This window comes from Candoia aspera, chromosome 1 (genome assembly GCF_035149785.1).
Source record: "Candoia aspera isolate rCanAsp1 chromosome 1, rCanAsp1.hap2, whole genome shotgun sequence".
Taxonomy (NCBI): domain Eukaryota; kingdom Metazoa; phylum Chordata; class Lepidosauria; order Squamata; family Boidae; genus Candoia; species Candoia aspera.
The window spans coordinates 24070274-24210807 of record NC_086153.1 but is presented as its reverse complement, the minus strand read 5'-3'; the positions used below and the strand labels follow the sequence as shown (position 1 = coordinate 24210807).

At 42.2% G+C, this 140534-nt stretch overlaps 2 protein-coding genes across 7 annotated transcripts; one reads left to right on the top strand and one right to left on the bottom strand.

Moving 5' to 3' along the window:
* Nucleotides 1-37345: 37345 nt before the first annotated feature.
* Nucleotides 37346-81559, top strand: ZNF395 (zinc finger protein 395). 4 transcript variants are annotated; one of them, XR_010067802.1, is made up of 11 exons: nucleotides 37346-37454; nucleotides 52553-52799; nucleotides 58402-58703; nucleotides 60952-61064; nucleotides 66589-66815; nucleotides 67486-67586; nucleotides 69552-69822; nucleotides 70778-70870; nucleotides 72009-72112; nucleotides 73388-79094; nucleotides 79213-81559. XR_010067802.1 is itself a non-coding variant. In XM_063300679.1 (10 exons), the coding sequence occupies exons 2-10, from the start codon at nucleotides 52563-52565 to the stop codon at nucleotides 73497-73499; spliced, it is 1467 nt and encodes a 488-aa protein (XP_063156749.1). In that variant the 5' UTR covers nucleotides 37346-37454; nucleotides 52553-52562; the 3' UTR covers nucleotides 73500-81559. The 4 variants fall into 4 exon arrangements, 3 of the variants coding, with proteins under 3 accessions (XP_063156749.1, XP_063156728.1, XP_063156737.1); XM_063300679.1 differs by having other exon boundaries at nucleotides 58495-58703; nucleotides 73388-81559; XM_063300658.1 differs by having other exon boundaries at nucleotides 73388-81559.
* A 6301-nt stretch (nucleotides 81560-87860) lies between these two features.
* Nucleotides 87861-101636, bottom strand: LOC134495251 (zinc finger protein 883-like). Of its 3 annotated transcripts, none has more exons than XM_063300538.1 (4): nucleotides 101551-101636; nucleotides 91574-91707; nucleotides 90501-90752; nucleotides 87861-89548 (listed from the first exon to the last, which is right to left on the bottom strand). In XM_063300538.1, the coding sequence occupies exons 2-4, from the start codon at nucleotides 91638-91640 to the stop codon at nucleotides 88197-88199; spliced, it is 1671 nt and encodes a 556-aa protein (XP_063156608.1). In that variant the 5' UTR covers nucleotides 91641-91707; nucleotides 101551-101636; the 3' UTR covers nucleotides 87861-88196. The 3 variants fall into 3 exon arrangements, with proteins under 3 accessions (XP_063156608.1, XP_063156625.1, XP_063156616.1); XM_063300555.1 differs by having other exon boundaries at nucleotides 90501-90749; nucleotides 101551-101635; XM_063300546.1 differs by lacking the exon at nucleotides 101551-101636 and having other exon boundaries at nucleotides 91574-91891.
* Nucleotides 101637-140534: the final 38898 nt, after the last annotated feature.

Sequence of the window (140534 nt, the reverse complement as noted above, 5' to 3'; positions counted from 1 at the left end):
GAGGCAGAAAGCTTGAGTCCTTCTAAGAACAAAGGCAGGACCACAGGATGCAATAGAGGAAGAAACTGGGAATGAAGGTTGGGAAAAACATGGAGCTAAGATTTCCTCACATCCTCAGATTAAAGTCTGGAATCTCCAGGAAAAGGGAAATCCTGGAAGGGAAGCAGATTATTCTTTTGTTCAGAAAGTGTGCTATTTTTGGAAGAAATAGATAATTGTTCTAGCCAGAAGTTGCATTAGATCTTTAATTTCTGTTTTATTGTGCTTGTCAAGATTCATTGTCTTTATTTCTATACAAATTAGGAAATTCTGTTTTATGTGACCCTTGAATCATACTTCAAAGAATCATAAATTTGGAAAGGATCATACGGGACATCTGGTCCAAACTCCTGCTGAGGATGTATTAGAACATTTCTGAGAGTTGATTTTGTAGCCTCTGTCTGAGGACCTCTTGCAAGGGAGAACTCATCACTTAATGTTGCAGCCTGTTTCATTGCCTGACAGCTTATACAATCAGGAAGTTCCTCCTCTTGTCTAGTCTGAACTCCCTTCTTCGTAATTTTTACCCATTAGTTCTGGTCTTGCCCTTCCAATACTGTTGGGAGAATTATCAGTCCTTCCTCTCTGTGACAGACCTTCATATATTTGAAGACTATCATATTTTTCTGCAGTCTTTTTTGTAGGTTAAACATACCCAGATCCTTTAACTATTCCTCATACTGCTTGGTTTCCAGATCTTTCACTATCTTAGTATCCCTCCTCTGAACTTGATTCAAATTCTCCCTGACCTTTTTGAATTGTTAGCATGATATTCCAAGTTGTGTCTAACCAGGGCAGAGTACAGCAGCATACTCCTGAAAATCTAGTATTTTTTTCTCTTTGAAAATCATCTTGTGGTAAAGATGGTAGTGGTGGCGATGATGATGATGATGATGATAAAACTCCTCTCTCTTTACTTGGACTATGGGTTAGAGAAATCCTCTTTGTAGTAGGCCAGTGGTAGCCTCTTTTATAAATTTTCTCCAACTGATCCTCATGGTACTGAATGTTTGCATTTTGGATATTTAAAATTAAAAGCAGGGGGTACTGTACCTTCTTTTTTTCTGTGGTAAATTTTGAATTTGTTATCTTCTGTGATATAGCTTGATCTTCCAAGAAAAGGCTAAAATCTTCTAGCCACATGCCTCTATGCTAAAAGGATAGAAGGTTGTATTATAGAAATTATTATTTCTATCTATTAATCATCAGAAAGGCTGATCATGAAGCTTATGTCCCCCATCCATCCAGACCATTAACCATCTTTCTACTTTGTATTTCTCTGGAGATAGTGGGGAAGACATTTGTCTGAACAGCTTGCTACAGCTGTTGGATGCAAATTTGTGCAGCTCCATTTGACACTGGTGTACAATTTCATATTATGGGCAAGAATAATAAAAAAAAATTCCTGTTTACAAGATTGTTATGCCATGTTGGATATTATCCTAATTTGTATGCCAAGAGGAGGTGGGGTCTATTCACTTTAATGTTGGTCCCATCAACATTTCAAGTCCTTTTCTGAACCTGGGCTGTAAAAGGCTGTTTTCCTTTAGTGTATGTACTGTACATATAATTAAATAATTATAAAGAAATAGTTATCTGAATGTCATGTTTGACTGGATCTATTGTAAGACTAGGACGAGAGACCATATATCCAAGGCTGGGAGGAAAGCAGATAATTATCCCTGCAGTGCTATATTGTGCTACACTGAAATAACCTTGACCCTGGTTCTAATTCTGAATTGTTGGCAGCTATGCATATGCATATTTATGAACTTTATCTGCATATATTGCCAGGATTTTTTAAAAATTTGGAAACTCTGAAAAAACAATTTAAAGCAAAACGTTAAATGAAATCATTACAAATTCCTGCCTTCATGTTTTCCTTTTGATTTTGGTTAGGCACCACTACTGCCAAATCACAGCTTACCAGAATCCTAGATTACTTAATTGCTTTTTTCATGGGACAGCAGTTCTGCTCCATTAAGGAAAATAAATGAACAACAAATATACAACTAAGTTTTCTTTTCAGTGAAAAGTGTACTAAGAACTTCAGATAGTATATATTTCAGTTATTGCAATGGCCATTAATTAGGTAAGAGCACTTAAAAACAGGAACAGACTTTTTCACAAAAACAGTGGATAGAATAGGAGCTACACTTTTTGAATCATACCTGTTTCTAGAAAGACTGAAGAAGGTACTTATGATACAAAATTAAAATTGGGAATGCGATACATGGGATGGATCAACTGACCTTCACTACACTCTTTCTGGATTCCGTTTTTTCTCTTATAGGATCTATTGCTCCATTTCCACAACAAAATCTGTCACATCAAGAGATGGTAGCAAATGATTCATTCAAAATCTTGATGGCAGTTACAAAAAGCAAGATTGCAAAATCTAAAGAAACAGTTTTAGGTCACTTTCACCGCCCCATAATTGGGATGGTTGTACACTATTGTTTTAAAAGGCTTTCCATTCCAGTGATATTTGGTGTTCATTAAAGTATGTCTTATCTCTTATTCAGTAACTCAAAAGTGTACACTCTATGTTAGAGATAAGTTGCTTTTTCAGGCCAGGAATGTGTAGATACTCTGACTAAATGGTTGCGTAGCATAGAGAGCATGACTGATCAGAAACACCTATTTATCAGAAAGCAAACATGGAAGATCCTCCCCCATCACCCCTCTAGCCCTTCTTTCTATCACCCCTGTTCACCTTTTTCTTTTTTTCCTGAAGAGTAAGGGACTTTTCTAAACAAAGTACTTGGGTGCAACCACCCTTCATTTTTATTTTCCAAAAGGTTCTATACAACCTATGTTGGGCCCAGAGACAGCAGATCTGGGCTGCAAAAATCTGGATGACCACTAGACTGGCAGCAAATTAGGTCCAGAAAACTAACCAGGTTGGTAGTTCTTTATTAGAAATAAAGATAATGCTGATGACTGGTAGTTTACAGTATCCCAGTTTTCCTAAAAGAATAACCAAAGATGCATTTTTATGAACTCAGAATCCATTTCACAACCCTTTATTGTTTTATCACATGTAAGTTTATACAAAAAAGACTACAGTTCAGCATACCTACTTGGACACAAACTTCAGTTCAACTGGGCTTTGTTCAGAGTGTATGCATGTTTGTGTATATGTATGTATGTATGGGTGTGTGTGTATATGGGTGTGTGTGTGTGTGTGTATACCCCACACACATATGCACACAATGTGATGTTTGTGCAGCTCATGGATTGTAATCAGTTAATCAATTGAATTTCCTAAAGATTAATCAACTATAATTCCTTTCATCCCATGACAGCTTCTAAACAATGTATCATAGCATTTCCTTAATTATCATTCTCTATTTCACAAACAGAATCCTACCATTTTTTAAATATAATTTTGGATAATGATAGATTAAAAAAGAAAAAGGTATATACAGTGTACCTTTACCATGATTTTATTTAATAGCAATTTAAATGTGTATTTTATTTACAATTTCAAAGCAGAAGTGATATTACTTCCTTCATTTTTAGAAGTAAATAAGACACAGCGCTTTGAAAATAGCATGGTGAAAAGACCATTTTTCTGAACTTTCTGCACCTGCTGATTTTTCCTCTAGCAAGGGATGTTGCTACTTGCGTTCTGGGTCTCAGAAACATGCACTGTGGGGAGTGAGGACGTTTGGCAGCAGGGAAAAGGGCCTTAGCTGCATTGGCCCTGGAATAGGTTTATCCTCTGGAGCAGGGTTTCTCAACCAGGGTTCTGCGAGAAGTCACTAGGGCTTCCCTGGAAGATCATGATTTAAAAAATTATTTCAAATTTGGGCAACTTCACATTAAAGAGGTAAGTTTCATTCTTTATTTTTAGTTTAAGAACTGTTAACGCATATATACAGGCCTATCCATGAAACAAATGTAATAATTTTGTAACTTCTGGCCAATTTAATCCCTGAATGTGCAGAGGTTCCCCAAAGCCTGAAAAATATTTCAAGAGTTCCTCCAGGGTCAAAAAGTTGAGAAAGGCTGCTGGAATGTACAGAAATGTTCTCTTTTAATCTTCTGAAAGAGATATAAAATTCACCCCGTTTCAATTATGTTTCCTTCCTTCTACTGAAAAAAATCTTGTAGTTCTTCTGTTTTTATTAGGAGATCTGCATTTGCATTTTAATAGTTTTTAAAAGATAGAATTATCAATGGTATTTTAAATGAAAATGCTTCAGATATTTATGCAAAACAATCAGCCAAATTCAAAGCTCTTTTTTGAACCATACAACCAACCTTCTCTTTTTAAAATTATGTTTGACTGCAGCCCCTTTCAGCTTAACCGAAGTGGCAACTCTTCTATGTGAAAATTCCACCTCTACCATACAAAGGTGAAGAGATAATCCCCCACCCACTTCCCCATATTTAATGAATCTGATGAATGCTGGCCTAAATCCTGAGTGCTGATCAGTCAAAATGCACGTCCCTGACTTGTAAAAGTGACATAACAAGACAGTGAGCAAGCCAGCAATAAATTTCTCGGATTTATCCTTTACGCTGCTATGAATCAGTTCTGTTGCCCTTGCTAACCCTGATGGGATGTCCCAACATCTGCAAGTTACAGCAATTCTCCCTCCCTTGCATTCTCTGCTTGGCACTTACACACACGTACGCGCTTATAATCAGTTGTGTTTCTTCCTCTTAGTCACAAGGGGATGTTTTTACTCTGAATCAGCAGAAAGTGCTTTGGATGCCATCACCACTGCCAGCTTCATGACACTTTTCAGTTGGTTTAATTGACCTGTTTATGTACGAGCTTATGCGATAAGTGGCAAGTGAAGGCCGTTGACAGTGATGTAATATGAGCCTTCTGCCCTGTTCTTCCATACACATTACCAGACAACTTCTGAAATCTGCTCTGACTCAGATGCATAGACACAGACAGTCTGAAACATCTGAGCAAGGCAACTGACTATGAGATCCTCTCTCCTCTTCTTCCTTAACACTGGCATTTCTGAGATGGAGATATTGTCTGTGCTTCAAAACAGGAAGGGCATCCTGCAGGATTAAAAGGGTGGCATTGGTGGTGGAGCCACAAGTTCTGTTTAAATCTAAGCATTTTAAGAATTACAACATGCAGTTACATGAACTAGCTTTTGGGAGCTTCAGTTCCTGGCTAGAGATGGGATGGGTTTTTGAATAATTCTGTATCTATATTTTTAATAAACCTGCATTAAATCATCAATCCATAAAATAGCTATGTTTCTACTTGTGTAAAATTCTAAATCAACTCACAGTACTATAAAACAACCGAAAATATACATTTTTGCACATGTGCATAGTTGTACACAGATTATTTTAAATTGGGAATGGGGAATGTCCCCTGCCTCTCCCATTTTGCAGTACTCAGATCCAAAGCTGTCAACTGTCAGTGATGTGATTTTTTTTTTTGCCTCTTTAAAATTCAACATAGTAAAATGCCAATGTTTTGGGTAAAATATTTTGGGGCCTACTCCCCAGTGAGATCATTGGGCACAGTTACTACAGCCTTGGAGACCAAAAAAAGAAAAGAAGAGTGCAGCCTCTGCCAGAAAAGAAAGTAGTCCTCCCCGATTTAAAGTTAGTAAGAAATATCCAGAGCCCTGTATATGTCTGCAAAGGAATCCTCATATGGCAATACAGTACTGAACAATTTCATGCTCAGCAGCCAAAGTTTGGGGCGGGGCACATTCCCAACACACAATTGGTCCCTCTGTAAACCACATTTTAAAGGCACACACCATGCACAATTCATAAATGTAAAATAACAAATGTCCTGCCCTTGCATATCTGCACCAGAGTACCCCTTCTATCTTAAGCTGGCTCTTTATTCTGTAGTGGTATTCTGTAGTGTAAACTTTTAAATATTATTTCAGTCTTCCCTTGCAGCCAGTGAGGTTCTTTCCTTTCACAACTGTTGTGCAGAGACTGTTCCAGGACAGGCTAGAAGCAGAAGGAGATAGCTAGACTGGTAGTGTAGCATTCCAGGAAGAGAGCCAGAGGGAATGCTCTGCTTCCAGAGCCTTTGGGAGGCTTCGCTAATTGCTTTTCCTTCAGAACCAATGAGGAATCGAGAAGCAGAACCTTTCCATTCTGTTGCTAGTGTTGGAAAGAAAGGAATGCATGAGGTTCCTGGGCCGTAGGGAAGGGACGTCATCCAACAGCCTAGGCTGTTGTGTTTTTGAAATCTAAGACATATTGCCCCCCCTCTGTGTGTGTGTGTGTATGCATGCATGCATTTGCAAAATTGTGTCAGTGGCTGTGGGTTAATTTTGCCTCTGGAGAGAGATCAAGTTAGCATGTGGCAAACAAATGTCCCCAAGCAAGAACCGCAAGGGAAGATTTGGGAAGGAGCCAGGAAACTGGAAGGGAGGGGAAATCTGACCAAGGTTGCTCAAGCTGGGAGAGCTGCAGGAGACGAAAATGAGGGGGGTGGGGTGGCAGGAGGAGTTAACCCGTCCACCCTTGCATTGCCAGCTTTGAACTAAAACTGGACCATATTTTAGCATTCAATCTGCACAATGTTGCTCAACTTGAAGGTGTGGGGAGGAAGGCAGGCTAGAGTTGTCCTCTGCAGTCTCCACATATCACAAAGCATCTGCAGACTACACTCACATTCTCTGGCATCCACAAATTGAAGAAAACCAAGGCCAAGAGGTCACATGAAAGAAGGGTATTTTTAAAAAAAGATAATATACACAGACATGTTTTGCAAGTCCTGTTTTATACAGCCTGGTTTTCCTTTAAAGCACCAAACAAGGCACTTTTTAAACCAGAACAGTTTTTAGAAAACTAAAGTACCTAGGAAATAATAGGGTAACTATGATGGGGAAAGTAGGTCCCATCAAACCTGACCACTGGTATAATATTAAAAAAGGGCATGGTTGATTCTGTCCTGCAAGCTTTCCCAGATGACTATATTGTTTGAAGATCTTTAGATTATCAGCAGGGCAATCCTTTTGCTCTTCTTGAAGCACCCCAATATTGGGGACATTGAGATGTTGTTTTTATTGATTTGTGACTTTTTCTAAATTGCTTTGAAAATCTCCAGAGGAATGATGATGGGTAAGGAATCTTTAAATAAAGAAAAGGAGCTGTCTAATATTTATTTTCGTTCCATTCTGGGGCTAAAAGTGGTATACATGGGTTTCCCCACCCAGACCTAAACCAGTTTAGCTTCTGCACTGTGGTTGTACTGTGTGTCCTTAGATCCTGGGATATTTAAAGTTAAAAAATATAGTTGATTTTAGTGTGGAGTATCTTAGGTATCCTAAGATTGTGGATGATAAAAGAAGCCAGATATCACCTTTTTTGAGATTCAGTGAGGACACAGAATGTCAGAGTGGAACAGATTGGAGTTAAAGGTAGGTCCAAAACTTAAAAATATGTTGATATCCCTGAACGTAAGTATATACAATTACAAAACTACTGGAAAATTAAATTGGAAGTCTTTTCCAACGCAGGAAGTTAAAATATTGCATAAATGTTCTAGGAATGTTTAGCAGTTTGAGTAAAGACATTGTTATACTTGAGTAGGTACCAGAATGAACTTTTGTTCAAAAGCACAAAACATATCTTACATATCCAAGATTTAAATCCTGGGGATCTCACCAAAATCTGGACATTAAATATTTAATAATATCTGTGGAAGATAGATAGAATATATTGGATATTAAGTAGTAAAGCTCAAAATTTAGATTTGTTTGAAACCTGTTATTTTAATTAAAGCATCATCTCTGTTTATAAAAGAAAAAAAGTCTGACAGAGTTTGGTATGAGTACTGGAATATTCTTACATAATAGTACAGGTTATTTTAATCAGAATATGACTGCACACTTGCTTTTCTTTCTTTATATTATTGTGCTGTATATTTTAGTAAAGTTTTATGCTTATTTAGGTGTATCATTATTGTCAATAAAATTAACACTTTAGGTTTTTTTCCACAACATTTTTTATAATTTAAAGATTTTTTTCCCCTTCTTCAGCTATTCTGCATGGAAAATCTTACTAACTGGACCTCAAATCCAACACCTCCACCAACACAAGCTGGGCAAACCATGGTATATAAACAGAGAGCAAAGCCCACTTCCTTTTCACACTGAAGATGTTGCCTAGTCTGGCAATAAAACGTCTGCAAGAAAAAAACAAGGCTCAGAGAGCACCAAGGACTCCACATGGATCGCAAATGTCTGCTCCTGCTGAATTTCAAATTTCTTAAAAGTGGTAGGAGTTCAAAAGTTGTGTGATATGTGAAATATACATATAGGATATTCATAAATGTGATTGTGGGTCATGCATAACGCTAAAATCGGCCAGCAGATCTGTGTTGCAAACATCCAGACAGCCACTCGATGGCAGCAGGAAGTTGGAGTTGACTGTTCACAGCTAGTGCTCGCAGGTTTGTCACCCAGATCTGGTAGGTTTACGATAGATAGATAGATAGATAGATGATAGATAGATAGATAGATAGATAGATAGATAGATAGATAGATAGATAGATAGATAAAGATTGGCACTGCCAATCTTATCATTTCCTCTCCAAAGAAATTCAAAAGCTCTAGCTCAGCCTTTCTCAACCTTTTGACCTTGGAGAAACCCTTGAAATATTTTCAGGCCTCGGGAACCCTTGCACATTCAAGCTCAAATATATTTATTATTATATTTGTTCCATGGGTAGGCCTGTATGTATGCATTAACAGTGTTCTTAAATAAAAATAAAGAATGAAACTTACTTAATGTGAAGTTGCCCGAATTTGAAATAATTTTTTTAATAAATCATGATCTTCCAGGGAAGCCCTAGTGACTTCTCGCGGAACCCCAGGGTGCCACAGAACCCTGGTTGAGAAACCTTGCTCTAGTTAATTGCTTTAATTGCAAGAAATTTAGCTTTCTCAGTTAAAGATTTAGCACTGGCTTTCACACACCATGCTAAACTTGCCTAGTGTTATCCTTGGTTAGTTTTTTGTGACTAAGTGTGTTGTGCATACCCAGCCTCTTTGGTTAGTTTATGGTTCATGTATTGTACAATCCAGCTTCCCTGATGTTGTCTCTTTAAGGAAAGAAAAAGTTCAGCCCTCTTTTGGCTCACATGTGGGTGTCTTTACAGCAGAGAGAGCCAAGGCAAACAACACAGATCCCCTCCCTCATCACATTTATATATCCAGCCTGCTGAGACTGGATCTTTCTGGCTCAGAAAATATTTGGCAGCTGCAGAAAAAAAAAGCATGTGTGGGTTTGATTGCTGTTCCTTTCCTTAACCACTGTGGTAGTGGTGGTGAAAGTTCTCAGGACTATGATAAAAAAAAGAATTTTTTTTAAAGAAATGACTCTCAGTGAATAGAAAAGGCAATTCAAACTCCACGTAGAAGATTATTCAGTGAGCAAGTGACTTAGTGGGATACTCATTCAAGCATTTATATTTCACTCACTTCTAAAGGCTGATGTGTATCCCAAAATTTGATCTGTTTTCTTTAGATGAAATTTGTTTCACTATAGGAACTGCATAAGCAGTGAAACGATCATGCAAATATTGATAATGTTTGAGAAGACCTATGAGAACTTGTTTAAGTGTCAAGATGCACATCAAGAGCAAAAAGAGTGTGCAGTGAAAAGCACAAAGCAGATACCATTACTTTGGTAGGGTGCCCAGTTGCCTTGAAAAACAACACAACTAAGCTGGGGTGGTAGATAAGACCTTGGGAGACTAAGGATGGTGGGAGCAGTCTCACCAGTTCACCTTTTGATAAAAGTAGCATTTGTTTTGTCAGTATCCATGCTTGCTATGGAAGCCTTTTGAGAAGCACCTACAACATATATCCCCCAATGTCTTAACATGCCTACGTCTGTTCTATTCAATAAAACAGTATATTCTGGCTGAACTGCAGCTTCTAATTTGTCTCCTGCATTTCATGCAACTGATATAAGTAGGGTTCCCAGATCTGGATTGTATTGTTTTATTTTTTGCACATAGTCTGTAACTTGCTTTACAGAAGCACCTTGGACTTAAACCCTTCTCAGCTAGTGGATATGTAGAGATCTATATAAGTTATCAGCTGAGTTGCTGATAGAACGTGCTTGTTAGGTTTGCGCAATGCATTTGTTGATGCCTTAACAGAGCTGGGTAGGTGGTGGTACATTGTATTCTGAGAACCCAGCCCTTATTTTAGTATGCTGTGTGAACTGGTCTATCACATTAGGCCATAATATGGTTTGTTTGGGTACATCATATGAACATAGCAATTGTATGTTCTTAACTTCAGTTTAGCGTATTGTGAGAACCCTAAAGCTACCAGATCTGGAATGCAAAATTGCGACAACCACTAGATAGCAGAGATACAGAAAACTTTAATTTTTGCCATCAAGTAGTCATACAGATTCTTGCAGCCCAGATTTAGTAGCCCTACTGTAATGATCTTACTGTGGAAAGTACCTTAATTATGACTTTGGTACAGCCTTGTCAGGATTAGCTGTTATTGTGGTATCCAGAGTTTCTTTTGATCCAACTCTGTACTTCATAGGGTTAAAGTTTCCCAAGGGAGGGCTATGTTAGCCTTTTGGATAAATTTTAAGGTGCCACAAAACTCTGTTGAAACTGAATTAAGCCTAATTATGTCTCACTTATTTCTGAGTCCAGCAGCTTCCTGTAGATTCAGTTCTAGAACTAAAGCACAAAGAACTCTTCTGAGAAGCAGCCATCCTTTTATTTAGAAGGAGACAGAAATGTACCATTTGAGTCTGCTTTTATGGAAGGATAGTTTTGTACACTTATTACCGAGGCATTCCAACAAAGAGGGTTTTTTCCTTTACTACAACTATTTTGTATTTAATTTCTTAAGAAAAATAGTACAATATGGAAAACATGGAATGCAGGGAGTTACACACAACAGACATCATTTCAGCTCCCTTTTTAAAAAAATTTGTGTTAGAGACAGAGCAGTTTAACCAGAAAAATGTTGTTGGGAAGCACCACTGGTGCTATTCCAGAGAAGGACAGTGTTTCAGCAATGGGCAACTGACAAATGTAGTATTTGGACTGATATGACTAAGTGAACATTTATGGGGAATAGAACTACTTTTCAAATTTGGTTTTTGAAACACCAATAAAAACAATTTTGAACTTAACATTCCTGATTTAAAACTCATTCACATCTTGTAGCTGGAAATTAAGAGAATAGCTACTAAAATTTCACACTTAAAGACATCTGCTTTGCAGAACGCGAAACATACTGGCCAAATAGTTAAAAACCAAATACCAGAAAATTTCATTTGTCCAATAGGCACTCATCCCGTATGAAGTTCTGCCTTGGGTTTTTTGAATGAAATATGGAGGGCTTTCCATCTGTAATGTGGAATGGAATGATGCCTTAGGGTGTTCTGCAGAGCACTGTTAATGGTGGTTATATAACTAGTAGTAGCCACATCCTCTCAAAATTGCTCATTGAACTTTATATAGAAGAATGTAGATTAGGCAAATATGACAACATACCCAAGACCAGTTAACATGGATTAAATATTTTAATCTTAAGTATTTTGATGGTTGCAGTTATCAAATAATTTTTTCCACCTATTCAGTGTATGCTTCTAACTAAGAATTCTAATCTATTATTAGGGATAACAGTCTTCTGGATTAGTTAATAAAGAGTACACAATTGAGACTTCCAGCATGTCAAGTACCTCCAATTGATCAATTGTTTCTGCTATTTTTTAAATCTAGTTTTAATCTGGTGCTTTATTGCCCTGCTGAGTTGGATTTGCAGATCCAGCAAATATTAATTAGATGGAATATTCATTATAGTCTTTAGCCCATGCTGCTACAAATGGCTACAAAGATAGCTTACTGTATTATCCATTGGAACCCCCAAATCACTGGCAACTCAAACAGGGGCCACTGAACAACCCTGAACACAGACAATGAAGTTGGAATGAGGGGGAGAACAATGGTTGGAATTAAAAATAAAGATCTTTCCTTTGTCCATGTTTAGTCTGAGACTGTGTGAAATCACCCATGTGGAGATATTAGATAACGGAGACAGATTTCTAAATACTGTGATCAAGTTCAGCTTAATAGTGGTATACCAGAATGTTATCTGCAAAAATGTGATGCTGAAAAGCAAAGGAAAAAATCAACTGACTTGAGAAGGACATATGGAAAGAATAACATGAGGCCCAGAACTGATCTCTGGGAAAGACCTATTGTGAGGGGGAAATGTGATAAAGAGTCACCAACCAATACAGAAAAAAAATTACTCAGAAAGAAAACTGAGTAATTACTGTCCAGAGAGCTCAACTGAGACAGGAGTATCTGAAGCTTCAAAATATCAGATGCTGTGGACAAGCCCAGCAGTACCAGCATAGAAAATCAGCACTGGACCTTGGCCATCCTTTCAACACATGAAATGATGCTGTCTCAGAGGAATATCCTGCTCAAGACCCTGACTGAAAGGATAATCAAAGCTGGAAATGGACTGCCAAGTTGGAAAGAGCAACAGTCTCCAGGATTTTTGAAAGGAAGGGAAGAAATGACAATAATTTTAACACAGTAAGGAATTAAGGGAAGGTTTCTCTAATGGAGGACATGTTTAAGAGAACATGGGATACTGCCAATGGAGCAGTCTATCATATGGGTCAAAAAAGGAAGAATTTCAAGTAGCATGGATGTATAGAGGAGAAAAAGGAAAGGATCAGAGGAACAGGTTGTCAAGGGAGAGGAAGAAAACCTTAGGGACCTCTTCTTGCACAATAGTGGAATTTGAATTCAGCAGGGTAAATGTAGTGGAAGACAAGTGCTAAAAAGACTGACACTGCAAATTAAATGTTTATCTAAAATGTTATAGCATGTAAGCAATAACATAGATTGTGTAGCTTCATATATTATGCATGCTTACAGTTAGAATTTGGTTCCGTGTGATTAATCACACTTATACTGATATTTTTGCCATATTTAATTACAGGTGTGTGTGTGAGGGGCTTATCAGGGCAACAAGGTGCAAGAAGTGAAGGTTTACCCCTGCCTTCTCTGCCATGATAAAAGCAGAAATTGGCATCAGTCAATTTTTTCCCCCTAGCTATAGTGTGCAGAGGAGTGATTTTTATTATAATTGTTTTCTATTTTTATTTAAATTACTCAGGGAATTTCTACTGGTACAAATTTCTCTAGTAAACAAACTAAATTCCAAAATATTGGGAGGACAGGAATTCAGTTAAACTATACAGTTCTTGGTGCTGTCTGAGCTCGGTTGTTTGCTTGCAGATATTTCAACACCCAACAAGGAACATCATAAGTGCCTAGAACTCCACAGTTCAACCCTGAGCTACATATATTCTCTTCTACTGGATTCAGTTAAACTCCTTCAAGGACTGAATTCAACAAAGGTTTGATCCCCTCTTAAGTAATGATAGGTAGTCCTCGGGTTACAACTGTTCGTTCAGTGACTGTTCAAAGTTACAACAGCGCTGAACGAGGCGGACTTATGACCGGTCCTTGAAGTTGCAGCTGTCACAGCGTCCCTGTAGTCACGTGATTGTGATTTGGGTGGCAACTGGCTTGCACTTTCAACAGTTGCAGTGTCCTGTGGTCATATGATCGCCATTTGCAACCTTCCCTCCAGCTTCCCACAAGCAAAGCCAATGGGGAAGCTGGCAGAAGGTCACAAGCTGCTCCCGCTCCTTTTTTGCCTGCCTGCACTCTGTAGCACCCATCTGTGGCCCTTGCCCACCTACCCATAGCTCTTGCCCACTGACCTGCTTGCCTGGGACTCCTGTCTCTCCACAGTCACATCAGGTCCTTGCTTAACGACCTCTGCGGTGCTGGAATTACAATGGCAACTGAGACTGTCGGGATTGCCATTGCTAAGCGATGTGGTTACATGACATCGTGTTTTACAATCACATCGCTTAGCGACAGAAAATCTGGTCCTGATTGCCATCGTGACCTTAGGACTACCTGTATTGAGAAACAATTCATGAGGTTTAAAGCAGAAACAGCTTCTAATAGCCAGGGTAAGAACTGCAGTCTTCAGTGTCCCTAGAATGTTAACATGTGAACAAAAGCCAACATGCAGGGTCTTTTTGAGTGTAATCTGGATCCTTATAAGGCAATTAGGCAGTTTTCAAAATTCTGTAAGCTTCCTATGTCCAGGGCAGCATAACTCCAGTTTGATCTCTTTTCAGAGAAAAGATTTTTGAAACATTTAAAATACACAAGTAGACATTATATGGCCAAGGCAACACAAATAGTACTAGAAGGCAGTAGATCCCCTGCCCCTCATGAGTTTTCTGGAGAGGTACCCATATAATGTTTTTCAATCATCACCCCTCTGCCCCATGTTTCTCTTTTAAACAGCAGTTCATCATCATAGTCTTCAGTTCAGCTCTTCATTCCATGGTAGAGTGTTGAAAGATATGGACAATTATTTTTCTGGGATGGAATGAGGATTCCTGCACTGGGCAGGGAGTTGCACTAAATGACCTCCAATGTCAAACTCTATGATATGCCACTTATATTGGTGTCTGGATTAGTTGCCCTCTCCAAGTGATTGAGCCTTTCCTTACGAGTGTTCCTTAGTGGAACTCACTCAGCCCTTGCTGTGAGGATAGACAAATGTGTTGGTGTAATGATGCATCGTCTGTATTTTGCAGTTGGAGGGTGTTCGGCAGTGCAAAAAGAGTGGAAAGGGGTTGTGCAAATCATGGCCTGGAGACCATTTTTCCCCATTGCTGACTTAAAATACTACCCATCTCTCTTGCAAACCAAGATGGCGAAAAACAATACAATACTAGCATAACATTTGCTCTGTCCCTATTGCTATACTTCTCTTGCTTGTTCCCAGTCACATGATTTCCCACCAATGTAGGGGGCCATGGGCAAGCCTAACAGCTTTTAGTATTTTGAGGCTGCCCTTGCACACTGTCAGAATAAGAGGAAAAATACTATTCTAACACCAGTACAGCTAATAAGGGCTTAAGCTTGTCTTACAGTATTCATTGGCTGGGAATGAGGTGAAGGCAGTGTGGGGAGCAAGCTGAAAAAAAATGTTGCAAGAGCATATGTACGTGGCCAAAGATAGCAACGTGAGGAAGGAAGAAGATTGGTGTTGCCAGGGATGCTGGAAATACCGAAAGAAAAAAGATGGATGCATTATTATAAACAGCAATCTCCCTAGTGGGGGCAAAAATGGCTTGTAACTGTGGCTTCCAGTGACAGAGACTTTGGGGCAGGAAAAAGAACAGCCTCGTGGATCCTGTTACGGTTTTCTGCTCATTCCTTACACAGAGGTAGCCAACTCCTGGGACTTCCCACAGCAAGCAAGCCATTGAATAGGGAGTGGGGAATGGGAAAGAAAAGTAAGGGTGTGTAGGAGGAGACCCCACTCGCCACTGGCTTCAGTTCCTCCCACCATGGGTCTGCTTTACCTCTGCCCCACCATCAACATGCAGAGCCTGCCAAATTATACCCGGGGAAAGTCAGTCCTCCAGATGCCGAGGAATTCCAGTATTCCAGACAGCATGAAGAAGGCTGCTCGGAGTGGTAATTCGGGAAGGCTACAATTGCCCTCAGAAATTCATTGCTCGGAACGGAAAAGTGTCCTACTCCTGTTCTTCGAGAGTTGTGGGCCTTGGGGCTCTCTCGGGCACAGTTACTCTTTTAACAAAGCACCATCTTAAGATCTGCCCTAACTTTTAAACTTGCATTTTCTTTTCTGTCCCGCTGGCGACGACCCTACGTGACGGAACGCCCCTCCGTCCCAGATACTGAAGGACTCGTCAGAAGGTTTCTAGTCTGGCCTTCTCTGGGACAAGCTTTACCCGTGCAAGAGGCCGGGGGTGGAAATGGAAGATTAGGCCGCCAGATCGCTTCGACTCGGAGTAAACATGCTTACAGCTCGCCTGTCAAACATGATAAATGTGTACCCAAAGGCGGTAGAAGCGCCTCCCGGCTGGAGCTTTTACAACTGGGCGTGTGCGAGGAGGAGGAGAAGCGGAATCCCCGACGGCCCGCCTCTCAAGCGGGGGAAGGGACGCTCCCCCACCCCGCGGCGAAAATAACAAACCCCGCCCCTTCACGGCGGGAGGGGGAGGGAGGCGCCTTTCCTGCTGCCTTAGCAGCTCCGAACGCGCGCTTTTGCAGCCGGATGCTATTTTAGCCGCGGAACGTGCTCCCGCCCTTGGTGATAAGGTTGGTTCCTCTTAGCTTCTTCGCCAGCGGCTCTTCTTTCGTGATTGGCTCTCTCTTCCCCCCGCCCTCTCTGGGTCTCCTCCTTCACATCCTCGTCGCTTGGCCTCCAGCGCCAACACTTCCCGGCTTGGTTTCGGATTGGTTAAGCTAGCATCCCAACTCCTCGTTTAGCGTTACGATTGGGTAGACGCTCCGGCCGCTGGGATCTCTGATTGGACGCCGCCCTTCCCTCGTTGGGCCGCCGCCCTTGTCTGAAGCGCCAACCTGCAGCTCTGGCTGCTCTTTGTGGAGGGGGGTTGTTTCCACGTGGGGAGTGGCACGTAGTCACTTTCCGCCCTGCCTGTAAGCAGAGGCTAAGAAGGGGTAGCTTGAGCGCTTGCCCAAGTCACGTGGGACGAGTGGAAGCGGAATGGAACGATCCTCAGGTTTCTCAATTGGAAGCACTTTTGTGCGTGGCCGCAACGGCGCTTTTTCAAACGGGGGGGGGGGAGCTCGAACGCAGAGGCTCTCCTGCTCGCCGCGCGGTCGCTGTCAGCTGCCTCTTGAATGCATGCAGAACAAACAAGTCTTAATCTTGTGGCTGCTGCGCGTGCTTCCTCTTGTTCCCATTAGTTGATTAAAACATAGAAGCTGTCATATATGTTGTTTGCATTTTTTCTCCCAGAACTTGATTTTACAATGTGGTAAATAATCTAGCATCTGATCTTCCAGCCAGTAATGCGTCTCAAGTCTAGGAAAATTTAGGCCGCACCCAGGAAAATCAATCGAGCTTTAGCAGCAGAATTACTGTGCTGCAGTAATTGTGCATGTTTACTCAAGTGAACTTCGTTGTTTTTAATAGGAGCTCTTAAATAAGGAGAGCTTAGGATTTCATCCTGATTGAATTCTCTTTTTGAAGTTAGGCAGATTTGTGCAAGTTTACATTCCTTCCTTTTTTCCTTGTTCAGAAGTACTTTCCTGAAGAAACCTTTGTTATCTAATAGTTCCTTTGACACTGTTTTTTAACTGCTGGTGACTTTTTGGGTTTGTGGGGATGTTACTTGCAGTATATATATTGTGAGCGAGCTGTTCCTATTCTAGTTCTGAATAACCTCAAACAATAGACATTTGATTCCTCAAGTTTCTGTTTCAACTTCCGTTTTATCAAGCTCTTTATTTTTTAGAAGTTTCCTCTTCTGAAGTGCACAGTTGACCCTGTTGAACTTTCTTGGCAGTTTTCTGGTTACATATAAATTAAATGTGAAGCCATTGTGTTCACTGTTTCCAATTGATTCAACAAGAAATCTTGCACTTAGGATTAAGTTTGAGATAATCTCTGGTCGGTTCTATGATTCTTGGGTAATGTCATAACATAGTATAGATTGTCCAGAATTTTTTTCTTACTGTTATGACCAGAATACACACACACACACAGAGTTAATAATGCATCCATTACTTTAATACTTTCTCCTGTGATTGTCTCCCTGATTTCATTTTGCATCTCAAGATCATCTCGCAGAGAGAAATAGTATGTCCTCAGGGCTAAATTAATTTTGCATCCATGCATTTTCATCCACAACAGTTCTGGTGAAGAACTTGGCCCTTCTTGAGGTTCGTGGTTTCTTTGAAATTATGTTTTCTGTAACAGGCACACCATTTCCCTGCTTATTCCTTCCTCTGTTCTATTTAATGAATTTGCATTAAAAATGACTGTATCCTAGTAGTTCTATTTCACAAGGTATCTGTTATTTCTTCTCTTTTTTACACTTTTGAAACTCAGCTTGCACAAAGGTTTATACTTAACAAAGAAACATAAGCACAGTGTTTCTCTTTGATATCTCTGGATTTAATTTTCTCCTATGTCTGTTTAGTTTCTTTATCATGTTCTATTTTCTTGTGATCTATTTCTCCTTCATCCTCATTTGGGGGATCAGCAACATTTTGACCCTCATCCCCTACTGATGATTCATCACAAAATGGAAGGTCAGCTTTTTTTCAAGAGCCCAGTTTGTTTGCTTTTGTTATCCCACTTAGCTGAAACTCCAGAATGATGCAAGCTTGGCAGGCCTTTACCAAGTTTTGTGCCAATAAATTGGATTTGGATGTTGCTGCATGGCCACCTTCCTGCCTCCCAACCTTCCTGGCTAAGGTGGTTTCTAGGGTGGTATTGAAGAATGTCAGGATGATTGCTCTTGGGGAATTTTAATATTGGGCTGTTGAGGCTATTATGGGTGGGCAAGCTTTGAATGTCTGGGACTCCATGATGATTATAAAACTGTCACAACAATTTGACATCATCCAACATTTAGAGTAGGACATGCCCTTGATTTAGTCTTTTTCTTGAGACATGAAAGGGATAGTCTGGCTACCATGGAGGTGAGAGTAACGTTTGCCCACTGTCATGGCCAGGTCTATTAATTTCTATAGCTACCCATCTCAACAAGTGACTCTGGGCAGCATACAATCATAAAAACCATAAAACAAAAACCTTAAAACAGTTAAAATAATTAAAAACAAACAATGGTGAAGTTTGATCCCACATAATCAAACTGTTATTGTGGGATAGGGATCGTTCTTTGATGTTTACAGATTCTGAAGGATTCCTGAATACTCTGGGGAGGTTTTCATATCAGTGCCCTAAATCAGTGTTTCTCAACCTTGGCCGTTTTAAGATGTGTGGACTTCAATCCCAGAATGCTGGCTGGGGAATTCTGGGAGTTGAAATCCACACATCTTAAAATGGCTAAGGTTGTGAAACATTGTCCTAAATGGGTGGCGAAACACAAGGGATATTTACATGATTGCTCCCAATCACTACTTTGTTGTTTATTCATTTAGTTGCTTCCGACTCTTCGTGACTTCACGGACCAGCCCACGCCAGAGCTTCCTGTCGGTCGTCACCACCCCCAGCTCCCCCAGGGACGAGTCCGTCACCTCTAGAATATCATCCATCCACCTTGCCCTTGGTCGGCCCCTCTTCCTTTTGCCCTCCACTCTCTCTAGCATCAGCACCTTCTCCAGGGTGTCCTGTCTTCTCATTATGTGGCCAAAGTATTTCAGTTTTGCCTTTAATATCATTCCCTCAAGTGAGCAGTCTGGCTTTATTTCCTGGAGGATGGACTGGTTTGATCTTCTGGCAGTCCAAGGCACTCTCAGAATTTTCCTCCAACACCCCAGTTCAAAACCATCGATCTTCCTTCGCTCAGCCTTCCTTATGGTCCAGCTCTCACAGCCGTATGTTACTACGGGGAACACCGTTGCTTTAACTATGCGGACCTTTGTTGTCAGTGTGATGTCTCTGCTCTGAACTATTTTATCGAGATTTGTCATTGCTCTTCTCCCAAGGATTAAGCGTCTTCTGATTTCCTGACTGCAGTCAGCATCTGCAGTAATCTTCGCACCTAGAAATACACTGCCTCTAAGTTTTCTCCCTCTATTTGCCAGTTATCGATCAAGCTGGTTGCCATAATCTTGGTTTTTTTCAGGTTTAGCTGCAAGCCAGCTTTTGCACTTTTTTCTTTCACCTTCATCATAAGGCTCCTCAGTTCCTCTTCGCTTTCAGCCATCAAAGTGGTATCATCTGCATATCTGAGATTGTTAATGTTTCTTCCAGCGATTTTAACTCCAGCCTTGGATTCCTCAAGCCCAGCATGTCGCATGATGTGTTCTGCGTACAAGTTGAATAGGTAGGGTGAGAGTATACAGCCCTGCCGTACTCCTTTCCCAATCTTAAACCAGTCCGTTGTTCCGTGGTCTGTTCTTACTGTTGCTACTTGGTCGTTATACAGATTCTTCAGGAGGCATACAAGATGACTTGGTATCCCCATACCGCTAAGAACTTGCCACAATTTGTTATGGTCCACACAGTCAAAGGCTTTAGAATAGTCAATAAAACAGAAATAGATGTTTTTCTGAAACTCCCTGGCTTTTTCCATTATCCATCGGATATCGGCAATTTGGTCCCTAGTTCCTCTGCCTTTTCTAAACTCAGCTTGTACATCTGGCAATTCTCGCTCCATGAATTGCTGAAGTCTACCTTGCAGGATCTTGAGCATTACCTTACTGGCATATGAGATGAGTGCCACTGTTTGATAGTTTGAACATTCTTTAGTGTTTCCCTTTTTCGGTATGGGGATATAAGTTGATTTTTTCCAATCTGATGGCCATTCTTGTGTTTTCCAAATTTGCTGGCATATAGCATGCATTACCTTGACAGCATCATCTTGCAGGATTTTGAACAGTTCAGCTGGGATGCCGTCGTCTCCTGCTGCCTTGTTATGAGCAATGCTTCTTAAGGGCCACTCAACCTCACTCTTCAGGATGTCTGGCTCTAGCTCACTGACCACACCGTCAAAGCTATCCCCGATATTGTTATCCTTCCTATACTGGTCTTCTGTATATTCTTGCCACCTTTTCTTGATCTCTTCTTCTTCTGTTAGGTCCTTGCCATCTTTGTTTTTGATCATACCCATTTTTGCCTGGAATTTACCTCCGATGTGCGTCAGCACCATGGCATGTGAAACGTTACGATGTACAGTGCACATTGAAACAGTGAACATGACACGATGTTTCTAATTTTCTGGAAGAGGTCTCTTGTCCTTTCTATTCTATTGTCTTCTTCCACTTCCACGCGTTGCTTGTTTAAAAATAATTCCTTATCTCTTCTGGCTGACCTCTGGAATTTTGCATTTAATTGGGCATATCTCCCCCTATCACTGTTGCCTTTTGCTTTCCTTCTTTCTTGGGCTACTTCTAGTGTCTCAGCAGACAGCCATTTTGCCTTCTTGGTTTTCTCTTTCTTTGGGATGTATTTTGTTGCCGCCTCCTGAACAATGTTGCGAACTTCTGTCCAGAGTTCTTCCGGGACCCTATCTACTAAGTCCAGTCCCTTAAATTGATTCTTCACCTCCACTGCATATTCTGCATATCTAGCTGATCTGTGGGTCTTCCCTAATCTCTTTAGTCTGATCCTAAATTGTGCAAGAAGAAGTTCGTGATCGGAACTACAGTCAGCTCCAGGTCTTGTTTTTACCGACTGTATAGATGTCCGCCACCTTTGGCTGCAAAGGATGGAGTCAGTCTGGTTTTGGTGTTGTCCATCTGGTGAAGTCCATGTATAAAGCCATCTCTGAGCTTGTTGGAAGAGAGTGTTTGTTATGCAGAGTGAGTTGTCTTGGCAAAATTCTATCAGCCTATGTCCTGCTTCGTTTTGTTTTCCCAGGCCATGCTTACCTGTAATTCCAGGTGTCATTTGACTGCCCACCTTAGCATTCCAGTCTCCTGTGATGAAAATAACGTCTCTTTTAGGCGTGTTATCCAGTAGGTGCTGCAGATCCTCATAGAACTGCTCTACTTCAGCTTCTTCAGCATCTGTGGTTGGGGCGTATATTTGGATCACTGTGATGTTAGCTGGGTTGCCCTGAATTCGAATTGAGATCATTCTATCGTTTTTTGGATTGTATCCAAGCACTGCTTTAGCCACTTTACTATTAATTATGAAGGCTACTCCATTTCTTCTTTGGTCCTCTTGTCCACAGTAGTAGATCTGGTGGTCATTTGATGTGAAGTGGCCCATTCCAGTCCATTTCAGTTCACTGACACCCAAAATGTCTACCTTTAATCTTGAAATCTCACCAATAACCACATCCAATTTGCCCTGGCTCATAGATCTTACATTCCAGGTTCCAATGGCGTGTTGATCCTTAGAACATCGGATTCTCCGTTCACCACCAGCACTGTTGGCCGCTAGCCGTCCTTTCGGCTTTGAGCTAGCTGCGTCATCACGTCTGGGGCTAGTTGAACTCATCCTCTGTTCCTCCCCGGTAGCATTTTGACCATCTTCCGACCTGGGGGTCTCATCTTCCGATGGTATACTGACATATCTCTGGTTGTACTGATCCATGTAGTTTTCACGGCAAGAATACTATTACCTTCCCCAGGGATCGCATTTAGTCTGACCTCTCTGTCATGACCTTCCCATCTTGGGTGGCCCTTCACGGTTTAGCTCATGGCATCATTGAGGTGCTCAAGCTCCGGCACCACGACAAGGTAACAATCCTTTGCTGAAGCAATCACTACTTACAATGCTGTAAATTGCTCTGTTTCCTGGGAAGTTTTGAGACATTAAGAAGATCAGTGAGATAGACATTAGAACACATAATCAAGCCAGATTGTATGCTGATGGAAGCTGCATAGCTGGCAACTTCATATGGGGTCTCTGCACCATTCCCAAGTATTCTTAAACTATCACCTGTGTCCAGTTACTTTTTTAGCACCGCTGTAGTGTATACCATCTTTGAAATGTTATCTTGGAGTGGAGAACCTCTGTAGAGATTGTATGCGGTCTGTTTCCCCATGGGCAGGAATTCGTCTCTCAGCAAATGCAAGCCTTGGGTGCATCAGATCTTGAAGGAAGAGAGGGCTTGATGGCTTCACAGATCTCCCTTCAATTTTTTTTTTGTTATTGTTTTGTTACAGGCAAGTAAATACTCTATACCCAATCCTGTTCACTCTACTGTACTTTAAAACACAGCCAGGATTGACATGAGTTTTTCTGACTGTTTGCAGATCCTTCCAATATTTTGTAAGTGCAGCAGTCAGCTGATCAAAAGGAGCAGAGAAAAATTGACAAGCATTGTGTTCCTTTTTTTCTGCAGAGGATTTCTAGGCTGCTGCTTGGCTGTTGGGTTTTTTAAAACTGTCTTGTGCTGCATGAGTGCACATGCACACACTAGCAATTTATTTTTCCTCCTCCTGTGTGGAGGGCTTTTTGCTCAGCCACAACTCTCCCTCCTCATCCCCTCAGTTACCTCCAGTGTCCTGTTCCTGGTATCTTTTGGAAGGTACTGTTTAAAAAATATCTCCCACTCTCCAGCCTTTGCAACACCATGCAACTATGGTTACTATTCTATCACTGTCACAATAGCAGTGGACTTTTAAGTGCAAGAGGAGTGGTAGCTTGGTGGCTTTGCATCTCTCCCTTTATAGCAATTGTTCTGGTTTTAGGGTTTGGGTTTTTTTTTTCTTTTTGCAAATGGCCAGATAAATGTACCCAGTATAGTACATTTGGTGTTAGGAGCCAGCCATTTTATTTCTTTTGTGTAGGAAGTGAGAAAATGTTTGTTGTTCCAGGATCAACACAGCTTGGGATGGGATACCAGTTGATTTGGTGGGGAGGTCCACTCTCCTATTGGTCAGCTATTTACAGCAGTATTAGCACTTAGCCAACCTCAGCTGATCTCAAAAATCTAAGCAAGGTCCAATTTGGATGAGAAACCACCAGGAATTCCAAACATCCAGGGAGAAGATAGTGGCACACCACTTCTGCATTGTTGTCATGAAAACTACATGGATATGTCAAGCTTGACTCAAGAAAGTTACTAACTTTACTGATCAGTGGAAGGAAAGCTTCACTTCAGTGTTCTAAAGGCTGCAGCACTGAAGATGATAGCACAGCAAGCAACATAAAATTTGGAGGGACTAGAGGATGGAAGTGGTGGAAGTGCTCCAAAACTTGCTTTCTTGCCTGCCGTGTATCTTCAAGTAGCCATATAGCAGAATTTATTTAGTTAGCTAAGGATTTGCCAGAATCTACACTGGTTTGCAGCTGTTCAACCTACCACATGCTCTCTGGATCATTCATACTAGCCAAGAGGTTTGACTGCATGAAGAATGGTACATAGGGCCTTAAAGGAAGCCATCTACTCTTAAATGGATCAAGAAGTTCACATAAATTAGTACCCTCTTACAATCTTCCTATAATTTCCAACGTTCTAAAATCAAAGAGCACTGTTTTGCAAATATTGATACTTTTTAAAAAGTATTTTAATGTACATATACTGGGATTTCAATAGTACAAAGTAGCAGTACATTGCTGACCACGAAATCACCAGCTTACGAACCATAGAAAAATAATGCTGGGATTTGAAATTACAAAAGTGCCACTATATTGCTGTTGATAAAGCAGAAGCACTTACTGAATGAGCAGCCTCCAATGTTGCATGAGATAAGCTCTGCACAGTGGGATTTTCAGCTCACTCCCCATTGCCTCCTCCATGTGCATCTTTAAAACATGCTACAAAGGCTGGAGAGGCTTTCCAAACCATAGGCTATTGCACTGGGGGGAGGCTGGCACCCTCCACCCCACCCCCCATTATGCAGCAGTGGGGCAAAGTTATTGCTCCTCTCCTAGTGAAATTATTTTGCTTTTGTCAGGAGTTCACAGCTTCCTTTAGACTGAGGGTTGTATTTGGCCTTTGACTGATGTGTGCTAAAAAGTAATTGTATTTGGGAGGAAGAAGTGGGCAGGACCAGGATGAAAAGGAAATATGATTTAATTTAAATGTCCTCCATGTGGCAGCGCCTGTCCAACTTTGCCTGGCCTTGGAAGCTAAACAGGGTTGAATCTGGATACACGTGTGACAAAATAAACACATTTTGATGAGAGGCCACCACCAAGACATCCTATGGCTGGAGGCTAGACTGGGGAGTGGAAATCTTGGAAAACAGCAGTAGAAAACCCCTTGTCCTTTTGCCCCCAAAACTGGTAGGAATGTATCCCCGTAGTATCAAAGAAGAATCAAGCTTTTCTGCAGAGTTTCTATATTTTAAATTAATCACAACTAAATTAAAATAATTACTGTCATTACTCTGATGGATTTAATAACTTTGTCACATTACAGGTCAGGTTACAATTTGGCAGCTTTTTTTGGAGCAGCTCCTAGGACCATACCCATATCCTAGGTTTTTGAGGGCCACACACATCCTGGGTTAGGTTGATAATTAAAGGGTTTTTTTCCCTTCTACCATTTATTTTTCATACAGGAACTCCCAAGAATAAACAAAGCTCCAATTCCTCATGGATTATGCTAGGGACAAATGATTTTGAAAAAATAGTGTCCTATCAGAAGATCTCCATGTTTGCACTGGTAAGAAAAATACATTTTGTTCTCTGGTAATCAGAGTTGAGGTGTAGTGCGAGTTCCAAAACTGCAGCTGTAGTATTTTGAAAATATGGAATTCCAATGTGAAAAGAAGTAAAAAGTGCATATGCAGGTGGAAGAAACTGCATGCATAGTTATAGTAACTCTATGTATAGGAGAGAGAAGTGAGCAGGGGGGAGTAAATGTAAGAGATGATTTCAAAGCTTCTCTTTCCCAACTACCTAGCAGACTGCAATGGATGTGTAGTTTCAGTTCAGGTTTTGCTGTCTAATTGATTACCCCCGGAGAGAAAAAAAGATGAAAAGGAGGTAAACCACGAGCTGGTGTCTGCAGAATGGTAATGTCATCTAGATCAGTGTTTTTCAAATTTGGGAACTTTTAAGATGGGTGGAATGCAACTCCCAGAATTCCCCAACCAGGGGAATTTTATATTATAATTTAATATTGCATAATAAAAAGTCTACCTGGAAGCAACTGTTAATATAATAAATCTTGTGTGCAATTCTGGTCACTTTGTTTCAAAAGTGATAGTAAAAATTACAACATTTACAGTTTTAGGATAGAGAAAAAAGAGCAGGAGAAGATAGATAGATGCAATTATTAAAAGTGTGAAGAAAGGTTTATTTGCCTATCATATTAAGTGGATTTGTACAACTGTTTAGAAAATAAACTAAGTCTATTAAGTTGGGATTTTGGGGGAAAAAGTAATGTAGATTGAAACACCACTTGTAGGTTGGCCTTTCATCTTGTGTGCTGAATTGGGAATGTAAAGGTGTACAATAAATAAACAAAATAGCCTTGTAATGGGGGAAATTGGCAATGTATTGCTAAACATCTGTTTACTTGCATTTATTGTGCTCCATGCAGATTTCAAATTTAGCTCTTCAGTTATTGCTTCCATGTGCTTGCCTTTTTCTGTGTGCAATATCTATGTTAGCCAATATTCTATGTTAGCCACCAACAAAAGTCCCAGTTTATCTCTTCTTTGCAATTGAACTTGTAGTGAGCTCCCTTGATGCTATTCCAGTTTATCTAACTGAGTTGCTCCAAAAACTAATCCAGTTCATCTCCTAATTGACACCTACAAACATTCAGAAGAAAAAAAGGATTGGATATGGGCTAAATATTACTTCTGTCACCTGGGTCACGTTCCCTATAGAAGAAAAGTATTTTTGGGGGAGTGGTATTTTTAGGCCCACAACTAGGGTCTGTGTCACCTGGGGCAAACATGGATTCCGCGCCCATTTTGGGCCCCCCCCAGTGCTCATTTTGGTGCCCCCAGCACTCATTTTGGCGCCCCCTCCAGCTCAGTGCCCAGGGCACATGCCCTGCTTGCCCCCCCTAGCTGTGGCCCTGGGTATTTTGAGAGAAAAACAGTGGAATTAAAAGGGATAATTAATAGTATAACAGGGATAACTAAGAAAATCCCACATTTGGTTCCTTGCGTTTACCCAAAAAGACAATAGGAAGATATATTTTACTAGTGAAACATCCGTGGCAGCATAGTTATAACAAATAACTTTCTTAAAAACAAACAAAACCCATCTTACATACAGATGTACCCCAGGGCTGAAAACTCTTTAACAGAGCAGCCAATGCAAGACAGAATACAAAATCATTAAAACTATATCAGGTTGGTGAGGATTGTTGGCTCTGCAATTAAGGCATCATTAAGTTCTATAACCCAGTAATAAATACTATTTTGGACTGCTATTTGCTATGAATATGTGCATTTTTGTTTAAATAGTCTGTAGTGTGAGTTTAATCTTGCGATTCATTTGTTGGGAGTTTCTCTTATGCAGACTCCATAGAAATCGGTGGGAATTGTCCTATGGTCCAGAAGTTTTTATCACACAAGCTACTCATGGGAGTTTACTGGTGTCTATGTGTGTTTAGGTAATGCTGTCTTCTACTGTTTCTTCTATTGTTGCATTTTCATGAAGAAGTTAAAGAAAAGCTGCACTATATCTTTGATGGCACTCATAGTCATCCTTCTCGAATCATTTAAAAGCATAGTGACATGGAATACTGCATTTATGTCCAAATCAGAGGCACCAAGGATGGCACTTTTTCTTCCTAGAATGCACTTTCATTGCAGTGAAACACACGGGCCTAAGTTCTTTTTCATCGTTTGGGACTCTTTGTGCTTGTTTGGGTACATGTGGTGTCCTCTCATTCACATAATTTTATACGGAGTCCAGGTAATCTGTAACAATCTGTAAATGCTTTATGTTTTTCTGACTTTTCCCCCCTTACCAGAAAAATCAGTGAATTAAAAAAAATTGTTATAGTTTGTGTCTTTTGATTGATAGTACTAGGGGCCTCTATCTGGAAATGGAGTTGTCATACGCGAGATGGGTGGCAAAGAAATTTTATAAATAAATAAATAAATAAATACCTCCCCTCCCCTCCCCTAATTACAACTAAAGCTAGAATTTAATTCTAATAGGAAATCATTCTTGGATTATAATGTTATATACAGTTTTGTGCCATATCTGAGATTTGGCTTTTCTTTTCCATAGAATTGTATTTCTACTTGATCTATAATTTTCATTATTGATTTAATGCATTGTTTCTGCTTATAATTCTGTTAGTGATTTGTATTTTGTTAGCCAAGTATGTTCAATTTAAAGCTCGATAGGGATAACTATCTGTACCTTACCTTTTGTTTTCTTTTTTTAAAATATCTTTCTTTTATACCTGTTTTACAGTAGTTTATATTCTTTTAAATCATTTTTTAAAAGGAGCAGGGCTTGCATTGCCACAGCGAAACCAGAACAAAACACCCTAAAAGCTATGTTAATCTCAAAGTCTTAACAAAGAGGGATGGAGAGATACATTTCAATGACTTCTAGTATAAGATTATGCAAGTTTTGGCCTACACCTTGGCACCCTCCAAAATACTCCACTTTGTACTTTGACTAATTGGACAGCTGTATAAATTGAATAAATAGATAGATCTGAGTCTGCAATTCCACAGGTATCCCAGCTTGTCCCTGACCATGATATAATCCTGACCTGGCAATGTCTTTTTTTTCTTCCATGGTGCCTTAAATGGAAAACAATGGAAAAATCTGAAGTCAAAAAGAAGGCGTGGAGAAAGAAACAAGAATCAGCCCTCTGAGATGCTTGGCCCTTTAGAACAGTCTCCCACCTAAGATCTGGAGGACCCTCACCCTTTTGGCTTTCTGGAAGGTAGTGAAGAACCTGGCTCTTCTCCCTAAGCATCAGCCTAGGATGGAGATGGGACAGTCTATGTAGAGTTGATGGGATGTTAAGGCACCATGGTGGGAATTGTGATGTTCCTCTGTAAGAGTGATACGATTGTTTTATTGTGTTTTATTGGTTTTGTTGTGAGCTGCCTAGGATTACAATGTATAAGATAGGCAGCCATATAATTTCTATAAGTAAGTAAGTAAGTATGGGATGACGGCATGACGAGAGTTCCAGACACAGCACATTAGGAGGCCTCCTGGTTTCTAGGCAGGTTTTTGCTAAATATTGGCATAACTATAAAACGGTTTGTTGTTGTTTATTCGTTTAGTCGCTTCCGACTCTTCGTGACTTCATGGACCAGCCCACGCCAGGGCTTCCTGTCCGTCGTCAACACCCCCAGCTCCCCCAGGGACGAGTCTGTCACCTCTAGAATATCATCCATCCATCTTGCCCTTGGTCGGCCCCTCTTCCTTTTGCCTTCCACTCTCCCTAGCATCAGCATCTTCTCCAGGGTGTCCTGTCTTCTCATTATGTGGCCAAAGTATTTCAGTTTTGCCTTTAATATCATTCCCTCAAGTGAGCAGTCTGGCTTGATTTCCTGGAGGATGGACTGGTTTGATCTTCTTGCAGTCCAAGGCACTCTCAGAATTTTCCTCCAACACCAGAGTTCAAAAGCATCGATCTTCCTTCTCTCCGCCTTCCTTATGGTCCAGCTCTCGCAGCCATATGTTACTACAGGGAACACCATTGCTTTAACTATGCGGGCCTTTGTTGTCAGTGTGATGTCTCTGCTCTTAACTATTTTATCGAGATTGGTCATTGCTCTTCTCCCAAGGATTAAGCGTCTTCTGATTTCCTGACTGCAGTCAGCATCTGCAGTAATCTTTGCACCTAGGAATACAAAGTCTTTCACTGCTTCTACATTTTCTCCCTCTATTTGCCAGTTATCAATCAAGCTGGTTGCCATAATCTTGGTTTTTTTGAGGTTTAGCTGCAAGCCAGCTTTTGCACTTTCTTCTTTCACCTTCATCATCAGGCTCCTCAGTTCCTCTTCATTTTCAGCCATCAAAGTGGTATCATCTGCATATCTGAGATTGTTAATGTTTCTTCCAGAGATTTTAACTCCAGCCTTGGATTCCTCAAGGCCAGCTTGTCGCATGATGTGTTCTGCATACAAGTTGAATAGGTAGGGTGAGAGGATACAGCCCTGCCGTACTCCTTTCCCAATCTTAAACCAGTCCGTTGTTCCGTGGTCTGTTCTTACTGTTGCTACTTGGTCGTTATACAGATTCTTCAGGAGGCATACAAGATGACTTGGTATCCCCATACCGCTAAGAACTTGCCACAATTTGTTATGGTCCACACAGTCAAAGGCTTTAGAATAGTCAATAAAACAGAAATAGATGTTTTTCTGAAACTCCCTGGCTTTTTCCATTATCCAGCGGATATTGGCAATTTGGTCCCTAGTTCCTCTGCCTTTTCTAAACCCAGCTTGCACATCTGGCAATTCTCGCTCCATGAATTGCTGAAGTCTACCTTGCAGGATCTTGAGCATTACCTTACTGGCATGTGAAATGAGTGCCACTGTTCGATAGTTTGAACATTCTTTAGTGTTTCCCTTTTTTGGTATGGGGATATAAGTTGATTTTTTCCAATCTGATGGCCATTCTTGTGTTTTCCAAATTTGCTGGCATATAGCATGCATTACCTTGACAGCATCATCTTGCAAGATTTTGAACAGTTCAGCTGGGATGCCGTCGTCTCCTGCTGCCTTGTTATTAGCAATGCTTCTTAAGGCCCACTCAACCTCACTCTTTAGGATGTCTGGCTCTAGCTCACTGACCACACCGTCAAAGCTATCCCCGATATTGTTATCCTTCCTATACAGGTCTTCTGTATATTCTTGCCACCTTTTCTTGATCTCTTCTTCTTCTGTTAGGTCCTTGCCATCTTTGTTTTTGATCATACCCATTTTGGCCTGGAATTTACCTCCAATGTTTCTAATTTTCTGGAAGAGGTCTCTTGTCCTTCCTATTCTATTGTCTTCTTCCACTTCCGCGCATTGCTTGTTTAAAAATAATTCCTTATCTCTTCTGGCTAACCTCTGGAATTTTGCATTTAATTGGGCATATCTCCCCCTATCACTGTTGCCTTTTGCTTTCCTTCTTTCTTGGGCTACTTCTAGTGTCTCAGCAGACAGCCATTTTGCCTTCTTGGTTTTCTCTTTCTTTGGGATGTATTTTGTTGCCGCCTCCTGAACAATGCTGCCAACTTCTGTCCATAATTCTTCCGGGACCCTATCTACTAAGTCCAGTCCCTTAAATCGATTCTTCACCTCCACTGCATATTCCTTAGGAATATTAGTGAGCTCATATCTAGCTGATCTGTGGGTCTTCCCTAATCTCTTTAGTCTGATCCTAAATTGTGCAAGAAGAAGTTCGTGATCTGAACTACAGTCAGCTCCAGGCCTTGTTTTTACCGACTGTACAGATGTCCGCCACCTTTGGCTGCAAAGGATGTAATCAATCTGATTTCGGTGTTGTCCATCTGGTGAAGTCCATGTATAAAGCCGTCTCTTAGGTTGTTGGAAGAGAGTGTTTGTTATGCAGAGTGAGTTGTCTTGGCAAAATTCTATCAGCCTATGTCCTGCTTCATTTTGTTCTCCCAGACCATACTTACCTGTAATTCGAGGTGTCATTTGACTGCCCACCTTAGCATTCCAGTCTCCTGTGATGAAAATAACATCTCTTTTAGGCGTGTTGTCCAGTAGGTGCTGCAGATCCTCATAGAACTGCTCTACTTCAGCTTCTTCAGCATTTGTGGTTGGGGCGTATATTTGGATCACTGTGATGTTAGATGGCTTGCCCTGAATTCGAATTGAGATCATTCTGTCGTTTTTTGGGTTGTATCCAAGCACTGCTTTAGCCACTTTACTATTAATTATGAAGGCTACTCCATTTCTTCTGTGGTCCTCTTGTCCACAGTAGTAGATCTGGTGGTCATTTGATGTGAAGTGGCCCATTCCAGTCCATTTCAGTTCACTGACGCCCAGGATGTCTATCTTTAATCTTGACATCTCACCAATAACCACATCCAATTTGCCCTGGCTCATAGATCTTACATTCCAGGTTCCAATGGTGTGTTGATCCTTAGAACATCGGATTCGCCATTCACCACCAGCACCGTCGGCCGCTAGCCGTCCTTTCGGCTTTGAGCTAGCTGCGTCATCACGTCTGGGGCTAGTTGAACTCATCCTCTGTTCCTCCCCAGTAGCATTTTGACCATCTTCCGACCTGGGGGTCTCATCTTCCGATGGTATACCGACATATCTCTGGTTGTACTGATCCATTGAGTTTTCACGGCAAGAATACTGGGGTGGGTTGCCATTACCTTCCCCAGGGATCGCATTTAGTCTGACCTCTCTGTCATGACCTTCCCGTCTTGGGTGGCCCTTCACGGTTTAGCTCATGGCATCATTGAGGTGCTCAAGCTCCAGCACCACGACAAGGTAACGATCCTTTGCTGAAGATAAAACGGTACATCTTTGAATAAACAAGGCAGTCTTCTGAGCAACCTGCTAAATAAACATGCTGCAAGACATTCAGATGCAGTTATTAAGTCTTCAGACCAATTTGAATTTCTAATAATTAAAGAAAATGGGTCCTCCGAACACACAAAGAAATGTGGTCTGTGCTATTTACGTGCAAATATGGGTTGGCAGAAACAATATAGAGGAAACTACTGAAGTGCTCCACACACAGAGTATTCCAAATGAAGTCACTACAGTCAGCCTTGGAGGTGTCGCTTCTCATTTAGCCTTTTTTTGACTTTTCTCTACAGTGAGAGCAATGCACAGACATGTGAAGGTACAGAAAGGGAGTCTGCATGCCTTGAAGTGGCAGAGGGCTGAGACAGAGATATGGAAGATCACTTTACACTACCCATGCCCATCTGAGTTCTTCCACTTTCCCCTTCCCCCCAGATTCATATTCCTAAGGTATTGTCACAGTTTAATATTTTGCAATAATTTAAGCAAATGGGGTTATGTGGAAAGAAAGCAGCATGTCCTCTCATTCACTTGTACTACTTCTTCCAGTCTTGACCAGCTCAGCAGGAGTTCACCTGTCCTCACCAGTCAACATATAATCAATAAAATGTGCCCAGTGCCATCTGGCCACATTTACAGTTGTGATTTGTTCCACCACCAACTCTTACTCCTGTTTTGCTGCTACAGCGTCAAGTATTTTTCAGTACAATCCCTAACAGAATGCCAGCCCAGCCATGCATTTCTTGAGACAAGACACTTTGGCATTGGTGTAAGAGCCACTTCAGTTATGTTTAAATATTCAGAGGGGCAAAACAAAAGACCATACTTAACCAGGGTTTTGGTACAGAAATGGAAGGACTGTGTACTTGTTTCCCTTACAGGAGTTTTGCCTTGAACACAGGGATATTCAAGGTTGCCATGAGGGCTGGTAAGGAAACAAACCATGAGAATGCTTCCATGCATTAGTGGCACAGCCATACAAGGTCAGCAATTTACCCATGCTCTGCTTTGCCCTCTACCAGATATTGCTGACTGGGAGGGCTACAGCGGGTTTCCCTGTACTCTTCCAAGGGCTCCATACACTCTGCACTCAGAGTCACACCATTATTTATCTCAATTTCTATGGCTGCCTGCTCACACACAACTGTAAGTGGCTTATAAAGGTTGAAACCAATCAATACAATCAAAACAGAACACATGCAGAACAGAACACACAGGCAAAGAGCGAAGCCATGGCATGCTATGAACCATGTGAAAGTAGGGTCAGGAAGCATGCAGAGCCACGCAGTCGCTTCTTTGCTCGGCCTCATGTGTCTTCGCTTGGATCCTGCTCTCCAGTACTCACCCTAGTTCACTTTCTATCTCTGGTTCCTCACCGTCTGTCCTTGTACAAATGAGGATCAGTCAACAGAGTGAGTGAGAATGGCTGATGTACTTAGACTACTCTGCAATCCTGCCCTGGGCTGGTTTGGGTATTATAGAGTAAGAATTTCTCTCAACCACTGCTCAGTGGCACCTGCTGCACATGGTCAAAATCTTTGCCTTATAGTGTCACCCATCCTCATTTCTTCCTCTTCCTTGCTCTCAGGCACGTTCCTCAGTGTTTCCTCTGGACGGAAACCACATTCCAGCTCTGTGTGAGTTGTGGTGAGAAGGGTGTTGCATTATGTGTCATGCTTTCATGCATTATGTATTGGGAGCCTCACAAACTTTCTCCCCTCCCACAGCCACCAGCAGAGTTGTCAAAGTAGAGTGGTGTATGGATATTATTATACCTGTAAGGTGAGTCATTAATCAGCAGATGCCTGTTAGACAACTGCCCTTAATAAATTCAATTTGTTATATTTTGTTAGTACTCCTCTCAGGGATTGTCTCATTGTTTTATGTGTACTGGTTACTGTGTGGGCTTGGATGTCTTCCTGTGAATCAAAGGACTTGTTGTCAATTGAGGTGACTTGATTGTGGACCCTGGATTCAAGATAGAACTCTGGGGATGATGCTGGGCTAGCAAGTATTACATGTTGTGTGAACCCATCCAGAGTCTTAGGAAAATAACCTTGTTTTATACTAACTTTCCAGTGAGCAAGTTTAAGCTTGTTATATAATATTAGGATGGATCAGAGCAACCTCTTGGTGCTTATTCTGAGAATCATCACAGCCAACACTTGGCAGTTAATCAAACCAACAATAAGAGAAACTCAGAATAAATACTTCACACTGGAAAAGATAACATCAAGTTAATATGCAGAGTCAAACTATTAGAGGCAAGAAAACTTCCTTCTGAACATGAAAGTCTTAAACTAAATGAGGACAATGAAAGGAACTCAGCCAAACAAAATGTATGCAGGCTACAACTGATGTTTTAAAAAATGTAGATTTGAGTAAATAAACCAATAGGAACACAATCATGACAATATTATTTATGATTTTATTGAATTCTAAACTGTTTTATTGTGAACCGCCTAGAGTCCCCCGTATGGGGGAGATGGGTGGTGATAAAAATATGATAAATAAATAAATAATAAAATTGACACCCGTTATATATCAGCAGCACATAGCAGCCTGGGAGGCAATTGAAGCAGGGGGGCGGGGGGAGGTGAGAGAATTAAAGGCTTTCTGCAGGAGGATACAGAGATTAAGGGGATGTTGTGTTAGAATTCCAAATTCATAGCAGAAAATTTATTTAATTTTGCGTGGCCACAGACCTAAAAATAATGTTAACATATAAAGCATCCAGCCTAAAAGCCCAGTTCAACACAGAAACTAAACATAATTGGATTTTTTTCAAAGCCATAGACTACTAAAACAACAACTATAGCACAGTTGTTTTATAGCCAGTTTTCTGGAGACTTTGGATGCTGTTCATTCTGTGGGAACTACACAGTTGGGGCCAACCCAAGAGGTTTATGGTTAGAGGGGAGATTAGCTCTAACCTCCAAGAACATGTATATGTACTTGTGCCTTGTCCCATACTGAACAGTATATCATTCTTGGAGGTTCCAGCAAGAGATGGGTGTCCAGATTCCTGGGTTTGAAGTGGTATTTTCACAGACATCTTTTGATAGGTTTAATTTTATCTGGTTTTTAACTTGTAAACTTCCTTTGAGCCATAAGGCCAAGCCTTAAGGCATGTGATTATTTCTATGTCCAAAGGACTTCATTAAAGTGTGGCAAAATCAGGTACGTGCCATGACTCAGTGCAAAGAAAAGACCTTCTCTGCAATTTAGGAAGCATTTCAGAGAAGTATCATGCACGGACAGCTGGCGTGTGCTTCTGCCTCCCTCCTGTTTTCTTTCTGTGTCCACCCCCCCTCCTGTGCAGCCAGAGGCAATGGGAGAAACACAGTACTTCCTCCTCCTGCACGTTTAAAACCGCATGGCACTTGGGATCAGGCAGGCCAAAGCAAAGCAAAGCAAAAGACGTTGTGTGTGTGCTCGCACTGGCACAGTGCACAGACAACTTGGCTGGGGCCCAAGCTGACAGAGAAGCCACTGGGTTGGGAGGATAGTAGGGATCATTTGTGTATGTATGTGTACACATGTGCACGCCTGTGTGTAAATCAAGCTAAGCTGGAGCTTGTACAACCAATCCAGGAGATCATATGCCACCTTCAAAATCTAGGTTGTTGCTATTGCTACGTGAGGAATTGGGAAAAGGCTCCCTCCAGTATTTGTATAATATAGCCCTGGCTTATTCCTGGCCTGGTAAATGCACCCAGCACTAATGAACTAGAGTTTGAGTTCTGCAGAATAGGGGCTGCATGTCAGTGCAATGTTACACGTGCAGTTAAGCACATATTCCTAATTTTAATAAATGCAAATAGCATTCTCTGTGGGGAAGAGGACCCTGCTTGGGGTGGGCGGGTAATTTAACTCTTTCCTTCCATGCTCCGGTGCAGAGGACATTCCCTTCTCTGAAGCCAGTTTCTGACCTGGGAAGAAATGCCTGTTAGCACCAACAGGTAATCCATGAATGGGAGGAGACTGTTAACTCTTTTCTGGATTGACCCATTCTCGTCTGTTTCTTCCCAGTCATGTTTCTTTCTTCCCATATTTAGCCTCCAAAATCTGAAATTAGCCTAAGGAGAAATGGCATGGAGGTAAAAGTAGTAGGTCCATTGCTACAGGCATGATAAATCATCCAGTAGTATTCATTGAACCTCTCCAGCAAATAATTGCATGACTTGTTTCTATTATTGTTTACATGAGTCCCATTGAGATCTGTTTCTGAAAAATACAGACCTACCATCCATCTTGCCCTGTTTTAATGATGAAATACTTTATTAGTTTAAATGCACCAGTTCTCTGGGGCTAATGCGCTCTCCTTATGCGCCAGCACCACGCCCTACTGCTACCCTTAACTTGTAAAATAGGCATTGATTCTCTCTTGTACTACAGTTAGCACAGAAATTGGCACTGATATTATTCAGTATTTAAATGAAACAATCCACCACTGTGCACATGCTTTATTATTCCTGAAGAATTTATGCCATAATCCAGAGACAGAACCATTGGTTAAGGCCAGTGGTTTAGCATGCTTACAGCAGTGCTGGATTCTGGCCCAGCTCTTTTTAGTTTCTTGTATTAGTATCAGGAAGCACACTTAGGTTTATGTTTTACATGAGGATTAGTAGTTAACCTGATATACTAAACTCTAGCTGATGAAGCCTGAGGCTAGAACAGTGCTTAATAATACTTCACAATTATACAGTATATCTTTGTTGAACAGCCGTAGTACCTGGGAACGATGAGCCTTATAGTTGCAAGGCACCTGGTTGGTAAGGCTGCCATAGGGCATCTTCACTTTGATCAGAGTCATCTTAACAAACAGTCCTGAAATAAAGGTTGCTGGTCTCCCTTCCGTTGCAAGTAAGATTGGACAAAAGCAGGTGCCTATGGATGCTTAGTAATGGTAGGCTCAAGATAAAAAGGAGACGCTGGTGTATCATTTCCTTGTTTAACTGCTACATTACAGCCATAAGGTGCTAATGCTGCTACAGGTCAGTTTTATGAAAAATTATTTCACGTTCACGACGGCGTTTCCCCAATCACAGGTTCATGGCTTTACACGAGGATAGTGAATAACGACCTGTCTCACCAGGGACAAGAATCCCCTTGCCGGCTGGAGAGGGAAAATTTGGGGACGTTACAAAATCCTGCTCTTTTCTACCAAGCTTTGCAGCCGCAACAAAGAGTTTAAAGGAGCTTAAAACCAGCGCTGGACGAAAAGAAGGAGTGGGCGAAAGCGGGGGAGGCCAGCGAGGCGCTTGCAGGAGAGCCGAAGCTGTTTGGCTTCGATGTTTATTTTTTGCAGGGCTCCGGCTGGGGGCGTGTATTTAAATAGAGCCGCGCAGCCAATGCGCGCCGAGGGGTTGGGCCATGAGGGCAGCTTGTTTACAACAGATCTTTCCGAGCTGTTCTAACCCGGCCGGCAAGGAGGAAGCAGGCGAGAAGCAAAGCCTGGCGACGGGAGCACGTGGAGTCGCGCGCGCGGGAGACGGCCAGGCCTCCCCGCTCGCCCGCCCCGGGAGGAGCCGTCCGCAAGGTGAGATGATGAGTGCAGCGAGGGACCTGGACGCCCTGCCAAAGTCCACCGTGCACTGGCGGGACGGGTAAATAAGGCAAGATCGTGGGTGTATGCTGGAAAGGTGGCAGGTCTTGCGAAAGGAGAGCCGAAGAGGTGACTGGCTCAGAGCAAAGGTCCGTGTAATTCCAAATGGCGCGTGCAAAGGTGGTTCTCGGGGGGAGCTTAGAAGCGGCTGGAAGGCGGCGACTTACATTTTGGGTTTAATCGACAAAAGCGAGTATATGCAGATATACTGCTTCTGCAGATGTAGGATCCATTATTCCATTTAGTTCTTTCACCTGCCTAGAAATTATCCAGTCCTTTCGGACTCCTTTTATAAGCCAGTGGCCATTGCTTCGTCTGACCCCGGAGAGCTCCCCAAACTGATTAGGCGTTAGGTAAAGAAGCGTTAATTTGGTTCTGACTGTCTCACCGTTCTGCCTCGATACACATTCCGGCTTCTAATATTTTAAGAGAAAGCTTCCCCCAATTTACTTTCTTCACATCTTAATTCATTTTTACAATTGGCTGTCATGTCCCACCGCCCTTTCTTCCCTCCACCTTGCAGCTTGCCTAAGTTGCGCTCTTCCCACGTGAAGAAAAACAGAATCTCAGCCTCTTCCCACGGGGCAGCTGCAGGTGCGTTTGACCACCAACCTCTGCAGGCAGCCTGTGTATTGGCCGCGCTGGTGGGGGATGATGATTGCAGCCTAACATTGAACAGGCACAGGGTTGGCAGGGGCAGTTTTAGCTGTTTCTCAGAGGAAGCAAACTCCAGCTCCATAATCACTTGTATATTACTTTTCTGGATGTTTCTACATTGATTTCTGCATTAATTGAGATTGGCTAATGATGTCTTGATTTCTGTTATTTTGCATAACTATATATTTAGTCTCTGAGACGTTTATCCCACTCTGTAGCTCATCTCCTCAAAGGGGATCATCGTATGTTACTTTTGTTCTTCCACAAAATTGGGAAAAATTCCTCTGCATGCACTTGTATGAATTTGTATTTGTTGACAGTAGCCTCAATTGTGTAAACAGAAAGCCCCATAGCAGCCTTTCTGGGGGCTGCAATTCCTAGAGCAGTTTTTCTCAATCTTGGCAACTTTCAGATGTGAAGCTGGCTGGGGAATTCTGGAAGCTGACATCCACACATCTGAAAGTTGCCAAGGTGGAGAAACACTGTCCTAGAGCTTCCAGCTCCTATGAACTTTAGGATTTGTAATCCCAACCCATCTGGAAGGTGTGAGGTTGGGGAAGGCGGCTCTAGACAGCAAATGGACGGTGGAGATGGGTTGCTTCAAGTCAGAAGAGGGCAACCAGTGGCCCACAGAACACACTCAACCCCAGAACCACATTTTTGCAGGTTTCAAAGCTGCTTCTGCCTGTATCTGTGGATTTCAACAGCATAATGGCCAAAAAACAGCACCATTTGTGGTGGGAAACACACAGGACTGTAATCTAAATCTTAAAATAGGCTTAGTGTACTTTGGAAGAGAAACCAAAAAGAAAATCACCCACCCTTTCCTCCTCAACAGGGAAAAATGGAGAATCTCTGCCCAACCAAAGTTGTGGATCAGCCTCTACTCCATTGTTTCTCAGCCTTGACAACTTGAAGATGTATTGTCTGGGGAATTCTGGGAGTTGAAGTCTGCACATCTTCAAGTTGCCAAGGTTGAGAAACACTGCTCTACTCACTTTATGACCTGCCCACTGCAGCTTTCCAACAGTTCATCTTCTACTCTTCAATTTAAAGGAATGGATACCCGCCCCAGATCTCTCCTGTATTTGTGAAATACTTTGCTTCTCGCAGATTGTGCTGGATAATGCTATCTTACGGTATTAGGTAGGCTATATAGCTGCCAGAGACTTTGACTTACAATTTGCACATCCTTCATGCTTATGGAAAAGATTGGGAGGGTCCCTAGCTCAGAGGTAAGCCCTTTTTGGCATATAGAAGGCCCCCCATTCAAACCCTGGCATCTCCAGTGGAAAGAAGGATCAGATAGTGAGAGAGATGAAAGGCTTTTCTCTGGAACCCTGGAAAATGGTTGCCAGTCCAAGTTGATACTTAATAGTCTGTCCTGGCATAAGACAGCTACATCCCTCTAGAAAAAACTAAGATGTCCCAATGGTGAGATTAGCATTATTAGCATTAGCAGCACAGAATGCCTCAGACCAGCCCATATATGGCCTGTGTATGTTTCATCCACACTTTGAGATGTGGGCTGCTAATATTCAGTGGGAAAATGGCTGCACTTTGGCAGCTCAAATTTGATAGCACATCTGCACTGGGAGGGCCAAATCAACGGAATTGAACTTTCAGAAAACCATGACACAGGAAAGACTATATTCCTGGGAGCATAGGCTTCAGCCCTAACTTCAATGGGCCATGACACATCTTCACAAAACTGTGGAATTGTGAGAACTGTCCTATAATGGTTCTTAAAACCAACTGTTTTTGGATCTTAGAAGGATTGCAAAGCTGAGGATCATCTTAACTGGAAGCTAGTATCTGCAAAACGTGTATTTTGTCATTATTGTCTTCAGCATTAGTGCTGATTTCCCCCAAATAATTTCACTAATTAATCCAAGCTAGTGGACAAACTTTTTTTTTTTAAATATCCTTTTCAAGGAGCCTAAGTTTAAAAGCCCTTTCTAGGTGAAACTGAGTTGATAAACACAACTATGATATACAAAAACAGCCCTTGCAATGATTATGTGGTTGTCTGGTCCAGTTCAATCTTCAAAAAAATACAAATGAGCTTATATTTAAAATGCAAATGGAAATTTGTTCTGTTTTTGCCCTGCAGTCAGGAATACTGAATGTTTCTTAAAAGTGCAGGGAAGATGCTCTCCCACATTAAGCTGATAAATACGATAAGGTGTCACGTTCTAGCTTGGCAGCCCCTTTTCCTCTTTCAAAGTTTTCTAGGCTCCTTTGCTGCTTCCTCAAGTCTTGAGCTACACTCCATCTTCTGTTTGCAGTGTAGGTGTGTCTCTCCAAACAAATGATTGCAAACCCCTGGGGCAAACAACTTGTTAAAACCAAGCCAGGTCCCATTGTGATTATCTGGTCCTGCAGTGTGTTAAGAAGGATAATTGCAGTGGTGGTATATTCAATGGTGAAAAATGGCAAACTTCTTTGAATAAAACTAACTTCCTCTGCAATGAACATGCCTCCAAATCAATGCGTAAGAAAAGGATTTTAAAAATCCACAATGGCCTGATTTGCTGTAATGCAGCAATTCTATATATGCTAGTAATTTTTGAGTCATTCATTTGACAAGTGATGTGGCTTTCTGTGTGTCCCCTTTGTATGTGCAGTGGTAGCCTCTATGCAACATACTTTGCTCTGCCTCTGCATACTCTGGCCAACTCTCCATGGTTTGTGTCAAATTTCTGTGTTGCATGTCCTACAGAGCTTGTGTGTGTTAACTTTTTGGTGTTGAAAACGTACCTTTTCACCCTGTACAAATCGTTCACGAAGTAGTCTTTGCTTTTGTTTTCCTTTCCTCCCACCCTTTCAATGAATACAGTTTATATTGTTTTTATGAATTGTATTTATTAAAGTATTTTATATTTTGTAAGCCACTTAAAATGCATTTGCATAGAAAGCAGGGTAAAACGTGTCAAATATCCATCATGCTTAGCTCTTTCTGAACAAGAATATTTCTGCTGGATCGTGCCAGCCAGGGATGATGGGACTTGGTCTGACATATGTAGGGATTTCTGGCCTCCCGAGATGTTCTCAAGCAAGGCTCAGTGATAGTGTCCTACAGCTGTCCCCAGTGCAGTATCATCTGATCGTCGGAGCTACAGTAATAAAACCTCCCTCGAGTGTGCGAGGAAACAGAATTACCTGAGCTAGCATTTTGTCTACAGCGGCAGTCCGCCACATGCCTCGGGATTTTCATGCCCGGCTGGTGGCACTTGTCCCGTGAATCCTGTCTGCCCAGGAAGCTGGCGCCTGCTATTTTGCGGCCACGCGGGTTGGCGGATGTGTGTAGAATTGCCAAGGCGCTCTCCCAGCCGGCTTCCCGGTGCCGCTCGCGTTGTTTGCGTACTGGTTTTGCGCGCTTCCTCGACGTGCTGTTATGCCGCCGCCACCGCAGAACGAGCGCCTCCCTTCCTAGCCGGGACTCCAGGCCGGGGGCTGCCTGCAGCCGCGTACGTGAGGCAGCCTGTGCCGGGGACAGAGGAGGGGAGGGGACTGGAGGGGAGGAGAAAGGGAGGAGGGAGCTGGAAGGGGAAGGTGAATTTCAAAACAAGCTTCGGAAAGGAAGGAGGGAGCGGAGCTGGCAAGCGGCGTCTGGAGGTAAGCGGAGGAGCGCCGCGGGTGGCGGCGGGGAGGGCGCACCCCCCTTTCGCGGGCGGGAGAATCGGGGGCGCTGCAGCCGCTTGGAAAGAGGCCCGAAAAGCCCAGGCAGCGGGGATTGCCAGTGCGAGCGGAGTGGGTGTGTGCGCGCGCAACCTGCCGCGGGCCGTGCATTCTCGGTGCCGCGCGTTGTGCGTGCAGTTCCTATCCCACCCCCTTCCTCTGCAAAGCGGAGCCGAACTTCGCGGATCGCATCTGGTTCCCCCCACTCTCCCGGTTTAGGGAGCTTGCTAGGTGAAAAAGGGTGAGCTCTTTTGCGCGCAGCTCCCTGACCCGGTCCTCGGCGCCCTAATAGTTAGCCTGCCAGCCTGACATCTAAATTGCTCTGTCTTTTGCAGAACTGAACTCTTTTATGCTTGTTCTTGCACCACACTATTTTCGCTGTGCGTTTTATTCGGCGTGATTAGTGAAGTCCCCTTGCATTTCTTCCGCCCTCGACAAGCCCTCCAGAGGCGAGCGGCGGGGAGATCGACTTTTGGTAGCCTTCCCTTCCTCCAGTGCAACGCACTTTCCTAATCTCCCCGCCACGCCCCTTTATTTAAAACCCGCAGTCGGTTCGCTCCTGTTCCTAATTGTCCGCGGTTACTTAGTCCCGGGATCCTGCGGTAGCCCGCTCGTCCTTGTGCGAGCTGGCGTGTGTTTTGATCAACGCGTGTTTGCCACGCCTCCTTTTAGTGGGAGCTTTTCCTTCGGTCTTGTCAGTTTTTGGCACCGGGAACAGTGCCGAGCCAGGCAACACCCGCTTCTTGCTTCGTTTCTGCAGGACCCGTGCCGTCCCACCCTTCTTCCTCGCTCCTGGGTCCCACTTCAGCCCTCTCCCCAAAGCCAGCCAAACCGCCCCCATCTGCCTTCTAGCTGCGCCTGCCCCGCCTCTTTTTGCATATGACACGCCCCCTCTGAGCGCAGAGGGGCTCTGCCCCGGGAGGAAAAGTGCCACTCCCCCTCTTCTTGCGGCCATGTCACGTTTGCACTTAGGCCACGCCTGGAGGTCCAGCCCCAGATTCTGCATTTTAGTCTTGCCGATCAAAGTTCAGGGCGCTTCCCGGCTTTGCACAAGCGGGGCGTCCTGGAACGCAAGACTCGGACGCTTGCTTGGTCTTTCACTTTGTGATTTCTCCAGGGTTTGGAGTCCTGCTCAGGCCTTCAGCGGCTCGAAACACCTTGGCTCTTTGCAGGCACCAAGGATGTGGGGAATCTTTGGAAAACCAGTAAGATGAGAAGACGGTGCAGTCTCTGAGAAGCCAAAACAGTTTAGCACAAGGCAACTTCTGTAGGTTTCTGCAGCTGTCTCCCTTCACTGTCGTTTTTTTTTTTTCTTGCAGTCTCCTAGCATCAGTGGACTTGTGCAGCTGTTAGCTTTTGCATAGCTACGCAAGGCTTCAGCTTCTGGGCAGTGCCTTCCACTGCTTGTGCCCCATTTGTCATGCACCCTCTCTTCCATTATGCTGTGCAGGTTTGAATGTGCTCACTCAGAAGTGAATCTCCCTGAGATTGCAGCTCAGGGCTCACTGCTACTAATGGTGTGGGGTTTTAATGTGCAGTTAAAATGCATCGGTAAGCAATCAGATAAATGGCTCTTTGTGAACCAGCCTTCTCGTTCCCCAGACGGAGTCCCTATGCCTTGTTTTAGGAGTGATTTGGGTATTCACCTGAGGATATTTTAGGACTTTTTAGGAGAATGGACCTTAGTTTGGTGAATTTTAGACTAAAAGGTCACGAACGTTCCCTGCCCAGCATTTGATAATCTTGGAGCTCAGCTATTGAGAGCGGGGAGGACTTCGACATCTTTCCTAACTTACATTGGTTAGTGAAAGGCCTAGTGTCTGCATTTGCACGACGTAAGAGGTGAGCTTGGTGGCTTTGCATGTTGTGTGAATCTAGCCTGCTTGGTTAGTTTATGGCTCAGGGCACTGTGCAAATCCTCCAGAAGTTTAGTAGAGCAACCACGGTAAGGATGTCTTGTGAACACAGCCAGTGTGCTGCACTTCAGCAGATGCTGCTTTCCCTGAATCTCTTTTATTGCCAGGTGGAAAAGGGAGAGAGAAGCAACACCTCTTAATGGGGAAGTTTGGGCACGAGCAAGCTTGTCTGGGCCCTGCTCTGGCCTTGGAATACAACAGGGTGGGATGGGAGGCTGCCCCAAATGTAGGGAGCAGCATGCCATTGGCCCTTCTTATTCCACACTTAGTTACCACATAGGTTTTCACTCCTCTTGTGGCCCTATTGGTACTTGTGTTTTTCTCCTCATCTGTGCCACACTCCTTCTTTATGCTGCTTCCTTGTAACTTGGAGCGTATCTCAGATCTTCTGCTTGGGAGCCATGGGCTTCTCCAAGTCACACCATTTACAATATTTATTTTATTTATTTATCAAAATTTTTATCACCACCCATCTCCCCCCACAAGGGGAGTATCCCTGTGCAGTCTGGGAGATGTGATCCTGAACCTCTTTGGCATGTTGTAGAAGGTTGGTCCTCTGAGTTAACTAACACCTGTTTGATGGCTGGTGGTACACCTGGCTACCTTTTCCTGTGCAGTGGTGTGGTGACTCCTGGGCCCTGCCATTTCTCCCTAGTCTCTGTTGGTGTACATATTGCTGACTAAGCTTGTGATTAGCCAGGGATCAGAGAAGTTACTGCCTCTTAGGAGGCCAGGCAGAAGCCCCTTTCCAAGAAATGGCTTGCTGCTTTTTCTTCCAAGTCATGTAATCATGCATGCTGCATGCTGGAGTTAACAAATTCTTTATGGACTAGAAACTTTTGCAGACAGAAAAAGTCTTTTTGAATGTTTGGTGGTAGAATCTGCTTTTCCCAGATATTCAGAGGTTCCCTTAAAAAGGGGGGGGAACCCACTCTGAATCTTTTTTTTTTTTTTTTTTGGTGCCTGTGAGTCTTTTTTTTTTTTTTTACTCCTGGCGACTGCCTGGACAAGTCTCTGCAGTTTTCTTGGCAAGATTTCAGAAGTGGTTTGCCCTTGCCTGCTTGCTCAGGCTGAGAAAGAGTGACTGACCAAAGTCACCCAGCTGGCTTTGGGCCTAAGGCAGGACTGGAACTTACAGTCTCCCGGATTCTAGCCTGATACCTTAACCGCTACCCCAAACTGGCTTCCCACTTTGATCATTGGTTGATTTAATGTGCTGATGGAAGAACATTCTAGAAAGCAAAACCCCTCACTATCACTCCAAAGGATGGAGGACACTCCTGAGATGGGTAGGTTGTGGCACAAGAGGTTGAAACAAACATAAAGCCACCTTTGAGTTGACTTTGACTCCTGGTGACCTTTGAGTTGACTTTGACTCCTGGTGACTGCTTGTCCTTTTCTTGGCAACCTCATAGTAGTGCTTTGCTACTGCCTACTTTTGTGATGTTTTTTCCACTTTCTTGTCTAGCCATAGCCTTGGGATTTCCTGGTGGCCTTCTATCCAGGTGCCAAGGAGGTCTGATCCTGCTTAGCTTTTTGGCGGGCAGCCAGCATTAGCTTGGTACTGCCTCCTACTGCTGAGGCAGAGAGCTCTTTCAAATTCAATGAGAGACACCTTCCCAGTTGATGAATCTCTCTCCTTTTTAGTCCTTCCACTTCTAACTTCATGGCCGATCTTTTCCAGAAAAATCCCTCAGACCCTCTTTGGAGCATTTATAAGGAGTTTTGGAAGGAAGAAGGGCATACGTAGTGTAATTTGCTTCCAGGATCAACTCCTGCTGGAGTGATGTTTAGTCTGTCAGAAAGAAGGCTAACTTTCTCTTTGATCTCTTAATTGTCCATATACAACGAGATCATTTTCCATGGCAGGGAATTAAAATATGATGCAGCTCAGAGAAAGTTGCAAGAACAGTTTCTGTTGTGCATACGGTTCTTGCTTATGTAGCTACTGTGCCCCTCCTAATGGTGTTTTGATTTTGGTATCTGGCATTAAATCTGAGAGACAAGGGTGTAGTTTGGCAGTTGTTGTTGTTGTTATTGTTAAGAGCTGCAATCCTTTGGCAGTGATCTGTAAGAAATTATGCAGCAATGGAGACTGGGGCTTAAGCAAGCAATGGGCAGGGCCAGACTCAGAAGTAGGTTGAGCCACCATCTTTTCAACACCCTCTTTTTTTCCTCCCTTTGACATTGGAGTCCCTCCCTCCTCCTCTCCTTCTGTCTCCTTTGCCAGGTGATAGAATCTGGCAGGTTGCTCTTGCCAAAGGTCTGACCTGCTTGCTTGTAATGGGCTTTGAGGTTTCCATGTGGTCCTAGTGCAGCAAGCTGCCCATCCTTGGACTAGGGAGATGCTGCCCATTGCATTTCTCTGTGGGTCTGATGGGAAACAGCACCACTTTCTGCTAATTGACATCCCCCTGGCTGGCCTGGAAGATTTTGGTGATTCCCTTTTTAAGGGGACTAGCAGAGTCCACACAGAGGACGTTTCTTTCTAACTCCTTCCTGCTCCCCAAGACTGCCTCACAGATGCTTGATTTTTGTGATAAAATCTGTCCTTTGCATTAATGAAGTACCAGCTCAGTTTGTGTGTGCGTGCATGCGTGCAGAACTGCATTCATTTGGGTTTGAGAGAACTGCAGAATTTGACCAGTAGACTTGCCAATGGAACTTGCTGACAGGGTTCACACCGCACATTACATGGTGCTGTAGGTTGTGGTTCACTGTATTGTGAGAAGCTGGCTGTTATTTTAAGCACGTTGTATGAGCTACGCAATCCCATTATTAGCATAGCTAATAATATTTGTTTGGACATAGCAATCTGTTTTTTCTTAACCTGGGTATAACTTATTGTGCGAACCCCAATGACTATCAGATCTGGGCTCTGAAAATCTGGGCAACTGCAAGATGGCAGCGAAAAGGTACAGAAAAGTGCTACCCTTTGCTGCTCTCTAGTGGTTGTCAGGATTTCTGCAGCCCAGATGTGGTAACCCTAGTGAACACAGTCTCTGTGTTTTGTTCAAAGTTATCTTTACATCTGGATGTGATGGGAAATCAGGAACATAGAAAGCTGCCCTAAATCTGGTCAAGATGATGGTGAATCTGTTATACCTTTGTCTGTGTAATGCAGTGAGGCTTTATGGTTTCCGACTGCTCTTTTCCAGCCTGAACTGGAGATGCTGAGCCAGGAATCCAGTGCTGCTGTGTGAAAAGGATCAGCTCTAGCACCGAGTTCCCTGCAGGTTTTACCAGTTAGTGGTTGAGGCGGGTTGCGTGCAGTGCTGATTGGGTTCAATGTGACATTGCAAACTTTTCTACTCTTGGAATAATTTTGAAGTCAAGTTCACCCTGCAAGGGGGGGGCAGGGAACAAGCCCCCCCCCCCCATGTCCTCAGTTCTGTCACCTGAACAAGGGGTATAAAAGGATCTCCCTTGCAGTCGGGGGCTTCTGCTAAGCCATTCTATAAACGTGCCTGGACACTGAAAAATTGTTGCTGGGAGGCGTTATAAGTGTGAGGAATAACGCTGCCAGTGCCTTCACAAGGAGAGCGTGTATACCTTTCCTCTTTCTCTTCCGATTGCACCTTCCCTGGCTCTCCATTACAGACCCGTCCCTGCCTCCAGGCAAGACTGCCACTCCTCCTTGTTAACAGACTTCTCCCAGCCTCCTTGCAGGAATATGCTGAGGATATCTGATTTAAGTTTGCAGGCTTCAGGCTTTCCTTCTAAGAAAGCTCCTAATCCCTGCTTTTTCCTTCTTGGAGAGCCTCACTTTTAACCCTTTTGTGCTGCCTGCTTCTCCCCAGTGCTCCTGTTGCCCTTTAAAGCCCGAGAGAACGACTTTGAAGTTGGGAAGGTTAAGCTTCTGTCAATCCTTATCCTAATGGTGTGTTGAACTGTGCCTGTAATCTCTACAAATATACCTAAGAGGCTGAGGTGGCAGGAAGTTGTAGTGATTATACACCGGGACTTATTTCCAGATACATCTGCATAGGATGGTCTTGCAACTTGGCAGCACAAGTTTGCTTTAGAGGCTGCCCCATTGATGCTCAGCCTGTAAAAGTACAGCTCCTGCATCAGAAGCCCCCTATTTTCAACTAATCTCAGCTAAGGATTTACTGGGGGGTAGCTCTCAGAGTCATGCCCCCCACCCCCATTTCTGCCATGTGGCTTTCATGATTCTAACCTACCTTCCAGGTTCGTATGGATCTGGTCTACTTTTAACATTCAGTCACTCCTCTTGTTGATGTGCAAACAGTAGCTGTAACTGCATTATATTAAAGCTAAAACCATTCTCTTTTGAGACCAGATAGGGCTACTTGACCTGGGGCCTCAGGTAACCCTGACAGCTTTGGGCAATGTAACTAAAGGGGAAATTATGAAATATGTGGGGAATAACCACTTTAAATTAAATGGGGTTAATTTGAAATGCAAATCGAATTAAATCAATGTTAATGTTTGTCCTAGCCCTATCTTAGTTTTGGAGTGGTATTTCTATTGTGTCACTCAAAGGTAAAATATGGCCCTTGCCCTAAGAAAAGGTTGCATTTCTCCCTTCTAGATTTTTTATTATGACTGATGCATACAGTAGTAATGTTTTATATTGTAGTTGAATATATTTTCCTTCAAGGCTTTTCATCCTTACAATTGCTGTAATGCAGGGCTGGGTCAGGTTTTGGTTGACTGAAGGGATAGTTTTGGTGGTGGGTAGGTATGCAGAGTGGATGGAGCCGAGCCACACATGGATGGGCTAGCATTTTCTGTTTCTTTCTGTTTTTTCTTCAGTTTTTTTTTTTGAAAGGGAGATTTTTTCCTCTGTTTACAAAACGCTAAAGCTCACTTTAGGTTTATGCTAATGCCTCAGTGTGTTTCCTTCCTCAAGTTTAACAGATTACAGAAAGATTTCTTGGCTGCAAGTAAGGGCTTCTGAGGTTGTACACAAGTTAGATTGACCACCATTGCCAAAACAAGAAATGGGGGTAAACTAATGTATATTGACATAAGCCCCTTAAATACTTAGATACATATCTTTGGTTTTCGAAACTGCCCGTTTCTTTAGGCAGTCATCCAGGAATGCATCCATTGGATAAGGTGATTTAAAAACAGTCAAGAAGGCATTTGTTTTACAACTTCTGGAAAGCTTTTAAGTGACAGGATGGATTTTACATTTCTAGATGAAGTATGTAGAGGTTGGAATTTGGGATTTTAATTTTGGAAGAGCTATTAGATTAAAAATGTGACCTAATGAATGTTTACTCAAAAATAAGTTTCATATTTTTAGGTAATCTGTATTGTTAAGGGATGCTCCCCAGATGTTTTAGATTTCAGCTCCCATTGCTAGCTAGTATAATTTTGTAGAGGATTGTGGGAATGGAAAATTGGTGTCTTTTAGGTTCTGTTGAAGTTTGCCTAATCTGGTTTCTAAGGATTGGGTGGCAGCTATCCTATCCTGTGGGGTGCAACCCTGCTGCACCTCTGTGAGGAGCAGAGTGGGTTGAGGCCTTTCCTGTGTGCAGTGCAATATGGCTAATCTTATCCCACTTATTCATCCAGTGACCCAGGTCTTGCAGGTATGCTTGCCAGAAGCAGTGTGTTGCGTGCTGGGAGTGTTGAGCCTGGAAGTGAGGAGTGGAATGGGGACTAAGAGGAAAGCTTAGCCACACCCCGTTTCTTTCCTGCTCCCCATGTCTTTCATTTACCATTCAGGAAATCCTACCAAGGCACCAAAACAAGGAGGTAGACGTGACTACAACTCCTCAAATATCAGGAGGTCTTTCTAGAAAACTTTTACAGCCCCCCCATGCACGTAAATAAATCATATCCAAGAGAGAGATGTTCTAACCTGTTTTCCTAGTTCTCTTTTTGAAGTAGATGAGAATAAATATTATTCCAAACCATATTGCTAAATCACAAGGATATGAATCTCAGTTAAAGGGTAACAACTATTATATTATGATATAAGCAGCTTTCTAAAGTGATAGCTGCTGTAACTACTTCTAAAGCATTCAGGCCTGTGATTCCACCCCATCCTTACTTGTCAGAACAACACTGCAATGAAAACAGTACAACTATCAGGCAGAATTGAAGCAACCCCATTGCACAGTTGAAACCAAGAAATAGAACTTGCTCAAAGCCAACAGATACTTTCAGCTGATTAGAATAATTTGCATCCTGCCTTTTTACTTCGTTCCCAACCTGCATTTTGCCCTTGTGCAAAATCTTTTCAGCTTGCTCTCTGAACTGGAGAAACTAGTACTCCATATCTAGATAGTCTGTCAAGCCTTATCCTAACTTCCCTCAGTTGGCCCCCTCCAGATGTGTTCCAGCCAGCTGGCTACAAATTCTTGGAGTTTTAGTCCCAACATACCTGGAGGGTCCAATTTAGGGAAGGCAGTTCTAGTCCAAGTGCAAAAGAGAGTTAAGTGAGACGGTCTGAATGAAGCCAGTAAATCCAAATTAAAATGTGGAGGACAAATTCCAGCTAAGCTCTGAATGGAGCAGGTGGCTTACTGGGTGTAGTACCTGATGCCCCAGCCACAAGCAACCCCAAAGCCTTAGGTACCTCTTTTAGAGCCTGCCAAACTATAATTGCTAATGGGTCAGAAGAGGAGACTTTTAAAAAATTGGCCTCTGTCATTCACGTTTGTTTGCATGATTCCTGTGCTGTTCTATACAACTTTTGTTTTATTTGTAAGCTGCCTTGGGGCAGTGACCTGGTGGTTGCAGCTAGGATTTTTCTCCAGTTATTCATATCTTAAAGTATAATGTAACATGCCACTATTGACAAGAATAGTTTTTGGAATTTCAGTTTGGCAAGGTGCTGTCAGAGGGGAAGAATTTAAAAGAAGGCAGGCTGTGTAGCTGAAGATCTACCTTCTGCCTTGCTGTCTGCATGCTCCTCTTTGTCTCCTCTGTCTCAGCTTGGTAATTTCTTAATTTCCTAAACAAATGCTGTAGTTCACACCAGATTGGAAATTGCACATTGAGAACAAACTAATGATCTCACTCCTTTAAGCTCAGCTACATAGGGAGTCGTGATTGTCCACTGGGCCAAAGAGCGAGTCATTTCACACATGCCCAGAAGCCAGTGCTCTGTTGTAATTTCCAGTAGTGAGCTCTGGGTTCAGGTGAATCCAGGCTTCCTTTAATCAGGAGCACACAATCTTTTTTCTAGGCTAAGGTCCCGTATTTTGCCTTTCAGGAGGTCAGTTCAGAAGGAAGTGGGAGGGTCCAGAATAAAACTGAATTTGATTTCCTTTACATTCCTTTTCAATTAAATCTGGTTAATAGGACGACTCTGCAGCTAGGTACTTAATAATTTCCATCTTCTGTCATGTTAATCAGATCACACTAGATCTTTGGGATCCTTGCCCAGAGCTTTTAGGGGCCACGTACAGCCCTGGCATCTCATGTTTGCTCCTTTGCTATAGATTATACATGGCCAGTGGTGGGTTGTACTGTAAGCATTTCTTTTCCAACAGGCTGAATCAGAGTGCAGCTTTCTGTTTACACAGCAGTGGCTTGCTGAGTTCTGAAAAAGCCATTCCTGAACTTCAGGGCTGAAGCTTCCTGTCAATAGTGTCCCATGGGACATGTGTGGGTATTGGTTTTGCTTGTCTACTATATTCCTAAACTGTCTTTTGACACAAAGCACTCCTTAATTAATGCAAAACACAGGAATCTCTCTTTCTCTCTCCGTCTGTCTGTCTCGATTCCTTCCTTGCAAAAACTCAGTGCTGCATGTCTGCACACGGGAACTTCCTTCCCTTCCTTCCTCCTCACTGCTTAAACTGCAGGAAAAACTGTTTTAACTGCAAATACATTCCTGGCTTGAACCCACGTGTGGATGCAGTTAGGGAGCAGCACTTCCTTGGGGCAAGATGTCTGCTTCTAGGTAGGCTTGATTCCAGGCAAAATAGTTTCAGAACTCTGCCATGCTGAGGACTCCTGTCTGATTATATGGTGATGGGGCTGTGGGCTTTTCCAAACAAACTGCAAAGGCATTGAAGAAGCCTGCCCTCAGTGCCATGAAGGATGTGCAACTTACCGAGAAGTCCTCCCACATTCATTTGGGCTAGCTTTGGCGAATGTACAGATAAACTGGCTGGTATGTTTGTTTGTAGGATGGAGCTACATGTTGCAGGAATGTTGTACTCATTTTTTCTTGGTCCCTCAGATACTGTGGGCTTTGCCTGTATTTCCTCAGAGCTTCTGCTGCCTGTAGTTTGCATCCAGGAACCATAAAGGAACCATAAAGTAAAAATGTATGTGTGGAGAGAGAGTATGTGTGTGTGTTTGTGTTTGTGTGTGTGTGGCTTTCCTTATAAAGGCTGTGCTTCCTTAGGACGGCCTGATTGTTGTGCTTGAGAAATGTGATGCCAAACTGGCAAGCTGTGGTCTCCAAGCCCTTTACTGTGGCTCTCAGCACCTGCTGTGACTGCTGTTGTTGAACATCAGAGACATGGTTTTTGCCATACTGATGAAGGAAATGCAAGAAAATTGGAGTTTACACTAGGCTTTCCATGAATGCCCCCAATATCCCCCAAATCCAAAGAAAAATCCAAACACCCTGGCCTCACTCCATAGATGACATGATCCTGCCCACTTTGCAGTATTGCCCTGCCAACCTGAGACCTCTGTGCCTCCCCTTCTTTTTATGAGTGACCCTTGGCCACCCCTGGGATTGAGGTGCCCGAGGCTCTGTTTGCAGGCTGTGCTGTAATTCATGCTGTCAATTGCCCATCTTCTAAGAATTAATGTCCTTGCCTTCTTTACTGTTTGCAGTGTGTCCGCGATGGCAAGTGTGCTGTCCAGGAGGCTGGGGAAGCGGTCCCTGTTGGGTGCCCGCATTTCTGCACCCCCTTTGCTGGGGGATGGGATGCTTATGACAACTCAGGTTCATCCCCTGCAGCCGGAACACCGCAAAGCACCCCCTCACCTTGTTTCATATGAGGATGGCCACTTCAAGGAACATGTTGAAGACTCTGGCAGTCAGAACCAAAATTGGCCAGTGCTGCGACCTGGCCAAAAGGTACTGAATTTTATGGTGATTACTATAATTTGCCCTTCATCCAGAAGAGATGCCAGGGCAGTCTTAATGCTGGTATTAAAAAGACAAACTCAGTGCAGCAATAACAAGCCATACAGATTGATTCAGTCAGCAAGCCAGAAAATAAATTTCCTTTTTAAAAAAGTAAAATGCCTAAGCAAACTGAAAAAAATTGGGTTAAGGCTGAAAAATGAGCAGGGTTGCTATTGACACCAATTGCATCACCCTTGAGAGGTGTTCCAGAGTTAGGGTGCCATCATGGAGAAGTCTGTCTCATTTATAAATGCATAAAGTATTTCTCGTGCTGATGGTACTTGGAGAAAGTCTTAACCAATGGATGGAATAATGGAAGGCTTGCTCTTTTATATATTTTGGTCTCAAGTCATTAATTTGGACTTGGAAATTAATAGGAAACTAATATAATTCCTTAAGCCTTAGTGTAGATGAGCCTCTCCTACCCTGGTGTTCTCAGATATGTTTGGACTACAACTCCTAGAATTCCCCAGGTTGGAGAAAGCATCTCAGAGTTTTACAACTGAAGTTTTAGTAGCAAAATTCTGTGGGAGGGGAAGTTAATGAACTGATTTCAAGGGCAGCTGACATACAACAAATCAATGGGTGTTATGGACTTTTGTTGAGTTAATATTTACTGAAATACCTGCAAATATAGTTTTTTGTAGGGTGGGGGACTTTCTTGTTTCTGTGCTAACAAACATTTAAGTCAGTGTTCACAATTTATTTCTTCTTTCATACAAATACTGCCACAAGATGCCCTTCCTGTCTTGGTGCTGTGTAGTTGACTCATTTCAGTCACATCACTTTGGCCATACTAGCTGGGGTGATATGACTTGTAGCTAGACATACCTGAAGGGAGTAAATCACATCTGGCTGTCCTAAGCCACTGATGTCAAAGGTCGAGTTATTCTTTATTTACAGTCTCCTTTTGTCACCTGCTCACATAGTGGTATAGTGGTTATATAGTGGTTAAAGCAGTGTAGTGGTTAAAGCGGTGGTTAAGAAGCACTGGGTTAAAGACACCATGCTAGAATCAGGGAGACCGTCAGTTCTAGTCCTGGCAGCTGGGTGACCTTGGGCCAGTTACTCTCAGTCATAGGAATAAGAAGGCAATGGCAATCTACTTCTGAAAATCGTGCTGAGAAAACTGCAGGGACTTGTCCAAGCAGTTGCCAGGAATCGAGACTGACTTGAAAGCAACCCCCACCAAAAAAAAAATTACCTGCTATGTAGGGCATTCTCTGCCAGTATATAAAATTTTTAAAATCCATTTAAAATACCACCCTAAAACATAGAAAGTAATGTAACAATGGCTATGTGTAGTTCCCAGTTGCATCATTATGAACTCTCAAGCATGGAGGTGAAGTGAAACATTTTTGGCATGTGGCTAAATTATAACAATGCATTCTTTATTTCCAGGGGGAGGGTATTTCAAACAATGGGTGCCAGAACAGATGAGACTCTTCCTGATTGATATCCCAATTGTAGCTCTGGTATGATACTGTGTAGAAATAATGGACAGCAATTTTACACTTTTGTAAATGAATCAAGTGGAACAGGCTAATTCCTACAATGCTTTATTCATTTGATACCCCAAAAAATAAATGGTAAGTTTTAGTGTCACATGTCACTGGGGTTTCAATGTGATCTATAAATGCAGATTTAGCTGCATATGATAGAATTACCAATGAGCTTCTATAGATTAAGAGCTTGATTTCAAATCAAGTCATTTTGTTCTCTGCTGTGCAAAGTGATGCATGTGATACTGAAAAAAAATGGGGTACTTAATGTGTGGCATGTTATCTCCTTTCCTTGGTGCTTATTTCATGTTTTCTTTGCTAAATGTCAAGGGCAGGTTGCCTTTCCAAATGACCATAATGACTGGCAATGATTGGCACTGAGCCCAGCATATCTGGAAGGTCCAGATTGGGGAAGGTTGGGTTAAAGTGTGAAAATCAAGGCGGTGTTAGGGGACAATGACACAGAGAAAAACGTTGGGTGGCATTGGGGAAGAAGAGGAAATGTGAAGTAATCTTGTTGTGAATTTCTATAAAAATAATTCTGGTTCCAAGTCTTGCTGCAGTTAGTGGACTATAAAAAGAATGCATTCAAAACCACTCATCCACAGAGTCAGAGTGACCAATGCCTAAAGTATTTGGGAGCTTTATAAAACAAAAATATATCCTCAAAAGCTGACAAAATGAAAATGGGCCTTCCCCATAGCTTGTAAATGCCAGCATTGTTTTGCTTAGGTGAGTTGCTATTCAGGGCAGAGGTGTGCCATTTGGGGGCGGGGGGGCCACATTTGCTAGTTGGTGGCTTGCTAGGAACTGCACTCCAGGAAAGAGGCAAGAGAGGGAGGCAGGTATAAGTGGGGTCAGAGCACTTACTTACTTACTTACTTACTTACTATCACTGCCCATCTCCCTCCAAAGGAGGGACTCTGGGTGGTTTACAATAAAACAGAGTTAAAATTCAAAATATAAACAAACAATAAAAATATAAAATATGATAAAATCCAGGTGGACTGAGAAATTCTGTATCAATCCATGAGTCTAAAGGGCCATTCTAGGGGGCTAGCCATCACCAGGAATAACGATTCCCCTTCCTGCTCCAGGCGTGCTGGCAGAACCAGGATTTAGTTGTTTTTTTCAAAAGACCAGGAGCGAGGGGGCTTGTCTCACCTCCGGGGGAAGAATGTTCCAGAGGGTGGGAGCTACTGCTGAGAAGGCCCGTTTCCTGGACCCTGCCAGATGGAATTCTTTTACAGATGGGGTCCGTAACATGCCCCCTCTGCATGACCGGGTGGGATGGGTTGATGTGATGGGGATGAGATGGTCCCTTAGGTAACCTGGCCCCATGCCATGTAGGGCTTTGAAGGTGATAACCAACACTTTGAATTAGACCCGGAAGCAAACTGGAACCCAGTGCAGCTCACGCAGCAAAGGTGTTATGTGTACTGACCTTGAGGCACCCAAGATTGCCTGCGCGGCTGCATTCTGGAGCAGTTGTAGCTTCCGGATACTCTTCAAGGGTAGCCCCATGTAGAGCGCATTACAGTAGTCTATATGGGAGATGACCAGGGCATGAGTGACTGCTCGAAGGGCTTCTTGGTCCAGGAAAGGGAGTAACTGGCGCACAACATGGAGTTGAACGAAGGGCCTTGTCCTAACAACCAGGAAACACACTGAGACAATGAACTGGTCTCTAATATTTATTGCTAGTACTTAACAGGAATCCTAACAAACTGAAGAAGCGTGGGAAAACCCAGACATATAACCCCCAAGGGTTAAGGCGGTCCCGATCTGTGTCTCTTTGAATGGCTGAACAATTCCTCAGTGCTACGCATGCGCTTGACAATCTGGATGGGAGCCCCCTGCTCGCCATCCTTACTCATGACAGGCCTCCTGGCCACGACTGCCACCTGCTCTGCGAGCAGGAGTTGCGAGTCCAGAAGGACCCCCAAGTTAAGCACTGGGTCTGTCTGGGCAGTGCGACCCCATCCAGAACTAAAGATGACAATTTCTCAGATCCTAAGGAGCCGTTAATCCACAGCCACTCCATCTTACCAGGGTTTAGCCGAAGCTTGTTGTTCCCCATCCAGGCCCCCACAGCCCCCAGGGACCTGGAAAGGGTATTCATGGCATCACTTACTTCACCTGGGATGGAGATGTATAATTGGGTATCATCCGCATACTGATGATACCTCATCCCATGGTGACAGATGATCTTGCCCAGCAGTTTCATGTAGATGTTAAAAAGGAGCGGAGAGAGTACCGAGCCCTACAGCACCCCACAAAAGAGGGTCGTGGGCTGGATCTCTTGTTCCCTATCAACACCGATTATTGTGTATTTCGTTTAATGTGTATTTCATTTAATTTAACCCTCAGTTAAATTAGATTAATTTGAATACAGTTATTGATTGCTCCCTACACTCATCTCCAGCTGTCATATTAAAAATAATGAAAGTTGAAGAGGCTTTGGGAATCTGAAGTCTTTGGGGGGGTGTATGGCCTGATTCAGAAGGTGCCAGCACAGCTTTCAGGATTATGTGGGTAGATTCTGCCAAGGCCCAGCTGCATGTTGCCCAAGGCTAAGCTACAAAAACAAACAGTTCAATCAACCAGCAAACTTTGGCTGAAATTTGAACAGAGTTTACCTTGGGAGTTCTATCTCTTGGGGTAGTTCCCACTCCCCTGCAGGTGGGTGATGTTCTGTAGCAGCCTTGTAGGCGGCGGTTGCTAATAATGGGTATCTGGGGTTCCCTGTGTCTGTTGATCACATTGTAGCCGCCTTTTCCCATCAGAGCAGTGTTTCTCAACCTTGGCAACTTAAAAGATTTTGAAAGTGGATGGAGGATGAACATTAACATAATCATGAATACATTTTCATTAATTTAGATCTAACTGCAACATTTTAACATGCATACGTACAGTGATCTCCATCCTCTCATCTTAACTGATTCCTAATCCTAAATGAATTAGGAAGTATGTGAGCAAACCCCATTCCCTCCTGCACACTCGCCCTCCCAACGCCTCCTGACATTTAGGGCAAAAAGAAGCAGGGGCAGGATATAGTAGTGGTTCTGGGGAGATGTCAGGGGCCCTACTGGACCCTGTGCTGGGCTGCATGAGGCCACCAATTTACAGGTTGTATACACCTGTGACTTAATGCATATATCTTTCAAGGAGTGTTATGGATCCTGTTACTCTACTCTTTCAGAACAGTTTGATCACTTCAACCTCCCCAGTTTTTCCATATAGTCATTAGAATCCTTCTATAAATAATGCCCCCAGGAATAACTAACTCAAGAGTGCCCCTCTTAGCCTGGATAAAATTACATACAAAAATAGACTTTAGGAAGTTAAGCAGCAAAGGGGAAAGACCTTTGGGGAGCCTAAATATCATCTTTCCATGGACCAGCCAAGCATGGGCTGGTCATTCCCTTTCTGGCTCTTCTTTTCTGGCCAGATGATCTGCTCTGTCTAGTTAGATTGTGTGTGCTTTTGTGTGGGCAAAGGAATGGTTGGGAGATTTCAGGAGCTTCTGCTTATTCACTTACTGTGACGCTCTTTGAGAGATTTGACAAAGGCTGATGGAAAGTCAGCTGATAATCACTTGGAAGCTGAACCAGAGTGCAGAATACATCACATGCTGGTCATATAGATATGACTGTGGCTGCATAGCACATATCCCAGTGAAAGAAACCTGCTCCTTTCCTGTTTTTCGGGGCCCTGAAAATGCATTTTTGAAGCCCTCCATTATAAGGCATAGAAACTGTGATTTGGTTCAGATCAAAATGACATTTAGTGGAGCATCTCCTCTTTAATAATGACCAGCCATGTTCTTCACAAGCTTGAGCAGCATAGTTCATTGCCTCTAAACATAGGGTTCCATTTGAACACTGTGGCTTACAGTTATTGGTAGGTTTGGCTGGCATGACTTTGGCTTATTTATTTATTTATGTTTGTTTGTTTGTTAGGAAAATGGAAACAAGGACAATGATACAGGGTATTCATTCGGAGACCAGAGTGACCATTATGACTGATAGTGGTTTTTCTCCCTGCAGGTATATGTCTTTTACAATGGACAAGAGAGTGCTGGGCTGGTGGAGTGCCATGACCTGGTCAGTCATGAAGTGAAGGTGTTGCTCCTGGAAAAGGGGCTATATGTCAGTAGGAAAGCTGAGGAAGTGAGGCTGGCTGAAGTTGGGGCATCACCTCTCCCCAAACTGGAGATGGACCATGGAAGCCCCACAACAATGGACTACAGTGCGACCCCTGTGGTGATGGAGCATTGCACATCTGCAGCAGATATTGCCATGACATCTAGTTTGAGATCAGTTTCTAGGAATATCGATGTGCCAAAAAGGTGGGTGGTTTAGAATGCCCGTTTGGCTGTAGTTATCCAATATTGTGTAATATTTCCATAATAACTTAGTGATTTTCAGCATTTTGATAGCGTTTTTTTCTCGGCTAAAACAAAACATGGAAAGCAGCTTTCCTCCTTGCTGTTTTCTTCCCCTTTCATTTTATTAGGTTGAGAGCACAAAGGCAAATACTGCTTTGTTTGTACTTGATCTTACATAAGCTACTCTAGGAGCCTTTTCAGTTGAAGGGTGGTACATGGGAGTATTTATGATATTTTAAACAAATGGGTAAATAATTTGAAGCCACAGACTAAAATCACATCATTTCTTGACTCAGATACCTTGGTGGTAGTGGTTCATACCCTGAACACCACCCATTTAGACTATTGTAAACATGCCCTGTGAGGGGTTGCCTTTGGAGGTGACCCAAAAGCTGGACTTGGTGCAAAATACAACAGCAAGATTGATGTCAGGACAATCCTACCAGTGTAGAATGTTGCCTATTTTGAAATTGCTGCATTGGTTATCGGTAGGCTTTGTGGCCCAATTCAAAGTGCTGGCCATTACTTTTAAAGCCCTTTACAGCTCAGTACTGGGTTATATCAGGCAATGCCTTGCCAAATAAAATCTGCCTGTCTGGTAGGGTCGTCTAAAGAGAGTCCCCTTTCCATGCAAGGCACCTATGGTGTGGATTACATCACAGACCTTCTTGGTGGTGGCCCCTCTTTATGGCGCAACTTGCTCCTGGAAGGAGTAACATATGGCTGCGAGAGCTGGACCATAAGGAAGGCTGAGCGAAGGAAGATAGATGCTTTTGAACTGTGGTGTTGGAGGAAAATTCTGAGAGTGCCTTGGACTGCAAGAAGATCAAACCAGTCCATCCTCCAGGAAATAAAGCCAGACTGCTCACTTGAGGGAATGATATTAAAGGCCAAACTGAAATACTTTGGCCACATAATGAGAAGACAGGACACCCTGGAGAAGATGCTGATGCTAGGGAGAGTGGAAGGCAAAAGGAAGAGGGGCCGACCAAGGGCAAGGTGGATGGATGATATTCTAGAGGTGACGGAATCGTCCCTGAGGGAGCTGGGGGTGTTGACGACCGACAGGAAGCTCTGGCGTGGGCTGGTCCATGAAGTCACGAAGAGTCGGAAGCGACTAAACGAATAAACAACAAAAACTCCTGGAAGGATACGGAGCTGTGTTCCTCTTTGCTTTATAGAAGCAAGTTAAAGCTGTACTACCTTTTGTACAGGGTTTTTGGCCCTTAGTCATGTTTGAGCGGCCATTATAGGTGGTTTACTGTTGTTACTATTATGAACTGCTTTTAATGATTGTATTTTAGAACTGTCATTTGCTGCCTAGAGTCTGTACAGGTTGGGGCAGCCCATAAATACTGTAATTAAGTCAGTAAGCAAGTTAGCAAATAAATAAATCCTAACCATCAACATGAACTATGAAAAAGAATGAGACAATAATGCCAACAGAATTGATCTAAAAGCTTAACCTGCTGCTGTCCTAATGAAACAATCATATTACTTTCAGTTGCTTAAGAAAAGTGGTAAGAGAAGAGAATGTTCCTTCCCTGGCAGATGCCGCCCATTAACATACCTACTACTGAACTTGAAAAGCTGCTTCTATACGATGCCGCTCTCCAGTGTTTCAGACAACTACTGCAATTTATTTTTCACTGTAGTTGGTAGGGATAGATATCTTCTGCCTGAACGCCTAAATTGAGGTCCAGCCTCTCCCAAGTTATAGCAGGTGCCTTATAAATGAGAACTTACAAATACTTTTCTTACCTGCTTGTTTTTAAAACTGACAGTGGAAGCTTTTCCTACTGATCTCAAGGGATATGCCTTTATGGCTAGCATGGAAGGGGTAGAGGTTGCTTTAAAACATTATGTTAAAAGCACCTTTTAGAAATCTTCATCCTGGAGATGTAAGAGACAGGAGTGCTTTCTTGAGTCCAAATCTTCTTCAGATCTGGAAGAAAAGTCCTGGACTCACTTGAAATTGTAGATGTTAATGGCTTGTGAAAAGTTGAGGGTTTGATCAAAATGCTTTACTGTTGCATTTTAATGATTAACGTGTGTCTGGGGAAGAAACTGTTGCAAGAAAATAAATGCAAGCAGCATGAAGCACTTGAGATGGGATTATCTGGTGAATGATGTCTCTCCTAGGATGTTTGGTATGTTGATTCTTGTTGGAGGAAGCATCTTATCCCTCCTCCTCCTCCTCTCATTGCAGGAAACCAGATGCTGCAGTAGAGATGGATGAGATGATGGCAGCAATGGTGTTAACCAGCTTATCCTGTAGTCCTGTGGTGCAGAGTCCTCCTAACAGTGATGCCAGCATCTCAAGTAAGTTTGACAGTAAAGGGCCTCTGATGGCCATTTGGTGTTCTGTGCCAAAGAACAGCTGCTTGAGTGCACAGCTCACGCAGTGCAAGGATTAGGCCCACAATGGCTTAGCTTTATCAGCCCAAATGGATGTTCTCCTGTTGTTGCTGGAATGCAAGTTCCAGAATTCTTCCATGCTGGCAGGCAATTCTGGATGTGCCAGTCCCAGCACATCTGGAGAATGCCAGGCTGGGGAATGGTGATTTGGAATACTGACATTTCAGCATCTGCTTTTTCCTGAATACACATACCTGAGAATTTAGACTATCCATAAAAGTATTTTGGTGAGCCCTTCTGTTGGAGGCAGCAATGTGGGCTTCCCAGAAAATCTGGAACTGGAAAATTAGGTTAATGTGCATAGGGCAGTTTTCAGCTTACATCAGAAAACTTTCTGATAAAAAAAATTACCTGATGCAAATTAGTCTGATTAGCATAAGTAAATTTCCATTAATTGGTGATTTGGGGTATGAAATTTCCACACTGTAGCACTGATTGCAGAGCAAAACTTTGCCTATAGTGGTGCTGATGTTTTGGAATAGAGTGCCTTTGTTTGTTTGGTTTAAAGAAGTTTAAAAGGCTTCTGGATTTCAGTTTTAGGTATTTTAATTCTGAAGTTTCTGTTGGTGGGCCTTTTTTGGGGTAAGCTTTATTGATATTTATTTATTTCTCACATTTCTGCACCACCCATCTCGCAAGCGACTTTTTAATTGTTTAACCACTTTGTGATTCAATTTTGGATGTTGTATAAAAGAGAAAACAGCATATAAATAAAGGGAGTAGAATAGCATTAAGTGCCTTGGCTGAACACAGACTATTTAATTCAGCTTTCAGGGACATCCAACTTTTCTGCTCTACTTCTTTGGTCTTTTGGGTTTCTTGGCTACTTGCCTCAAATCTGTGTTTCTCAAGGACTGATTTCTACTGATTTCTTTTTTACTTTCTTCTTGTTAAATGGCTCACATATCTTCTCCTTCTGTCCTTGACAAGCTTTTGTCAAAACTAGGCAGTACCCAGTTCAGATCCAGAATTTATTTTATTCCAGCTGTGAGGTTTAAGAATAAAGTGTCTATCATAGTAAGCCAAGTCCCCTTCTGATTCCTTCTGGGTTCTGACAGATTTTCCTCCCCCAGCTCTTCTCTCTTTGCCTATTATTTTACTAAACCTTTTGTCTGCCATTCTGACTCTCTTACGCATCCCACAATTTTCCGAACCCTCAGTGTACCCCTGCCTCCAAGATCTGCCCTGGCCCTATCCTGCCATACAGTGAGTCTGTTATTCTTGTCTGGTGACCTGTTTAAAAGCTGCAGAATGGGGCATAACAAAAGTGATCTGTAGGGCACTTTTGTAGTTCTTGTTCTTTTTATAAAGCATGCAAGAGCAAATTTCCCCAGGGATTGTCCTATAAGTTATTGAGGTCTAGCACATATAGAGAATACCTTTCTTCTGACACTTGACACCTTCTTGATGCTCACCATTCTCTACTGCAAAGCACTGGTAACAGACTGTATGTGCTGAAATGCTCTTGCCTCCTTGGCCCCTAAGAAAATGAGAAAGGGATTTTCTTACCCTTCTCTTGCTTCCACTACAGAAAAATGCTGACTTGAGGACATACTCTGTGAGAACAGGCTGAAGGAACTTGGGATGTTCAGTCTGAAGAAAAGAAGACTTAGGGAGACATAATAGCCACGTTCCAATACATGAAAGGAAGCTACAGGGAAGATGGCCACGAATGCTTTTCCATGGCCACAGAAACGTGGACCACAAATAATGTGTACCAGTTGTAGCTATCTAGATTTCATTTAAAAATAAGGAAACACTTGATGGTAATATCTGTACAAAATGAAAGTAGCCCACCTGTGTAGGTGGTCTATTTTTCATCTCTGGAGGATTTTAAGAAGAATGCTGGAGAGCTACCTCTCAGTTTAATTGGTTTTCATGCACATTGTGGAAGGTTGTATTAGACCTTCTGGTTGGGGAATTCTGGGAGTTGAAGCCCACACATCTTAAAGTTGCTGAGTTGGAGAAACATTGTACTAGATGATCCTTGCGGTCCCTTTCAGCTCTATGATTCGTCTATTCTCTTGAGTGGCTGTTTTCAGCTGCCACATCCCCTACCTCTTGGCTCATGTTTCTCCTAGCCAAGCCTGAAGATAAGGCTTTAATAGTGTTATGCTGCCTGAAAACCAGCAACCACATAACACTTGTGGGATATGTAGGGAAGATATACCAGAACATTGATATGTCACTATGAAAAGAGGAAGCTGTAGTTCCCATAGTTAGACTACTATTTGCACCTAGTTGTGTAGCTTCACAAACCACCAGAAGAATGCACATGGGTGGAGGCCAATTCACAGATTCTGGTTTGTGCGTGTACGTGCTTGAACCTTTTCCCCAGTCTTTAAACTTTTGTCTCTTTTTTACCATTTCTGAATTAATGGGGGCTACAGCCCAGGAGTGGGGGCTATAAACTCAGCATGTGATATGTCAGAGGTAGGGAGTCAGTACTGATTGGCCAGATAGATTGTGTGGTGGTCAGTGAGCTGAACTAACTCTTTGGCTGGCCTGAGCTGTGAGTTGCTGAAGATGCCTTTTTCTGGGAATTTGTTTGAATTCCCAGCCTAGCCTACAGTCCTGATGCTTCCTGATGGTCTTCCATCAAAATACTAATAAGATTTGGTCCTACTTAGCTTTTTGAATGCTGCCACCTATCTTGGCAGGGGACCTTTAGAGGACAAGTTCAAATCTGGGAATGGGATTGTGAGGATAGACTGGCAGGTGGGAAAAGGGTGATGCACCACCCCTCTTTCAGACCACCAATTTGCTTTAAATATCCTTTTGCCTGCTAAGTTTGATCCAAATTCAGTGTTTTTGCCATAACATATTTAGTTAAGCTATAATTTACAAGGTAGGAAGAAGATCATGGAGAACCTGTCTTGCAAAATGCTCTGTGAGAAGCCTGTAAGAATCCCTTGAGACTGGCTGTTTGTGGCAAGCAGTAAAACCCTACCTATAATCCCTCCAGCACACCCAGCCATTGGAGAACTGCTAGAAAAACAGCTGGCTGAATTAGGAATGGTGTCTGGATTCCCCAGTGGAGGGAGGGGGTCATGTAATCCAACCCCTGGGCTGCCGTTTCCAGTTGGATGCTCAGACCTATTATGGGAGTAATAGGCACCAAGAGGAGGTGGTGTCTTTATATGGAGGCACTTCCCATAAGCCTGTTGGGACCCTCTTGTGTGTCTGTTTAAAAATAGGAGCCTTCCAGCGTGGGAAGTGCAGGTGCTTCACAGTCAAGGAGGGCAACCAGACCATTGTTTGTCTGCATGCTGGGCTGGCAGTGAAGGTCTGAAAAAGGTTTCAGAAACTGAGAAGAGGGGGAACGTCATGTGGCTTTTCCTGTCATTCCCTTCCCAATTCCAACTTTACAGATGAATATTGTGCATGAAAATATGAATTCACCTTTATTGAATTCAGTGGGGTTTTATCTAGGAAAATGTTTATAGGACTCTAGTCTAAGTAGGTGGCAGAAGTTTGTAACCTTGTTTGGACTTGGAAGCTAAGCAGGGTTGGGCCTGGTTAGTGCTTTAAAGGGAGGCTGTCAGGGAACACCAGGGCTTTAGGCTAGACTGGAAAATCCAAACAACATCCTGGAAGAATGTCATGGCAACCCACTTTTGTCCTGTGGCCAAGAAAACTGTATGGGCATGTCCATAAAGTCATCAGGAGTCAAGTGTTTCTACTTCTTAGCTATAATTGTATTGTATTCTTGTGTAAAGATACAGTTTCAATACAGGTGCTCCATTCAGGTTGCACTAAGCAAGATTTGTGCTAGTCTATCTTTGGAATCTTAACTGTGCTTGAGTACTTTCACGTGTACAAGAATCAAGTTAGGCTTTGGAGCCTTTGTCTGCTTTTGCTTCTAGGATGGAATCTCTTTCTCTTTATGATGCAGGTAGAAATCATCAATCTTTGTTCTGTGGTGGGAAATTCCACCGTGTGATTCCTTTCTCCTGCCCTTGCAGTTTAAAGTGTCCAGTCCTAGCTTCTTTACCTCTGTAAGATTTGCACTTAAGATAGTGTTGCTTCTGGTTTGGATCCATTGTGGAAATTTATTCCTTCCTAGTTTGTTTTCCTAGTAATATTGTGAAAATGTTATCAGTAAATCTCAGTTGAGGTTTAATCAGTTCATGGAATGCCTCAGAAAAAGAGTCATAACAGCATGATGACCAGCATCAATAGAATTATTTTTTAAGGAAAACACCAGGAAAGGCACCATTGTATTTGATATAAAAGGGAACCCGGGGCATTTTTTGATATAGTCATAGAATCCAAGGTTCATATAAAGTGTCACATCCAAAGAAATAAACAGTATTATGGCATGATGCAATGGCCTAGTTCACACAACATTTAAATTAATGGCTAGATTTTAACACCTTGAACAGCAAACTAACCAGCCCTGCTTTAGCCTGGTCTAGCAAGCTGTTCAAACCCAGCTGGAAGGGACCATTTCAGCAACTGAACCCAACCTTCTGCTCAGTGCAAAAATTTAAAGCATTCCTGGCAGACATTTGTCCAGTTTCTGGATGATTACATCTAAAGAAGGGGAGATCATCACCTCCCTTGGTAATCAGTTTCACTGTCAAACTGCTTTTATTATTACAAAGTTTTTCCTAACATTCAAAAAATGGCAGATTATCTAGAAATATGCATCTTTTGTATAAGATCCCTCTGGGCTATCACATTCTATATTATAGAATAGGGCCATTGCAGATGAAATATTAACATAAAGCTATTAATAACCTGTTAGCTCCTTCCTGCTCCCCTGTTCCCAGTTAATAAATTACAAGAAAGCATTGTACAATCAATATTCCAGGTTTAGGTGACTTTCTTTCGTCTTCTCAGACTCCCTGTTCTTAGTAGCAAAAGCTGCAATATGAATATTTTACATTTGTTTTAAAAACTCAAACACTAACGAAGTAAAAAAAAAACAGGTTCTGTGTACTGAATGAAAATACGAATTTTCCTGCTGCGTTGTACTTCTGTTGGCAAGCCCTTGGGAGGGGCAAGGAATTATTGTTTATTATGCTGATTTCCTGCCCTCCTTCCAAGAAACTTAAGCCGGTACAGTTTTCTTCCAGTTTATGTTCATAGCAGCTTTAATGAACCACAGTAGTTGAAGGGGAAGGCTGTGATTGGCCTGCAGAAATTCATGGCTAAGTGGGGATTTAAATTTGGGGTTTTCTGTTTCACGTCTGGCCCTTGAGCCGTTAGTGAGTTGCACAGATCATCCTCTGAGCCCTCTCTAGCCATTGAAAGAGTAATTTAATCTTGGCTGTTCCATCTCTTCTATTCAGTACCACCTTCCTCCATCTGTGCCTCTACGTAAAAGTGATGAAAGTGCTAAGCTGAGTAGAGAATCGAGTTAACTGCTCAAGAGCCCAGTAAAATGGTGATTCACCTCTCCATTCTCCCATCTTATCTTCAGCATCCCAAGCAACCTGCGATGCCTGGAAAGAGAGTGGTGACATGTCGGATGGCGGGAGCAGTACCACTAGTGGGCACTGGAGTGGTATCTCCACCCCTTCTCCCCCACACTCAGAGGCCAGCCCCAAGTACTCAAACGAGGCCTTCAGTTCTCCTCGGGCTGATGATGGCTTTGAGACAGACTCGGATCCCTTTCTCTTTGAAGAGCCTGCTCCAAGGAAAAGAAAGGTACATGATGTGAACCTAAGACAGTGAAGGAATTGTCCATGCAAGTTGCAGATCTAAATACAGATTTCTCCCTAATCAGATCAAGAAAGAAAAGTACCTGTACAAGCCTGCTGTCCCGGAATTAGTATTTTTACTATCAGAGCCCCATCGTTACTATTTCTACCTCATTGCAGTATTGTGTGTGGCTCTCTCTCTTTTTCACCTAAGCAACAACCCTATGGGGTAGGTGGGGCTCAGAGACAAGTAATTGACTTAAGTGGTCTTTCATGGCTGAGATGGACCTGAACCTGGGACTGGGACTTCCAGGTCCTAGTCCAGCACCTTAACCACGATACCATCCTAATTCTCAATTTATTTGGCAACTGTTGGTTAATAATTGTTTTAACTCTGAATGGCTAATGGTGGAAATGGGTTAATTTGGATGTGAATAAGGTCTGGTGACTTATTTTTCCTGTCACTTTGAATTTTTTTTGTTTTTAGAAAGTTGATATAAAACTGGGCCATCGTTTAGTCTTTCTGAGAAGGATGAACTATTAACTTCAATAGAGAGATAAGAATCAAAGGAAGGAAAAAAATGGTGTTTTCCCACGTAGTTTAGAATCCTGAAAGATTTAAGTTTTGCACAGCTTAGCTTTGGCCCCTGATTGACCAAGAGTTGTATTTCTTCTAGAACTCAGTGAAAGTGATGTACAAATGCTTGTGGCCCAGCTGTGGCAAAGTCCTTCGCTCCATTGTTGGGATTAAGAGGCACGTGAAGACCCAGCATCTGGGGTAAGTCCTTAAGTTCCAAGTAAACCACATTTGCATGGCTACACTGGAAAGGATCACTGGTAGACATAGTTATATTTCAGAGCTGTAGCTGGGGGGCCTTGATGCCAAATCTGGACCTTTGGTGGGCTCCTTCCACTGACTGTCCTCATGAACAGTTGCTAGAGGGTGAAGTTAGAGGCTAAGGAGGACTCAGGACTTAAGATGGATTTTGCTGTGCTGCAGACAGATGGTCCCTTGTCTTTGCTGACCACATAAAAGGAGAAGGCTGGGGCCCCCGTTTTTATTCCAGTTCTGGTCACTCCATGGGTTTATTGCTGTTTGCCAGTCACCCCAGCTGATATTATACTCCACTTTTCCTTTATGAGGCTGTAAAGGTGATATGATTTACCCAGTAAATTACCCTTGGGTCAGATTCAGGCTCTAGATACAAAGTTCAGTATTTGGAAAGGCACAGATCAGGGATATTTACCCATTTGGGGTTGGGTACATTTGAAATTTTGAAAGCACATAGCAATGCTTACAAAATGTTTGCTGTGGTGTATGCAGCTAATCATGAAGCAGTCATTCACCACAGGGCAGATGGGTGCAGGAGCTTCATGGTATCTCCTGTAACTCCCCAGAATGTGTGTGAGAACGCTTTTGTGTGGGGCTGTTGGACCCAGTTCTAAACAAAGCATGAAGCTGTATTCATCCGCCCTTCCTGAGCGTCTGTGAGAATTTAAAATTCCATTTAGCTTTAACATGTAATGATTTAGGATGCCAGCTTCTCAGTTGAATTAAAATTGAAGTAAAAAAACTTAAAGTTGAGTTAAACCTAAAGTTGAGTTAAAATTTAACTCAACTCAGTTAACACTGAAAATTTTAAGAAAGAAAAAGGTAGGTGCGTGGGAGCTTGGGAGATGCCACAGGGGTTGTTTGCAAGCATCTTACCTGCCCATCAGATATGTGATCCCTAATATGTTTATCAGTCTGTGAATCATATTCTCTGATGTGATGGGGATTATATTTATTGGGTATTTCTGGACGAGCATAATGTATTGTTCTTGTTCTGGTGGGCAGTCATTTATTTCAAGTTGGCCTCTGTTTTTTTGTGAGCTGGAGAACATGATTTAGTCTGGATTTGAGTATTGCCAGCTATTTCTCTGGCTTAAAACCTAGCTCTGAATGCAGTCCTGGTAACCTGGCTAGAAGTGACTGAACCATGTTAAATGTTTGCCGTGTGGTTGAGGGGCCCTCTGGCGGGGAGAATTGGTTATATCTTTCCTATCTCTTAATATTCCTTTGCTTTTAATATTTCCTTTGCTTCTTTTAAAGTTCCATTTAGTTTTGGTTCTTCAATTCAGTGTTCCCTTGTTGACTTGTTCTTTCAGCAGCTAAATTATTTTAATAGTCCATAATACCAGAATAACTGAGATGTTAATTTCTTATGGAGATAGATGGGAGTTTTGCAGTCCATGGGGAAGGTCAGCATTTACCTGATAACTGTTCTGCTTCAAAAGTCTTTGCACCAAAAAGAGATGAAATGTACCTGAAAAGTTACTCCATCTTGTTGCATCTGTTGGAGCAGACAGGTTCAGTCCTGCAGTCTTCTCTTTACTAGTCTATGGGCAGGAATGTTACCCTGAAAGAAAGTAAGGATATACTGGAATTCCATAAAACAATTCTTGGTTCTGCTGACAAGTGTAGAGGAATCTCAGAACCATCAGAATTCACCAGAAAATGTGTCTCCATCTCAGTGAACAAAGGAGGATTGGCAGAGCTGATGGAGAGATGCTAGAGATGGTATCAACTTGTCTACTGTGTGGTTGTAAGAATGGAAACTGCCAAAATAAAATGTTCCTCTGTTTTTACATTCGGGGGGGAAAAAAACCAGATTCTTACATCTCTGATATCAGAACATTGGGAAATGTTAATTGGGAGTCATCTGGTTTATTCCATATCTCCTTCTTTCTTCAATGCCTGCAGAGATGGTGCCAACTCTGACCAGAGAAAACGGGAAGAGGATTTTTACTACACTGAGATGCAAGTGAAGGAAGAGGCACCTCCAGAACCTTCAGCAGCTGCTCCCAGTCCCACTGCAGGGTCCTCTCCCATAGTCATCCAGCCGGCTCCCTCTCAGCCAGAGGCTCTCATTCTGGATCAGGCAACCCCCTTGGAGCCTCATCTGCCCAGCAGTGCCCTCAGCCAGTCTGCCCCCAGCTCTTTTTGGCACATCCAGGCTGACCATGCATACCAGGTAAGTCAGTGCCCGCCTGCACGCCAGTGTTTGGAATCTGTGCATTCCTCCTGAAGGTGCTTGGAGTTTGTCTGTAGCCTTCTGTGGAATTGTTCACCCTAATAAATAAAATAGCCCCTCAGTTATGATTGGTAGTTAAGTGGCAGGATGACAGTTCCAAAACTGGTGGTAGCAAGGTGGATGATTCAAGTTTCAAATAAAGAGTAAGATAAATGCAACTACCTTTCTAAGCATTCATATTCTTTCTCTATTTGCTTATTCTTCTGGAGCAATGGGATAGAGAGAGAGAGAATAATGCAAAGTTAGGATGTGTTCATCCTATAAAGAACTGTAAAGGAACTGGGCATGATTAGCCTACAGAAGAGGAGGCTAGGGGGAAAGACCTGACAGCAGTTTTTCAATACTTGAAGGGCCTTCACGGGGAAGAGGGTGTGGATTTATTTTCCAAAGTGCCTGAGGGCAGGACAAGAACCAATGGAAGCTCTAGAGCAGTGCTTCTCAACCGTGGCAACTTGAAGATGTGTGGACTTCAACTCCCAGAATTCTCCAGCCAGCATTCCCCAGCATGGCTGGCTGGGGAATTCTGGGAGTTGAAGTCCTCACTGCTTCAATTTGCCAAGGTTGAAAAACGCTGCTCAAGAGAGAGAGAGAGCGAGAGCGAGCGTGATCCAAACTTGAAATGAGAAATTTCTTGGCCATGACAGCGATTAAGTAATGGAACAGCCTGCCTCCTGGAATCACAGGTGCACCATCACTGGAGGTTTTCAAATAAAGATTGGACAGCTTTTTGCTGGGATGGTCTGAGGATTCCTGCTCTGGGCAGGGGTTGACTAGAAGACTTCCAAGGTCCCTTCCAACCCTATGATTTTAAGTGTGAGAAAATTCATGGTGGAACACAGAGAGCGGACATGAAAATGCCCTTCATTTCTCAAGGCAGACATTTTTCTCCACTCAGGCTCTGCCATCTATTCAGATTCCGGTATCCCCACACATATTCACCAGCATCAGCTGGGCTGCTGCGACCTCAACCATCCCCACCCTCTCACCGGTGAGTCTGCGTTTTTATTATACCTAAGGAGAGAATCTGGATTAGTTCAGAGGGTTGTTTCATAAATATATTACACATATTTGGTGGGTGGCATGTTTTGAGAAAGCTGGGGTTTTTAAGATCCCATTGTGCATGATTATCTTATGAAATTTGCTGCCACAAATTAAAAATAGTTTTTCTTTTCTCTGTATGAGCAAATGGAAGAGTTCAACTGCCTGTTAACCTGAAAGAGAAACACCCCCACCCCTTCCTCCCAAAATAAGGCATTTGTAAGCTAAACTTTTCCAGAACATCAAATCCAAATTGCTGGACAGGACGTTTTTAGCTTCCAAAACTTAGAACTTGTGGTTTGAGTTGAACTGAGAGAGAAAAAAAGAAGGCAAGCAGATGGCGTGCATCTATCCGTTAAGAGTATGATGCAGCATTTGTGAAACAGTGTGATTGGGTGGGTCAGTTGAAAATGGTTCGGAAGGGGAGAAAGGAGATCTGATCAAATTGCTATTAAGTTATAGCAGCCTCTTCCAACCTGGAAAGCATTGCCCAGGACTTCAGTTTCCAAAATCTCTGAATCTTACAATTCTGGATGGCACTGGGTTGGGGAAGGCATATGGGAGAAAGGATCCTTCCAATATAATACCACCTCTTATTTCTTCCCTACACGCCTACCCCACCCCTAGCCCCTGCACTGTAAAAACACATTTCAAAATGAGAATAAAGGGAAAAGGAAATCTCCTTTTTTCCCTCACCAAAGTAGATGCTTCCTTTTTATATAGCTGTGAAAAACTCACATTTGTGGCTGGCTTTGTTGGAGAAGGCATGAATGAATATCTGCATTGAGAAGCAGCATACCTCAAAGGAATAGCAGCTTGTGTTCTTCCCAGAAGTGTCATCTTGGAAAAAGGAATGTTGATCTAGATGGAATTTCTCTGATTCAGCAGGGCACCAGTTATCTGGACACTTGATATTTTTAAAGAGGAAAATGCTTTTAAAGTATTTAAATAAAATGTACTGTGCTTTTAAAAACTTTAAAACTTTCACCTGACTAGAAAAGCCTTTCAAAGCCTTTCAACACACCCACCCATAACAGCGTGAGGCAGAATAATAAAACCCAAACAAATCAAAAGGTTTTTGCTTGCAGGTTCGAAGCCGGTCCTTGAGTTTCAGTGAACAGCCGCCCCCACCTCCAGTGCTGAAATCCCACCTGATTGTTGCATCCCCCCCAAGAGCCCCCAGTGGCACTAGGTAAGAGCTGGGGAAGACAGACTGAATTATTTTTCAAGCAGGGCTGGGAAACCACAGGTGTCAGATATGCTCAGAAGAAAAGAGTGTTGGGGGTGGCTCTTTAGATGTTTTGAAAATGCGCTGTTGGCTTGGGAAGGGCGCAGAGGAAGACCATTCTGCTTGAAATCTTGGCTGTCTTCTGCCAGCAGGAGTTTACAAGCTTGGGCTATGGTTCTTTGGATCAGTGCCCTGATTGAGCATCAGGCAGATTTGTATGTTCTGTCAGTTGTATCCAAGGCAAAATGTCTAGGTTTGCACAAGACAGTAAACCATAAACTACATAATGGTTAGGTACTGTGTGGGCATCCAGCACTGGGCTTCATCAGCCCGAGTTACAGTAGAGGGCAGGCCACAGCCTGCATTTTCTGGCCTTCAAAACACCTTTAGGTTGTGCTGCTGAAACTTGGTGGCAGAATGGGTTTGATTTTATTTTTTTAACAAATAGATAAAATTAGATGATTCATTTTCAGCACAATCTCTTTATTTACTATTTGTAGGAAAAATAAGAATGGAAAATGGTGGATAATGTGTGATTGTGGCAATTGTGGCTTCTTTGAACCATGTGAGCCATTCCTTAGTACAGGTAGTCCTTACTTACCAACCACAATTGGAACCAGTAATTCCATTACTAAGCAACGTGGTCATAAAGTGGAATGTCACATGACCATGCCGACTTATGATGTCAGTTTCAGCTGTGGTCGTGAAGTGAATCACCTGTGGTCGTTAAGCGTGTGTCACATGACCGTGACTTGCGACTTGCTGCCGGTTTCCCCATTAACTTTGCTTGTCGGTAACTGACTGTGAAGGTCACAAATAGCAATCCCATGACCGCAGGACACTGTGACTGTTGTAAATGTGCGCCAGTTGTGAAGCGCCCGAATCACGATCACATGATTGTGGGGACGCTGTGGCGGCTACAACTTCAAGGATCAGTCGTAAATCTCCTTTTTCAGCACTGTTGTGACTTTGAGTGGTCACTGAAGGAGCGGTCGGTAAGCAAGGACTACCTGTTTATTGAGTGAACCTACCGCACACAAGAATAAGCTCCATTGCAAGATCTGGCTGGATAACAAGAGTCCTTTTGTGGATGGGACAGAACAGTAGCCCTCAAGATTTGTGGGTAGAAGGCCCTGGGTTCAGCCCCAGGGTTTGTATTTGAGAGGGTATCAGATGAGAGAGACTTAGGCCTCAGTAGCTACACATATTCATTGGTTTTCTGTCCGTGGTTTTCTCTAGAAAAGTTCGTGGTGAAGCCAAGAAGTGCCGCAAAGTTTATGGCATCGAGCACCGAGACCAGTGGTGCACAGCCTGCCGATGGAAAAAAGCATGCCAGAGATTTTTGGACTGAGAAGGATGTATCTACATTCACACCCCTTTCTGGTGGGAAGCCTCAGAGAGCTCTCTCTCGCAGTTATCCAAGAGCTAATAGCCAGATCTCTGTATTTTTGCCACGTCCTGGGCTCCGTGGCCTTGGAAGCAATTCCTGGTGCTTTGGCAGAAATCTTGCGAGCCGCGTGTTTATCCCAAGCTCTGTATAGTCTACGTCTGCCAGGTTTTCTAATGTTCAGTGTTTTGTGGGGAAGCTTTTTCTACACACATTTTCTTTTTTAAACCGACAAATAACACAGAGCCTCCCTTTCTATCTGTAAATAAGGGGGACAAAGGCAAAAAAAAAAAAAGCTGATTGCTCGATATATCTTACAGACTTGTTTCTAGGTGGGTCCAGGGACCAAAGAACTTTGATCTGTTCCCCGGTATGAGGGTGACGTTGGCTGTGTGGTTGGATCAATGACTGCAATATGGAGCAGAGGAGCACCTGTTTCACCTCCCCTGAAGTCACTTAACCATTTAGAGAGTGCAAAACGAGGACAGGAAGGGAACTGTTATTAGTGGATGAGGACAGTTGCTCTGCTAATGGACACGGTGTCTCCCTGGTAGTCCTCTGGGATGCCTGCACAGGAATTAGCCATTTGCATCCTTAAATGAGCACTGCTTTTTGTTTTGTTTTGTTTTGTTTTGTTTTGTTTTGTGTTTTGTTTCGTGTTGTTGTTGTTGGGAAACAATTACTGCTTTAAATTGCAAGGCAATTTCTGCCCCCCACCCCCATTCCAAATACCATGAAGTGGAAGGAACATAAAAATATTTTTCTGGCTTTTCTTAGCAATTGTAAAGCCAAAACCAAATGCATTCTATAAGAGTCATCTCTGCACAGAACTATTGATTGGTATAACTGGGCTTAAGATGCACCGTATCTTGAGCATCTGCAATGCAACTTTCATTACCTGGATACCATAGGAACGTCACTGTCTTCCCATTGCCGCTCTACACACTACGTGGCAGTAAACTGAAGTTCGCCACAGTGTGCTTTCAAGCAAAGATCTGTGTCAGTCTTGGCTCTCCAACAGTGGGAATATTTTCTGGAGTATAAATTGGACTTGTGCATATTACCTTTTTAGTGGTGCGGCTAGGATTTTTTTTTTTCTTACAACTTCGTGTTCCTCTGTGTTGTTATTATTTGGCTCCCCAAATCAGGCCTAGCTTCCAGAGGAGAATTACATGCTTAATATTTAATTAATTGAGTTTCCTATGAATGGTCATGCAGTTGGCCAGTTTCATTTGTTTTTTAATTATCATAGGAGCAAACAGATAATGAGCAATGTAGCATAGCATAAAAGCCATGATCGTGTTCTTCCTTCCTCTTCAGGGTCAGCCCACCTGTGCCAGCAGTCTAAGCCTTTGAACATCAGTGAAGCAGCATTCCAAGATTTGCATGTCAGAAGCCTGAGCTGTTTTGCAGGGCATGCTGGTCCATGTTCAGTTTCTTGGAATGACAGCTTATTTTGCCCTGCCGCCCCATTCATTGTTTCCACCCCATCTTCCTGGCCATGAGTGACGTTAGATCCAGAATCTATACTCCCCCGTCTCAGCATGTAGTTCGAAGAAAAGAATGGAGGCCTCTTGCAAACTGGGAGTGATGCAGAGATAAATCTCTGTGTTGGAAATAGTAGGTGAAGAGGCCAGCATTGTCTTAGAACTGGTTGGGATTTGATGTGTACAATTTTCAAAAATACTTGAGCCATCAGAAAAAAACACTGAATATTTTCTGGGGTGGGGGAGGGAGGGTTGAAGTAATAACTAATAATACCATCATTATAAACTTGTATTTACTTCATCACCTGTTGGCCTCAAAAACTGGAAAATTGTGATAATGTATCCCCCTGCCAGATTTCTGCCTCTAATTATTCTTGTTATAACTGTTCGGGTTAAAGTGCAGTGAGAGAGAGGAATTGGAAATGCTTGCCTGCTCTCTCAATATACTTGTTTTGCCTTCACACTTGGTGTCAGTTGTATCATCTGCACAAGGGACTGTGTAAATCCAAAGTATGTTAGCCAAGCTGTACAATTATTCCTTGGATTTTCTGTCCAGTTTAGCATGTACACATCAGGATTCACGTAGACAGATCCCCATGCAAATATCTCCCTCTGTGTCTGTGTGTTTATCTGGGGGCATGAAGGTGGGCCAGGCAGGGTCTCAGTGAGATGGGGGAATATAATCCCATACCAAGTGTCTGATGGATGTTGCAGTGGGTGGTAGTTAGCCATATGACATCAACAGAATAGGAAGGGCTGAACTTCTGAGGCAATGGGTATTTTACGGAGTATTATGGGTGCCTTGGCATCTGTTGGCCTAAGCCATTCATTTCTCTCCTTAAATTTCCCAAATTAAAATGGATCTGGACTTTTCAGCCCTGTCCACTCAGGAGGGTGGGGGCTCTCAGGGCTGCAAATGATGTGCTGGAGGATGGTGTGTGGAAGTTTACATTCAAAGTTGGAAAACTCAAAAATGCATTATACAGTTGTAGGTGCAATGCTGCTTCAGTGGAGAGCCTAGTTAAATTTGATGGCTGGCTTTACCATAGAAGTTATTGTCACTGCTACTAATGAGTCATCAGTTTGGTTAATGGGGAAATAAGTTCCTCCATTTCTGAAGCCATGTGGTTTGGCTTGTTTTCATTTTGCGGATGTAAAATGGCAACACCAATAGCTGCACCGTCTATATGGTGCAAAGTGTAAAGATAACGGGAACGGAAAATGAGGTATATCAGTAGGTATTTACATTGCTTTGAAGTTGGTCCTCTGCCTCCTTCTCCTGAAGCGTTTTGATAATCATGAGCCATAAACTAAAGAGATAAATCTCTCTGTGTAAAATAGCAACTGAACTATATGTCCTGGAGAATTATGATTTCTTTATATAAAAATGTGAGCCCTTTATTTCTTTGAGGGTACTTTAAGGGATGGGTGGAAGAGTTTGAAAAGGAATTATGTATATTTTTGGTGCTTGTTGATTTCTCTCTCTCTCTCTCTCTCTCTTTTGTAATCTTGTGCATAATATTCACAGTATGTCAGATTTTATTTTTCTAGCTTGGATATCCGATAGATGCTTAACTGATCTTGTAATTAGTTACAAATTAATTTGTACAAATTACAAATTTTTTGAAAATTAAAATTGAACTCAGATTTATATAGTGCAAATTCTGAATAGGGACTTTGGGAATATTGATGTTCAGATAAGAGGTATTTCAATTGAAGCTTCAGGTTTATAATAAAATGTGGGGGTTTTACTTAAATGCAAAGTTTTGGATCACAGTAGTCTGATTTCAGTGATAAATGTCTTAGGACTTAAAAGATGAGGAGCTTGGCTTTGGAAATTATGCTCCTTGCCAAAACACTAATGGCAATTTGGAGGAAGAAGTCCTAGATGAAATACTAGTTTTTAGCTGCAGCAGAAACTTAAAGCCTTTTCCTCCCCATCCCAGATACTCAGTGATTACATTTATTCCTCTCACTTCCGCCGCTGTTTCAGTTTGTTCTTGGGAGACATTGAAATGATCCCATAAAAGCAGGGATCGCTGAACAGAAGCAAGCCCTTGGTCCTGAGAGACAAATCTAGCCCTTTCAAAAGTACAACTTGATCTCACCAAAGACAGCCCATAACCAAGAGATGAGTTTACCACAATTAGTGGCTGTGGCAACAAAATTTTTGGCTTGTTCCCATTGCAGAATACAGGAGGGGCTTGACCTACCAGCCTGTTTCCTGTTATGTCCAAGTCTAGAACTACTTGTTGTGAACCATCTTGGTTCACTTGTCTGAGTGATAGTCACTGCCAAGCAGAGTGGCCAGTTGCCATTATGGAGTGATGATTTAGCAAGTGGATGAATGGCCTGACTCATCCAGAGAAGATGGATACTTCTTTGCAGAGGCCTGTGCTTGATGTTGCTTAGGTTAGATACTGATGCCATTGGCTCAAAATTTCCCTGCTCTTGCAGTCAGCCAGATTTTCTCTTTTTTGGCATCCATTCTTCCTCCCAAGGAAGCATTTCAGTGGTTCTTTCTGTCCCTGAGGCCAGGCAGAGAAGGGAATCTCTGGACTCAAGTCTGCAACTCTCCATGATTGGTCCCTTGTTTAGAGGCAGTCTTCTCCTAAAATAGAAGCGCACCATTTGCGGCTCCAAGCTAGAGTCATTAACGTTTGGAGGTTTAGGGCACTGCAATTGCTTTTATCTTTTTTTGGACTAAGCTATAACACAGATAAAACATTTGGGAGGCCTGACAGAGTTGATTCTGGTAAATCCTCTTATTAAAAAGAGAAAATATTATTAAACATACAAGGATGGGCCAAGAACTTCAAAATTGCTCACTGTAGTGATATCACTGCATTGCCCTGATCTGTGGCCATCAGAAGCTCAAATAATTTTTATAAAGGGGATTTTGGCCACTTTTTCTGTAGCTATCTTTCTTCAAGCTGGTCTTACTAACTGTCCAAGTGGCGTGTCTTACAGACCAAAGTGATAAGATACAGAGCCAGTCTTATGCAGGTTGGTGTTCCTCCAAATAATTCTCAGAGGGAACATGTGAATTTCAAAGCCATTTCTCCTCAAATTCCAAGACAAGTAAGGCTCAAATTTGACATTGAAAATTTGAGTATTGAGGACTAGCCCTGATTAAAATTAGATCTCCCCAAATCAACATTAATGTTTGAAAGTGTCAACATTTTTAACAGTTCCTTCTGCTTTGGCCATCCTGGTATGGGTGGATCCTTGTATTAGAGTAAAATTGTTTCTTCCCTTTCTGATTCAGAGAAACATCTCTCAATTTCTTGTTGAATCAGCAGGGAGCAGTGAGTGAGTATCTTTAGGGCCATCAGATTTGAGGTTGGAAGATCAGTTTCTTCAGTGGCAGAAGTCTGGGTCTTGCTTACAAAAAGTAGTGTTTTTTTGTGGGGGCTGTTGTTAGAATGTGATTAAGAAGTCGTGGGGAGAAAAAGTCCTATAAAAGGATAAGCAGTGAAACATTGAAGCCTCTGGAGTGTAGGATATCCTTGCTATGCTTACGGCAGATTCTTGGAAGCAAATTGTTACTCCTTTTACTATGGTGTCAAAGGAATATGTGCCATTTGCTGGTAAGGTTAGGAGCCTAACCATCAGCAAAGCATGCAGTAAATGCTGTCCTCTTTTTTGGACAAAAAGCCAGCCTTTCTCAAATGCCTCATTCCCCGCCCCCCCCCATTTTTTTTATAGCACTTAATTTTGGAGGGTGAAAAGAAAAACTAGCCTTTCATAGGAATCTAGTTGTTACCAGTATTTTTTTTAAAAAAATAGGATATGTTTTCCCCCTTCTCTTTTACACTTTATTTCATGAGCTGGGCAGTACAATTAGACTGGACAATATATGTCAGTTATTTTATTTGTGTCTATATTTCTCTCTATTTTTTAACAAAGAAACTTTGGAATATAATTCTCTCCCTTCTTCACCCCAAATATACCCTCCCCCCAGAAAGGGAAAGTTGGAAGGAAGCAATTTTAGGAAATACTGCTTCATCCCTGCTGGTATTGTAAATGTTGTATTTGCAGTGGAGACCATCCTGTTTTCCCTTCATATGGTGTTTCTCAACCTTGGCCACTTGAAGATGTGTGGACTTCAACTCCCAGAATTCCCCAGCCAGCCATGCTGGCTGGGGAATTCTGGGAGTTGGAAGTCCACACATCTTCAAGTGGCCAAGGTTGAGAACACTGCCTTCATAGAAGGCAGCAGGCTTGTATTAGTAGGTGGGGGAAGCTTTGAGGAAATAAGGAACAAGATGTGAACAACGTCTGCCTCCGTTCTTGCTGGTCCCAGCCATTTTGGTGGCCTGCATATGTAATTAGTCATCATTCAGAAGCAAGAGTCTAAGGTGCCCTCTCTTAATTCATCTCTGCACCTTCTGCTCACTGGATTGTCTGTTCTGCTCCTTTTTAGCAATATGCTGCAGCCCCCCATTTTGCTCTCCGCAGCAGTAACCTGCATGTGCAAAGCGAGGAGAATTGTCTGCTGGGCCCAGTGCTTTGCTTGGTGTTTGACATGGAAGAAGCATTGGCATGGCATCTGGGCAGAGAGGGAAGGTTGCCCCTGTCTGGGCTAGGGCAAGGTTTGAGGCACCATCTTCTGTTAAGTAACAGCCCATTAGGGCCCTGAACAAGTTCTCTCCCTGCTTTTGCAGAGAATAGTCTCTTTCCACTCTGCATGATCATGTTACAGGAGGCTGGCATTGGCAAGGATTTCAGAACCCAAAGAGAGAATGAAAGAGATCCCTAATTGAATATCAATATCTAAGCCGCTACTTTTTATTCTTTTGTGGAAATTAAAAAGGGCTTGCCATCTCACAAATGGGACTGTTTGAGGCTTTTCTCCTGGCTTTGAAAGTAGCAAAAGAAAAAGAGTTTTCAAATATTTAGGCTGGCTCCTTTTCCCCTTTTTTGTCCAGCCCAGTCTTTCTAATTACTTGAAAGATGGCTAGCTTTTCCATTGGTTTCGCACAGAACCTTTGGGTAGTGAGAGGACAGTCTTTCTCCGTACTCCCGGTTCAATAGGATGCATCAGTACCCTCTGCATACTGAGTGCAGCTCCCTAAACTGAGGTTAGCTAAGGTTTTGCTTTTCTTGCTGGATTAAGGACGTTGGTGCATTTCTGTTGCCAGAGGATTTTAGTTTTAATATAGTAATCATTCCGTGGTCCTCTCTTCTGAATTAACGAACGGTGCAGTGTTTAATTCTTCCATGTTGATTCTAGCTACTTTGGATTACAGCACTGTTTCTCAACCTCAGCAACTTTAAGCTGTGTGGACTTCAGTCCCCAGAATTCCCCCAGCCAGCACACTGGGAGTTGAAGTCCACACAGCTTAAAGTTGCTGAGGTTGAGAAACACTGGATTACAGGAACAATTTATAGATCTATACCCGTTTCTTAAAAATTAACTCGATCTAAGATCTGTGAATACCACTGTGGGCTGGGTAACCCTTTTCTTGTTTTTTGAGGGGGATGGGGGGAATTGTGACTTGTGTGCACGTATATATAAACCATTTTATTAGCACTAACTGGGGCCTATTTTCTATTCATGCTATGCACTGTGAACCCTTGAATTCGTTATTTCAAACAAAAGCCACAAATGTGTAGCAAAATCGGCATACTGGAAATACCACCAACCCGGTGCCCCGCAGCTGTGTTGGACTCCAGCTCTCAAAATTACTAACCAGCATGGAGACTGGGGATGATGGAAACCAGAACACCTCGATGAGGTTTGGATGTATAACTCCAAAATCCAATTAATTTCATGTGGCCAAATAAAACAAGTGTCTGCATTCTAATAGGAGAAGTGGAATTGATTTCCAAATAAAAGGGCTATATGGTTGCACAACGGTGTATATATGTGTACTGAGTGCAGATGTGTGTGAATGGCATGCCTTGTTAGGCATGTAGAGACAGTTTGCCAGCTCACCCTCTGGGATCAACATGCAATTCTAGGCACAGATACAACTCTCCCCTAAAACTGAGTGCACACATTAACTCTAGTGCAGGGCATTCATTGGGTAGAGAGCAAGGAAACTACCTTGGCCCTATCAGCGGCAATTTTTTTCTACAAAGAGCAATGCAGAGGTGAGGAGGAAGCCCCTAGAACTAGCCTTCTTAGAATATCAAGAATGGTAATCCTGTTAAAACCACAGTTGTTAAGATCTCCTTAAAGCCAAGCTACTCAGTTGGTTTTCTGAACTTGATTATTAAGGACTAAGGTGGTGAGTATGGCTTTTTGAACTTCTTGCTTAAAATATGAGAAATTTTGAAAAAAAAAAAGGCATGAAGGTAGGAGTGGCTGGATAGTTGTTGCAATCTGCAAACCGCTGCTCTTTGGATGGTGATATGCTATCAAACCTAAGGGGAGTGGGAATCTGTTGTATCGTGAATTGCTATCTAATTGGAGCTTTTATTTTGATTGTCTTCCAAGTATTATTTTTTATTGTAAACAAGAAATGTGAAATGTAATTTTTACAACAGCAATATGAAATATATTTTATAATAAAAGGATATGGCCTGGTAGGTGTCAGTTTCTCTGTATTTTTGCTCCTTCTCGGGGGTGCGTGTGAATGCCTATGTGAAGGTGATTTTTCCACCTACTTTTCCAAAAGGCTGTCAACCAATAGTCCCAGGTGGTCAGAATGTATATGGAGGCATAGGAAGTTGTCTTAAACTAAACCAGGCCACTGGTACAACTAGCTTAGTATTAATCCAATACACCAATAGCCAGTAGCTCTCCAAACACCAGACTGGGCTATTGGTGCACAGCCTGAGTTCTCTGGCCAGAGATACTTCCTGATACTCTCCAGCAAGGAAGAGTCTACTAAGTGAAGAAGTCTATTCTCTTGTTGAACAGCTTTTCCTGCTGGGAAGTTCTTCCTGATGTCCAGCCAAAATCTACTTCACTGTGATTTAACATTCTGCTCAAAGGTTGAGGGCTAGAAAAGTATGCATCTCTAATCTAATACTGAGAATTGAGGCTGGGGTTATCTGTGTCTATAGCTGAGATACCTTTACGAGTGACACTGTCAGACCCACCCGATCAAAGGATTCACAGAACCCCTTATTGGAGGATCTGCCATCATTTCCTTGTGAATGGTGTAAACTCTGTGTGGCCAGATGGGAGGGGGTGTGAGGTTGGAGTGTGAAGTGGATTATTATAGCTATGGAAAACATCAAGGACAATGAATTGAGATACACCAGGAACACCACCTTGATGGGAGGGGGGGGTGACATGCTTTCGTGGGAAAGGGAACAAACTAAGGGAATGTAGTTTTAAGTAGGTTTGAGCGGGAACTCTCCATTTGCAGCTTTACTTCTGTACAGTTCATTTCACTTCATTAAACAGTTAAAGGAATCCCAGCCTCTTGACTGTGATTGTGTGAACGCTCGAATGATCAGGTGCTGATGCTTTCCCCACATGGGGCATTTTTCAAGCTAGACATTTCTTGATTAATCCATAAATATATTTGAATAATTGGGCACAAGACTGTCTCAAAAAGCACTGGTACAGTCTTCAAAAGGTCATCCCAATGGTGAGCTAGAACCCCAAAGCTTAGTAAGATTCCTCTTGAAGCTGATGAATCTGCATATATTTCAACCAAGGTCTTCTCAGTAGCCATCAAGATAAGCAGTGTATTATAGCAGGAGCTTTGGTGGATCATCAGATAAATGGCAGTTTTCAAGTGCTGGGCAGGCTAGTAAGGGCAACTGGCTATATAACTTTCTGTACTACAAAATGTGTAGTTCAACAGGAAGAAAGTATAGCAGTTCCAGTTCAGTTGCAATTACATACAGGGTACAGTAAGTGTAACAGCAATGGAAATTTTAGAAAACATTGGTTGAAGGCAGAGAGTGCAAAGAACAGCCTCTGAGCTTATTTGTGCTAAGCAGCTCCACAGCAAGAAGGTATTGTAGCATGTGAAAGCCTGCAAAGTAGAAAGCAACATTTTCAACAGTGATTAATAATGGCAAGTTCTGGTCCATCTAGCCTCTCTGCTAGAGGATGTTCCTTTTTTATTATTCACTCTAGGGCAGTATTTCTCAACCATGGCAACTTTAAGATGTGTGGACTTCAACTCCCAGAATCCCCCAGCCAGCCTAGCTGGGGAATTCTGGGAGTTGAAGTCCACACATCTTAAAGTTGCCAAGGTTGAGAAACACTGCTCTAGTTAAACCTCTACGTTTTAGTGATTTTAAACCTTTTGCCGCAAACTTCAAAGGAGTGCCAGCGTGGTATGAGTTAAGGCATATTACTTTATATTACTTTATTACATATTACTTTAAGCACTTGGCATGCTTAAGTTTTTTTTTAATGAACTGAAATAGTTGGGTGAGGTATAGCTGGGTGTGGCATGAATAGGAGGCTTTCTTCATGGAATTTCCCACCTCATTTTTAACTGCAATGAAATAATGGCTTCACAGACATCACGTGCCAAGAGATGAAACACCTCTGAGCTGGCTTGTTGGTTTTCTCTTCCAAGGACAACAATTAAGGAGTTGGGTAGCTGACCCCTTGGGCTGCCAATTCTTAGGGGACGGAATTGTGAACAAAAAAATTGCAAGGAAAGGTCCCCCACTACCCCAACTGGCAGAATTACTTCTTCTGGGAGCCAGCCTAGAAATAAATAAGCTGTAGAACTTTGAGTCACAGCAAACAGTTTAAGGTGAGCAATTGCATCTTTCAGAGAAGTCCCCCCCACCCCACCCCGGTGAGGAAGTTTTAATAAAATGTGTGCACATTATTGTGGGCTTAGCTGGCCTTTGTGGGACAGTACAATGCTGGGATAGATCTTGGATAGTTCTTAATTTCTCTTCCTCACATTTTTAGGCAGACTCTTCCCCCCTCCCCCCCTCAGGAAAAGAAATTCTGGTCCACCCAAGCACTTGAGTTAGATACAGGGACCCGCCAATGGTTCATGGCAGTTACAAAAGGGACAAAGTCTGAGCCAGCAATGGTCACCCGTCAGTATCACACGAACTGAAAAGTAGTCCTGCTGGGTCAAGGCAAGGTCATTGGAACTCTCTTGCTTTTCTCAGAGGGCAAGCAGATGCCCCTGTGATGGTTGCAAGCAGGAAATGGAGACTTACTCGTCTCCCACCACTGTTGCCCTGGGAAAAGGTACTTGGTGGTACACTACCCCAACTCAGAAATAATTCTGAGTCTTCAAAAGCACCACACCTGCTGCCCATGAATTTATCCTAACCCCTTTAAAGCTATCCAGCTTAGTAGCCATGACCAGGCCTTGTTGGGATTCATTCTAAAAGTTAATTATTTGCTGTGTGGAGAAATATTTCTTTGCTCCAATTCTCCTCTGAATTAGCTTCACTGAATAGACTCTGGTCCTGGTGTTTAGAGGAAAAAATATCCCTAGTTGCTTCTTCCACGCTATGAACAGTTTTATACATATCACACATGTTCCCTGCTTTTTTTTGTGAGTAGAGAATCTTTTCTCACAGGGATGTTTGCACCTTCTGAACATTTTGATTGTCTTTGTACTTTTTCAAGAACTGCACACAGTATTTCAGGTGCAGGTATAGCAACAATTTATGTGAGGCCTTTACAATATTTACACATCTATTTGTTTTCCTAGTGCTTTTCCTAACAATTGCTAGCCTTGAATTTGCACTTTTTTTTCCTAGCTGCCAGATTAAATTTTTATCTTCATTAAGCTGGCCGCTATGCCTCACGATCCCTGTATGGTCTTGCAAATGAAAAGTTGGCGGGAGAGTTGCCTCAATGTGCATTGCTTTATGCTTGAGTGCAATAACACTATGGTCAGTTTCCGCTGATCCCATAGCAGTTGATCAGTCAGAATTACGTTTTAGGATTAAATCTAGAGTTGTCGCTTCTCTTGTCAATGCCAACTGTTCTTAACCAGAGTCATTTAGCATATCCTAAATGAACATAAACATAGAAACTTGGTTTCTTTGTTATAGCCTGATCAGGAATGTTCTGAGTGGGCAATGAAGTCCCCCATTATATAAATGTCTTTGTATGCCTCCATCATGTCTTTCACTATTGCAAGATCAGCCTCAGCTTTTTGATTAAGTAGGTAATAGCATATCCTTAGATCTCATTTACATTTGTGGCTCAATATTGCCATCTACAGAGATTCTGTGACAGAATCTGGTTTGCTAGTACAGTAGCTTTTTTAGCCTTGTTGATATAAAGAGCAACCTCCTAGTAGAGTGTTGCTGAACCTTGGCTACTTGATGATGCATGGACTTCAGCTCTCAGAATTCTGGACATCTTCAAGTTGCCAAGGTTCAGCAACACTGTCCTAGTATATCCTTCCCTGTCATTTCAATGAAGTTTGCATCTTCTCTGTTGTACCAGTTTCTTTTATTCCCAGTTTATCTAAGTCCTTTTTACAACCAAGCCCTCCAATTTTCCTTTTTTGGCTCAGAGATGTATAGCATTGGCACAGAGACATCTAAACACCATGCCCTTTTTCAAATGTTGTTGGTGTGAACTTTTTTTTAATAGCTTTTTGGCTGTTGGTTTCCTTTATGTCCACTCATTAACCCACTTCAATATGACTCTATACTTTAAAATATTTGCTGAAACATCTACTCCCTTCTGAACTTGGTTTGGTCTAGCACTTGTCAGCATCCCACCTCTGTCAAACAAGGACTGAAGATCTGGGATCACGTTCACTTGCTATAGTCATTCTCTTTTTATTTATTCACTAGGTCTAAATTCTCTCCCAGACTTGTTGGAGGATAAAATGGGAAGGGGGTAGACAGAATGTATGCTGTCCATCAAAGCTCCTTCAAAGAGGTTTCACTAAATGGAGCAAGTTACTGCACTGCAGAGCAACATTTTAGTGGGCTTCAATTTGTGCATTCATGCACTTTACAAAGAAATTACCATGGCCCTATTAAACCCACTTTCCCATTTTATGGAAGCATGTAAAAAAATAAACTAAATTGGATTACCATAAACTAGTCCAACTTTAAACTAGCCTTCTGGGTTTAAGGAATGTCCAAAGATCAAAGGAACAGATAAGCAGATATTTTGAAGTGTATGGCACAATACCAGCTTGTCCATATTACTTCACACACTTGGATAAAAATCATCAGAACAAATTACAATTTTTATTTCATCAATAGTTGTTCTTGACTAAAAATAATTACAAATCTTATCACAAACATATTACCCAAATTTGTGTATTTTGTTGCTGAATTTCAGGGATCTATCTGTTGGTTCTGGGGGATCACGTTGGTTGCCCGTCCGCAGTATAGAGAAGCCAATGATCATGGTTAAAGAGCTGAGCAAGACAGGGATAAGGAAGCTGCCCATATGTTCATATTAACCACAGAGTGGTTTAACAATTCATGCAAATTTGCCCCCAGGGTTATTTACCAGTGGACAACAGTTCTTGATTTTTTATTTCATGAAAACGATTCTGCCCAGCCTCATTACGTCTTGAAAGTTCTAGGTTTAACATTAGTTTCTCTAACTAAAGTCAGTTTGCTATTGTTTTATACTTCTGTGGTATTCACGCTGGACCAAGCAAGGCAGAGCAAAAAAGACGACTGAGTGGATATTCCTAGTATATGATCCCTAGCTGTACGATTTTCCTAAATCAATACACATCAAGTTACCCTAAAACATTCCATAAAATATATTTGCTTAGACATAGTAAAACACAGTTGTCAATTAATTTGTTTTAGTGATCAGTTTTGAAGCCCTACTTAAAAAATATACGAAAAACAATTAGCAAGAAAGATGTAAATTAAGTTGTAACACCAGAGTTTTAATCTTTTAGTGATTCCATTTTTAAAAAAAATGATTTTGATCACATTAAATACTCAGAGGTTAAGTCCCATTATGTTGAATGTGACTTACCTCCAGGAATATATTAAAAATTCCCCGTAATCAATTGCAGAGCTTTGTATTACAGGTAATCCTCATTTAATGACAGTAATTGAACCCGGAATTTCCATCACTAAGCAATGCAGTTGTAAAGCGAGATGGCATTGCTTAGCGACGGCAATCCTGGCAATTCCCCTTGCTGTTGTTAAGGAATTTTAAGGGTTGTTAGCCTGAGCACCCACCCAATCCCAGCCATTCCGGACTTGGTTCCTCCCAGCCCCGAACACTGTCTTCCACTCCCCGCAAAGGCTCTGAGAATATAGTGTAAGCTTCTGAAAACTCTTTGCTGGAGAAACTGGGTCGGGAAAGGACTCAGCAAAGGCAGCCAGGCACTTCTGCTTCGCTTGCGGCAGCTGGGTGAAAAAGTCGAAAGGTAGGTGCAGAGAACTGGGAGAAGAGGCATCTGGGTGAACGAATGTGGGCTGGGGAGGCTGGAGCTTGGTAGCTTGCCGCCCTGCAAGGCAGGGTGCAGGGCTTCCAAAAAGGTGGAGATGGGGGGGAGACAGGTGGGGAGGGGGGGAGCTGAAGCACCCCTGCAGCTGTAAGGGCGGGCGGGCTGCCAAGCACCCGAATTTTGATCACGTGACTGTGGGGGTGCTGCAACAGCTGTAATTTTGGGCACAGGTCATAGGTCCATTTTTTCAGCACTGTTGTAATTTCGAACAGTCGCTGAACGAATGGTCGTTAAGTGAAGACTACCTGTAAAGCTTTCCCCCTTCACTTGCAATTGCACTTGGATGTTTCCCTCCATTCTACAGGTTATCAGATGAATTTCCTCCTCTTCTGGTAAACGCTGTTGACACTGCCAGAAAAAAAACCCTGGTTTATTTTACTCCACACAATTACTTCATGCAATTTAGTTGGTTGTTTTGAGAGTGTACAGAAATGTCTTACAGGATATACAAACTATCTACCTTCTGTTCCAAAGGAACACTCTATGCAAGTAATGTAAAATTTGATTACTCATACTTTTCAAGTTAAATAATGCATTAGAATCACCAATGTATTACTAATCCATATTTTAATAATAACCATAGAGATTTCTTAATAGAATGAGATACCAACAAAACAACCTTTCCGTATGGCTACCTTCAAAAATACAATTAAGCAAAAGAAACCTCAACAGGCTGATCAAAAGTCCAAGTTAATTTTGTGAACTGATGTTTGTTCTCTGACTGAAGATCTTTCTGCACACATAAATATGACTTCTTCTCTGCATAGGTTTTCTTCTGCTTGATAAAACCTGGTGGATCACAACAGCTGCTCTTGCTACAAACTTTATTCTCTCTCCCTGGTGTGTATTCTCTGATGTAAAGTTAGGCTTGTGCTTCGACTGAAGCTCTTCCCACACTCTAAACATTTATATGGTTTCTCCCCTGTGTGAATCCTTCTATGTGAAACGAGATCTGTGCTTTGACCAAAATACTTCCCACACTCCAAGCATGGATATGGTTTCTCTCCTGTATGGATCCGGTGATGCCTAACCAGGCTTGACTGAGTGGTAAAACTCAGGCCACAGTCAGAGCAGCTGTACATTTTTTCCCCAGTGTGAATCCGCTTGTGTTTAACAAGGCTTGAATGGTCCCGGAAGCTCAGACCACAGTCCAAGCAGCCGAACAGTCTCTCCCCAGTGTGTATTCTTTGATGTGAAGAAAGGCTTGTGCTCCGACTGAAGTTCTTCCCACACTCCAGGCATTTATATGGCTTCTCTCCTGTGTGGCTTCTCTCGTGCTTAATAAAGCTGGATTGATCAGAAAAGCTCTTGTTACAGTCTAAGCAGCTATATGGTTTCTCCCCAGTGTGTATTCTCTGATGCAGAGTTAGGCTTGTGCTTCGACTGAAGCTTTTCCCACACTCCAGGCATTTATATGGCTTCTCCCCTGTGTGGGTTCTTCTATGTGAAGCAAGGTCTGTGCTCTGACCAAAGTATTTCCCGCATTCTGAGCACCGATAGGGTTTCTCTCCTGTATGGATTCTCTGATGTCTAACTAAGCTCGACTGAGTGCTAACTCTCAGGCCGCAGTCTGAGCAGCTGTACGGCTTTTCCCCAGTGTGAATTCGCTTATGTTTAATAAGGCCTGAATGGTCCCGGAAGCTCAGGCCACAGTCCAAGCAGCTGAACGGTCTCTCCCCAGTGTGTGTTCTTTGATGTGAAGAAAGGCTTGTGCTTGAATTGAAGCTCTTCCCACACTCTAGGCATTTATATGGCTTCTCCCCTGTGTGAACTCTCTGATGTGAAGGGAGGCTTGAGCTGTGATTGAAGCTCTTTCCACATTCCAAACATTTATATGTTTTTTTGTCTTCAGGGAATGCTTGACCATCAGCAAGGTTTTGGTTCCAGTTTACACTCTTCCCAAATTTGAAGTTTTTGTTTGACTTTCCCTCTGCGTGGATTAACTGGTAAATATTCAGACACTTATTACATCTCTTATCTGTTTGCTTTTTAGGCTGGACTGAAGTTTCACTGAAACTTCTATCTTGAGAAGTAACAGATTTATCATCTCTTTCCTCCATGTAACTTTCTTCTTCTTCTGTTGGTCCACCTTGATTCCAAAAATTCTCTTTCAGTTCCTCAGATTGGACTCTTTCTAATTGTTTCCCATCATTCTCATTCTTCCACCCATTATCCACTGTAATAAAAAGAGAATCCAACAAAATTTCTGAGTAGAACCTCCTAGATGTTGTGTGGTATGTCTGGTTAGTTTCTTGGGCCCAGATTGTTTTACCCAACAGACACTCTAGCTCAGCCTTTCTCAACTTTTTGTCCCTGGAGGAACCCTTGAAATATTTTCCAGGCCTTGGGGAACCCCTGCACATTCAGGCTCAAATATAGGCCAGAAGTTTCAAAATTATTGTATTTGTTTCATGTGTAGGCCTGTATATATAGTGTTCTTAAACTGGACATAATGAATGAAACTTACCTCTTTAATGTGAAGTTGCCTGAATTTGAAATAATTTTTTAAATAAATCTCCCAGGAAACCCTAAGTGACCTCTCACGGAACCCTGATTGAGAAACCCTGGCTTGGACCCTGGATAGCTTTGGGACAGGCCACTCCCAGCAGTACTTGCCTTTCCAGTAAAACCTAGATGGGAAGGTTCTCCTGGAATCCCTACTCTAAGGGAAAGTTACCATCCGGCACAAAGGCAAGCTTTTCTCCTGCTGCCCCACTTCTATGGGCTCGTATTCCTGCTATGATAACCCAGCACCAACCCTCTTGAAATTTAGGAAAACCATTAAGACCAGTCTGGCCAGGAAGCCATTTAGGACTGATTTGAGAAATGAGATTCCCCCCACCCCTGAAATGATACTTGATCTGTTTTCTGGGAACGCTGTTTCTCAGCATAGTATAATTGGAATTATTATGGTTATATTCCATTACTGTGTTTTATAATCTGTTTACTGAAGTGGAATGTATGCTGCTTGAAGTCAGTTGCAATTGGAGCAACACAGAAGCCTGAGTAATAAACAAGTACACAGTAGCTTATTCAACAAACCATGATGAAAGCAAGCCATGGCTTAATGTTATGTCTTATAGTAACAAAGACAAACAAAGCCCATGAGAAATACCCATAGTCCTTACCGGTGTCAATTCCCATTTGGACAGTAGTTCCATAGGGAGCTAGGCTCCCCTCTCCGCAGGGAATGGCTTTATTTGCTTTCTCCCCTGGGGCAGGTTTTGCTCTTTCTTGGCTTGCTAAGGTCTTTGACTGTTCCCAGTTCTGGAAACCATGATCTTCTGTTTTCCATGCTGACTTTCCACATAATTCCATAGGCTTTGAATCTTCTGGTATACATTTCTCCTCGCCAATTCTGATTAAATGTTCCTGGCCTGCTGGAGAAATGAGAAAATCCCAATTTATCCCCCAAATCAGAAAATATGGAACCTGAAACTTATTATCTGTTTGTGGGGATGGAATTAAGTGGAAGAAACAACTTTCAGATCTCAAAGGGCATTTAGCTGTCCCATATATACATCAGATTAAGAATCCAAAATTTTGAGCATAATTTACCTATCTCTTCCATATACTTAACTTTACCCCAAGTACAGTGTGCAAGATAAAAGGGAAAGAAACAATTATATGCTGTCTGACACTCTCTGTTGTCTAGAAGCTGGCCCTAGTCATTATGAAAAATCATGGCTGCCTATAAGCCCAATAAAATAAAAATTAAAAAAATAAATGTTATCAAACATTCTAAGAGAAAGACTTATGATGCAATTGTGAAGGGGGGAAAAGAATCCCCAAGTACACAAGAAAACACGTTTATTGAGCCCAATGTATTTCAAAAGTAATTGTGCTCAGTAAACTTACGTTGTGCATCTGGGTTTCTTCTTCTTCCTTTCACTGCAATAAATCCTTTCACTTTTCCTTCCTTTTTTCATATCTTAAAAACCTTAAATAAAATAAGTTCTCAAAGAAATTAAATGGAGGTTGCAGATTTAGATCATATGGGTGGCCTTGGTAGTCTGCTTTTTAAAACAACACATAAAACTCACTAAACCTTGGAAATATTGTCTCCCCATTTTACCTTAGAAATGAAAGAGTATGGATATTGTAAGCATACAGCAACCTCTCTGTTCTCTGAAGGACGGCGTCCGAGCTGAACTCAGACCCACAATGAAGTTTAGACACACAAAAGGGCATTCCTCATTACCCAAGAAGCAGACATCCACTGTTTCATTGACACCCTTGATGCCAGCGCACAGAGGTCTCTGTTCCATGTTAGCTGGAGCTTTCTCTTCCTAGAAGTTTGCAGCTTTCTTCTCCAAAGCAGTAGTGGAACAAATCCTTTCAAGATAAAGCAAAAAAGTTGAAAGGGCATGAAAGAAGAAAAGATCCAATTCTGTGTTTAGCAGCCCCATTAGCACAAGCAAGAGGAACATAAGGACTGAATTGCTTGAATATATATTAAGTCTGTTGGGGTTTTTTGTTGAAAACTAGTTACACACACTCCATAGTAACCTTGCATGCAGTTGACTCAAGAAGAGGGGTGAGGCATTTGGTGTAATTCAGTCTACGAAAATGTCCCCTTAGTTGGCTAGATAGACCCCATATAGGTGATATCTAATACGATAAATTAACCCGATCAGAAACTTTGTGATGCTTCCTTTTGACGTCAATATTGGACATCAACCCTGGGCTCCAACGTTGTTGGACTCAGTGGCCCAAGTACCTCTTTCCACCTCTGTATAATAAGCATTACCACTTAAGCTTTTCAAATGAAAGAAAAAATAACAAATTCATTAAAAACTTGGTCTGTTTGTGCAAAAATAAATTGGTGGAAGTCAAGAAGAGTAGGAATTCTTACAGAACTTAAACATAAATCTTTATGGATCTAAAAGCAAAGAACAGTAATGGATCATCACTTGAAAGAAAGGAGAGTTTACAATCCCTGAAGGCTTCGGTCTCTAGCTGTTTTCTCTCCCTCCTACTGTTATCCATATAGAGTCCCCCGTTGGGGGAGATGGGCAGTGCGTCATGTTCACTGTTTCAATGTACAGTATACATCGTAACGTTTCACATGCCACGGCGCTGACGCGTGTTTCTGTTGGGAGGGAGCTGCTGTGAGACCTTGTACCAAGCTCTGTATCTGTGTTCATTACAGTGGAATGTGTTTGGGTTATGTTCTCTGTTCAAGGACTTTTCCCGCAGACCATCAGAAGCCGTTAGGAGCACCTGGGATTGTGAACTTGGGAAGATTCTATGGGGGAAGGGATTTAATTTGCACCGAGGGTTTTTAGTTTGCATTTGGCACGCTTTTATCATTCTCAGCTTTCTCTGTGATCCTGCATACTATTCTTTAATAAATCAGAATCTTTGAATTCCTGCTCACGAGTCTGAGAGTGTTTTAGAATAGGCACTCATTACATAAAGCTGAGAATCACCAAAGTTGTACCGTTAGCTCCTACCAAGATCAGTTTCTTGTGAGGGAAAATAGTTAACGATAGCCGAGTCCAAGCTCACAACCGGGGGACTTGAGGAGACGACTAGCTTGATGCCCGAGTCGACAGTCAAGAGCGGAGAACTGAGCCTCACCCCAGAACCTTCAGATTTCCGGAAGGAATCGAGCTCCAGCCCTGAGGTGGAGGAATCTGACGATGGGGGAGAACCAGAGCAACCGGCACCCAGCAAATCACCCACAGAGTCGATCACCTGGGATGAAATGGGAGAACCCCAGCCAGGGACGTCCCAGGCGTCCTGGAAGTATCGGTTCTCGCTGACCCCAGACGTAGAATCTACCACGGTACCAACAGAGAGACAGCCTAACACGCAAGGGAGGGAGGAATCTCAAACTCCTGAAAGGCTAAGAGTGGTGGAGGCCAAAATAGAATTGATGGAGTACATGTTAAGAAACCTGTCTCTGTCATTGGGGGGGCAGGGGAGGCACGGAGATCCCAGCTTCACGCAACCATCCCCCATCCTCCCACCCGGACCGCCGGCGGAGCGGGGCCGGAGACGGCTCCGGGATGAATCTTCACCCCGCAGGGCTCGACCACCAGTGTCCCCACCCCGAAGAGGGAGAACTACTGTAACCTGGGGCCCAACCACTCAGGCAGCCGCCGATTCCGCTCCAACAGGAGTGGGGGTGAGAGACTTTTCTGTCAAGTTTGATGGGGATCCAACCAAGTTATCTTTCTTTCTAACCAATGCTAAAAGTTACATGAGGCAGTTTGGAGCATACTTCCCTTCCGAAGAGGCTAAGATAACTGCCATTGCCACCAAGTTGACGGGTCGAGCGGCTGACTGGTATGTTCAATTAAGTGAGGCTGACTACCCTGAACTTGAATATTTCGAGGACTTCATGTGGGCGTTAAAGCTGCATTTTGAGGATCCTCTGGCCAAGGCAAGAGCTAAGAAGGCGCTGAAGGATCTTACCCAGGGCCAACTGTAGCTGATTACACCCTGGAGTTTAAGGCTTTAGCTGGGAAAATCCCCAACTGGTCTCAGTCAACCTTAATAGAACGGTTTAAAGAGGGACTCAACCGGGATGTCCTATGGTGGGCGTTGCGTAGGGATGACCCAGAGTCATTGTATGAATGGATCTGTCTAGCCGGCAAGGCTGAGCAAGCCCAGCATACCTTCATGCAAACCAGAAGACCTGAAAAACCACCAGCCACCATGAGGGGACCCCGAAGTGCTGCAACTGCTGCCCGGCCAGGCTATAGAGCCTGGGAAGAGGAGAGAGATCGCCGCTATGCCGCTATGCGAGGGGTCAGTGCCTCCGATGCGGAAAGGAAGGGCATCAAGCAGCTGATTGCCCAAAAGCCAAGGCTGGAGATTGAGCAGGCAAGCTGCCGGCCAATCGCCCCCCCGTCGCGGTGGATGACAGCAGCCAAGGGCACAGCCAACGCTGAGGAAGTATTCTACTTCTCGGGAGAGGCTGAAGATGACTCTAAGGAGCCGGCGGGAAACGCCAGCCACCTGCCATGAAGAGCGCCTGAGGGCAGGTGGAGGAGGATGGGCGCGAGGATGCTATGTTGAGTGCTGACTGTCCCACTTTAGCAGTAAAAGTGAAATTGGGCTCCCGCACAAAGACTACAGAGGTCTGGGCTTTAGTTGACTCTGGGTGTTCCAGGTGTCTAATTCACCCTGATCTGGTTGCTGCTTTGGACCTGCCTAGCTTCCCCCTCCAGCAGCCTTTGATCTTCACACAGTTGGATGGGTCAGCGGTGGGGGGTGGGGGCAGCGGCCACCCATTTCACTGGAACTGTCGCAATGCAAATGGGCAGCCACCGTGAGACTTTAAAATTTGTAGTAGCTCCTGTTGGCAATCCCTTGGTAATTCTGGGGATCCCCTGGTTGACCTATCGAAGCCCATATATAAACTGGGAACACAGAACTGTGACTTTTAAAGATGGGTTTTACCAAGCCCCTACAGTGGAGAGCTGCATGTGTGGGGGTTGGAAGGGCTGCGACCGCCACGAAGCGCCCTATCTTGGCACATTTAGAAGGTTTGCCTGATCAATACCAAGGCTTTGCAGACGTTTTTGGGGAAATGGAAGCAGATCAGCTACCCCATCGGAAAACTGACTGTGCAATAGAGTTGGTTCCCAATGCTCAATTGCCCAAGCCAAAAATTTATCCAATGACTCAGAAGGAGCTTGAGGCATTACGGGACCTTATTGACAAAAATCTGTCAAGGGGGTTTATTGAACCTGCAAATTCCCCAGTTGGGGCCCCTGTGCTATTCCGGGAAAAGAAAGATGGCACGCTTCGACTCTGTATGGACTATCGAGGGTTAAATTCCGTCTCAATTTGCAACAAGTACCCTCTTCTGCTCATGAAGGACGTTAGCTCATTTGTCTAAGGGCAAGATTTTCTCCAAGCTTGATCTTCGTGAAGCCTATTTCCACATCCACATACGAGCTGGAGATGAGTGGAAAACTGCTTTTAATTGCCCACTGGGTTCATTTCAGTACAAAGTCCTCCCTTTTGGGTTGGCAGGGGCGCCCGGAGTCTTCATGCAATTGATTAATGAAGTATTACATGATCATTTGTTTAAAGGGCTCCTGGTTTATTTAGATGTTCTCATTTACACTGAAACCGAGGAGGAACATGAACACCTCCTCAAACAGGTGTTAAGCAAGCTTAGAAATGCCAAACTCTACACCAAACTTTCCAAATGTGAGTTTCACAAAACCCTTGACTATCTGGGCTATAGGGTGTCTGACAAGGGCATTGAAATGGACCCTGAAAAAATTCAGGCAATTTTAAATTGGGAACGTCCCCGCACCCGGAGGCAATTGCAAAGTTTCCTCGGGTTCAGTAATTATTACCACCAATTTATCCAGGGGTTCGCTGAGATTGCTTTGCCCCTCACTGATTTACTCCATACCAAGGGCTTGGGGGAGACACGCAAAGTAAAAAAATTCTGGGACAGTGCTGAATTGGACGCCTGAATGCCAGGCAGCATTTGAGAAGTTAAAAACCCTCTTCACTGCTAAGCCTATTCTACAGCACCCCGATCCTGAACGCCCCTTTGTGGTCCAAGTTTATGCTTCTGACTCCTCAGTTGGGGCTATATTGTTACAGAGAGATTCTGAAAATCACTTAAGACCCTGAGCTTATCTGTCCAGAAAATTTTCTGAAACTGAACGCCGGTGGCATGTTTGGGAAAAGGAGGCATTTGCTGTTAAAGCTGCTTTGGAAGCCTGGCGTCACCTCCTGGAAGGCGCTAAATGCCCTTTCGAGGTTTGGACAGATCACAGGAATTTAGAAGCCCTCCGCACCCCCCGGCGTCTCAGTCTGAAACAAATTTGCTGGGCTCAATTTTTCAGTCGCTTTAACTTCCAGTTAAAATTTATTCCGGGAAAGAAAAACTTTCTGGCCGATGCTTTGTCACGTTTACCGCAGGACCTTGACCAGGTGGCAGATGTGGTTGGGACTGTTCTCACTGAACCACAACTGGGCTTGGTTACTGTCACTCGGAACCAGACCTGTGCGCAGGCAACGCCGCCCCCAGCCCAGTCTGGGAAGTGCAAGTGCAAGTTCCTTGTCAGTTACAGACTGACTTTCTCCAGGTGCTGAAATCTGACACTTGGTTGCTAGCTAATAGAGACAATGTTTCTTTTGAAGACGGTCTTGCTTGGGTGGAACACCGCCTTTATGTACCCGAAACTTTAAGAGCTGACATTTTACAGTGTTCCCATGATGATAAACTTGCTGGGCATTTTGGTTTTGTTAAAACATTACATTTGGTTCGTCGTCAATTCTGGTGGCCTACCTTGAGACGTGATGTAAAAGACTATGTGGCGTCCTGTCCTGTTTGTGCAATGTCCAAACGTAAAGGGGGGAAACCACAGGGGCTTCTACAGCCAGTGGCCAGCCTGTCCCGTCCCTGGGACGAGATTTCTATGGATTTTATTGTGGATCTTCCTCCCAGTCAGAAGAAAACTGTCATTTGGGTTGTAAAAGTTTTTTTTTCCAAACAGGCACATTTCATTCCATGTGCATTCATCCCGTCCACCCCGCAATTGGCGTGCCTATTTCTCATCCACATCTACTGTCTCCACGGTAGCCCCTCCCGTTTGGTCAGTGATTGCGGGACACAATTTACTTCCCAGTTTTGGAAATCATTTTTAAAATTGATTGGCACCAAACAAGTCCTGTCCACCTCTTCCCATCCTGAGACTGATGGATCTACTGAGATTTTAAACTCCACTCTTGAACAATTTCTTAGAGCGTACATTAACCACCATCAGGACGATTGGGTAGAGTTACTGCCTTTTGCTGAAGTGGCTTACAACAATGCTGTCCATCGAAGTACCGGGCAAACCCCTTTTCGTGTGGTTTCTGGTCACGACTTTGTTCCCATCCCTGAACTGCCGCAACCCCCTTCCCAAACATGTTCTGCCTCTGACTGGGCTGTTAAGCTGGCTGATTCCTGGCCGGTGATTCAACAGGCTTTGGCTGATGTCCAGACTGCTTACAAATGTCAAGCCGATAAGCATCGTTCCTTGCAACACGACTTCAAGATTGGGGATCAGGTGTATCTATCTACCAAATTTATCAAGTCACCACAGCCCTCTAAAAAACTTGCTCCCAAGTTCATTGGTCCTTTCCCTATTGTTGGTCTTATCAATCCAGTTACTGTTAAACTGGACCTGCCTCACAATTTGAAACGCTTGCACCCTGTTTTCCATTGCAGCTTGCTCAAGCCTGTCCACCACTCCTCCCGCTGGCATCCCCAACCTCCTCCTCCGATCATGATTGACGGCCAACAGCACTTTGAGGTCAAGGTGGTCGTTGATTCTCGCAAGCTTCGAGGCACCCTCCAGTATCTGGTCCGATGGAAACACTTTCCTCATCCTGAATGGGTGTCTGCTCGCCACGTTAATGCTCCTGATTTAGTTCGCCGTTTCCACGGCTTACCCTTTGAAGCTTGCTGCTTAGTGTTTTCTTTTGGGGGGGGCAGTATGTCATGTTCACTGTTTCAATGTACAGTATACATCGTAACGTTTCACATGCCATGGCGCTGACGCGCGTTTCTGTTGGGAGGGAGCTGCTGTGAAACCTTGTACCAAGCTCTGTATCTCTGTTCATTACAATGGAATGTATTTGGGTTATGTTCTCTGTTCAAGGACTTTTCCCGCAGACCATCAGAAGCCATTAGGAGCACCTGGGATTGTGAGCTTGGGAAGATTCTACGGGGGGAGGGACCTCATTTGCTCATTTGGCGTGCTTTTATCATTCTCAGCTTTCTCTGTGATCCTGCATACTATTCTTTAATAAATCAGATATCTTTGAATTCCTGCTGAGTCTGAGAGTGTTTTAGAATAGGCACTCGTTACACAGTGATATAAATTTAAATAATAAATAAAATTACTTGTGTCCATGTTCTTCCACCCTTAGCATGTAACACAAAAGACTATGTTTTTCCCTCCTGAAAGTAACATAATCAACAAATCATACCACATGTGATGTGATAAGCAGACCCCCCCCCCAAAAAAAGTTCGGGTCCTGCCCAGTTTTCTCTGATTATAAAAAAGAATTCACAGAATTTGTCCAAATCCCAGCTATATACATCTTATTCTGGTTATTAATAGACTTATCTCTTCCTTATTCTTTCCTGTTTCTTTTACAGTAAATTTATACTAGATTTGGCCCCCCCTTTCTCCAATGTAACAGTACTGTTAGCATCATGAAATTTTTCCAATTACTTCTAGAGCAATCAGTGTCGTAGAATCTCAAAATCAGTACAAGGGCTGCTTCAGTTCTTGAGAGTTGAACTAAACATCTATTAATAACTGGATGCACACATGGACAAAGTATACATATAACCTATTTTTTTAATTTGTCTTATTTTCTGGCTTGGCACAATACACTGCATCATAAACTAACCCAACAGCAAGGTTTGCCCATTATGGTAAACAAAAAATCTAAGACATTAACGCTACCCAAGCTTATTATGTGGTAGAGATGCACCTGCCAAATCTTTAATTAAATGAGTGTACTCCCAAACACGCTAGGTCTAGGACTAGTGCCTAGTTGACTTTTTAGAAAGTGCACCTCTGATTACCGCATATACAACAGACACCCCTACTATTGTATGCTTCCTTACCCCTGCCATCAGCACAAAAAACATGGTGTACTATGAGAGCTGGAGGACCCCTGAAACGGAGTCCTGATCTGTGCAAGAGTCTTTGTGTGTAGGGTTCCCACTAGAGATGTCCACCCTCAATGTCTGAGCATAAGTGGAAGGGCAGACAATACCATCCCCTTGTATGTTTTGTGAAGAGCAGAACGGTTAAGCAGTTGGGGACATGACTCTTTGTAGAAGAGCATGTAAACATCTCACTTATTGCAGAATTTTCTCAGCAAAGAATCAATTCATTTAAAAAATGTATTTCATGAACTTTACTACATACTCAGGAAGCAATGATTCTATTTAAAAAGATACAGACAACATCCGGGGTAAGCCAACTGAGACAACAATTCAATGTATCAGTGATCTGAACCAGAGAAGGAAAATGATCTTGCCTGCATTTTCTGTCTCTGATCTCCTGCTGTCTCAGTAGGAATTCCTCTTTCAGGGCCACGACTTGAAAACAGGTTCTGGTCTGCTTTCACTGACCCAGATCTGGATCTCCAAGTGGGAAAATGACCAGGAACTATTTCAGGATTAACAACTCTAGAATCTGCTCTTTTGAATGCCTTTCAAATTTCAGCCACCAACAGCAATGTTCTCAGAGCTGTTTGGAAGCCCTCTGAGACCCCTCAGCATCCTGGAAGCAGAAATACCTAAAGTGTTGCCACTGTGTCAGGCATCCCTTTCCATAATCTTCTTTCTATGATCTCCAGTTGGTTAAAAAAAAAACTGCTTAGCTTCCCCACCAAGGGCTGGCAGGAGTCTGGTTACTCACTCTTCCTTGGGCTACGGGCTGGCTTCAGCCACTTGCTCAAGAGAGACCAGGAAGGCCTTTGGATCACCCCATGGTGTGGACTCATCTAGCAACAGCAGAATCTCATAACTTGAGAGTGAGGATTCTACATTTTCAGGAACTCCTGTTACTGGAGTGTACACTGGTGAAATGTTCCCTTGCCATGTTGCTGTTTATCTTGTTCTTCCTGAATATCTTGCAGAAATGTGCAGATATTCTCAACTGGAATGACATGAGATGCTCTCTTGTTTCCTTCAATGCCTCTCCTAAAATGGTACCACAAGTTATTTGTACCTCAATTTTCCTAAAAAGAATTTTTTTATTTTTTTCCTGCCCTCTTGCCTGTCTGTCTGTCTATTCTGTATTAGTTCGTATTAGTTTTTATGTTCTTTAAAACTTTTAATAAAATTTATATGAAAAAAATTCATCCTTGAACCACCTTTTAAAAATAGTGGTGGATGATAATAAACCTACCCTAAAATTGTCCTAAATTGATGCAATGGGCTTCATTTTACCCCTAGCAGGAAAAAAAAGGAGAAAAGAAATCAGTGTAGGGAAAGAATCACAGTCCATTTTGGTCTAATTATGTGCAAATTATGCGTACGAAGTGTGTATGTCTATTATTTGTGAAATTATACAACTGTCAATAATTATACTTACTCTTCCCTCCTCCAGTAAAGGAATGAGAATTTTTACCTGCTTTGCAAGTAAATAGAGATTACTGAGCATATATACAAATATATAATACTCTCTAAAATGTTTTGAAGTAAAAGTAAATTCAAATGTATTGACATTTATGATTATAGATCAGAAGACAAGTAAAGTAAGGCAACACCAGCCACAATGGGAACCAAATGCGCAACAACTACCTCTTGCATATTTTACTTTCCCTCTACTAATATTTAGTACTGCAATAATCCCACTTGCAAATATTGGTGTGGTATAATGTTTGGAAAAAAAAGGACCGATAACATTAGATAATGAAAGCATGGATGGGGTTTGAAAAAATGAGCAGATTGTACTGGCAAAGAATATGTGTAGCATGATTCAAATGCTTCAATTCTCTCTCCACATCCCCGTCCTCAAATAAATACACACACACACGAGCCCTGCAGCCTGTATCAACTACTGTCTGAACAGTCTCCAAGGTATACTTTACAATAATTTAGCCTGGCCATAACACTTTATCTACAAAAGAGTGCAGTTATCAAACTGGCTAAGCCACCAACCTAGAAGCACTCTAAGCTTTAAGGGGAATAGCCGCCCGCTAAGAATTACATGCAAACTTCCTTCCTGAGCTGCAAATTTCCCACCCGGCCGTCTGCCTGGACTTAGCTTCACTTTGCATGCCCCCTTCCAACCCCTTCTCGTGTTTCAACCTCCTCCCTCCGATAAAGCCACGGTAAAAGAGGTCGACCTGTTGGTGATCGACATCCTGATAATCCCCTTGCAGATTTTCAGCTAAGCTTTCCCGTAGTCTCTACCTCTACAGATGTTTAATAAAGCACGAGGGAGGCAGCTTCAGAGACTACAAAATCCACTAGTCATGGAGTAGGAGACAAGGCCCGGAGCCAGCTTTGCAAAGGTCCCCTCTTTCCACTACTACAGGCGCAGAGGAAGGAAAGCGGGTCCCTTCATACGAGCTGGGCTACGGGGGAAGGAGAGGCGGCTGCTTTTCGTGTCTCTCAGCACTGCTTCTTAGCCTCTTTCGGGTTTCCTCCTGGTGGGAAATCCCGCTCCCAGCACTCACCCAGCTCCGTCCAAGCCCTTTTCTCCCACCTTCCAGCTTGCAAAATCCAAGAAAAAAACCGCACTTCCTCTGGGGCTCTCAGAAAACCTTCCCTGCATTTTCAAAACCCAGCTTCCGGGGCGGGTCTAACGAAGGAAGAGCCAATAGCAGAGAGACAAAAAGAAAGCGGCTTTGCTCATTTGCCTGGATAGGAAATGGCCGGGTTCGTATCAGGAAAGTCGTTCTGGAATTTGTTTTCCCCCAACAGAGCATTGTTAAGATGGCCCTCCTTCTCTTCAAAATAAGTAGACAAACATAGTAATTAAAGAGTTCGGGCTATACGAAACTCAAGTATTTTTGTATGAAGCCTCTTCTAAAAACGTAGATCGTTTTTGAAAGTATTTAATGCAAAGCACAGCCTTGATCTTAGATTGCTGGTGGGGATGGGATCAGGGTGTCAGGTTACAACAACCTTGCAAGATAGACCAGTGCTTATACTACTACAGCAGTGTTTCTCAACCTCCACAACTTTTAAGATGTGTGGACTTCAACTCCCAGAATTCCCTAGCATGCCCCCCTCCAACCCTTTCTCGTGTTTCAACCGCCTCCCTCAGATAAAGCCATGGCAAAAGAGATCGATCTGTTTGTTTGGCTGGGGAATTCTGGGAGTTGAAGTCCAGACATCTTAAAGTTGCCGAGGGTGAGAAACGCTGGGTTAAAGTATAAATAATTTGCAACCCGGTTGATACCCAGTCAGGTCCTACACATCAGCTACCCATTCCATAGAAGTAGGGATGTAAGCGGTCTGTTGGCTCTGTATTTCCATTTAGTAATATAAAGCAATTGAAGAAGAGATTTGAGGAAATTTGGCTGTACTCATTAGATGGATGCTCCTTGTAATTTTGGTCACCAAACCTGGGGGTGGGAATCTATGTTTCTGCACTTATTGGGAGCTAAACAAGCATGCTGGCTGGGGAGTTCTGAGAGTTGAAGTCCACACGTCTTAAAGTTGCCAGGGTTGAGAAACACTGGACTATGGTATTGCAGTACACCATGACTGCATTGGAGAAAAGAGTGCAGAGCAGTAATCCATGGTTCTAACTTTAGGGTGAGGGAAGGCAATGCAAGTGACACCCCAATGAGGTAGACCAGACTAAGAAACCAATACTATATAGGTTAGAATGGCTTTTACTGATACAGCTTCAGTAACAGAATCTTGCAAGTCTGAATGTCCTTCTCTGTCCCTCCCTCTGTGGTCGTGTGAACTAGGGAGGGGCTTGTCTGAAACGTTTTCTCAAGTTATTTTCTTGGCCCAGGCTCAAGTCCCTCTTATCTATTTCTGGCTCAGTAGTGGCTCTTTCACTTGTTCAAGGCTGTTCCTCTTTTCTCTACATCAAGAGCCCTCTGATATGAGAACTGATCTATGCTAAGCCCAAGTCCTCATTTGGAATCTTGTCTCTATTATGAACTCATGGGTTGTATTTATACAACATACTGAATTGTAATATGCTTGATTTGGTTTTGGTTTAGCAGATTGTGTGCACTCAACCATTGTACTTTGCACCATACAGGAATATGACCAAGGAGATCCAGGTCCGCCCCCCTCCACTGAAGCTGCCTGATGACTTCGGGCCAGTTTCTCTCAGCTCAACCTATCCTGCAAGGTTGTTGTGAGAAAACAATGGAGAGAGTGCTCTATTGGCTGCCTTGTATCCCAACAGTGGAATATAAATCTAATAAATAAAGATGTTCATAATGCCAATTTCAATTATTTATTTATTTATTTGTTTAATTTATATTTCAAATTTAGTCACCACCCATCTCAAAGAGCAAGATTTTGAAGGTTTCAGGGATTATGATCAAATATTAGCTGATCCTTAAGGTCCCTCATAATTAGACATTGCATGTGAAGTGTTTTGGGTGCCTGGAAATAAAATTATTATTGCTACATGTTGTAATTATTTTTAAAGCCACAATCCAACACCTTCTGGATAAAAATCAGGAGCCAATCTCCATGTTCAGACTCACAGCCTGCAAGACATAGAGGAAAGGAGTAGAGGATGCAAATCCAGACACCGGTTCCTCATTCGGAAATACTGAATGGGTAGCCAAAGCGAAAAGCCATTCAGGGGGAGAGGAACCATCAGCAGCTGCTCTTCTTGCAGCTGAACCCTCCAAAGGCTCCTTTTCCAGTCTCTTCCTATGATCCGACTGGGTGGGTCCCACACAGTCACAGTAGGTGAGAAGGTTATGGGGCTGTGTAGAATCATTTTGCTCTCAAATGTCCTCCTCTCAAAAGATAATAAAAAAATTAACCTAACCTATATTTATCACTTGGAATTAGGCCTGTCTCAAGGAAGAAAAAACTTCTATTGTTTGAAGTCTCTTCTGGTGTGTGTGTGTGTGTATTGACTCCTGACAAGTGCCTGGCCAAGTCCCTGCAGTTTTCTTGGCAAGATTTCCAGAGTGGTTTGCCATTGCCTCCTTCCTAGGGCTGAGAGGGTAAAGGACGGCTTCTTGAGAAGGGGGCGCACCACCACCTCCTTCAAGCCAGGCAGTACCACCCCTCACACAAAGGTCCAAACCACTGCTTGGACCCAATCACATGCCACCTCCCGGGAGGCCCCACATGACCAACCAGGAGGGGCATGGGTCCAGAACACAGGTGGCTGAGCTCACAGCCACAAGGGCCTTGTCCATTTCCTCAGGATCAATTGGCTCAAGCTCCTCCCAGATAACAGGGCTCAGCAGTGTCTCAGTCACTTCCAAAGGACCTGCCCAGAGTCCAACTCTGAGCGAAGTTGGGTGATTTTATCTGACAGATGCTCACAACGTCTCCTCACAGGGACCCTTCAAGAGCTCCCCTGGCCCCTCCTCATGCAGGAGGGAGCTGATTACCTGAAACAGAGCCACTGGGCAGCTATCTGCAGACGCAATAAGGGCGGAGAAGTAAGTATCTAGTATAGAGATGGACAATCTTTTTGTCGCTCCGGGACCCCAGGAAATAAAACCTGTAGCACCGTGATATGCCAGTAGAATGGGCAGTGCCAAAATGTTCCCTATGTTTGTGTGGTTCCCCCCCACCCACCACACAGGGGCGATATTTGGAGGAGTCTGAAGTTGCCCATTTTGATCCTAAACCCCAACAGGAAAAAAGTGACCTAGTTTGGGACTGGAGTTCAGGATCTTAAGAAATGAAAAGCTTCTAAAATACAGTAAGCTTTTAAGGCTTCCCTTCCAATCCAACCTAAGCTTAAAAAGCTTTAACATTTTCAGCCTCAATCACTGCTGGGGGCTGCAGATGGGTTGCTGGGTGGCTGCATGTGGGCCACCCAGCAACCCATCTGTATGCTACGTATCTGTTTCCCAGTGTACAGGAAACATATATATATAGATGTACTGATGCAGAAGTGGCCATAAGAATGGAAACTTTTAAAGTAACAAATTTGTTCACCTTTAAAATGCCTCAAGACCCTTTGTTTATTTACTATTGCTTGACTTCATTTGTAGGTTGTTGATTTCATACAGTTCCTGTTTCTATATGTACTACTACCCACTAGGGGGAAATGTTGGCCCAATTTTTCCTTCTCCTTAGTAGAAGACCAATTCTGTTTTCAGTCCCCAGATGGCCGAACCTGTTCTTCCAGCTTCCTATTCTCAAGGTTTAGTTGTAAAAGCCTATGGATACACCTGGGGGGTTGTGAGGCAAAATGGAAGTTCAGCTTTTGGATGGCTTAATACTTTCCAACACCTAGTGGAAAGTGTTAAGCCATTCAAAAGCTGAGCTTTCATTCATTCAGAACAAAGCCAAACACTACTTCTAGTGATCACTAAGATATAATTGTTTTTATAGGACTGAGTCTATCATCCACATTACTGGAAGGTAATTTCATTGAATCCAATGGGACTTGAATAGACTTAGCTATAACACTGCTCTGAATTCCCCATACAGGTGTTAAATATCCTGGGCCAGACACTGCCTCATATTTAAGCTCTATCACAGAGTTTCTGGGTCAATAAAGTCTGTTGGGTATTTGTTGATTTTTAGATAGACTTTTTTTTTGGTGCCTTCAAGTCATTGTTGACTCCTTGTGAATGTCTGTAGTAGCTTCTGCAATTTTTTTGGCAAGATTTGTTTGAAAATGGTTTGCTGTTGCCTTCGTCCTACACCTGACAAAGAAAGCCTGGCCCAAAATCACCCAGCTGGCTTTGTTCTTAAGGCAGGATTAGAACTCACTCTTCCAGTTTCTAGCCTGGCGCCTTAAACTAGTACACCAGACTGACTCAGATAGAAATAGAAAACTTAATAAGTTTAGCTGCTTTTTAAACATTGTATTTCTATGTATTATTGTGCTGTAAAAACAGCAGAATCTTATTAAATGTCTACTCAGAAATAAATTGTACTGAATTTGATAATTTCCAGTAGGTAAGTATAAGGTTTTAGTATTTGATTATATTGTTTCAATGAGCATTCTGTATTGAATCTTAGTGGTTGCAATAGTATGCAACAGTACAAGTAGTCCTTGCTTACCGACTATTCATTCAGTGACCATTCAAAGTTGCAATGGCGCTGAAAGAGTGGTACTTATGACTGGTCCTCAAAATTCTGGCCATCGCATCACCCCTGCGGTCATGTGATCATGATTCACACTTGGCATCCAGCTCACACTTACAATAGTTGCAGTGTCCTGTAGTCACATGATCACCATTTGCGACCTTCCCTGCTGACTTCCCACAAGCAAAGTCAATGGGGAAGCCGGCAGGAAAGGTCACAAGTTGCTCTGGTAAGTCCCCCTGACATTTCTTTGCTTGCACAGTGCCCTGCTTCCCCTGGACTCCCTTTGCTCACACACAGCCTGCACTGGGCCTCCCCCAGCCTCCATGGCACCCCCTCCCCGTGGCACCCCCCTGCCCCTTATCTGCTACTCCCACCTCTTCCCACTTAACAACCCACATATCTTGGGGTTATGACAGCAACCGGGTCTACTGGGATTGTCATTGCTAAACAATGTGGTCATGTGACATCGCACTTTACAACCACATTGCTTAGTGGCAGCAATCCCAGTCCCAATTGCCATTGTAACCCAAGGACTACCTGTACAACAATACTATGCATTGTTACTTCGAAGTATGCAGCTGTGGGTGCTATATAAGTAGAAAATTAAGGAGGAAATTGAGAGGAGGAGAAGATGGTAATAGTAATAGAGGGTGGGGTAGGGAAGAACCAAGGAAATTATCTTGAACTGTTTGGAGGAAAGATAAGAAAAAAACATAGTTGAGAGTACATTTGCTTCCAATTCATAGAACTGTATAGGTCAGTGTTTCTCAACCTCAGCAACTTTAAGATGTGTAGACTTCAACTCCCAGAATTCCCCAATCAGCATGCGTGGACATGCTGGTTGGGGAACTGAAGTCCACAGATCTTAAAGTTGCTGAGGTTGAGAAACACTGGTATAGGTACTTTTTATCTTTGGCTCCTCAGTTGAGACAGACTAGGATCAAATAACCAATTCAGTTAAAGGCCTAGTAACTGTTTTTGCCCAACATGCTAAACTTGGGCTAATTTTAACATTGGTGAAGTTACCATGCTGTGCAAACCTAGCCTATTTGGTTAGCATCAACTTCAGTATTATACAAACCCAGAAAATGGTTAATTCAAAAAACAAATTATGCAAGTAATAGGTTACATTCAACCTTGCCTGTTGCTAGCAGAATGGAAACCTGTCTTCAGGAAGTCTGTGAGTACAGGAGAGGAGAGAAAGAGGACAGCAGGTTAAGTACTCTTACATAGCTGAGGTGGGGAAATGTTATGTCGGAAGCATATCTGGACTGTAACAAGACAGAATATGGAAAGACACATAGGACATGACCAAACCTGGGAGAGCATCCATGCTCACAATGATAGTTTACTATATAAGTAATGATCGGCTTAATAAAAAGTCAAGCTACAATGATCTATTCATTTGGAAACATGAGTAATGAAAGAAGTCTTGGCAGAATCAATAAGAATACATTTCATCTAGACCTGCACTACTGTATTACATGTGGATGTAGAATGGCTAGGAAGACATGAGAAATAAGTCACAGTGGTCAATAGCCAAACCGCTCATTCTGAGTATTGTGGGAGATAATGTTTTGGAGATCAGAAGAAAACTATTTGTCCCAATGTCTCCCTTCCAAATAGGAAGTAAAATTCCAATAATTTAAGATTGAAATTAATTTCAGATTTCAATTAATTTCAGTCTTGGGTCAGTCCTGTACATTGTTTTGTTGAATAGTATAAGAAGGAGAGGAAGGGCTAGTTAGTTTTGCTCTTCATTCAGCTCTGTATTCAGTGTTCTCTCTAATAACCTACCTTAGTTCCTAACATCTTCCCATCAGCTTTCGTCTTGACTGGTGGAGAACATGACTGGCCATTGCCTTTTCTTACACCAGCACCTGTGAGTAAATTACCTTCTAGACTCTATTTGATTCTTCAGCAGGAACAATTTAGCAGGAAACTGAACAATAACTTGTCAATTAAAATTAATATTTTAAGCTGTGTTTTGCCAGTGTGAATGATGTATGTGTGTTTGAGCAAGAGAGGGAACTGGAGAAGGAAATGGGAACCACAGCCCTTATAAGGGTGAATGAGCTGGAGATCCATATAAACTCTGAACATTAGGATTCCTGCACATATTGAGGACAATAAACTGTATTGTGGAACAACACGCTTCATGCCAGAGGATCTGCATGATGACTTGCTTCTGTACTTCTATACTTCTTAATTCCAGTACAAAGTGCCCAGAGGTCTCCACAGTCAATCATTCTGCATTCTCAGTGGGATAGGGAAGATTCTGCACCAAAACCTTAAATCTGCAATCCTATGGATCCTGCTGCTTTTTGTGGTTGGATCTGTAGGATTACTGATTTGAGGTTTCAGTACAATTGCCCTTTAATATACGTCTTAATTCCAGTGTATGGGAAAGTTGGATTTTGAGGCAGAATAGAAGAAGTATTGATGTTTTTGAACTTTGTATTGGAGAAGACTCTTGAGAATACCATGGACAGCCAGGAAAACAAATGTATCATAGAACAAATCCAGAGTCCTCGTTTGAGGAACAAATGGCCAAGCTCAAACTATCTTATTTTGGATACATTATGTGAAGATCCAGCTTCCTTAAGAAGCTCAAAATGCTGGGAAAAGTGGAAGGAGAGAGAAGAGGATGACCAGCTGTAAGGTAGATGAACTTGATTATAGTGACAATGGGGGAGGTCGGGGACTTGTCTGTCCTTTCCTGAAAAAGGTCTTTCTATGTGGTTGCTAAGAATCAATGCTAACCCAACTTGACAGCACTTAATCAAGGTTAGCTGGTCTAGCATGAGAGTGATTAGCACATAAGGGGTGATGCTTCTGTTTTGTTGTTGTTTTTAAGAAAAAGTTTATATGGTTTTTGTAGGCTGAACTGAAAAACGTTTGCTATAACCGTGCTGGATAAAATGCTGCATTCTGTAGCATTATAATTGTATTGGCAGATTCTATTTTTATCATTCCTTCCTTGGATAATTCAGCATAGTAGGAAACAACATGGTGAGGTGGGTTAGGTTTTCCCTGATGAGCTTCATGGCTGAATGAAGATTTGAACCTGTGTCCTTATAGTCTGAAGCCTGCCATAAAGGGCATACCAGTTGCAGAGATGATGGAAAAGATTTTAATGTGTTTTTGCCCCCCAGCTGCTGCAGTGGTGGAAATGGAGAGGTACAGTATGCTAGCTAGAATCCTCTGCACAGGAATTACACTCAGATTGGGTGCACCTGTGTCTGCCTCACAGGCTCCATAACAGTTTCCCCCAATGATTCCTCTGAGCGTTGCTGTCTCCCTTTGAAAAGAGGATCCAGTAATATTAATCTAATCTCTCCTAAGGGTGCTTTGAAGATTAATGACCAGTTTATGATGATAAAATACTGCCTTATACTCATGCTAAGGGGAAAGCAGAGATACTGCTGAGGACAGCTGCTCAATTTTTCCGGTTATTCCTGTCTAATATTTTCCCAGTGTGCCGTTATCCAGATGCTGACAGATGTGTTGATTGCAGTTCCCATTATCACAGCATATCTGTCAGTGGTACTTGAGGGGTATGTGCTCTTTCTCCAGGCAAGTTAATTTGGCTAAGACCCAGGTTTTGCTTCTTCTTTTGTGGTTTAGCCTCCTACTCTGACTGCACCCCAAAGTACTTTCTCCGAGCATTTTCAGCAATGATAAATGCATCTCCTTTTTCTATTATTTTTCTGTACAATTTGCACAAGCATTCAGTTGATCTAGCGCTAAACTGCTCTTGGTGTTTATGTAGCCAGATCCGTTTGGCTAGATAGCCTCTCAGGGCCTTTCTCCTCTTGCACCTAACTGTGGAACAAACTTATCCTGGCAATGTCTTTTTTCCCCCATGACACTGTTTTCATCTCCTGCCCATCAGTGAGGCAGCCTTAAATCAGCTTTAGTTGTACTGGTGTTAAAATAGTGTTTAACTTTAACTCCTTTAAGCCAAAAGCATCTAACGGGAGTCACAGGGTTTGTACAGTAACAGATGTTAGGCTTTGCTCCCATTACCTTGGAGCAGCGTTTCTGAACCTTGGCAACTTAAGATGTGTGGACTTCAACTCCCAGAATTCCCCAGCCATGGCTGGGGAATTCTGGGAGTTGAAGTCCACACATCTTAAGTTGCCAAGGTTCAGAAATGCTGCCTTGGAGGGAAGTCAGATGACTGCTGTGACTGGGGAGAAGAGCAATAGAAGTGGGATAGAGATCAACAATGGGGACAGCAAATCTCATGCAGGTATTGTTTTCTGCCAATTCTGGATGAATGGGTAGATGACACTTCAGCTTGGCAGTGAGGCAGGGCTCTCAGTGCCATTGCAATTATTATTACCAAACCAAGCCCCGGGAAAGATCATCTTGTCTAATCCAAGAAAGAGGGAACACATGAAAATTGCCCCTCTCTTTAGATAGAGTAGCATTTCTCTACTTTAGCAACTTTAAGATAGGTGGACTTCAACTCCCAGAATTCCCCAGCCAGCACAGCTGGCTGGGGAATTCTAGGAGTTGAAGTCCACCTATCTTAAAGTTGCCAAGGTTGAGAAAAACTGATGTAGAGTGAGGGAAAGAATTCAGATGGTATAATGGATAAAGAGCCTCAGATTCAAGTCCTCTCTCAACCATGGAAACTCAATGGATGGCTTTGGGCCAGTCACTGTTTCCCAGCCCAGGCTACCTTCAAGGGTTGCTGTTGTCATAAAATAAAGACAAATCCCCATCTTGGAAAAGAGGCTAGGTATCAATTTTAATAACAAATTCATAAAACACACCGAACCATAATTATCCAACCCCATTTTAGTACAAGATGTTGTGTGAGCCATGCCATGGGGATAGGTACACAACTATCCTGAGAATATACATTATCCTGAGGAATTCCTCCAACTTTGAAGGGTTGGCTATTAAGGGAACTATGCAGCCATCCTGATTTCCAAGTTCTCAGAATGAGAAACTGAGATGCGGATTCAGATCTCTGGAGTGTTTGATACTTCATCTGAGAACCTTGGAAAAAGGCATTACATTGGCCAGCCATTTTGGAAGGAGACACCCACCCTGATCCTTCATTTGAGAAGCTCCCTCTTTTAAAGGGGAACTGGAATTTTGATGACCTTCTCATAGGTGGAGTTTTGTTGCACTGATCTTATAACTAGATCTTGCACTGATTTAGCCTTGAGAAGTCCAAGTGTCCTGTCTTTTATTGTAGTCTGGCAATAGTATTAGATGAACTTCAGAAGAATAAATAAGGCTTTGATTGTAGTCTAAACTGTTGCTAAAATACTAATGGCAAAGAAGACCGGGAGATGGAAAGAATATCTGCCCTCCAATAAGAAGGATGATTTATTTTCCCTGTGCATTCCAACAAATCCCAAGGAGAGACATCATGAAAGAATTCCTGCCACAGACTATTGTCTCTGCTAAAGAGTTCTGCCCGATAAAATTTTGGAACATTTTTCTTTCCCTTGGAGATAATCAGGGAAATTGCCCAATTTCTCTGCCCACAGACTTGATGAGGCATTATGAAAGGTTATTTATGCCCAGGAAGACCTGGAAGCAGGGCCTAGCAAGGCTGAAATAGAGGTAGGTCTATATGTGGCTGGCCTCCCATCTCCTAGGCTGCACATATCTGGATTGAAGACGGAAGAGAGATTTTTTCCACCACACGTGAACTGGCTTGCTGGTTCTCTTGAGCTTTGCAATGAAACATCACGGCAGTCATTCTTGGTTTGTAATGTCTCCTAGCTGGCCTCCACTTTGGATGTGCCTGAGAAGTAGGCGAGGAGGGGGAGGAGGACTAGTACCTCCCACCAGTGAAACAATGGTGCAGAAAACATTGTGCAAATGTGACCTTTTCCAAGCTAACTATTTAGCAACACAAATTTCTTCCTCATTGAAATAGTTAATTTCATAGCAAAAGAGAAAAGAAAAAAATGATGGCATATTTAAAAGTTGTACCTTCCTGGAAATTGGGAAACATCCTTTTGAGGGATCTGCATCCCTGGTGCTTTTATTTTTTATTTGCCCAGACATTAAAAGGGGATTAAAGTACAATCCTATACGTAAATGCTTAGAAATAAGCTCCACTGTGTTTAGAGGGGCTTTTTCTAAGGATTGCAGCCATTGACTATTTGTTCTGTTCTCTTTTGCTGGTTTTTATGTCTTTGATGATTGGCAAATGGTCTCTTTAGCTTTTTTTAAACAGCCTCTTGTGGCGCAGAGTGATAGGCGGCAATATTGCAACCGAAACTCCACAACCCGAGTTTGATCCTAGCGGAAGTTGGATTCTCTCTCAGGTAGCCGGCTCAGGTCGACTCAGCCTTCCATCCTTCCGAGGTCGGTAAAATGAGTCCCCAGCTTGCTGGGGAAGGCAACGGCAAACCACCCCGCTCTATAGTCTGCCAAGAAAACGTCACAAAAGCGGCGTCCCCCCAAAGAGTCAGACATGACTTGGTGCTTGCACAGAGGACCTTTCACCTTTCGAATGGTCTCTTCATATTATTATTATTATTATTATTATTATTATTATTATTATTATTATTATTGCTTTGATCTGTGATATATCACCAAGAACCAAGTGGATAGAAAACAGCATATAAATGGAAATACAAAAACATCATTCCTCCTGTTTCTCATGTTCAGGCTGTAAGAAGCATTGTTTTAGGTATCAGCAGGTTGTTTGGAGGAATGCCAAAGATGCAGAAATACTGGATAGGCAAAAAAAGGATAAAAATCGCTCATTGAAAAGTGAGAATGCCCAGTGGGAACTGACAACAGGGAGTGGGAATGAGGAAATGGAATGGAATAACTGGGATCCTGGACAGCAGCATTCCAATTCTGCAGCAACTGTAAACGTAACTACAATATTTCTGGCTCCTCTGAGCATGCACAGGATGCTCTTGTTTTCCCATTTCAGTGCTGCTGCCCTTGCACATATCTGGATTGAAGATGGAAGAGAGATTTTCTCCACCACACATGAACTGGCTTGCTGGTCCTCTTGAGCTTTGCAATGAAATGTCATTGCTGCCTTTCTTGGTTTGTAATGGCTTTTGCTCAGTTAAATAATAATGAATACAATTATAGAGCACAATGACACTTCCAGCTTGCCAGCCGCAGCCTCATTTTGTATCCCTCATGAAACATACATTTTCCTCAAACTACAATGAAGAATCAACTTGGTGCATGTATGTGTGTTTCTGCTCTTGTTCCACGGTATTAACTTTTATGGAAGTCCCTTTTGCTTTTAAATTGTGATCTGACAAAGGATTCCTTTGTCATCTGGCATGCTAAGTGCTTCCTGGAGCCTGGTTTATGAATGTTGGCCCAGGAAACTTCTGGTTTGGGATAATCAACCCGTTTCAGCCCACTGAACCTCCTACGGAATATAGAACTCCTCTCTTTACGTGTATTGCTAATTCTTTTTTCCTTCCAGCAAATTCAATAACATATATTTCTTTTTGGAAGGCTTCTGGAAGAGAATTGAATAGCAGGCAGTTAATACTCCTGTGAGTCTGCAAAGCTAACAACAAATCATGTCTCCTTTCTGTTGCTTGATTCAGGCACAGATGCCAAAGTCCTTTTCCATTCTTGGACAGATCATGGAACATATTGCATTCAGATTTGGTGTTTCATAGATTATCTGACTATGTAACACCACATATAAAAGAAAAATGTAGGAAGCTATGTTAGTTCATTAGAAGTAAAACTCCACAACAGCTATGTGATACTTTATTAGGACCAGGTAATATATTATAAAATGGCAGGCCAGTTTTTTCCATTCTCCGGAACTCTCCTTGAGGCTGAATCTGGCTGGGTAACCTTTTACAGATCAAAGGCTGCACTGAACATTTTGGAGAGATTGAGGAGCACAACAGGCAATGATGCAAAGTGGATGGAGTTAATTTTTTTTTATTTGAGGAGCATGTTCTTAATTTTTAAAACTTGTTTAAGTTTGTTGTCGGACTTGGACTACAGTTTTAATGTTTCTCAGAATGGAGAGGAACTGTGCCACCAATTTTTCAGCCATAGAGGCCAGAAGAGTTCGCAGGTATCAAAGAAGGGACTCAGGGATGCAGCTTGTTCACCCCTGGATTAGATATTAAACAGAAAAAAAAAGGGGGGGGGGAGGAGAGGAAGCTACAACATGTGGCATGTAAGATGAAATTTCTGACTTAATTGGATTAAATGACTTCTAAAATGTGTATAGCACCTAGGAGAGCATCATCCAATTAAGTCTGCAATCTTCATTTACATTTTAAGATTACAGCTATTTGAAGCATCTGTCAGTCAAAAGTCATCATGCAGTTATTGTGTCTTTTCCTCTTTAATGGATTTGTTGTTGTCAGTAAAATGAGGGAAATGGTGGGAAAACAATGGGAGAAATTACAAGCAAAAGACAGTATTATCTGGACCCAATAAAATTCTTTGAAAGAGTTAGGATTGATTGCTCAATAGAAGCCTTATCTAGAAGTACCTGTGACCAGATTAATATACTGAGATTTCAACAGCAAATTTAGCTCTTTCCCTTCTCTTCTCCCCCTTCGTATTTATTATTGAACTTGGTGAAGGTTTCTGAAGACTTGGAAGCTTTCTCAGTATTCTGCAATCAGTCAAATTATTTTACAAACTTAAAGGATGGGGCTTATCATCAAGATCAATTACATACTTGGTATACTTGGATGTTCATTATCCAAATAGTACCATATCCCTTTGAAAGAACCTGGTAGATCAGATGTAAGAGTAGGATACTGATGGCTTTATATTTCATACATTAAAGCCATGTGGGATCAGGGATAGATCACCCCCTTGAGCCAATAAATACATTTGGAAATTTGAGATCGTGTCAGAAATGGTTGCCAAATTGGGCTAGATTAATAAAAAAAAAATACCCATTCAAAAGAAGGCAAAATGATTGGATTGCTCCTACCACCTTTCCTGGCCCTCTAGGACACTAGTCCCTACTATTCCAGTTTCCCTTTGTCTTCTTTTCTGAGCAGGTATTCCTAAGCAAAGCTTTGGGCTGCACTACTCATTTTTATTTTCAAAGAGCACCCATGGGACCATGATCTAGTCAAATGTTGTCTGTTCTGACTGGCAACCAGATCTCCCTTGGTACCTTTAGACCTTTAGAAATTTAATTTAACAGGAAGCTGGCATCTATAAAACCAAGCACCAACCTTTAACATCTAGGCATTGTTAGAAAAGAAATAAGGATTTGCAAGACTGGAGGAATGGTAGGGCTGTGTAAAGCCCTACATGGCATGGGACTGGGTTACCTGAGGGACCGCCTCTTCCCCGTATCATCAGCCCATCCCACCCACTCACACAGAGAGGGCATGCTGCGGACCCCATCAATAGGAGAGTTCCATCTGGCGGGGTCCAGGAGGCAGGCCTTCTTGTCAGTAGCGCCCGCCCTTTGGAACATCCTGTCCCCAGAGGTGAGATTAGCCCCATCACTCCTAGCCTTCTGGAGGAAGTTGAAGACCTGGCTCTGCCACTGGGCTTGGGGCAGGGAGGAGAATCGACATACTTGGGGTTGGCTAGTGACTTAAAGTGCCCCTCCTACATAATGATTGAAGAGATCATAGCCATCTGGTTTTATGAGCTGGGGTAGTTAAGAAATTGTTTTAGTTTTAGTTTTAATGGGAGTTTATTAGAATTTTATTGTATATTTGTTCAAATTGTATTGTATATTTGTTCGAATTTTATTGTATATTTATTCTGTATTGTAAACTGCCCAGAGTCCCTCCGGTTGAAGGAGATGGGTGGTGACAAATTTGATAAATAAATAAATAAATTGGAGAGGAGAGAATTAGTAGAATCAAAGTTGCTGTGGTCCATGGTGACTGGAATGATGGGGAATGTAGTCCAACATACCATGAAGACAAGATATTGAGGGAGGTAATCATCCATTCAAGGCACTTCACCCTGTCTCTAAACTTTGTTTGGCGGGGTCCAGGAAGTGGGCCTTCTCTGCAGTGGCACCCGCCCTATGGAACATGCTGCCCCGGGAGGTGAGATTGGCCCCATCGCTCCTGGTCTTTCGGAGGAGTCTGAAGACCTGGTTCTGCCACCTTGCTTGGGATGGAGAGGGGAATAGATCTACATGGGGATGGCTGCTATAGACCACTCCTCCCACACTTGGACTGCTTTAGATTCTTTTGCCACTTGGACTTTTTATTTTTTATTCTTATTTATATTTTTTATTCTTGTAATTTTATATTGTGGATTTTATTGTTGTTGTTTTAATTGATCACTGTAAACTGCCCAGAGACCCCCGACGGGAGGAGATGGGAAGGGACAAATTAGATAAATAAATAAATAAATATTCTTTGGGAAAGTTACATGTTTTATAGTAGATCTTTAGGGGTTTTTATGAATGGCTAAACTTGTTTCCTAGAAAGAATCAGTCCAAGTCCAAATGCTGAATTGGCAAAAAAAACCATTGATGGAATTCTCCATCCTATGAGTTTATGCCCCCCTCCCCACTCCACTAGCTAATCTTGCTAAGGCAATAGACCTTAGATCTGTCAGGTTTTCTCTTTATGCTCAATGTTGTGGAAAATGCAAGCTGGCTCCTTTCCTTGAAATTAAGCAATGGCTCAATTACCTATTACCTTGATTGCAGAGAGGTTATAAAAGAGGTAAGTGACTGCTCAGAGACTAAACCTAGTTTAATTGCACTGCGGGAGGGGGCATTAAAGTGCCAACATTGGAGGAAGTGGATGGTGCTGACTGAGGAGCTCTCAAAAAAGGAAGAGTTTATGGGCATGGGTCACATGGAGAGACACACTTGCAAATGTTGACTTCCTCCCCTGGGCTCAATATTGAAGAAGGATTTTCAGGGTCATTATTTTTCTCCTCATTCATTGACTCTGATTTGGAATGGCAAGACTCAAAAGGCAGTCTCCAATGTGATTCCAAGAGTCTGATTTCACAACATATCATGTGATTCAAATAGTCAAGTGTATATGAATGTGGAAGAGCTGGGATGGAGAAATGGAGGGCCATGCAGATGATCAGCACATTATTTACTCCCAAGAACAGTCCAATTAAGGGAGTCATATTTGGGGGGTTTCAGTTTGCTATGAACTGAACTGTCTTTCATACTTCAGAACTTTTCATCAGACCTAAAAAAATTGCCTTTGGCAGCTCTTAAAGGAAGATATTCATTGAACATGACTGAGTCCAGCTGCTGGTGAACAGAAGTCTGTATATGCTAGAATTCAGTACAAATAAAACACACAAAATAGGCCAGGTAGGCCATTTAACTTCCTGAGAATCCTGTTTTTCTCATTTTTTTCAAAGTTCAAGATGTTATAATCATGCAGACATTGCGACTGTGAAGTTTGTTTATACAATGATTCGGAAAATGCACGGGTGAAGACCCGTGAAAGCCAGAATAGATGTCTTATATCGTTTTGAATCACTAAGCTGGGATAGGGGTGGGGCTGGGGAGAAATATATAGTATAATGTTATAGAGGTCCTCCTTCCCTCTCTTCTAATGAAAGAGTAATCCCATTAACTTGGGGATATTTTTATCCCCAAGTCTGTTGGTTTTGCTGCCACCATCAAATCCTTTCTATATATCTGATGTGACAAGGTGGAATGGGGCAAGGTATAAAACAGAATCAAATTAACTTGTATTCCGTAACTTAAAATATTCCCTTAATATTATATCTATATGGTATCTATCTAGCTTTCTTGGTACTAAATATATGCTCATAAACTGGTTTTGTTAGTTAAGAGGCATCAGCTACAATCCTAAACCTACTGGACATACTTACCTTTAGAACTGGGTTGATGTAATACAATTTATACCCAGAGTCCTACTAAATTAAATAGCCATCTGTGCATGTAAACAAATGGGAGAAATGTTCAAATATAAACCACAGTTACACACATCAAGTTCTATTAAAAAAGAAATCAGTGGAAGTAAAAGTCTACATTACATGCTAAAGAATTTTCAAGAGAATAAGAGATCAGGAATAAGTTTGCATTTTCCCCAGCAAGGCCTGCTGGTTGTCCAGCAAGCCTTCAGCACAATTGTACTAGGAATGTGGGTTGGTTTGTGTGTCCTGTCAGATGTGATTTAGGTTTTCCTCTCTTCCTGGAGAAGTAAGAAAAGTGTGGATATTTGGTTTAGCTGTAAAATGTGCATCAATTCAGTCGTTTCTCACAAACTGGAGTGAATCAGCTAGCTCAGCAATTCTCAGTCTTGGCAAGTTTAAGGTGTGTAAACTTCAGCTCCCAGAATTCCCCAGCCAGCAGGAGAAGACTCCTGAGAATACTATAGACAGTTGAGAAAACAAAAGGATTGTTGAACCAATCATTCCAGAGTTCTCATTCGAGGGACAAATGATCAGGCTCACAATATCCTACATTAGACACATTACTCCTAGGTCTCTGGAGAAGGTTGCATTGCTGGGAAGGGTAGAAGGCAAGAGAAGAAGAGGATGACCAGCAGCCAGGTGGATGTACAGTATTGTAACCAGCAGTTACAATGGCAGTGGGTGTGCTGTTGGAAGACCTGAAGGACCAGGTTAGGGGCAGATCATTATACCTATTTTCTCAGTGTTCTATTAGGATATTTTTGGAAGCTATCTGGTGAGGGTTGCTGTTCTCCCATAAACTTAAATCTTGATATATTTCTGCCCATGATTTTCAATTTTTCATCATAATCTGAAGATCTTCCATTTCCTTTTTCCTTTGTTACCTGAATTTACTTCTCAAGATTCCCTCATGCAACCATTCTCTTGTTTTCTTCAAATTGCTCTTCCTCAAAAACTTATCATTTCCTGAATATTCTTGGAACATTCCAAGACCAGTGTTCCTCAACCTTGACATACTTCTGGCTTGCTGGAGAATTCTGGGAATCCACACATCTTAAAGGTGCCAATGTTGAGAAACACTGGCCTAGACCAAATTATCCCACTGTAGTGGAAATAATCATATATTCTCTTTTTAAAAAATTCTGCTCCTCTTACCTCTTCCTTTTTTTCTGTTGCTTCCACTGTAACAATCTTAGAACATTAAAAATTCCCTAGCTGAGAGTAGCAGATATATTGGGTACTGGTTGTCCAAAAATTGGGAAAAGGGGGCATCAGTTCCTCAATGGGCACTTTTTAGAAAACATAATGGTTTAGATAAATATGAGAACCAAGTGTCATCCAATGAAACTGGAAAGTGGGAAAGCCAGGAGTTGCTTATTTACATAAACATAGTTAAACAGTAGAATAGGCTATCAGAAAATATAGTATAGGTGACAATCCACTTGGATGCTTAAAAAATAAGACAAATTCATTGGGGAGGAGGCTATCAATGACTACTAGTCATGAAAACAGTATATTACCTCCAGTATGGAGGAGTGTGCCTCTTGTTGCCAGTTGTTGGGTAAGAAGGCTGTTGCCCTATTGAGGACTTTCCTGAGGCATCTGACCAGCTATGTGGGAAACAGAATCCAGTATTAGGTAGGTCTCAAGTCTGATTCAGCAGTGTTACTCTTATATTTGCTCATTCATGTACAAGTCATGCATCCTAAGAATTTAATAGTAAAGAAATTTAAATGCAATTAAATTTGACTTTAGAAAAAAGAAGAAAGTTTTCACCCTCTTCTTTTCTGCATTCTTCTTTGTTAAATTTCAGTTCTTCCCTTCCATTCCTTGGTGCAAGTTCCACGTCTCTGGTCTTTCTGAGTTATTAATGTAGATACTTTCAGGGTGTGTTCCTTGACTCTGCTCTGAATGAGAATATGAACTAGAAAAGAGAAAACCGAAGAGGAACTGCTCCCAAAACATGCTCAATTGTTTCAAGGATATGTGATCTTTTCACATTTAAATAATCGAAACAATAAAAAATTCAAATAAAATGGCTGAACCCTGGTTGTGATTCTGGGTTCCCTTCACCATATTTTGGATAATTTGGGGAAAGAGTGCCTAGACCACAATGCTCTTAACTGGGATGTGGTAGAGGGTTTTGACTGGATTAGGGGCTACCTGGGTTGTATATTTTGTGGGAAAGGACTGGATTCTAGCATCTGAGAGTAGTAAACTGCATCGCACAATTCTGGCATGTACCAATATAGTTACACACAGATTTAGGAAGTATTAACTGGGTACATTTTATAAAAAGACAAGCTAAACAAATTTCTCTGTGATCTGTACAAAAAAGTCCAGTTTGTGGACCGCTAGAATCTTAGTGCTGGAAGGTGTTATTAATTCTTTCATATGGCCCCCACCACTAGAGTCTAAAACTCTGCTCAGTTCATGAATCCAAAATAAAACATCCCCAATCTTGTGGTGCAAAGAAACCCCTCAAATATAAAATAGAATTGCACTTCCTAATTACTTTCATATTACAAATTCAGCAAAGTTAAATTGGGATACACAGTGTTTTTGGAATATAAGACCAATATAAAAAATATTCCATAAAAAGAATTCCCTTTCAACTGGACAGCATGAAAAGTTTGAAAATTTGGTCCTGGTTGCTTTATCCAGAGACAGGGCATCCATGGAAGGGATGTGTGTGTCTAAAAATCAAGACAGGCTGTGAACCTGCAACCTCACACCTTTTTAATGTACATTGCATGCATCTCACAAACATGAAGAAAGGTAAGAGTTCCAGTATGTGTTTGTGCCTGCCTTCTTGACTTTTTTGACTCCCCCTGCAGATGTCATTGCGTAGTAAATTGAAAAATATATGGCTAAACAGTTCGAAATGCCTCTGGAGAGATAGTGAAGTAGGAGTGCTTATAAAGAACTTTTTCTCTTATTAAACTCTCCTGCCCTTTTAATAGTGCTAATATTATAATATAGTTAATTAAAACAATTTTAAAGGTTTTGTTAGATAAGAGGCATCAGCTGCAAGCCTAAACCTACTGGACATACTTATCTTTAGAACTGGGTTGATGTAATACAATTTATGCCCAGAGTCTTACTAAATTAAATAGCCATCTGTACATGTAAAAAAATGGGAGAAATGTTCAAATATAAACCACAGTTATACACAACAAGTTCTATTAAAAAAGAAATCAGTGGAAGTAAAAGTCTACATCATGTGCTAAAGTATTTTCAGGATAATAAGAGATCGGAGATAAGCTTGCACTTTCCCCAGCAAGGCCTGTTGTTGTTTAGCAAGACTGCAGCACAATTGTATCAGAGCTGTTGGCTTGTTTGTGCATCCTGTCAGATGTGATTTAGGTTTTCCTTCCCTCTCTTCCTGGATAAGTAGGGTAAGTGTGGGTATTTGGCTTAGCTGTAAAATGTGCATCAATTCAACAATAGTTTCTCACAAACTGGAGTGAATCAGCTAGCTTAGTGTTTCTCAATGTTGGCAACTTTAAGAGGTGTGGACTCCAACTCCCAGAATTCCCTAGCCAGCCATGCTTGTTCAGCTCCCTATAAGTGCAGAAACATAGATTCCCATGCTGGCTGGGGAATTCTGAGAGTTGGAGTCCACACCTCTTAAAGTTGCCAAGGTTGAGAAACACTGAACTAGATAATACCTAGGTATAGCCTAATATAATTGCTCATATTTATTTGTTTGTTTATTTTAATTTTTATCCTGCCTTTATTATTTTTATTATTTTTATAAGTAACTCAAGGCAGCGAACATATCTAATACTCCTTCCTCCTCCTATTTTCCCCATAACAACAACCCTGTCAGGCGAGTTGGGCTGAGAGAGAGTGACTGGCCCAAGGTCACCCAGCCAGCTTGAACAGAGTTCCATTTTAACTTCTGTATAATATCTCAATCCCTGAGGGTCGTCCTACAGTAATTTGGTCCTTTGGAGAGACTCTTTGGGGATACAGACACTTATAATGGGAAAGCAGTGCTATATCCTTCTCTTACAAGAGGTCCAAGTCATTAAAAACAACACAGTAAATAGATGTATCAGTGAAGGAAAGAAGAACCCAATTACATGAAAGGCTAAGATAGAATACAGAAATTCAACACACTGGGAAATATTAACTTAGTTTTTCCAGCTTAGCAGTAGACCAAAGGGACCAAAAACAAACTGGGGCCTTGAATTGTGCTAATGAGGTTGAGTAGATTCTTACAGTTAATCCCAACAGAATTCAGAAAGTATGTGCATTAAGGGCATGCTGCATGTGTCTGTTAACCAGTACCAGCTAAAGTTTTACTTGACTTACTTCTGGGTGCTCACATTCTCCTTTGCTTCCTCTGCAATGATTGAATCTAGTTTCTTTCAAGTGTCCTTAATTTTTCTTCTTTTGATTTTTCTCCCCATCAGTTGCTTTGGAGACAGCAGAAAAAAGTGTGACTATATTAAGACTGCTGCTTCCCTCTTTTTTGGGAACTAGGAAAAAGAAAAACATAAACATACACATGAACCCTTTGAGCTCTTTGCAGTACTAAGGAATATCTAGGGGCTATTAAAACTATTACAGATAGTCCTCGCTTAACGACCATTCATTTAGTGATGGTTCAGACTTACAATGTTGCTAAAACCAACTTATAACTGATCTTTGCATTTACAACTGTCAGAGTGTCCCCACGGTCATGTGATTGTGCTTTGGGCACCTGGCAACCAGTTCGCATTTACGACCATCACAGAGTCCTGTGGTCACATGGCCGCCATTTTCAACCTTCCCAGCCAGCTTCTGGCAAGCATAATCAATGGGGAACCACGTGATTCACTTAACGACCATGTGGTTCACTTAATGATCATGTGATTTGCTTAACAACTGCAGTGATTTGCTTAACAACCACCACAAAAATGGTTGTAAAATCAGGTTGGACTCACTTAAAGACCTCATTGCTTAGTGACCAAAATTCCAGTCCCAATTGTGGTCGTTAAGTGAGGACTGCCTGTATGATAAGTTGTCTGGTGCCAAAAAAAGACAGTAGAGAAGCTGTTTGTAGGAGCTTTTTGTGGAAGGTATTCAGAATAGGGCATCCAAAGATTAGCTTATACAGTAAGGCAAATCAGACTGATAAGGTTTGAGCTGCAAAAATCTGAATGAACACTAGATGGCTGTAGAGATATACAGAAAATACTAACTCTTTGCGGCTATATACATAGCCTTGAGCCAACAAAAAAACTCAACTTGTATAAATTTTGCTATCCCTACTGCCATTCTCTTTCTACCTCCAAATGGTGGTATCCTGATTTAAGGTGCACAAGGCATATTAAACAAAGACATTTGCTAACCTTTCTGGCTTTGCTGCCTTCCTCTTTGTACAGCATCACCAACCTGTGAGAAACCATCAACCAATCCCAACATCACTGTGATTAGTGGATGGTTTTGACAGCTGACTAGACTTACAGGCTTAGCCTACTGTCAAAACCTGGTTCCAAGAAGCTGAGCTGCAGGGAGGGTGTGACCACTTGGTAAAGCAGGAAGAGGTTCTTCTGCTTTATGGGAAACATCTCTCACCCTGTAAGACTAGTGTTGGGTTTGCAGCTGATCTATAGGGTGGTGGAGGAAATCTGTTGCACCCTACAGGGTGGCTGCATGGTACAGTAGGCAGTTGCATGGTGTGGTGGGAGCACTGCCCAATGTGCCTTGCATCTGTCAAGTGTTACAAAGGATAGTTTAAAACATATTTACTGCTCAGAGCAATAAACCCATGTTTGAAAACAGCTTAGCCTGATACCTGATGGGTGTAGGGGAAAGTTGCATGAGGAAGCAGAAGAGAGAGTCAGCTTGCACCACCTTCTGGTGCATGTCATTTGTTATTCAGATCATCTGTAAAACATGGATTTAGTGTTCTTCTGAAAGAGAGACTAATCCATGTTCAAAGGCAGACAAAAAGCAGTTGGCAGACATGGTGGGTTGCCTGAGAAAGCACAGCAGGAAATTTGACTATTGCTTGCTCTTCACCTCCCATGCTATGCCTGATCAGCTGGGATTTAGGCCAGTCCAGCTCTCTGAGGTGGGGATGGGCTCAGAAACATGGCAGGAACACTTTGTAATGTCTGGACTCTTCCATTGTCCCAAGAAAAGTGGTCCAAGAGTAGGAGAAGCAGGTCCACTTTACATGGTCCCAAAGTGGCTAATAGATGCCAGTTGATTACAGAGAGATCACTTCTCTATGACAATGCCTGAGAGGGTGGTGAAACATGTCAGATTGTACTGCCTGCTTAGGCGGGAAAATAGTACTTTAAAACCAGAACAGCTATGGCCTAAAGCTGCCTCAGATATGGGCTGGGGATGAGATGGACAATATCGTAATGACACAGTAGAAGGAAAGAGGACATGGCTGTGCATGGTCAAGTGCAGGTGGAGAAAGATCCTTGGGGGCATAATAGGAACAGGTCATCTTGTTCCAACTTTGGGATGCTTTAATGGTTAAGAGAGCTGACCTCATTTCCCCAATGCTCATTTTAAAGAAGAGACAGAAGGTGTGTGTGTGTGTGCTTGGGGTGTTTAATATTCAGTTCCTGCTACCTGCTTACCTTGATAAGATGAATAAATGCACACCTTGTAGTCTTCTTAATATCACAACTAAAGGACCTAACTCAGGATAAACCTATTTATGGCATAGGGCCTGTCTATCTGAGGGACCATCTGTCTGCCTGTAGTGTCTGTCTCTCCTGTTCAATCCAACCAAGTTGGTAACCTTTGGGTCTCACTGATTAAACAGTTTCATCTGATGAGAATCTTTCTGTGGCCTCCCTCCCGAGAGTTGTACTGCCTCTGCCCTGGCCTTGTTTAAAGTTCTTTCCCCAGGCCTTGGGTTAAGTTGGGTTATGAACTCCTGTGGGAATGTGATGTGGCTGAGGCGATGCTGGCTTTATTTTCTCTGGTTATTTACTTTTTTTGTCCTGTTATTGCTGTTAATTTGTGTTGAATATTGTACACTCCCCAGAATTGCTATGGAGTTGTGAGGCCTTACACATCTGATTGATAACAGACAGACAGACAGAGGATCCTTTAGAGTTTAGTAAATTAAATCTGTGCACATCTAGTAACAGCAGCAGGATGTGAAAGAGGAGAGAAATCACTGTTGGCTTTTCCTCTAACAGTGTTGCTGGAGAAGTAGAGTGAGAAAAGCAGAAAGCTTTTGAGAAGGAAGAACTTAGTATTTGCTTAAATGAGATTAGATGAAAGGGATAGTTAATAAGGCTGCCGCTAAGCAGGAAGTAGGGAACTGTGCTCAGTAAAATCCTGCTTTGCAACAGATTTCCAGAAGCCAACAGCCAGTGTAGGGAACTGCTGCCTCGCTCCATTTGCTTATTTTCTGTTTACCCTGTCTGTAATGAACTTCCTGACATGCTGGGAAGTAACTAAGGAAGACATGCTTCTTTATCTACTTAGCTAGGGAGGAAAAAACGGTGGTTCATCCTCAAAGCACAAATTTAAAAAAAAAACTGATTTTAGACCCACCGGCATAATCTTCTCCATAAAATTAATCACCATTTCCTGCAAACAATTACTACATCGTGTGACTTTAATCCTGGTTTTATTGTATTGAGCAATCTATGTGGTGGGTTAATTTTGGCATTGTGTGTTGGGTGAACTCAGACATTTGGGCTTGCAAACTACAGATTTATGACTTAGCATGCTTACTTGCTTGTGTGCTTATTTATTTTTTTATGTATTCATTAGAAATATTTGTATGCTGCTTACTCATCCAAGTGTGGCTTAATTTGCAACCATGGTTTAACAAAACATGGCTTAATGCAGTGTGTGAACCCGGTCTGCCAGGCATTAAATGTGAGGCCAGATTTGAACTCAAAAACCAGAATTCAGTGCCAACTTGCCAATGGAGACCAGATGCTGATGGAACCCATTTGGGGCACTGCCCTGGCACTGATCTTTGAAGCCCAATATGTAGAAGGTTGGTTTGTACCAGCTTCTTCAACTTATGAGTCAAAACTGGCAGATGAGGTCTATTCTGAGCACTCAGCAAAGGGCGTAAAATGGTGAGGGCATTTTACATTCTTTAATTTTGTTGCTTTGATTTCTTTTTCTCACAATTGTTTTATTTTTAGGTGTTCTGTTTGTTTATTTGTTTAATTGTTGATCTATTTTTATTTTTTATTGTTCTTCTTTTGGTTTACCTTGCTGGCAATCACTCTGGGAAGCAAATGACTGAAGGAATAGATACAAAAGCTATACACTGTGTGAAAGAAAGTCAATTCTCACTATTAATACTATCATAAGCCTGCTGTCCATAACATCATCCCCACCTACTTTCTTCTAACACTCCCATTGCAATCAAAGCTGGAAACATACAACTAGTGTTTTCCAACTTGGCACTTTCCAGATGTGTTAGACTATAATTCCCAGTCCCTCTCTAAGATATAACAAACTGGGGAAGCTGCTTGTGATAATCCATTTTCAAGGATCAATGAAAGGGATGACTGGATGTCCACCTTTCTGTTATCTTTCATTATGATTCTAAAAGTTGTTTGGTCATGTTTTGTTCTGACTCTTTTGTAGTTTAATAGAGAAATGCCTTTTCTTTTTTCCTTAGATTTCCAACAGAAAATAATTTCTAAAAGTAATTTAAGAATGTCTGCATTCACACTTGGTTGCATTTTCAGGTTACATCCACAGCGTTTCAGGATACATAGGTTTATTCATTAAAATCCTGTATATAAAGAAATCTTGGTGAATGGCACAGGGGTAGAATGTTTGTTTTTGAATCAGTGCACATATCAGTATCACATAAGGGTGTATATATGGAAATGTGCATGGCATACTACCATCAAACTATACATGTCTGAATCATATTATTTTAAAATGGATAATGCATTGGTGCCATTAAGCAAAGTCAGGTAATATGAAACTCTAAAATCCTTGTTGATGGACATTGTTGTTGTATTTTACTTGCATATCCCCTCAAATTTTTGCTTGGTGAGAATTAGAGCAGGTGCTAAGTTAAATGAGTTTCATCCAGAAGGGCATTGGAGGAGCTTGTGTCATTTTCTGAGCAGAGAAAATGAAAAAGTGAAAATGGAGAGTGTTCTTCTACTAACCTGGGAATTTTCGTGATAATGGTGGCTGCGAGGATGAACTTGAAGTCGTAGTAAAACTGCCTGTTACAAAACTTTCTGTGGTGAATTTCCTAGAAATAATCACAACCAAATTCACGATCATTGCTTACCATTTGCTTAGTGCTTCATATGCATTCTCTAGTTATAACCCTTACAACAATCCTGTAAGTCAAAATTATTATCCCCCGTAAGATATGTTGAAGGGATGTTGGGGTAGGTGAATGGAGGGACTGTGCATAAGAGGAAGAATGGCTTGCCTAAGGCTAATGAGTTCCTCAGCATGGTAAGATCTGAATCAAGTGTATCTGTAGTGTTTATATGCAACACAAATAAAAAACAGGTAAAGCCACCATCTTGACTTTTGACTACACCTGGTGGACACCCCTGATCTAAACTAGGGATAAGACTTTCATATCTGGGCTGCAACAATAGGGAGAACCCCTAGGTGAGGGCTAGATTTTCTGTATCCTTGTGTTGCTTTCTAGTGGCTGTCCAGCATTTTGTAGCCCAGATGTGGTAGTTCTAACCAAGATCTTCCTGATTTGCAGCTCATACATATCAGACTGGTCCAGGAAAATGGAATATAGAAAGCTACTTATGTGAGCTTAGAGAATATGTCTCTGTCTAGTCTAGAATGTCTACTTTGATCTGCAGTTGCAGTAGTTCAGAAGGGTAGAGGCAATCCCATCATTAATTTCCAGAGATTCATTTATCTGGAGCATCTTTTCATGTCAATGTAATGATTGCCTTATCCCAACGAAGTCAGTCTCACCAGAGTTTAGTGAATAAAACTGATTTATTGAAAGGATAGTATGCAAATACGAAGAAAGCTGAGAATGAGCAAAAGCGTGCCAAATACAAACTAAAAACCCTCGCTTCAAAACCAACCCCGCCCCCTCCCTCCTAGCAACCACCCCCTCCCAGGTGTTAGCAACCGTTACCGACATCGGCCTGAGAACGCAACCTTGAACAGAGTCAGTAACCCAAACATACATTCCACAGTTGCAGTAAAAGATTACAGCCTGGCACGGCTGGAAATTTACAACCCGCAAACACGGGTCAGAGAAGTGACATGCGAAACGTTACAATGTGTACAGAACATTGAAACGATGAACATGACAGTCAACCAGAAACTTTACCCCAATCTATGGTATCTCTGCATGGCCAACTTCTGTCTAATTTAGCAAGTTTATTTGGTTCTCATTTGAGAAACCAAACCAATTCTCCCTCTCTCCCCAGGCAGCTTTGTTAATTTTTATGGGTTGTATGATTATCTCAAGAATTCCCAAATAACCAAAAGTTGAAATTGTTTATTAAGAGGAAAAAACGTTAGCACAATACAGAGGTAGTATTATACTGAGGCTAATTCAGAGTTTATCTTGGATATTACATTCATAGAAATGCTCATATTTAAGGCATTACAACATATGTATAGACTTTCCTTCCATTCTGATTTTTTGGAGAAAGGAAAAATTCCAAATGTATAATTTTGGAATATTCCAAAATTAATATTCTAATTTCACCATGCCCGAAGAGCTATGGACATAAATATCTATATGATTCCTTGAGACAGTTGCTTGAAAAATGTCAATTATTATTTTGATTTTAGATTTAACAGACATTTTAACAAAGAGACTATTGCAATGACTATTAATTTCAAAGATGATTCAGATGGTTCAGTTAGTCCAAATATAAATGTTCTAGGGTCACTCTCATTGATTAGCCTGCCTTCTACTTCCTTCTCTGTCCCAATGTATTGGGACAGTTCCCAACATGTTTAAAAGTTGCCAGGTTGAGGAAATGTGGGCTGAGTGAGGCCAGTGCTTCAAGAATTCATTGCTGGTTACCAGTTTCTTTCCTACCTAAACAACATCTAACTTCAAATGGTGGTATTGTCTCTTAAACCTGGAAGCACCTTCTTCAGTATCACCTACTGTTTATTGTTGTTTGACAAATTTATGTGTTGCATTATTCCAGCTCCCTGGGTATCTTCAACAGTATCTGCAAGGAGTGGAGGGTGGAGGTCAAAATCTGCAAGATGGCAGGCACAGGGTCACAAGTGAAGCCCTGCCACTTTTGTACATGTAGTGATGTTGCAGCTTGTACAAAAGAAGTGAGGCTTTTATCATAACACTGTGTCCAGCATCTTGCAGATGCCTTCTTCCTGGATCTGAGAGAGAGGGACTGGCCCAAGGTCACCCAGCTGGCTTTGTGCCTAAGGCGGGCCTAGAACTCATGGTCTCCTAGTTTCTAGCCTGGTGCCTTAACCACTATACTAAACTGGCATGCATGCATGCATATATATATTCTCTCTCTCTCATCTAAAAATTTGAAAAGCAGCAGGTCTTCCCTGAGACCTTAGGATGTGTTTTATACAGGCTAGTTTGCTTGCCTGACTTGAGATTGGAACCTGTCTGAGCCTTTTGCGCAGTGAGTAGCACTTTCCTTCAGTGTTTCAGGGGTGGTCTCCAACGAAACTAATTTTTAGGATTAGGGTAAGACAGTGCATTTCTAGAGACAATTACGTTGCTGTCAGTCCCCACTCTACCCCTACATTTTGGAATATTGGGTTGCTCTTGGTATTAAATTGTTATTATTTTACTATTTGTATTGGCTTGGAAATGTTGTCAGTACTAATGTTAATAAGAAAATATAGTACTGATTTATCCCAGTTCATCCTTATAGCAAGCCACTCCCACTTAAGAGCCCCTAACTGCAATGGGGAATTAAGAACACCTCTTAGATAACCTTACAGGTTTATTGTAAGTTTTCCCACAAGATGATGTTTGTGAAGAGCTGTAGAAATGCTAAGTTCTTAAGTGGGACTTGCCATTGATTTTGAAATCCAGGTATTGCAAATATTTCAATGAAAGATTCTCTCTCTCCCAGTGATGCTGTTTAAATGCCTAGAACAGTGAGATTGAAGCTTGCTAACAGATGTTTTCACCAAATGGACAAGATTATGGCTACTGTACTGAACCTAAGAGGGGATGTGAATGACCTTAATGAATTTGTTAGGGCTTGGACTTTTTTATACCACACTAGAATAACAGACTCAAGTTTAATTGCATTAGAACTCAAGTATGTAATTTAATTTCATATAATGCATTCACGTTAAACTGTAGTCTCTTTATTGATTATTGTTTAAGTATCATGTTGGTATATGTTTTTTTTTAAATGTCCTACAGGGCAATCTTAATATGTTTGCTTAGAATAATCCTGCTCTTCTTAGTAGAGCTTAGTTTAATATTTTCATCATACAATGTTCCTCAATCTGATCCCCTCCAGATCTACTGGGATTTCAGTTCCCATGCTTCCCAGCCAGAGTGAAGCACATTAGGTTAGGAAACTTTGTCTTTAAGGACTCCAGTCTCTCATATTTTTTTAAAAAAACTGTGGAAATTAAAACATTTTTTTAATGGAAAAACTACATTCCCTCTGCCACAAAAAAGGCTAAAGTGCCATAGCTTCCATCCCTCGTACTCTGTCAAAAACTGCCTCTTTAAAATAACTGCATCCTTATCAGCCATATATGCATGCAGGGAAGTTAATGTCTTCCAGCTGTCAACATCAGCAAGGACAAGAAAAAGTCCAAGTTTCATTGGACAGGGAATGGCATTTCCTCCCTTTTGGCTACAGCAACCAAACAGTCTTAAATTGATTTAATGAATGTGAGAAGAGACTGCTGACACTTGCAGTTACTAGGTCCATCTGAACAGGCTATTTTTATTTACCAAGGTTTTTGCCAACACGTCCTAATGAGCTATAGGTGACCCAGCTGCTGGGATGAAGGCAATTATAGTTTAGATATAGCATTTTGGTACTGGAACAAATAAAAACTGCTTTCTGTGAAGCTATGATTAGTAAATTGCAGTGCACATGCTTTGTGTTGGACTGGAGAAAAGTACTATGTTTGACAACATTGAGGGAAATGAAAGAAAAGGAGGGCAACAAATAAATGGATGGACAGGATCAGGGGGATCACTGGAATGGCCTTGGAAGAGCTACAGATTATTGCTGGGGACAGACCAAGTTTATGGGCATTTGTCTATACAGTCTCCAAAGATCAAACATAACTCAATGGCATTTTACTAACAGTCTTTCAGAACCTTGGACAAGTCTACCAAGCTGAACTACTCAGATTTCAATGCAGCAGTGATACCCATTTTTACGTAGCCATTCAAAAGAGATCAGTGTGAAACCACTTCTTCTAAGTAGTCATTACTTTCCTCCTATTTCATCACCCTCAAATTCTCAGTCAACTCTTGCTGGAGGGTACACATGCAGCAAGAAAAGACAAACATGGGAACTTCAAACTTCATAGGATGAAACAATCCTGTTCAGGAGATCAGATAGGTAGACCCTCTTCTCTGATTATATTCTCCACTCCAAGCAGATACTCTACATGTCTTAGCCACTGAACATGTTCAGACCTCATGGGTCTGCTCAATGATCTCCTCTCTTTTAAAAAGGCTATTGCTCTCTCTCTTGTATACATGGTGCTACTATACCAGGACCATAATCCAGAGGATCAGTTTGCTTTTGTTGTACAGAATGATGGTTTATATAGCACCCCTGAGTAGTCAGTGCTTCAGACATATTATCTTGTTATCCTTTCAACAGCCCTGTAAGGTAGATTATTCTTACTCTTCCTGTGCTCCAGAGAGGGGACTGAGGCTAAGTGGTTTTCCTAAAGCCATCTGCAGAAATCAAAACAGAGCTGGCAATTTAACTGAGAACCTCAGAAGTCATTGTTCAGCTAGCTCCTAGCACTTCTGTTCAAAGTCCACCATTTTTTTCTATCGGTTGAACAGTATCTGTGGGGCAATTGTGAAAAATGAATGCATCAGCTCTCTCTCAACTCAAAGAGCTCTGAAATTCAATTGATGGTGAAATTATGTGTGGATTTTTCATTGAGTGACAAGTAACCAGTATGCATTTGCAGTCAGTATGCTAAAGTAGGTAGAGATAATCTTTGGTGCCTCACATCTGAACCTAATGACTCTGTTCACACAACAAACCTAAACAGGTCAATTAAAGATTAAAACTATTAAAAACATTTGCAAAGCATGCAAAGCTTAGTTATTATTAAACTAGGCTAAGTGTTTTTTTGTGGCTTAGCATGTTGTGGAAGCCCAAGACCTTTAGTTAAAATATACAGTTCAATGTATCATGCAAAACTAAAAATTAACCAGAATTACTTTGATAATGCAGCCATAGTATAATAAATTTCTCACTATCATTTGGCAGTAGGAGACTGGAATATGGAAGAGTTTGGTTGCCTGTGTTACTCTTAACATTCAGAGAATTTGACTTTTTCCCCCTTCCTAGACTTGTGTTACGATATGAAGTATTATCAAAGACCAGTAAGATCTTCTTCACTATTTGGCAGGATGATCCATATGACCAATTTACCAGATGGCTACAGATGCTTCCTTTCTTCTCCAGGCTTACCTGGAGGGTCTTGGAGTTGTAGTGGTGCTCCCCTTATAGATCTCAAAGCTCTCTGATTTCAAAAAAGATTTCATTTCACTATAGGTCATTTTAGGTTTCTCCCGAAGTCTTTGCTGCTCATCCTCAGTGTATTCTTCATCATGGAAGGTCCAGCTCTGATGAGACTTTTTTGTTGCCTCTGGCAATTGCACTACTGATTTTAGCTCTGGCCTATTCTGCTTTTGCTCTTGCATCTTTGAAAGTGGAGAATCTTTAATATCTTCCTGGGCTCCTTCTGGGAATCCTTCCTGAAATCCCTCTGGGAATCCTTCCTGGGCTCCTTCTTGGAATACTTCCTTGAATCCTTCTGGGAATCCCTCCTGGGCTCCTTCTTGGAATACTTCCTTGAATACTTCTGGGAATCCCTCCTGGGATTCTTCTTGGAATACTTCCTTGAATCCTACCTGGAATCCTTCCTGGAAATTGATAAATAAATAAGAAATAAAAAGATAGTCACATATACGAGAAAAGATTGGAGTGATCCATACTGCTAGAGACTTGCTAGGACTAGATGCACCCTAACCTGCCTACTCTTGTAAGCCTTTTTTAAAAAAACATCTTTAACAAAAAGAAAACACAAAGATACATTGTCAAAAAAAAATTACAAAACAAGTGCTTAAAAAATAAGTGAAAAAATACAACAGAAAAACATAAATATAAAGTATAATATGTCGTTGCAACAGTAAACAAATACAATTCTATATATAATTATCTAATGCAAATATTATGCAAGTGTGTGTGTTTTTATATATAGTTCTAATACACTTATATAACTATTGTGCTTTTTTTAACCTACTGTATTTTGTATAAATGAGTCCCATACTTCATTGTATTTGTTCATACAAAGTCTACATCTATAGGCAATCCACTCATAGGTGGCAAGTGTAATCAGGTCTTCAGTTCATTGAGTGAATGAGGCCATACATCTATCTTTCCAATGCTGCAATATCAGTCTTTTATCCATAGTAAGGGCACAGAGAATCCATTTACGTTGTCCATTTGTTAAATTCCATGCACTAGGTATATAATTCAAGGGAATATTATCCTCTGAAAGTTTTAGCTTTTGTTGCACAGTCACATTTATATGATCCACTACTTTCTCCCAAAACTTAGTAAGTATAGGACATTGTAAAAACATGTCCTTTAAAGGAGCATTGTCTTTATTACATCTCCAACAAAATGTTATCTTAGACAATCCTTTTCTGTACAAATGTAATGGAGTCCAATAAATTCTAAATATTATTTTTTGTTGGATAAGTTTTAGTTTAAGGTCCACTGATACTCTTGCTATAGAAGTTAAGACACTGTCCCATTGTCTAGGCAATATAGGAACTTCTAATTCTTTGTTCCACTCATGTCTTAGCATCTGCATATCAATCTGATTTATTGATAGCAAATATCTATAAAACCTAATAGTAGGGTTTTTAGTTTTAAAGGATTTAACAAGTCATTCTCATATCTCAGGTGTCTCAGAAGCTGAAAATGCTGCTGGTCCAAACAATGTTGTTAACAAATGTAGCTGTAAATATTGCCATTGGGTCACATCTGATAGATGATATTTACCTCTTAACCCAGCATATGTTAAAAATTCATAACTCATTGGCTCTGCCAGCAAATCTCGAGAATGACGTAATGGCCAACAGATTGGGAGGGGTCAGTCTGCATACCAATGAAGAAAGGAAACTTAACAGAGTGTGCAAACTGTCGTACATTATCCTTAATTTCATATGCTAGCAAAATGATGCTTAGGATCATCCAATGTAGACTACAGCCTTATATGGAAAAGGAGATGCCAGAAGTTCAAGCTGGTTTTAGAAAAGGCCAAGGAAAATGAAACATTATTGCTGATGCATGCTGGATAATGGAGAAAGCCAAAGAATACCAAATTAAGTCAGTATATGCTTCATTGATTATAGAAAGGCCTTTGATTGTGTTAGCCATGTCAAGCTGTGGAATGTGCTTAGAAAAATGGGAATCCCAGAAGATCTTATTGTCCTCATGTGAACTCTACACATGGGTCATGAAACCACAGTATGGACAGATCTGTTTCTCCATTGACTCCAGGTTGGCAAAGGAGTGAGACAAGGCTGTATTCTCTCCACTTATTTATTCAACCTATATGCAGAACATATATTGAGGGAAGCTGGATTGGAAGAAGATTGAAGCCAATTCAGTGGCCTGCTAGAACCACTGAAATGGAGCAGAGCTTATAACACAGCTGAGAAGCTGGCACAGAAAAAGAATTATCTGAAAATAGCTTCAATGAGCATGCCAGAGAAACACAGGTTATTGCTCTTACACATTCAGCCCTCCCAAGCATAAAGAATCACACGCTTAGACACGTTAGGTTGAGATAAGTAAAAGGAATTTCTTACTGACTTTAATGTTGCTTCTGCTACATCCATCTTGGTGGACAAGATGAAGTTCCTTTGTTCTTCTTTCCTTTCTAAATACTTAGTTTTGCCCTAAACTCTCAGCCCTACAGTTGCCAAGAGCTGTGTGGAGGAAAGGGGAATTCCAGGCCCACCACGGTGCCCAGAATGGAGGAGAGCAGCACACATCCGTGTGCTTGCTTCTGGTGGAGAAGAAGGAAGAGAGGGAAAGGAAGTAGGGGTGGCAACAAACAGCTTCCTCAGCGTTGCATTGTGGGACAACTCAATTTACATGTTAATTCACATGCAAAGGCATGCTGGATTTGCCAGAACTTCCAACACCCCTTCTCAAATCCTGCATGAATCATGCCTACACAAGATTTAACTCACTTCGTAGGCCTTGATAGACACCCCTTGCAAGTGGCTTTGTCAGGATGTCAGCAATCATGTTCTCTGAGGGACAGTACTCCAAATTTATTAGTCCTGTCTCCGGTGCCTCTTTAATCACATGGTAACAAACATCCATGTGCTTGTCCACCCTTCCACCTTCTTTGATAGAGTTTTATACAACTTTGGTTGTCCTCAAAGACTTTCACTGGAGCAGGAACACTAACCCCCAGATCCTCAAGTAGATACTTGAGATACTGTACTTCTGCGCATGTCTCAGCCACTGAGACATACTCCGTTTCAGTAGTTGAGCATGCCAATATAGTCTGTTTGTGCGTAGTCCAGCTCACAGCCCCTCCCCCAAACAAAAACAGATTCCCACTAGTGGATTTGCGATCAGTTGCATCTTCTGCCCATTCTGCATCGGTGTACCCCACTAGTTCAGGAAAATCAGTTGCTGGCAGCTTAAGCTTCAGGTCTGCAGTCCCCTTCAGGTATCTTGCCACCTGCTTAACACCTGTCCAGTCCCTTTGAGTGGGTGCGCTGGTCTTTCTGCAGAGGATCCCCACTGCAGTTGAAATATATGGCCTTGTTGTGTTTGACAGATACAACAGCTTCCCAGTGGCCTCTCTGTAGCCATTGTTCTGAGGCAACAGTTCACTAGTGTCCTTGACTTTGCAAAAGTCTGGTTCCATTGGAGTTGGCATTGTGTTTGCATCTTCCAGCCCCCATAACTCTAAAATCTTTTGCCTCTGACTAAGGAGAAAACTTCCATCCTCCTCTCTGTCAGTTTGTATCCCCAAGTAGTAGCTCGCCTTCCCAAGGTGTTTCACCTCTACTACTTTGTTCAAATTGGATACAATTTCATCAATGTCCCTTTAATTCTCATAACAGAGAATCAGATCATCTACGAATGTCAGAATGAACACATCTCTGCCATTCTTGTGTTGTGCGTAAAGGCAGGGATCAGCTTTGCCCTGAGTGAAACCTTGCTTTATTAGCATCTCGTTTAATTTCACATTCCAGGCCCTGGCTGCTTGTTTCAGCCCATAGATCTCCTTCTGAAGCTTACACACTAAACGCCTTTTCTTTGGATCAGTAAATCCTTCAGGTTGTTGCATATACAACTCCTCCTGAATTTCCCCATGCAAGACCGCTGTTTTTATATCTATATGTTCCACTTGCACGTTTCTGCTTGCTGCTAGACTTAAAAGAAGTCGAATTGTCATGTGGGTCACAATAGGTGCAAAAGTTTGATCATAATCTTCCCCATACTTTTGCGAGTAGCTCTTGGCTACCAATCTAGCTTTATATCTTTGGACTTCTCCCTTCTCATTCTGTTTGGCCTTAAAGACCCATTTGCAACCAATTGCCTTTTTGCCAACAGGTAACTTTGTGAGTGTCCAAGTGTTGTTGTGTTGCAGAGCCTCAAACTCTTCTCGAGCTGCTTTCCTCCACTTACTTGCTTCAGCTGGCAGGAGCTGTTGCACTTCCTTCCATGATGCAGGCTCTTTCGGCAATGCCACTCCTGCGAGGTAGGACAGTCGCTTGGCTGGAACTCCTTTGTTGGGTCACGATGAGCGCCCCAGGTCCGGAACAGGACTCAAGTCTGGATGATACTGCATCTCTGCCCCTTCTGTTCCTCCTGGTTCCTCATCATCTGACTCAGGCAGAGTCTCCATCTCGATGTCCTCTGTCTGGGCTTGCCTGCTCGCTGCATCTGGAAACACTGGGTAAGGTACTTTGAACAAGTCATCATCACCTACCCCTTCTGCAGTGCTATTGGTTAGAGGATTCTTATTTGGCTCTGTTTCATCAAAATGCACCACTCTGCAAGTATGAATCGACCCAGTCTTAGGATCTAAGACTCTGTATCCCTTGCTTCCCGGTGGGTACCCCAATAAGATTCCTTCTTTTGCTTTGGAATCTAATTTGGTTCTTCTCTCTTTTGGAATGTGGATGTATGCCTTGCATCCAAACACCCTCAAGTGCTTCACACTTGGTTGCCTACCATGCCACAGTTCAAATGGTGTTTTATCTGTTGCTTTTGTTGGTAGTCTATTTTGTAGGTAGGTAGCTGTCATCAATGCTTCCCCCCAGTATTTCCTGGGTAGGTGAGCCTCCATGAGCATGCACCTGACCATGTCCATGATAGATCTGTTTTTCCTCTCTGCAACACCATTTTGTTCAGGCATGTAAACTATGGTTTGCTCATGTCTTATGCCCTGCTCTTTGAGGTATGTCTGCATTTTATTACTTGTGAATTGACCCCCATTATCTGACCTTAGAGTTTGGGGTTTCCTTCCAAATTTGTTCTCCATCCTTGCCACATACTGCTGTAGCTTGTCGATGGTCTCTGACTTCTCCTTCATCAAATAAGACACGCAGCACCTAGAGAAATCATCTATCATAGTTAGTGAATATCTGTTACACCCAACAGATGCTTGAAATGGCCCACACAGATCTGTGTGAATTAGCTCCAGGGGCTGTTTGGAGTGCCTAGTACTTTGTTTTGGAATTGCAGGCCTAGTGGCCTTTCCCTGTATGCAGGTTTTGCACCTTGCATCAGTCTTACCACAGTCCTTGATTTTCAAATCACTTGCCAATCCACTTTTCTTCATTTGAAGAATTGCATTTAAATCTCTGTGACCAAATCATCCTCCTTGTCATCCTTTCCTCAGTGGCTAGCCACACATGCCACGTCTGGCCTCCCACAATTGAGAAAAATCAAACCTTGATCTAGGAATCTTGTTAAAAAGACACCTTTTTGATCCATTATTTCACATCTGTCACCCTTAAATCGAAGGGTATGCCCCTTTTTCATGAGGGCAGATGCGCTAATCAGGTTCATTCTCAATCCTGGAACATACAAAATGTTAGTTGCAATTATATTTCTCTGTGTGGTTCCACTTCCACACCTTAGGAGGGCGTGCCCCTCCCCCTTCACTGGGATTGTTCTTCCATCAGCCAAACTGATTTCTTCCTTTGAACTTGGGTTCAATTCAATAAAGAAATCTGGATCATTAATCATATGCATACTGCATCCACTGTCTATAATAAAAGAAGAACAACTTTTATTAATGGCTGAAAATGCAATAAAAGTTGTTTCTGGAGCCTTTTGTCTGTTGGTTTTCTGATCTGCCTTCCTGGCCCAACAATTTTTCTTTAAGTGCCAACTCTTTCCATAAAAATGGCATTTGATGGCTTTCTTTGTCTTTGAAACACTTTCCTGCTTCTGACCACCATCTTTGCCCTGAGGCTTTGAAAAATAGCTTGCCTCTTGATGGGTCTGTTTTGCATTTGAATAGAAAGTCTGCCTGGAATGCTCAGATTTCAATTCTTGAATTAAATTCAACAAAGGTTGCCTTGAGGCTCTGTAATTTGCAGCAAAGCTTGAATAGCTTTGGGGGAGAGATCCTAATAAAAATCCAACTTGAATTCTATTATCCAAAATCACATCATTACAAGCAAGCTTGTGCAATAATGACTGTACTCTGGAAATATGCTTATCAATATCTCCATCTGGTTGCAGCTTTACGCTGAATAACTCTCTCATCAAATTAACAACTTGGGAATCTCCTCCTTCTCCAAAGAGTTTAAACAATTCCTCCACCATTCCTTTCGTAGTCTCTCTGTGCTGGATCTGCACCAACATTGATCTATCCAAGGAACTCATAATTAGTCCTTGCAGTTTCAGCAAGGCCACCCAGTTTGCATAACCCTCTGAATCCGGACTAGGAGGATCTTCCTTCAAAATATTATACAGATTCAGAATCTTTGCCTGCCTCTCCACCCAAATTCTCCAGGGATAAACCTCTCCTGGTTTGAGTTTAAAAATCACTGGATTGTAAGGCAGTACACTGGCCATCTTGTCTAAGCAAAAGGATTTAAAAATCACTTCAAAAAGAAAAAAAATCTTCCCTTTATGCTTAAGGCTTTTTCTTTTGTGTAAGATAACCCCTCAGTAGCTAGACTGAGTATTCTCTCAAAAACAACAATGCTCATGCAAAAACAAAACAAGCCCAAAAGGAAAATTTCTCTTTCTGAAAAAGCCTGGGCCCATAACCTGATGAAGCCAATTTAGTGGCCTGCTAGAACCACTGAAATGGAGCAGAGCTTATAGCACAGCTGAGAAGCTGGCACAGAAAAAGAATTATCTGAAAATAGCTTCAATGAGCATGCCAGAGAAACACAGGTTATTGCTCTTACACATTCAGCCCTCCCAAGCATAAAGAATCACACACTTAGACACATTAGGTTGAGATAAGTAAAAGGAATTTCTTACTGACTTTAATGTTGCTTCTGCTACATCCATCTTGGTGGACAAGATGAAATTCCTTTGTTCTTCTTTCCTTTCTAAATACTTAGTTTTGCCCTAAACTCTCAGCCCTACAGTTGCCAAGAGCTGTGTGGAAGAAAGGGGAATTTCAGGCCCACCACGGTGCCCAGAATGGAGGAGAGCAGCACACATCCATGTGCTTGCTTCTGGTGGAGAAGAAGGAAGAGAGGGAAAGGAAGTAGGGGTGGCAACAAACAGCTTCCTCAGCGTTGCATTGTGGGACAACTCAATTTACATGTTAATTCACATGCAAATGAGGTATGCTGGATTTGCCAGAACTTCCAAGAAAGATAAGCATGGTTTTGAAACTGGAGGAAGAAACATCAACAACCGCACTGTGCTGATGACACTACTTTGATAGCTGAAAATGCAAATTATCTGCAAGCTCTAACAATGAAAGTCAAAAAGTACAATGAAAAGAATGTAATAAAGACCAAACTAATGCAGCCAACTTTAAAACTGATGATGAAAATATTGAACTGGTGGATACTTTTTGCCTTTTAGGATCAAATGTCAATAGTAAAGGAATCAGCAGGAAATCAAGAAATATGCCTCAGAGTAGCACTTGGTAGGGTAGTTAAGAAGCGGACAGAAAATATTGATGGTTTTGAACTTTAGTGTTGGAAAAAACTCCTGAGAATACCATTCAAACAAACGGATCATTGAACAAATTAACCCAGAGTTCTCACTTGAGGGACCAAATGACCAGGCTCAAATATTATGTACTTCAGAGACATTATGTGGAGATGTAGCTCTCTGGAGAAGTCTATAATGCTGGGAAAGGTGGAAAGAAAAAGAAGAAGAGAACAACCAGCAACAAAATAGATGGGCTCAATTACAGCAGTGATGGGTGCACTGTTGTAAGACCTGAAGAACCAGGC

Coding starts and splice junctions, on each gene's coding strand:
- ZNF395 (XM_063300658.1), top strand. CDS start 52,563: ATGGCAAGTGTGCTGTCCAGGAGGCTGGGGAAGCGGTCCCTGTTGGGT. Junction 66,816..67,485: donor CTGCTCCAAGGAAAAGAAAG/GTACATGATGTG, acceptor TATTTCTTCTAG/AACTCAGTGAAAGTGATGTA. Junction 70,871..72,008: donor CCATCCCCACCCTCTCACCG/GTGAGTCTGCGT, acceptor TTTTGCTTGCAG/GTTCGAAGCCGGTCCTTGAG.
- LOC134495251 (XM_063300538.1), bottom strand. CDS start 91,640: ATGGAACAGAGACCTCTGTGCGCTGGCATCAAGGGTGTCAATGAAACA. Junction 90,753..91,573: donor AGTGGATGTCTGCTTCTTGG/GTAATGAGGAAT, acceptor TCATTTCTCCAG/CAGGCCAGGAACATTTAATC. Junction 89,549..90,500: donor CCAAATGGGAATTGACACCG/GTAAGGACTATG, acceptor TTTTTATTACAG/TGGATAATGGGTGGAAGAAT.